At 40.7% G+C, this 114,508-nt stretch overlaps 3 protein-coding genes across 4 annotated transcripts; 1 reads left to right on the top strand and 2 right to left on the bottom strand.

Annotated features, from left to right (window-relative positions):
• Positions 1–1,574: 1,574 nt before the first annotated feature.
• On the top strand, positions 1,575–43,185 carry polrmt (polymerase (RNA) mitochondrial (DNA directed)). The gene is made up of 21 exons (XM_046857654.1): positions 1,575–1,818; positions 2,368–2,466; positions 3,167–3,918; positions 4,234–4,367; positions 9,987–10,173; positions 12,838–12,987; positions 14,235–14,402; positions 15,876–16,046; positions 16,207–16,446; positions 21,095–21,886; positions 23,196–23,318; positions 24,431–24,553; positions 25,261–25,440; positions 26,263–26,349; positions 28,799–28,912; positions 38,274–38,326; positions 40,637–40,735; positions 40,850–40,922; positions 41,986–42,077; positions 42,174–42,247; positions 42,605–43,185. Exons 1-21 carry the CDS (start codon positions 1,677–1,679, stop codon positions 42,652–42,654), a joined length of 3,903 nt encoding a protein of 1,300 aa, XP_046713610.1. The 5' UTR covers positions 1,575–1,676; the 3' UTR covers positions 42,655–43,185.
• A 230-nt stretch (positions 43,186–43,415) lies between these two features.
• Positions 43,416–91,537, bottom strand: hcn2b (hyperpolarization activated cyclic nucleotide-gated potassium channel 2b). Its single transcript, XM_046858275.1, has 8 exons — positions 90,558–91,537; positions 86,848–87,271; positions 80,779–80,940; positions 63,526–63,744; positions 55,679–55,825; positions 55,359–55,599; positions 50,583–50,747; positions 43,416–46,492 (listed from the first exon to the last, which is right to left on the bottom strand). The coding sequence occupies exons 1-8, from the start codon at positions 91,499–91,501 to the stop codon at positions 45,603–45,605; spliced, it is 3,192 nt and encodes a 1,063-aa protein (XP_046714231.1). The 5' UTR covers positions 91,502–91,537; the 3' UTR covers positions 43,416–45,602.
• A 3,357-nt stretch (positions 91,538–94,894) lies between these two features.
• Positions 94,895–105,067, bottom strand: bsg (basigin). Of its 2 annotated transcripts, none has more exons than XM_046857315.1 (9): positions 104,810–105,067; positions 100,249–100,599; positions 99,389–99,557; positions 98,521–98,606; positions 98,248–98,387; positions 97,614–97,884; positions 96,488–96,494; positions 96,320–96,399; positions 94,895–96,197 (listed from the first exon to the last, which is right to left on the bottom strand). In XM_046857315.1, exons 1-8 carry the CDS (start codon positions 104,871–104,873, stop codon positions 96,339–96,341), a joined length of 1,149 nt encoding a protein of 382 aa, XP_046713271.1. In that variant the 5' UTR covers positions 104,874–105,067; the 3' UTR covers positions 94,895–96,197; positions 96,320–96,338. The 2 variants fall into 2 exon arrangements, with proteins under 2 accessions (XP_046713271.1, XP_046713269.1); XM_046857313.1 differs by having other exon boundaries at positions 96,488–96,512; positions 104,810–105,063.
• Positions 105,068–114,508: the final 9,441 nt, after the last annotated feature.

Below are 114,508 nucleotides of genomic sequence, written 5' to 3'. Positions count from 1 at the left end.
TGATTTTAAACTGTTGTCCTACAGGCAGACACGCATTTGTTTATCAGAACCATCAGTGAAAATTAATTATGTTTGTAAAAACATGCCCACAATCCACCCAAATAAATAAATAAATAAATAAACGTGGCCTTTTCCACCCAGACATCATGACTGCAGTTTCTGCAGCACCGTGTGTAACATCTACAGAGTAAAGAATCACTGAGTCAGACTGGGAGATTCTCTGCTGTGAAGATTTCCCAGCATGCACAGCAGGTAGGCAGAGTACTTGTGATTTGTTTAACATGCAGGCTGATGTTCAGTTTCCTGTTTGGAGCTCCTGAGTGTTTGTGGTGGTGTTTTGTTGTAGTGATGGTTCTCACTGGTTCTGTGGAATACGTGTATACCGTTAGTGTGAGATCTTCATCACAGACTTATCCCAAGTGGTCAGTACACGATACATTTATATGTTTATACACACAATAACACATTTAGTCTCCATTTACTGTTATAATGAGCTCCACTCTTCTGGGAAGATGGTCCACTAGGTTCATTTAGCCACAAGGGTAAAATCAGTAAAGTCAGGTACTGATGTAGGTGAGGTGAGGAAGTCTGGGGTACAACCAACATTTACATTATATATATATATATATATATATATATATATATATATATATATATATATATATATGTATAGACAAATGCATAAAAAAGCAAACAAGAGACATTTGGGCCCCCTACAGGTGTAAATGTGAACTGCACGTTAAATTTCTAAATACAGTTTACAGATAAATATATAAATGCAAAAGCAAAAACAGATGTTATATAATGTATAGAACATTATAGGAGTTAATACTGCATTATAGGAGTTAATACTGCATTATAGGAGTTAATACTGCATTATAGGAGTTAATACTACATTATAGGAGTTAATACTGCATTATAGGAGTTCATACTACATTATAGGAGTTGATACTGCATTATAGGAGTTAATACTACATTATAGGAGGTAATACTGCATTATAGGAGTTCATACTGCATTATAGGAGGTTTTCTCAGTTGCTTTGGAGCGTTTCTCAGATCAGAAATAAAATTCTCAAAACTACTTGTTTAACCTCTCCGTCATGTAATCACTTGCGAACATCATAAAAGCATTTCGTTGTTGCTTTGATCAAATTGCGAATGTTTTTTACATTCATTTAATAGATTGTGTTCAAGTGTCTGCTGTTTCCAACATTATCAGTTGTTTATCTTCATGTTGATCAAAATATATTCTACTGGTTTCACAGTTTTAACCCCCAAAACATCTCAGCATCAGTTCATTATATAAATCATTGAATGCAAAATGATCAAATCAGTTGTCATCATCTGTCATCTAAACTTTTATTAAACTTTATTTTGTAAATGTGTTGAATTGATGTTTCATTCTGATGGGAATGAAATCTTATTTTTCAGAGATGATTTAAGTATTTTGAGAAAAGTTCAGGCTTTTGCAAGAAATCCAATGTTGATGTGCTGCTTGTACACATTGTTTTAAAAAATGCGCACTATATTATATGAACCGATAACTGGAACTCGATACGCCTGTGATCATCTAGTTTTCCTGACCGCGATCTATCGACACTCTGCTGGTCGAGTCTGAGTCAACATGGCGGCCTGCTGAGGCAGGAATGCGGGTTTAAACTCTTCCACGGGCCGAAATGTCACTGCTGAGACTGTGCGCTTTCCCGACATCCCTGAGCGCCAGGTTCGTGTCTGGACGAAGTTCTCGGGCTTCATTAAATGCCAGCCAGTGTCAGATGTGCCTCAGACTCCGGAGCAGCACCGGGAGAGGAACAGGAGGTAATGAACATGACTTCAGTGTTCACCTGCAGTCTGATTCCTCATAATGGCTAACGGTAGAAACATGACACGTGCTGCTTGCTGTTTATTGTTCATTCCAGGTAGGAGAAGTTCATTACCTTTATCCTGGATGGTCCTTTATCTCAAATGGCTTCATGGTCACCATATATGTATATGAAAGCACAATATTAATAACCAGAGTATGTAGAGTGGCTGTCACCTTCACAGCTCCATCTTAGGTTTGTGTAATGGAGCAGCCTGATCTTCTGCCATGGAGTTACATTCACTGTACAGTTACTGCCTTTATTCTGTCTTACTTTACACCATTCTACCTTCTTCATCATCCATCAATGAAGCAGGACCACCAATTTCCAGATAAAGGCATGTTCTCAGAAGAGGAACCGGTCAGCTGTAGAACTCGCATGAACCCTTTTCATTTGATTTGTAAAGACTTTTAGATTCCTCCAGAACATGTTATAGCTGAAGTCTGCTTCTTGATATGACTTTGTCCTTTCATTCAGTTTACCTCGATTGCTCTTGTTTTCTCAGATAACCCCTGGACATCACTACAGCAAAAGCACTACTCTGCTATTCCAAAGAAGGAAGATGGGAAAAGACGAGTGTGGGAACAGTCTCATTTGCTGGACGGTATTATTTATTATTTACTTTGATGGTATTTGTTGGAGTCTCTTATCCAAAGACACTTATAAACGTGTTTCACACAATAAATAACATCAGTCTGAACTTCTGTTGGACCACAATGTGGTTAGAAAAGTGTACTTCTTTATAGTAGATGGAGTGGGAGAGGATGGAGGAAGAGTGGGAGAGGGAGAGGATAGAGGGAGAGGGTGGAGGTAGAGGGAGGAGGGAGAGGAGGAAGGGGTACAATAGATGGAGGGAGAGGATTGAGAGAGAGGACGGAGAGAGAGGCTGTAGGGAGAGGATAGATAGAGGGAGAGGAGGAAGGGGTAGAATAGATAGAGGGAGAGGACGGAGGGAGAGGAGGACGGGGTACAATTGATGGAGGGAGAGGATGGAGGGAGAGGTGGAAGGGGTACAATAGATGGAGGAAGAGGATTAATAGAGAGGATGGAGAGAGGATGAAGGGAGAGGAGAGAGAGAGAGAGAGAGGATAGAGGGAGAGGAGGAAGGGGTAGAATAGATGGAGGAGAGGATGGAGGGATCAGTTGGAGAGGAGAGGTAGAGGATGGAGGGATGAGTGGGAGAGGATGGAGGGATGAGTGGGAGAGGATAGACAGAGTGGATGGAGGAAGAGGATGGAGGGAGAGGATGGAGAGGATCATTGTTTATGGTAAAATCATTGTATTGCTGATTGTTTTGACTGCAGTTCTTGAGGCTCGGATGCAGCAGTTACAGTCTGATGTTTTACACGTGAACCATCAGAAGGTTGAAATCGTCAAAACGCCACGTGGAGAAACGAGAGCCGGTGCAGTGAGGAGTAAAGCGACGCAGGCAGGATCTCCTAAAGCTGTTCAGTCTTCTAAGAAAACCACAGTTTCTGAGAACATCTCGGCTAAAACTCACGCCAGCCGCTGGATCGAGAAACTGAAACTCGAGAAATCGAACAAAACTAAGAAACAGTCGTCTCTGCAGCAAAAACTCTGCGAAAAAACAGCAGCAAAAGGCACTAAAGGGAACCTGAAGTCTCCTGGAACCTCCATGAAAACCATCTCCACTGCCAAAAGGAGCAAACAACCCAAAGTGGAGGCTTCGGCCGTCCCGGTGCCTCAGTCCAAACTCTTACAGCCCAAAGCGTCCAAACGTAGCGCGAGTGCCAACGTGATCAAGAAGGATCCTGAAGAACCTTCCAGAGCTGCAGAGCTGGCTGAAGTGGAAGAACTGGAAGAGGTGGTGGGTGAGTGGAGTCGGAGTAATGCAGAGAGACTTCTAGAAGATAAAGACGGGAACCGATACGGCGACGCGCAGCTAAACCTGCGCTGCTACCTGGAGGCGTGTGTCTTTACGGGGGATGCGGAGCGAGCGCAGCGCTGCCTCTTCTTTCACCACAGACACCTGAGCAAACGCAAAGTGCTCTCCATCAGCGCCTACAACATCATGATGAAGATGTGGGCCAAGAAGGTGAGAGATGCGTTTGCCGTGTTGAGGTTCTGGTAATGTAACCTGAGTAACCACCTGACTTTTCTAACCTCATGTTCTTCTGTTACACAAAGCTGGAGACACACAATTATATAGGATGTCAATGAATCTCCACAAAATCTAGAGGAACATCTCCCTGTAGAAGAGTGGAGCTTTTAATAACGGGGACTGAGGACGAAATGTGGACTAGAATGTTCCAAAAGCACCTACCAATCTGACGCTCTGGTGTCCACATACTTTTGTAGCATGTACTTTCTAAAAGGAGACGTTTTGAAATCACGTGTTGTACCGTTTTAGGGATCTGTGAATCACATCGGTCGCTTGTTTGCTCTGCTGGAGGAAGCAGGTCTGAAACCCACCATGGCGTCGTACGCTTCAGCTCTGGAGTGCATGGGACGCAATCCTGACACCTCCACACGCACTATCAACAGGTAAACATCTTCATCTTCCAGGTGTAGTGTTGCAAAGGGGTGGAAAATTGCTGGTAAATTTCCAGAAACTTTCCATGGGAACTTTGGGGAAACATTCTAGGAATGCTGGGAATTTATCAGAATTCATTAGAAATTTGTGGAAATGTATATAAACTGTATCATATACAAACAGAAATCTAAACGCTTTTGTTTATATAGTTTATATATTTTGGTATATAATGCCAGGTGGTGTTACCTGACCCTCCTGAGCTTTTCTGGAATCTTGCCTTTTATGAACCCTGATCAATTAGAACATCTGTGGAAAGAGCTGAAACATGGAGAAGGCACCTGCAAACCTGAGACAGCTGGAGCAGTGTGTTTATGAAGAGTAGGCCAGACTACCTGTAGACAGGTGAAGCATATGCACAGGGATCACCTTTTGACCTCCTGAACATCTAAAAATTATTAGTTTAGGGGTGCCAATATTTTTCCCCTTTTTGGTATTTATTTATGGAGGAAAGAGAATATAATGATCTTCACATATATTCATGAAGATGATGATGCTGCCCTCCAGGGGTCAGTGTTTCTCTGTGCAGGAAGTTTTTATTAAATCTTAGCCACAGTGTGAATAGTGGTTCGTGATTGGCTGGAAAGAGTTCAGGTGTGAATAGTGGATTGTGATTGGCTGGAAGGAGTTCAGGTGTGAAAAGTGGATTGTGATTGGCTGGAAGGAGTTCAGGTGTGAATAGAGGATTGTGATTGGCTGGAAGGAGTTCAGGTGTGAAAAGTGGATTGTGATTGGCTGGAAGTTCAGGTGTGAGTTTAGAGTGTTGGTAGTTTGCGTTTGTCAGTTGAATCTAAATGAATGTTCTGCTTATAAACACCTGTAACCATAGTAACATCCAGTTCCAGTTCCATCCACACGTTTCCTAATGGCCTCACTGAGCTTCATGCAGCAGTTTTGAGGAGAAGAAAACGTTGAAAAACAAATTAGAACCAGAACGAAAAACAGCACCAGGAGTTACACCAACATCTTCATTATTGATCTTCTGGCACTACTTTATCTGTGTGTGTGATTCGGAGCAGCAGAATTGTAGATGTAATGAGGAGAATATAAAATATTAAAAGTGTTATTTGGATCCATTCAGTCAGTTTTACTCTGCAAACATCAATAACAGCTTGAACTCCTCAATGTTGGGAAGTGACCATGGAATAAGGTGATGATCCACAGTGAGGTGTGAGACCTTACACCATTATAATGTTCTCCACTTCACCTCAGGACCTTCTTCATCTCCACTACATATTGTGTAATATAAACCCTTGTGTCCACATCACCTGGAGTCGGGTTTTGCTGAGAGAATCTCTGCTGCATGCGTGTGAGCGTGGTTTTCTAGCAGGCTGCAGCAGTGAGATGATCCAGGCGTGAAGGTGTTTGACACAGGATTTTGAGCAGACCATGACTATGCCCAAAAATAGAAATGGCGATTGGGGGGGTGGGGGTATGTCTTTCACTCTGGTGTGAGGTTTGTTTTATGCTCTGCTCTCTTCTCTAAGCAGAAGTGTGGGTGGTGGAATATCTGTGTGACAGAATGAGTTTGTCAAAGACTCCAGTTTAGTACACATCACACTGATACTCACTAAAAGTGAAACGGGCTGAGCATCCGCTCCACTCTTCTGCGAAGATCTTCTTCTTTTAGATATAAAGGTGTTAGTAAAGACGGGTACTGCTGTAGTTGAGTTGAGGAGGCCTGGGGTTTGGGTTTGGAGCTCTATAGCAGAACTTTCACTCCAACCGATGTAAAGCAGATCGTCATGGTGCATGGAATAGATTTGGGTCCAAAGTCATCGTATACATTTGTATGCCTTCAAACTTTTGGGAACATTTTTGTAGATAGTGATATTTTATAGTGATTCATGACTTTGAGTCTGGTGCTTCTAAAGCTTTCCTTCTTATGCCATCTCAGGGAGTTTTTCCCTCACCACCATCACCTTTTAATCACTTTTTGACACTAGATCGATTCACAAGTAATATTTGTGCAACAGAAAATCCACTTCACTGAAGGGGAAAAGATGTGGAACGTGTAACCTTCTGGTAGCTGTTTCCTCCCCATTCCACTTTATCTATAAGTATTTTGACTCAAGAATTCATGAGAATCGATTCTGTGGCTCAACAGACATCAAGTGAGAAGCATTCTGATGATCTGATTGGCCTGTTTAAAAGACGCAGACGCTTCTTCTTCTTCTTATACATGATGTATTATTGTGAGATGCATTTCCTCAGTTACTCATCCCATGCAATGTCTTTTACGAAGGTTAATTAGAGTTAATTAGAGTTTATTAATAGTCACCGATATTCGATCGCTACCGATAGTTTTTCCAGGTTGCGGTACGCTGTCATTACAAGAGCGGCCTCTAGGGGCAAATTGCTGTGCTGTTTGTTTTTACACGTGAAGCATGTTAATTTTTAGTTCATTTAGCACGTTTATTTTATTAAGGTTCAGTCCTATTTTACATGGAGGGTTATGTTTGTTTTTTTTTATCGGCCGATTAATCGCTTATCGGGAAGTACGATCCGACATCGCTATCGCTCCGCCTCTAGTTTTAATGGTGTGTGTGAGTGAAGTAGGACCATGTCAACTGTCCTCATTCAGTATCTGGATTCCCTGAGAGTAGAATCTCTTCCTGAGTGTTTCTCTGCTAGTCCTCGGGATCAGGTGGCTCTTTCCTGATGGAAGCCCTGAGAAGATCTCATATCCACCTTGTTGAGGGTTCTCCTGGCTTGTTGGTATTATGCTCCAAGGCAGGTTTTCCTAAATTATTTAAAACAGGAAATTTTCCTGTGGCATCATTTCTACAGTCTGTCTGGGGAAAGATCTGCTATTCTAATGCTGCTCACTTTAAAACGCTTCCTCCTGCTCAGGAGATCTGAAGGTGACTGTTAGTATTCAGTACAATGACAGGAGGGGTGTGTGGGGTGGGGTGTGATGGGGCAGGTGGTGGATGTGTGGCTGCTCGGCTGATGGATCTTTTGTAAGGCAATAGTAATGACATTGTGGTCCTCCGTCTCAGCTCCCTCTGCTTCTTTGGTATTCCTTTCAGCTCCTGGTTTCTATGTTCTTGTCAGCTCCTCCACTCATCCTCCATTCTTTCATTCAACATAAAAAAAAAAAAAAAGAACATTTGGTCATCTGACATTCCTGCGTCGTCGGCCTGCTATCTGCCTCGTGTCATTATAAATTCTCAATAAACAAAAGCAACACCTGCAACTGACGTGTGTGTGTGTGTGTGTGTGTGTGTGTGTGTGTGTGTGTGTGATACACAACAAGCTTTTGTGTAAAAGAGTATGGTATGTGTTTGCGTTTGTTTTTTGAGTCACGGACAGACAGGATGGTGGATCATCTTCTCTCCTGCTCAGCCCCTCCCTGTGTCTGCTCTCCAGCTCTTCTCTTGAAGCCCACAAGAGGGCGTGCAAGCTCTGTTCCTGTCTGAAACCCGACTCCTTAGACGTCTCGTAGCAGGATCGGGAAACGCTCCTCGTGCTCGTCTCGGCGTCTGTCCCTTTGTCTACATTAAGATGGAATCGTAAATAGATTCCAGGCTTCTCATGGCTTCTCCATGCGTCTTCTCTTCTTCTCCACCCTGTACATCACCTCTAAGACGTTCTGAAGGCTGAAGGTGTTCGCTGTTATGTTGCTTGAGGTTGTTCATGACATCACATCTGTGACTCATGAGTGACTAAAGGCCAGAGAACGTGCTGATGTGACTAGGGTTGCAAAATTTCAGGAATTTTTAAGACTGGAAACTTTCCATGGGAATAAACTGGGAAAAGTTGCAAATAACAGGGAACTTAAATAAAGTTGAAAAAAATGAATGCGATTTCAGTTACATTTCTGCTCTGCACATAGGAGTGTGTGATACTGACAAAACTTTATATCGCGATTTTTTTGCGTGGATTTTACCGATAGCGTTAATTGGACACATAATTCCCGCATGTCAAAATAACCCTTTATGATTCATTAATGATGATGAATTTCACATTCTTATTAGATTCGTGCAGTTTTTAATATCTACAGTTATTCTAATGATAAACATTTTCCCAAAGCAGCTTTACATAAATAAATATTCATTATACATTTTGAAGTTTAGCCGTAATGAGCGAGCCAGAGTGTTGAAAAAACTGATCTGAAGAAACCTCAAAAGGGAACCCATCCTCATCTGGGTATCTTGAATACTCCTAAAACACTGAGCAATTTCAGATGAGAAAAGTACTGAGAACAGCGAGACTGATTCGAGCCGACAGGAAAGCAATGCGAACTCTTTTCAACCGTGATGAGCAGAAAAGCATCTCAGGAGGCATGACATGCCAGGTCTTAAGGTGGATAGGCTACAACAGGAAAAGACCACATAAGATTTCAGTCTTGGTCATCAAGAACAGGAGATTGTGACTAGAGGTCAACTGATAGTGGATTATACTGATACGGAAATCTAGGTTGGATCTTTCTTGCCAATAACCAAATAATCAACCGATGTAATGATAATACAAATAAAGAAAAAAAAACAGTGCTGTATCAGAAAAAAATGCAAATAAATATGAATATATATTTAATAATAAATATAAGCTCTCAATGCAAACAGTATGCGGTGTCAGTGATTCACCTCTAGAGGCCACTCCTGTACTGTATAACGCAACCCGGAAAAACTATCGATATCGATTTTGGCCGAAGAGCTCATCGAAACTGAACGATTGAAAGCTGGGAAAAAATGACACTCTGTCAGTTAAATGCGTTCACCCTGAATCTACAAAAGCTCCATGCCCTCCGTCATCGTCCTGTAAAGATCTCTACACGTTATCCACGTGTGAATGAATTGCAAATGACCCTGGTCGAGATTCCTCCTGCTAATTCACATGGTTTAGGATTCCACCTCCAGCTCTCGGCTCCCGTCAGGTGTCGAGCCCTCGGCTCTTTCTCTGTTTGAATAATGACACCAGTGCTTTTTTCTTGGCCTTGCGGGAAGAGAACACGGTGATCCGTCCCAGGACTTTCAGGGTCTGGGCAAATATTTGATATTCTGATGCTGCTATTCACAGTCTCCATCCATCTCATAATGGCAAGATTAAGAATTCAAGGCCCAGAAGTTTCACCAGAGCATGTCTGTGAGACCGTCACAAGGAAAGAAGAAGAAGATTCCAGGTGGTTATCTGAAATACAATAAACATTTGCATAAACTTTGGAAACCCAAACTTGTTCTAGTGTAACAATGCTCCTGTGCACAAAAGCAAGCCCCATGAAGATCTGCTTTGCACGGGTGGGAGTGAAAGATCTCCTGCTTTAGAGCTTGTTTATCAATTAATTAATTCACACACGTGAGCCTCATTTCTTAGTCATATTGATCAGCTGATACTGTGGAGGATCAGGACAGGTTCCTAGCTCTGACTGTACTTACTATCTGATTCTACAGTACATCTAGAAGTTGCTAACGTGAGCAGTGTCGCTCTGCAACATTTAGCCAAACCGTTACAAAAACATAGCCTTCAGATTAGCTGAAATATCCAGGCTACAATGCAGTAATGCAGATGAAACGTCCACTCATCAGAGAGGTTTAAGGCTTCTTATCTTCTCATTGTGTGTGTGTGTGTAGGTGTCTCCAGCAGATGGCTGAAGCAGGCCTGTGTTTGGATGACCTGTTCAGGCAGTGTGTTTTCAGACAGGATGAGAGAGACATGGTGCTGAAGGCCGTCCGGAGCGTGCAGCCTGGCTACGGGCCACACACCCCTTCTGAACGGCCGCTCTGCTCTTTACCACTGGTGGAGAACTTCTATACAAAGGTACCACTGCTGTGTGCTTACACTAACACACACACACACACACACACACACACACACACACACACACACACACACTTGCACATAGTTGGATATGAAGAGGACATGCACACAAACATCACCATAATTACCATCACCCCATCATCACAGCCATTATTGTAATCATCACCAATCTTCACCACCATTACTGTCACCATCACCACCACTATCACCTCTTTCATCACTTTACTCATCACATGACCACAACCACTGTCATCATAATCACCACCATCACAATCATCACTATCATCCTCTTAATAACCACTATCATCATCATCTAACCATCATCTATCACCATCATCCCATCATGACCACCATCATGACCTTCATCACTATCATCCTTTAAATAACCATCATCATCATCATATATCACCCCATCATCACCATTACTGTCATCACCCCATCATCATCACAACCATTATCACCACCATCATTATCATCACCTTCACCTCTATTATTATCATCACAATAACATAAGCCCCTTCATCAGTGTCACCAACATCATCACCTTCACCTCCATCACTGTCATGACCATTACTATCATTATCACAATTACCATCACCATCATGACCACCATCACTTTCATCATCACCCCCATTTTCACCACTATTATTACAATCATCATTATTGCCACCTTCAGCACTATCACTCCTGTCAACACCATCATGACCACGTCACCTTCATCCTCATTCATCACCATCATCATTATTAACATCATAATCATCTCCATGCTCTCGGGCTCTGTGAAGGCAGACCCGCTTTAGAAAACAGGCCTCGGCTCTTCTGAATGAGAGCTCACAACATGGCCTATTTTTAACTCAGGGAGATGTTGCCATCAGGACTCGGTGCCCTGCTTTTCCTCCTCGATGATTCATTACCGTGGTCCACCTCAGCCCATTTATCGTCTGCCGCCGTGCCACACGCTGCATTTCGGGTCCTGTAGCAGACCACGGGAACAAATCTGTCACCCGTAACAAGCGTGTCTGAGAACATCGTCTGCACCACAACATGTTTTTCTCCCTGCTGAAAATCTCTGAAATTGGAGCACGAAGCACCTTCACCGGATTCTGCTGAATTTATCGCACTTTAGAAAACCAGCTATTTTTAGAAATCATGTTCGAGTGCATGTTTGTTTTTTGGTTCTTCTGGATAACTTTGAGTCTGGTGGTAGATGTTCAGGTTTCTCACTCGAGACTGTAACAGGGCTCAGATTAGGGTTGTGAAGGGGCGGAAAATTTCAGTAAATTTCCGGAAACTTTCTATGGGAACTTCATCTGCGGAAGTTGGAAACTTGCCAGGAGTTTATGTGAATTAATTAGAAATTTGGGGAAATTTATATAAACTGTATTAAATACAAACGAAAATATAACCGTTTTGTTTGGTCGTAAGCTGCATCCAAACAAATCCAGATTTTAAAAGACATTTTTGACTTTGATTTAATTGTTAGTATCATTTTGTTGCACATCAGCCGACACACAGCACAGGGAATGTTTTAAACGTTAAATGTATATAATGTTTCTGTAATTTACGCATATACTCCAGATGTTTATTGTTGACGTGCAGGACTGAAGAAATGATGTGTTCTGGATGAATGCACAGTGCACGTAGGGGGCGTGGCCTCAGTGATCCTGCGGTACGTGTGCTGTGTGCATGTGATTGATTAATGTGCAGGTAGAAATTCATCCAGTCTTAAAAAGTTCCAGTATTTTTTCAACTCTAGTTCAGGTCAGTATCAGAGAGCAGCAGTGAACCTGAATCCTTTTCTGAGTTGATTTGGAGCTCTTCAGAAATAGAGGCTTAGAGAATGTTTCAGGAAATGTGATGTTGATTGATGGAGGAGGTGGTGATGATCATGATGGTGGAGGTTATAATAATGATTGATTGGAGGAAGTGGTGGTGATCATGGTGATGGTGGTGGTGGTGGTTATCATGGTGGTGGTGATGGTGATGATGGAGGTGGTGGTGATAATGGTGGTTATCATGATGGTTGAGGTGGAGATGTTCATGGTGCCAGTGATGATGCAGGTGGTGAGAATTGTAATGACTGATGATGATGATGATGGAACTTTTACCCGAGTATTTTAAAACATGAGGCCTTGTGAGATTTAAAACAATCCACTGTACACGCCTGAACTTCCAGCCAATCACAATCCACTATTCACACCTGAACTCCTTCCAGCCAATCACAATCCACTATTCACACCTGAACTCCTTCCAGCCAATCACAATCCACTATTCACACCTGAACTCCTTCCAGCCAATCACAATCCACTATTCACACCTGAACTCCTTCCAGCCAATCACAATCCACTATTCACGCCTGAACTCCTTCCAGCCAATCACAATCCTCTATTTACACCTGAACTCCTTCCAGCCAATCACAATCCACTATTCACACCTGAACTCCTTCCAGCCAATCACAATCCACTATTCACACCTGAACTCCTTCCAGCCAATCACAATCCACTATTCACACTGACCCTGGTGTATTATAAAATAGAGTGGAGTGGACTCTCACCATCACCACTACAGAGTGCAGTTCTTTCTGACCTGCTTGAGATCCACTTCAGAGGTCAGTTTGATTCCAGGGTTCTTAAATAATCTTTTGTTTCTATTACTTTGTTTCAGAGAAGAGAAGCTAGTTATCCTAAGCTCGACTTCAGCGTTTCTGATCTGCAGGTGCGCTTCAGGCGTCAGCTGGCGATGGAGCAGGCCAACACCGTCACCATTGACTCAGTGGAGGCCATTAAACCTGTCAGCGAACACATGGCCAGGACGGTACGTGGCTCCCTCTCGCTCATCCACATGCTCACTTGCTAACAAGGCTCAGGGGAGTTCAACCCTGCTTCTGCATGTCAGCCTTCACTCCAGACACACTTCACCTGGTTACGCTTTTAATACCAGAGAACCACCAGACGTTCAGGAGCAGGTTTCACCGCCTTTAGATGATTTATTAATAATACTGGTCATTTTATTGCTGTATGAAATAAGGAATATTTTACACCACTACTGAAAAACAAGCAAAATAATTAGTCCAGAGATTGTAAAGAAGAAGCAGCATTTACATCTCATTCATACAAATGAGCAGTTATGGGGTTAAGGGCCTTGCTCAGGGGCTCAGGAGTGGCACGGTTTTAAAATCACGTCCTTCAGATCCAAAGTCAAATGCCTTTACCACCAACCTACAACCTCTCTGATTATTACGCATCCTGAGCCCCGAAAAATGGCTTTGATCTTCTATAAAGTCTGCAAATCAAATGATTTGACAGTGTTACACTCGATCCAGGCTTTCGATTCGCTCATTTATACTCTGAGCTGTTCAGAGCTTTGCTCAGGAACCCAGTAGTGACAGCCTGATGATCCGAAGCCCAACATGGTAACCCCTGAGCTACTACTTCTCCATTTGAATGCACTGTTTGTCATACACAATTCGACTGAAAGCTGAATCGGTGTCAGGAGAAATGTATTTTTACGTTTTCATTAGAAGGAAGGAGTCTCCAGTGTCGACACTTCGTTCCAGTCAGAAGAAACCCTCTCGACGAACCCCTTATTTATTTCCATTCATAAGACCCATCAGACCCTCTGTAACAGCACGTCCCCATTGTCTCGTTTTTTACCTATCGTATTTTTTTTTATAAAAGAAACAACCCTGAAAAATATCACGTCGATGATCTGAGATTCACTGCTGTTTTTCTAAAGTGGCATTTACTCGCTCAGCTTCTGCTGCTCATGGTCTCGGATTGGAGAGGTCACGGGCTCCCTGGTGGTCCAGCAGCATTTACGGCGCCGCTGAATAGAATGCTAATGCCGCGTTCGGCCAGGTTCAGCTCGGTGTCATCTGCTTTTTGTAATAATTGTAATAATAGTAACCGCACCGACAGGAGCAGCAATATAAATATTAACCGTAACCATAGTAACAGAGAGACGTGGATTTAATGACGCGTTTCAGCAGGCTCTGAGGTCTTCGTCATGCCACGTTTTTTTTTTCCTCTCACTCTGAACGTCTGCCCTCTGATGTGTTTTAGAGGAAGTTGTTATCCGAGCAGCGCTCCCACTGGCGCAAAGCTCTGCTGCAGGCCCTGAGAGAGAGCAGGATGGTGTTAGGAAGCAGCAACCAGAGGAACTGGAAGGTCAGCATCTACCCGTTCCTGCGCATCCTCTCCGACGAGGATTACGTCAACATCATGCTGCAGGTACACACTGCCGTCCCTGTGTTTTTATTCTTGTTCTGTTATTCTAGTCGTTTATACAGTCATTATCATAACAATAATGATCTTCTTTTTGTAATCAATGATAGTAATTGTCAATTAGTTGAAATTTTATGCCTGAGGTCTGTACGGTGATTTGAAGATGTTTACTAATAAATTCCCACCCACTGCTAAACCACCTTTTATTGGAGGACATTTTCTTATTAGAGATCCATGTGGCTGATAGAGTTTCAATATGACAAGATCCACTCCACTCTATATAGTGGATTGTGATTGGCTGGAAGGAGTTCAGGTGTGAGTAGTGGATTGTGATTGGCTGGAAGGAGTTCAGGTGTAAATAGTAGATTGTGATTGGCTGGAAGGAGTTCAGGTTTGAGTAGTGGATTGTGGTTGGCTGGAAGGAGTTCAGGTGTGAATAGTAGATTGTGATTGGCTGGAAGTTCAGGTGTGAATAGTGGATTGTGATTGGCTGGAAGGAAGTTCAGGTGTGAATAGTGGATTGTGATTGGCTGGAAGTTCAGGTGTGAATAGTGGATTGTGATTGGCTGGAAGTTCAGGTGTAAATAGTAGATTGTGATTGGCTGCAAGTTCAGGTGTGTGTAGTGGATTGTGGTTGGCTGGAAGTTCAGATGTAAATAGTGAATTGTGATTGGCTGGAAGTTCAGGTGTAAATAGTGGATTGTGATTGGCTGGAAGGAGTTCAGTTGTGAATAGTGGATTGTGATTGGCTGGAAGGAGTTAAGGTGTAAATAGTGGATTGTGATTGGCTGGAAGTTCAGGTATGAATTAAGAGTGTTGGTAGTTTTTGTTTCAGTTCAATCTAAATGAATTTTCAGCTTATAAACACCTGTAACCATAGTAACATCCAGTTCCAACCCGAGTGAGACAGCGATTGTACACGTTTTCTAATGACGTCACTAAGAAATACGACTTATTTCATAAACGGTTTGAGGCACAAGATGAATTTGAGGAACTGTAGAAGAAAATGTTGAAATGAGAACCAGCACCAGGAGTTACTCCAACAGCTTCATTAGTATTGTAGATGCAGCACAGATGCAGATCTCTCTCTAAAAGCTATATGTTAGTTCTCATGTAAATAAATGTGATCTTCTGGCACTACTTTATGTGTCTGTGGTTTGAAGCAGCTGAATTGTAGATGTAACCAGCAGTATTTTGATCCGTTTAGTCAGTTTTACTCTACAAACATCAATAATAAGAAGTAAGCATGGTATATGGTGATATTCAGCAGCCAGGTGTGAGACCTTAAACCATTATAATGCTCTTCACTTCACCTCTGGACCTTCTTTACCCCCACATCTACACTAACACCCTGGAACACCTCACATATATCATAGTGCGAGTTCCTGTGGGTTTCAACATGTTCAGACAGAAAAAAGCCTGTATCTTCTGCTTAAATTTATTCTTTTATATGCTGTATGTATTGTTCATGATGATCAGGGATTGGCCAACCTGCCACCCAGCGGAGACTCTGTGCTTTTCTTGGCGAAGGACCTGGGCAACAGAGTCCACAACGTGTACTGCATCCAACAGAAGAGCCACAGCCAGATCATGGAAAAACTGGGCAACATCTACAACTTGTATGTGAAGCTGCTTGGAAAAGATACCGAGGTACCAAATCTGCCTGTCGATACTAGAAAAGGTTCTACCACAGTTCAGTGTTTAAGTTCTGACCATATCAGTTTCATCCAGAGAAGAAACACATGAAGGTCAATATAATGTTGTATTATTAAATAAATGTGTGTAATTGTTGTGTTCTGTGCGATTCCAGCCGTGCAACCTGTTGCCACGGGAGCGATGGTGTGCTTTGGAGGAGGAGCACACCGCTGGCCCCTCCCTTCTGAGTGATGACACACCCTGGCCTCACATGCTGGTCATTCAGCTGGGCAGTTTCCTGGTGGATCTGCTGGTGCGGGAAGTCAAAATCCCAAACAACATCCTGAACCCCGCCCAGGAGAACAAGCTCATCCCCGTCCTCTATCACATGTACACATTCCGCAGCAACCGGCAGGTGAGACTCGTAACTGCATCTTACTACGGTTACAGGTGTTTATACGCAGAAAATTCATTTACAATGATAATTCTACTGACCAATCACAATCCACTATTCACACCTGAACCTCCAGCCAATCACAATCCACTATTCACACCTGAACTTCCAGCCAATCACAATCCACTATTCACACCTGAACTTCCAGCCAATCTCTATCCACTATTCACACCTGAACTTCCAGCCAATCACAATCCACTATTCACACATGAACTTCCAGCTAATCAGAATCCAGTATTTACACTGACCAGAGGATAAATACCAAAGTGTAGAAATTAGAGAAGGCATCAGGCAGGGTTGATGATGGAATTAGGTTTCTGTCTGTGTGGATTTTTGGTCTCCACTGCATCTGTATGAGCTTCCTTCAGGTTCTAAAGTTTTCTAGCACTTCTCAAAAACTCACTGGCTCCTTATGAATACCTGCTGCCATGGAATGGTATTAATAAATAATTAGGAACATAGATTCAGTCTAGAATGTTCTACAGAGACACCTTGGACCATCAGAACCAGAGAGAGATAGATCGATTTCTAAATATTATAAAGACTTCGCATCAACAGAACGAAACTTGGCAGCTCCATCCAAGTCCTTTCCAATCTCAGGAGGCCACGAGTAATTGAACAAATCAAATGCTTTAAAACAGTTGTTATATTTTGTGATTCATTCATTACTCACACTAATAAAGTGCTTAGAACTTTATTACTCAGAGAGGGAGAAGGAAAGTTGAAGTGATCTGAACTGCTCTCAAGAGATAAGAGTAGGAGATTCTCATCTTTATTCCAGTGTGGAGCATGAGGAGCCACCAGGACAATCTCGTGCATCAGTGAGTAAATCAGAGCAGCTTCCTGTGGGTTCTGTATTTCCATGTGTCTACTGTGCAGAGCACTGCGAGTAATCCCAAGCCCCTGGTACATGACCTAGTGTGTGTATGCGAGATGACGTTTGTGGAGCTGTTCACGTGTTAGTGTTTGATCACGTGTGCAGCTCTGTCTGGTGTTGATCCCTTTTTTGCTATGGTGTTTGATCTGTCTATTTTATTTATAAATTAATTAATTTTTACTCTAATCTGTGGGTCCACTGAGTGAAGTCCAGCTACAAGTTTCTTGTTTACACAAAGACCAGATCAGAGCTTCATCTTTAATGATTAGTTTGTCAGGTTTAGTGGCTACAGAGCAGAGTAAAGTCTTTCTAAGAGCTGTCTTTAGGCAAATAATTTACATAAATGAACAGGATTGACTTTAACAAAAAATCTGATTCTATACACTAGATTACTTTTCTGGCAAAACTTCAGCCACCAAACCAACCACCAGACTAACAAACAAACTGACCTAAAAGACCAACCACTGGAGTAACCGCCAGACCAACCACCAGACTAACCGACAAACTGATCTAAAAGACCAACCACTGGAGTAACCACCACACCAATCACTACACTAACTGACAAACTGATCTAAAAGACCAACCACTGGAGTAACCACCAGACTAACCAACAAACTGACCAACAAACTGATCTGAAAGACTAAACCACCAGACCAACCACCAGAGTGACCACCAGAACAACCATCAAACTGACCTAAAAAGCAACCACCAGTATAACCACCAGACCAACCACAAGACTAACCAACAAACTGATCTAAAAGACCAACCACTGGAGTAACTACCAGACTAACCAACAAACTGACCTGAAAGACTAACCACCAGACCAACCACCAGACAAACCATCAAACTGACCTAAAAAGCAACCACCAGAGTAAACACCAGACCAACCACAAGACTAACCACCAAACCGACTAAAAGAACCACCAGACCAACCACCAGAGTAAACACCAGACTAACCATCAAACTGGCCTAAAAGACCAACCACCCGAGTAACCACCAGCCTAGCCACCAGAACATCCACCAGAGTAAACACCAGACTAACCATCAAACTGACCTAAAAAAAGCAACCACCAGAGTGACCACCAGGCTAACAATCGAACCGACTGAAAGACCACCCAACAAACCAACCACAAGTTGATAAATCCTTGATTTCAGACATTTCTTATTGATTGAACACACACACGTCTCTAAAACAGTTGTGGATTACCTGCTAGAGTATTCTAGTCTTTCTACATCCTGTTTGGTCGCATTATATTTGCAGGTGTGATGACACCAGTTCTTAATGAAACATCCTTTACATTTCTTTATTTTTTGGACCAGACTTTAGTTTCTCCTCTTCCTTTATACTACCAGATAATTTCGCTTATTCTGCTCACAGCCGCATACATCAGTATGAATTATGGGACCATTTTTCTTGCTAGAATGGACACGGCAAACGAAGAAGACCGAATGCTCCTAAACTAATTCCTTTTTTACTGAGCTCTTAATTGGCCTGGTGATTTACGGGCCGGGGGGGGTACACCTGTGGATGAAGGTGGATGATGGATTGAGTGAGAGATTGGATTCCTCCCTGTGCTGCTGTGCTGGTTTGAGCAGCAGGAAGGAGATCTCGACTGGTGCTCGTAGTCGTGATGAGACACGATGTAGGTCACAGGTTCAGAAACATCCAGAAGAAGACTTTGCTACATTTGTATAAAGATTTAAAATTATTTTTAGTAAGGAGAAATGACTGGAGCTGTATGCTTTTAGTGCTATTTTTAGACAATACGCACAGCATGCTGCTCTGTCGAGTGTTTTCAGCTGATTTTTGACAGCCCTTGTAAAGGCTTGTAGAAGGTTTGTCTTCCTGTAGAAGAACCCAGATTTTTCTTGTTTTATGAACAAAGATTACAATCTTCCATCTCTAATGACAACTGGGGCTCCAGAAGAGCTTGTGTTGAGCAGTGCTGAAACCTGCAAAGCACGTTTCTCTTGGGTTACTTGAATAAAAGCAGCATCACAAACACCAGACACTGAATTTCTTTATTAAATGCAAGGAATTAATGATGATGATCCAAAGTGTACGACAGGGTGGAGAGAGGAATTGTGGTATTGTATGAGGAAGTCAGGTGTGTCAGAGAAGTATGTGAGGGTGGTGCAGGACATGTATGAGGACAGTGTGACAGCAGTAAAGTGTGCAGTAGCAACGACAGACTGGTTTAAGGTGGAGGTTGGACTGCATCAAGGATCGGCTCTGAGCCCTTTTTTGTTTGTAGTGGTGATGGACAGGTTGACGGACGAGGTCAGACAGGAATCTCCTTGAACTATAATGTTTGTGGATGATATTGTGATTTGTGGTGAGAGTAGTGAGCGGGTTACAGGGAGAAGAGGTGGAGAAGGTGGAGGAGTTCAGGTACCTGGGGTCAACAGTGCAAAGTAATGGAGAGTGTGTTAGAGAAGTGAAGAAAAGAGTGCAGGTAGGGTGGAGTGGGTGGAGAAGAGTGATAGCAGGAGTGATTTATGATAGAGTATCTGTGAGAGTAAAAGGGAAAGTTTATAGAACTGTGGTGAGACCTGAGATATGGTATGGTTTAGAGACAGTGGCTTTGAGTAAAAGACAGGAGGTGGAGCTGGAGGTAGATGTTCATTGGGAGTGATGAGGATGGACAGGATTAGAAATTAGTTTATTGAAGGGACAGTGCATGTAGGATGTTTTTGAGACAAGGTGATGGAGGCGAGATTGAGATGGTTTGGACATGTTCAGAGGAGGGACATGGGATATATCAGTAGAAGAATGCTGAGGATGAAGCCACCAGGAAGAAGGAAAAGGGAAGGCAAAGGAGGAGGTTTATGGATGTGGTGAGGGAAGACATGCAGGTGGTTGGGGTGAAAGAGGCAGATGTAATGGACAGGGGGGTATGGAGACCGATGATCCCCTAATGGAAGCACCCGAAAGTTGCTGTTGTTCCTCAGGTTCCATTCACACTACATTCTCTACTAACTCTGAACATCAACATATCCTCACATCATCAAATCCTGCTTTTCTGTTAGATGGAGTGAGTTCTTTGTCTTGGAGACACTGGATTATACAAATCCCCTACCTGCCACATCTCCATCTTTAACGATTAAGGTAGTGAGAACCTGGATGTGCCTCCACTTGTTTCTGAGGCACCCAAAATCCCACGCTTTAACCCTCACGACAGGCATATACAGTCGGCGAGAAAACGCACATAAAGCGCGAGAGCCAAGAAGAAGATGTCCGAGATGCACAGAGATACAAGCTGTCCATCACTATCCAAGTGAGGGAGGAGATATTTTGCTTCCCTCACAGAGAGTTTCAGCAAATCACAGACAATCCTCCATGGTGTTCACCATCAAAAGAGCATTTTCTTATTAATGGACTTTTTGGTACAATTAAAGTAAATTAGGACATTCATCTTTAGGTTTAATACCACACTCATTTCCTCGTACTCTGCTTCCAAGATTTAATGTCTAATGGCCACGTTTGCTGATGCTCAATAATGGATGCAAGTAAAATTAGTCGTTGTAGCAGGAAGGAGATTTGTATGGTCCAGTGTCTCCAAGATAAAGCAGGAGAAACCACAGCTGGTGTTACCTTGCTTTGCCTTCTGCAGCAGCATCCAATTTCCTTTTGGTACCAACTAACTGTGTGCCAAGTGTTTTCTTCTTGGCAAATCAGGATAATGATCTATGTCTGATCATCTGGTTTCTTCTCCTCAAATGATACTCTAGATTGGTTTCATCAAACCACACCCAATCCTCACCCAACTACAGTCAGAAGCCATGGAAACCAAGCTGACCTTTGACTCGTATGTGATACCCATGCTGTGCCCACCAGTGCCCTGGACATCAGCCAAGAGTGGGGCTTACCTCCTGACTCCCACCAAGCTCATGCGCTCAGTTGAAGGCGCCATCCAGCACCAGCTGCTGCTGGAGAAGCGCCCAGATGAGGAGCTTCATGCTGTGCTGGACTCCCTCACTCAGCTGGGCAACTGCGCCTGGAGGATCAACAAACCCCTCTTAGACATCATCATTTCCATCTTCAACGATAAAGGTAGTGAGAAGCTGGACGTTCCTCCACCTGTTTCCGAGGCACCGGAAATTCCACGATTCAACCCTCATGATCCGACGTACACCCCTGCCGAGAAAGCCCACATAAAGCGCGAGGCTACGAAAGCGAAGAAGAAGATGGCCGAGATGCACAGTCTGCGCATGGATGCGCTCTACAAGCTGTCCATCGCCAATCACGTAAGGGATGAGGTCTTTTGGTTCCCTCACAACATGGATTTCCGAGGGCGTACTTACCCGTGCCCGCCCTACTTCAACCACCTGGGAAGCGACGTAACCAGAGCCGTCTTGCTCTTTGCTGAGGGGAAGCCATTGGGTCCTAAAGGCTTGGATTGGTTGAAGATCCATCTGGTGAACCTTACAGGCTTGAAGAAACGGAGCTCACTTACTGGGAGACTGGAATACGCCAACACCATCATGGAAGACATCTTGGACTCAGCAGACAATCCTTTAACAGTAGGTGATGACTTTATACAAAATTAATATCATACCTGCCCTGAACTGGAAGGTTTCATGTAACTTAGGTTCGCTTTAGAAGATGACAGGATATCTGAACATGTCTGTTAGCTAGCTTATCTTCTGTTACTAATCAACCAAATCATGGTGTGTTTTCAAGAGGTTTTAAACATAGTCAAGTAAATACAGTGGGGGAAATACTGATGTGATCCCCTGCTGATCTTGAGTTTAACAAAGAAATGAACAGTCTAGAATTATTATGGTGGGTTTATTTTAACAGAGAGAAAGAATCTAAAAAAAAAATCAATAAAAAACATTAAAGAATAAATTTTTATTTGATCGAGTGAAGTAAGTGTTTGATCCTGAACCAAATTAGCAAGAATTCTGAATCCCACACACCCAAATGTGTCCCTTTAGGAAGGTTCTCCTAATATCAACTCATTATGTGTATAAAAGACACCAGTCACAGAATCAACCTCTTCTATTCAAACCTCTCCACCACCATAGAGGAGACCAAAGAGCTGTCAAAGGGACGAGATTGAAGACCTGCACAAGGCTGGAATGGGCTACAAAACCATCAACAAGAAGCTTGGTGAGAAAGAGACCACTGTTGGTGCCATAATTCGAGAGCTCTATAGCAGGAGATCTTCCACCAAATCCAACCCATAAAAGCATCTTTATAGAGCGGACTTTATGCACAGGGGCATTGCCATGCTGGAACTGGTTTGGGTCTCCTAAATCAAGTGAAGGGAAAATTTGAAACGGAGACTGATGATCCGCTGTGGCGAAGAAGTAGTAGTAGTAGTTACGGTTAATGTTCTGACGCATCCGAAGATTAAGTATCACTTTACAAGTGTTATTTTTACAATAGTAAGATCACATGGGTTTATAACAAAATTGAGTGGAGCACCTTCCCAGAAGAGTGGAGCACCTTCCCAGAAGAGTGGAGCACCTTCCCAGAAGAGTGAGCACCTTCCCAGAAGAGTGGAGCACCTTCCCAGAAGAGTGGAGCACCTTCCCAGAAGAGTGGAGCACCTTCCCAGAAGAGTGGAGCACCTTCCCAGAAGAGTGGAGCACCTTCCCAGAAGAGTGGAGCATGTTATAACATTGAATGGAGACTATATAATAAAAATGGCGTATCTTCGCAGTTACTATAAATATATTTAATGTATGTAAAAATGTGCTTTTTATCTCCTAACCACTGCCTTTGCTGTGCATTTTCTCCTCTTCGTGGTTGGCAGGTCTGATGTTTATGTGGATGTGTGTCATGTCCCCGGAGTGACAGAGCTGCCTTGCATTGTTTTTTTAGGGGAGGAAGTGGTGGATGAATGCTGATGAGCCTTGGCAGACTCTGGCATGCTGCATGGAAATAGCAAATGCCTCCAGGTCACATGACCCCACGCAGTTCATCTCGCATTTCCCTGTACATCAGGTATGTCTGTGTTTTCTATATTTTCTGTGTGGAAATAGAAGCGATGGAAACTGGGCATTTAAAGACCAACCCTGACCTCGTCTCGTCTCGTCTCGTCTCCACCAGCACTTTGTGTCGCTTTAATTTGGATTTGACACCCCATTAAAACTCGCTGTGGATTCTCTCCTGGCTTTCAGCACAGTGCTGTGACTGGAATGGGTCTCGTTCAATTCATCGTTTTTAGTCTGAATTTTAGACACAGTCTGGTTGCTTGTTTAAACAAAACATGATGAATTACAGAAATCATTACGTGCCTTATTTCCTTCCTTAACTATAGAACAACTAATCGTTTATTGCGATTTGATTTATTTATTCGTTCCTGTCGTTCAGTAAAAATGTTATACAGGACACTTTCTTAATTAGAAAACCACAACTGGTGCTTCAGAGCTGTCACCACACCCCAACGTTTGGTAGAAGAGAAGTCAGAAGCAATTTTGCAGACGCCCTTATCCAGAGCGACCACTGGGCAGTTAGGGGTTAAGGGCCTTGCTTAAGGGCTTGGATTTTACCTCACAACCTTTTGATCAGTAGGCAAACATCTTGACTACTGGGCTGCCACTACTAGGAAGGTGGCATTTTAGTGGTTGAGGCATTGGACTTTGGATCTGATGGTCATCAGTTCAAATCCCACACACACCAACCTGCTTCTACTAGGCCCGTGAGCAAGGCTCTTAACCCCATAGCTGCTCAGGTGTGTGAATGAGATCAATGTAAGTCACAAGAGCGTCTACCAAACACCTTAAATGCAAAAGCCGCATCTCAAGTTCTTAGATCGCATCCCAAACCAGTATTTGAATAATATTGGGGCAGCTAATTCAGTGTACATTGTGTAGTTTGGGATGAATTCTTACTGCATTTATATTCCTGTCATTTGTGCGAGAAGAGTTACAAGTAGACTCGAGTAGCCTGCAATACCCTTTTCTACCAGAGAGAGCGACATTTCACACATTTAAGTGTATCATTCTATCTGTGTGTTCATTTGCTTTATGATAAAATGATAGGAATCATTTGGATTGTTATTAATTATATACTAAAGGAGGGTCATATTGCTCACCATTTCCTGATTCATTCAGGACGGCTCCTGTAATGGCCTCCAGCATTACGCCGCTCTGGGTCGTGACGTGATCGGTGCAACGTCGGTGAACTTAATGCCATGTGATGAACCGCAGGATGTCTACAGTGGTGTGGCTCAACAGGTGAGTGAGCATTAACAGCCAGAAAGCTTCCTATGAAACCTCCAGAGCCGGAACCAGGCTCAGATCTTTCTTCCTTGTCTTTCTTTTTACCTCTTCAGTAAGTGTGTGTGTGTGGGTCTCGTTTTTAACAAGAGATGCCGACGTCTGAGGTTTAGAAAAGTGAGAGGTGACACGAAAGGCTTGTGTTCCAACAAGACTGCAAAGTTTTAATGGCCTGCCGTATTGATTTCGTCTGTGCAGGGAGTGTGAGTGTGAACCCTGAGTAAAACTCCGTCCACTTCTGGCCAGAAACATCAAACCTCCCTGCAGATTTAAACATGATGGCTGGGCGTCTTGGGGAAAGTCTTGAGTCTGGGTTTGGAACACAACCTCAGTGTCTTTGGACTCGTTTAAAGCAGCAGTATGTCATTTTATAGAACATGGCCCTGGATATGACCTCCATGTTCCTGAAGAAAAAGGAGCAGCTTTGAGCCTTTTGTTGGTCCCTTAGTCTCCACTATTGTTATCATTTTCTCCACAAGTCCATAAGAACTAATCATGTTGAGCTGTTTGATGTTCATGATCGATCCTAGCTCAGGGTGAAAGCACTAGCTGTGGAGCGTGAAGGTGGTAGGAGACGGTGTTCTCCGTCATCCGACTGATCGTCGATCAGGAGAATCGGATGAAGCAGGTACCCAAGACCTTTTCCTGCTGTGTGTGTGTTCCAGGTGGAGGAGTTTCGAGCCCGAGACGCCGCTAAAGGCATGAAGATCGCCCAGGTGCTGGAGGGCTTCATCAGCAGAAAGGTGGTGAAGCAAACGGTGATGACTGTGGTCTACGGGGTCACGCGCTTCGGTGGACGGCTGCAGATCGAAAAGCGCCTCAAGGAGATCGATGACTTCCCCAAGGTAGGAAAGGGGGAGTGGGAGAAGACGAGACGAGTAGCAGTGATTTCATCTGTTTATTTATGATTCAGAGCTGCATTACAGAGATGTACACTACACACAAAACTTAGTGGACACCTGAGCACTTTTTAAACATCCCATTCCACATATAACTCTGTTATAATGAGCTCCATTCTTCTGAGATGATGTTCCACCAGATTCTGTGGGGATTCATTCAGCAACAAGGGTGAAGGTAAGAAAGTGAAGAGACCTGGAGTGTGCAGTGTTCACTACGAGGTCGGGGGTTCAGTCCTACTAAAGCTCTGTAGCAGGAGATCTTCCACATATTCCAACCAATAGGGATTAATTCCATGCTCCTGCATCTGAAGTTTTGGGTTTTGCTGTTTAGATGAGGACCACTTATGTGTGCCGGGTGTCCCAATACATGTGGAAGTGCATGTGGAAGTCAAAACTCATCCATCGTTTGTCAGAAAGTTTGAGAAGAAAGTGGTGGTGTGTAACACAAAAGACCCAGAAATCATTTCATTCTTCTTTTCTTCGTCTCAGAGCTGTTTTTCAAGTTGTTTTCATCTGTGGACAAACAAGAGATTGACTCGAGATCTGCCGCAAAATAGCATGTAATTATCACCTTGAGGGAGTCAGCGAGAAACCAGTGTGTGTGTGTGTGATTAGAGTGTATGATTATGAATGCAGGTGTGTGTGTGTGTGTGTGTGTATAAAGGAATCAGGACTCAGCACCTTTTCGAGGTTGCCAGGACGTCCCGGGTAGCAGCGGGTAATGCGTCCTCTAGGGAAAAACCTCACTCTGAAACGTTTTGTCTGCAGGAGTATATCTGGGACGCCTCACACTACCTAGTGCATCAGGTCTTCAGCAGCTTGAAGGAAATGTTCACCGGGACGAGAGAGATCCAGGTACACTTCATCACACTCCACGCAATCCAACAGGACGTCCCATATTTTCACCTGAGGCACCAATAATCTCCTTCACACTGTAGATGTTTAACACACGAGAGCTTGAACCCTGGTTCCAACAGAAGAGAGACTGTAGATGTGTCACATGTACTTTTACAGCATTATGAAATTCTTTCTTCGCATTTCCCAGCGATGTTTGAGTCAAAGCGCAGGGTGGGCAATGATACAGCGCCCCCTAGAGCACAAAAGGTTAGGGGCCTTGCTTAAGGGCCCTAAGTGTGGCAGATTGGCGATGCCGGGTCTTAAACCCCCGACCTCGTAGAGGCAAACCTTTAAATTTACGGATCGGTACAAACCTCGGTTTTTAAATCCCACTTCGGTTCGGTTTCATTTCTATACAGTTGTTGGGAAAAATCTTTTTTTTTTTTTTTAATAACACCGTTTTTTTATTATTATCAGCATTTGCGAACATTGTAAACAGTTACAAAAAAATAATTACAATTTAAACAATTTTAAATAAAAGGTTTCCTTGGTTTAAATAAAAAAGAAATTATATAAAAATAAAATAGAATAAATCCAATTAATTCACTTTTTATTTTTTTTATTATTTTATTATTTATTTATTTTTTTTTTTTATTGAATAATCGAGTGTGTGTGTGTGTGTGTGTGTGTGTGTGTGTTTTTCTTTTTTTTACATTTAATATTTATTCGAGCGTACTTTAACAAATGTCTGCATTTAAGAAACACACGATTCTTTTTTTTTTTCAGTTTATTTATTCAGAAATAAATTCCTTCCTTCATTCACTCCCTCGATACGCGGAATTGTCAGAATTTTCTCCTTTTAGCTGTTAAATAATGCAAATAATGCACTTGTCAAATAATCACTGTTATTTTAATGAATTGTTCAGATTCCTTCATGCGTTTAGCTTCGTAATGCAGTAGTGCTGCTGAGCCCGTGCACCTGCCTGCTTCTTACGGTGCAGTGGAATGGATTCTTCTGAAAAAAACCCTGCTGGAGAAACCCAGACGGGGCCCAGACGCTCTGAAAAATACCCCTTAGCCCACATTCTCATTAAAATAGGTCAGAAAAAAAAACAACAAGGAGAAGGAGAAAAAGGAGAGGTGGTGATGAGGAAGGTGGTACATCTTGGCGCTGATCTTCCACACCTGGCTGCATGTGTTGGGGGAAAATAACTGGGGCATTAAATGAGGAGCGGGGGTGGGGGTGTCTGGATCGACTAGCATGGGGACTGAACTGCTTTTATACATGGAAAAAGGAGGAATTTATATCTTTGCAGTTCTCTGGAGGAAACCCTTTTGGGAACCTTCTCCGGCTTCTGCTCTGAATCAGCAGGTTTATTTAAATGGGGCTCAGCAACACCTGGTCACCTGTTTTATCTCCATTCCTCAGCCATACTTAGAAACACAGTTGCGTGAGAGAGAAGACCAGTAGTCTGGTGAGCTTCTGTTGTCTTGCTGAGGTCGCTAATCCCAGACAGTTGAACTCGGTTGTGTTATTACCTACGCTAGATAACCTCCAGGAAGCCAAGATCTCATTCTTATGGTATTAAACTCATTCCTGTTGGTGAAAATCTTTTTCATTTACTCTCAAATGTGGACGTTTACTGACACATTGCTCTATTTCCCCAAATTTGTACCATTAGGTTGGTATATCCTTTTTGAAAATCCCATTCCACATCTACTCCCCATTTTGCTCTTATAATGAGCTCCAATCTTCTGGAAAGATGTTCTTTTAGATTTGTGCTTGGAGTTCTAGGTCTTTAAATCATCAACAGATCTTTAGATCTCCATGTAACTTGGCCTCTAATGCTCATTGAAATTCTCTCGCAGAACTTTAATGTTTTTGTTTAGTTTTTTTGTTCGTCTCTTTCAATGGTCCGTATATGATTCGCTGTGTAACGACTACAAAAGAGACCAAAAACCAAAAGTCAAAGATCAAAAGTCTTAAAATTGACTTGGTGAAACCTGCAGAAACACTGAAATCCAGCCCATGGAAAGCAGATCTTCATGAAGCTGGCTTTGGAAAATGTAATGCTCATGCAGCCAAAAACATTTTATTCAATTGTGTACCTTCAAAAGTTTGTGTGAACAGTTTGTGAAAGAACCACATACGGTTGGAAAAGTCTGGTGTGCCAATACTTTTAGAGACGTAGCCTAACAGCAGTAAACATCCTCTTTTTTTTCCTAATGAGGCCAAAAGACTCCTGAAGTTCCAGCCTTACCTCTTACTATTACTAAGACCTGAGAATGGAGACTCCTTCCCAAAATATCCCGATATAAAACTACTGCATCCAGAGACTTCCTGGACATTTAAAAGAAGCAGGAGATCGTGAACATTTCTGTAGCACTAGTTTATATTTGGTTGCAGTTATTGTGACTGTGCTGGTTATTACGACTGTACCTGAGGTGACCTTGTGTTTATTTGCAGGACTGGCTAACGGAGAGTGCGCGGCTAATCGCTAAGTCAGGCAGCACGGTGGAGTGGGTGACCCCTCTGGGACTGCCCATCGTCCAGCCCTACCACCGCACCAGGAACCACGTGGTGAGTGTCGTCACACGTCCCTCACTACAGTCCTGTCCGTTATTGATTCTATCCCTTTTAGTCTAAATGTAACCTTCTGGACCTTTCAGAGTTAATGTTAAAAAAAAAAAAAAAAGAGTGAAAGATCTGACCTGGAGGTGACTTCCCCTCCCCAGACGCTAATAAATTCCCGAGTGGAGAAACTCTATCGCTCCCGGTTGTACGCTCTGTGCAGCTCCGAGTGAAAGATCTCAGATTTCTGGATCTGATGAAGGAAAAATGACGGCAGCAGCAGCTTAATCACAGCTTGTTTTTCTTCCTGCTTGAGGGTGTCTGATCTGACGTTATTTACTTCCTGTAATTAGCTGATTAATGCTAAACTTATTAATTAATCAGGCAGAAGACTCTCGGAGATCTCAGAACACAAACGCCTGAGGAAACAAAACCGGAAAAAATCTCATTAAAACGTTTTATTTTTTACAGAAGTACTTTGTGAAACTCGCCATAAATGTTCTTCACTAGTTGAAGATTTCTTTCTTTCTTGTGATCCAGTTCATCCCAGATCAGTTCAATAGGAGTTATGTGCGGTGATTGTGCAGGTCGTCCATGATAGATATCAGTCCAGATGGAACTGCATGGTGTTAAAGTATGGAATAGGAGCCATGTTGGTTCAGGATTCCTTTCTTTTCCAGAACCTTCCCTGCTCCAGAACAACCCCAAACCATTAAACTTCCACCTCCATGTGTGAGTGTGGGGTTGAGGGAGTCTGATCACATCTTCTCTCCTGTTCTCCTTCTTACACAAGTTCTTCTGATTAGTGTTCTAGAGCCTCTAGACTCCCATTAAAACATTTTTATAATAATGTAATTATTGATTTAATAAAGGTAATATTGATGTTCTTCAGGTCACAATGATGATCTTCATGGCTACTCAGGAGGACAAAAGACACACTGCTTTATAAAACCCTCCCAAGTCGGGCGTTTCTGCTGCCCCTCAAAGGCCTTTTCACAGCTGCGAGTCAAACTGAAAGCTATGAATTTGAGCAGTTTTGCACCCTGTGCTGCTGTCAAACCGTGTTAGCAACGTTAACAAGGCAGTAACGGCAGCACAGCGGTGGCCTGTAGTGCGTACGGGAGATCCAGAGCACTAACGTTCCTCTCCTGCAGAGAGCATCTGGCAACCCGTCTGTTTGATCCTCACTAGGAGGCCTGCTGCTTAAGTAGTGTGGATTAAAAGGAAAGGTTTGAGAATTAGTTACTCTGATGTGTCTGTATGGAGTCCACCATGGTGAACCATGGGCCCACCGTGCACCTCACTACGGATTCTACATTATCTCCATAAATCCAACATTCAATCAATATGAATGAATGATACGCCATATCTTGCACATGCATCCTTAAACGCTCACCCAGCCCTGGATTATTGCTTACGTATAAGCTGTGTTGCATAGAAGAAAACATATAAACCGTAGATGTGGTCAGCGTGGACGTTCGGACAATATAAAAGCAGCAAAGCGTGTACTGATCATCCTAGGGTATCTCGTCATATTGCACGAGCGATTCTTCCCGTCAGTCTCCCCCTCCTCCTTCCAAATTTCATTTCATCCTGTGCCACAATCACTTTCACAGCTTTCTGGCTTTCGGCTTTTCCCAAGCAGGCGGCGGATGTGATGTGGAACTGCTCCCTAACGGCTCGTGTTAAACTCATCGGCGGCGTGAAAGGAGGTGCGAGCTGCCTGTTCTGTAAAAGTGGGCAATATGTCTGGATGTCATTCTTGTCTAGCGACTTCCTGGATCCGAGTATATGAGAAGCAGAGGAGCACCTGTGCCATCTAGTCTGGATGTGATGATGAAGGCAGTCGCAGGCCGTCACTTTTTTTCTCGTATGTTATTCTGACCCTCTGAACAAACATCGTAACTCGGCTCTGATTTCAGGTTGTTACTTTTTATCGGACTTTTATGGAATTTCTGATGACGGCCGTCGTTAAGCGTGAGCAGTGCACCTTCACCAATTATTCACAGTTTAATTGGCCTTAATCGTGAAACCTGAACACACACACACACACACACACACACACCTCACCCCAGACAGTTTCTTTCTGATGTATGCTCTCCTTCTGGATTTTGTTACTACAAACAATAACCAAAAACACATCGTGTGTGTGTGTGTGTGTGTGTGTGTGTGTGTGCACACTTTATAAAAGTAAAATTAAATTCCCATAAAAACTTCTTGAAAAGATGCATCTGTGTCACTGCTGTGCAGAATATATAGGATATCAAACAGTTTTGGAGGCAGCTGTCCATGGTCCTTAAGACACAATAACAGCAAAATATTGTCTAATTATCGTTAGCGATAAAATCCCCCCAAAATATCGATATCACCCCTCACACCCTTCTAATCACAATTATGTGTCTTTATCTCAAAGCCCGACGGTGTAAGATGAAGAGGAAAATAGGCGTGTAGGATCTTGTGTAGCCTCGTATCTCTCCATCAATACGTGCCTCCTGTAACGGGTTGCCAAATACCTCGGAACGCAAGGCGTCCAGTTGTTAACCCTTCCATCATTCTTCCCCTTGTTTATTCTCAGTAAGTGGCCTCACACTGAGGTCAAAGGTGCAGGCTGGCATTATAAAACATCCCTCCTCATTTTCAGGTGTCAGCTCTTCTCCACCCGTCACCTTGTTTTTTTTTTTTTTTTTTTTTTTAATTCCCTGAATGGTTCAGAGAGCTTCCTTTCCTCGGCTCCTCGGGGTTCTGCTGAGTGAGTGTCACACTAACAGGATTAATGTAGCAACCCTGGAACTCTCATTAATCACAACCAGGGTCCCAATTCCACGTCTTCCTCCCTCTCTGTATTCATCTGAGTGCTTGTGAAGGTTGGACCTTCTCACGGTTTCAACCTGCTTCTTCTGTTGGCTGTTTAGTAAAAGACTAATATTTATATATTCATTTATAATGCTGGATTCTGATTGGTCTGCATTATGGAGTGTGTTATGTTTTTTTAGAGGACACTTTTGTCATTTGAATTTATATTTACAGCATTTACACTTTTATCCAAAACGACTTACGACTTGCTCAAGGGTCCAGCAGTGGCAGCGTTGTGGTGCTGGGATTTGAACTTGTGACCAGTTAATCACTAGGGACTTGTAAAAATGTGTGAAAGTGTTAATGGAAGGAATTTTTGGAAGGAGTCTCCAGTATCAGCTCTTTATAATAATCAGAAGTATAGCAGGAAGTTCAAGGTTTGTCAGTATCTTATTAGTGAAGGAAGAAAAGAGGATGTTTATTGCTCTTAAACTTTATCGCCAAAAGTATTGGGACACCTGATTATTTATTTATTTTTTCCCAACATCTGCTGAATACGTTTTTTGAACTTCAACACGTTCTCTCACGTTCCCTTTATGTGAGAAGACGCTTTATCCCGGCAGGGTTTGGGCTCGTGGCTTTGCTCATTGAAGAACAGTCATGAAGGAGACGGTTTTGTATGGCGAAGAGAAGATCTGCTGGAGGTAAAGTGGTGATTATCACAGCGATGTTCACTTTATGAACTAAAGTATCGGGACACCAGACGTTTCCATTTTTATGTGGTTCTTCTCAAAACTTTCACTTGAACTACAAGATCCGAAACTGTTCCAGCTTGAAGATGCTCCTGTGCATAAAGCCAGCTCCATGAAGATGTGGAAGATCTCCGGCTATAGAGCTCCAACCCTTTTAAACACCTTTGTGAACGCTGACTGCACCCCAGGTCTCCTCACTTTCTCACTTACATCACTGTCAACTTTATTAACACCCTTGCGGCTGAATGAATCTTCTTCCCAAATCTCCACAAAATCTAGTAGAACCTCTTCCCAGAAGAGTGGAGCTCATTATAAGAGCAAATGGAGACTCGAAGTGGACTTGGATGGTTGATGGTGTGTATAACGTTGGACATTCAGAAACATTAAATGTAATGTTTGAGTTGAAGCGCTTTAATGCAGTAGATGCACCACGGTGGCCTCCACACTTCCTGGAACACGGATGGATGTTGTGCTGCACACACTGCAGGATGCAGCTCTAATCTCTGAAAAATCACACGCGATATCGATGCGAACAGCAGCCCCCTGAACTAATAATCCACATATATAAACAACAGGACGTATTGAAACACCTCCGTTTCTTCTCCCATCCATTTTTGAGTGTAGCTTTCTAAGGAAACGCAGCATTAATGAGATGATCGGAGGACATAAATTCCGTGTCAATCACGTGCGTAAACAAATTAAGCGTGGGTGTAATCACATCATGCCCCTGCTGGTGACAAAGAGGTAATTACTCTGCGGAGGTTTCAGCCAAACAGCGATACATCAAACGGGTTGCAGGCGAAGTTCCAAGGGCACAAAAAATAAACCACACCAGGTCAGTAGACTCGAGTCTCCCTCAGGGGCACGTTGGATCTCATCTTCTGAGGATATGACACCAAGACCAACAGGTCTTTCTGTTGGTGAAGGAAAATCTCCATAAGACTTCATGAGAGAAACCTTATGAGGAACCAGACTCAAAAAAGGAAACTTCAACCTGGTCTGGATGATTTATTCATTATAGTTCCATCATTCTTGAGGATTCTTGAGTGTTCCTGGAAGTTTTTAATCTAAATCCATCTTTGAGTGTTCAAGTGTTTCCTTCTGAGCTCCACCAGGGCCTCAGAATGGATCATGGCAGGATAGGGGTTTAGGATTGCCCTCATGGTGCAGTAAAACATCAGCTGAAGGTCATAAGTTCAAGCCCGAGCACCATCAATCTGTCAATATCATGTGCTTGAGTAAAATCCTTAACCCACTGTGCTCCAGAGTCAGTGTATCATGGGTGATGTTCTAAACTAGAGGTTGACAGATGCGGGTGTTTTTCTGCTGATGTCAATGTTTAAAAATCAGGGCAGCAGATGTCTGATACATGTGATGGAGTTTTTTTCCCCTCCGTTAATTTCCCAATCTAACAGTTAAGCAATAAGACGTGATACAGAAACTTAAACATTTATTGAACATCACAAGACTCTGGAGTCGGTGAACTTGTTCGCAGCTTCTGGTTTCTACCTGCAACCTAAACCACAGCTGGTTAAACGATCGCTAACAACACAGTTCCAAAAAGTTCCTCGCTCTCTCTCTCTCCAAACGTTCTTCTCGTTTTCTTTCTCCAAACGTTCTTCTCTCTTTCTCCAAACGTTTTTCTCGTTCTCTCTCTCCAAACGTTCTTCTCGCTCTCTCTCTTGCTCCACAAACGTTCTTCTCATTCTCTCTCTCTCCAAAAGTTTTTCTTGTTCTCTCTCTCCAAACGTTCTTCTTGTTCTCTCTCTCCAAACGTTCTTCTTGTTCTCTCTCTCCAAACGTTCTTTTCGTTCTCTCTCTCTCTCCAAACGTTCTTCTCGTTTTCTCTCTCCAAACGTTCTTCTTGTTCGCTCTTTTGTTCCAAATGTTCTTCTCGTTCTCTCTCTCTCTCCAAACGTTCTTCTCGCTTTCTCTCTCTCCAAACGTTCTTCTCGTTTCTCTCTCTCAAACGTTCTTCTCATTCTCTCTCTCCAAACGTTCCTTTTGTTCGCTCTCTCTCTCTCCAAACGTTCTCTCTCTCTTCTCTCTCTCTCTCCAAACGTTCTTCTCGTCTCTCTCTCTCTCCAAACGTTCTTCTCGTTTCTCTCTCCAAAGCGTTCTTCTTGTTCGCTCTTTTGTTCCAAATGTTCTTCTCGCTCTCTCTCTCTCCAAACGTTCTTCTCGTTTTCTCTCTCTCCAAACGTTCTTCTCGTTTTCTCTCTTCAAACGTTCTTCTCATTCTCTCTCTCCCCAAACGTTCCTTTTGTTCGCTCTCTTTCGCCAAACGTTCTTCTCGTTCTCTCTCTCTCTCTCTCTCTCTCCATACTTTCTTCTCGTTCTCTCTCTCTCTCTCCAAACGTTCTTCTCGCTCTCTCTCTCTGCAACCGTTCCTCTCGTTCTCTCTCTCTCTCTCTCCAAACGTTCTTCTTGTTCTCTCTCTCCAAACGTTCTTCTCGTCTCTCTCTCTCTCCAAACGTTCTTCTCGCTCTCTCTCTCTCCAAACGTTCTTCTCGTTCTCTCTTCAAACGTTCTTCACATTCTCTCTTTCCAAACGTTCTTCTCATTCTCTCTCTCTCTCAAACTTTCTTCTCGTTCTCTCTCTCTCTCTTCTCTCTCTCTCTTCAAACGTTCTTCTCTCTCTCTCTCTCTCAAACGTTCTTCTTGTTCTCTCTCTCTCTCTCTCTCTCTCTCTCTCTCTCTCTCTCTCTCCAAACGTTCTCTCTCTCCTCTCTCTCTCTCCCTCCCCAAACGTTCTTCTGGCTCTGAAATGCGATGATCGAAAATCGCATACTTACGACCAGGTGTCCACAAACTTCAGTTCATATGATGTGATGTCAACAGAGACATGGATTTAGCAGTAGATGTTTGCTTTCATTTGTGTGTGTGTGTGTGTGTGTGTGTGTGTGGCAGCTGCTCACAATTTATAGCTTTTTGCTTCTATTTTGAGGCTCTTTTGTGATTTTCGGTAACAAATTATCGTGACCTTCAGCTTGACACGTTGACTGTAGAGAGCCTGCGATATGAACATCACCACGACACTAATTACAGCTTCTCTGGTTCCTGAGCCTGCACTTTAAATAAAACCCACAAAAAATACACAATGGTCCAATCACAGACATTTAGAGTGGAAGTATTAATTATATAAAACCCTGCAGTTGTGATTGTGAGAGAATGAAGCTGAGAGATGTGAGAGAGATGTGAGAGAGATGTGAGAGAGATGTGAGAGAGATGTGAGAGAGATGTGAGAGATGTGTGAGAGAGATGAGAGATGTGAGAGATGTGTGAGAGATGTGAGATGTGAGAGAGATGTGTGAGAGAGATGTGTGAGAGAGATGTGTGAGAGAGATGTGTGAGAGAGATGTGTGAGAGAGATGTGAGAGAGAGATGTGAGAGAGATGTGTGAGCGGGATGTGAGAGAGATATGAGAGAGATATGAGAGAGATATGAGAGAGAGATATGAGAGAGATATGAAGATGTATTACTGCAACAGACCTACAAAATGTTGGACAAATTTCTCTCCGATGTTCCTGGACTGATCAGGGTTCCCCCGCTTCCTGAAAGTCCTCGAATTTCAGCCTGGAAAGGCTTCAAAATAAATGTAGGTCCTTGAAAGTGTAAAAATAAATGTAAAATAATGAGGATTAAAATGTAGGAGGAAAATAAAACGTGTTGTCATATATATTTATTATTTTTAGGATCTCAAACTTTCCTAAGCAGCGTTTTTACTCGTTATTAGAATATTATCAGAATGAACTCCATATACGTCTAAATGTATAAAACCTACACATTAAAAACATCATTATTACGCTGCTATGGTTCATGTAAATGTTGTGTGAGTGAGATGTTCAGTGCTGTATGGATTTTATAGGCGTTTGATATTAAATAAATGGTGCTTTACACTACATGGACATGTTTTTGCACACCTGAGCATAAGATGTGCTTTTTGAAGGCACCATTCCATATTAAGTCTCCATTTGTTGGTATAATGAGCTCCACTCTTCTGAGATGATGTTCCACTAGATTTTGTGGAGATACATTCAGCTGTAAGTGTGTTAGTAAAGGGATGATGTAGGTTGGAGGGTGAGAAGGTGAGGAGGCCTGGGGTGCAGTCAGTGTTCACATTCATTCATGTTCTATCAGAGCTGTATAGCTGGAGATCTCCACATCTTCCAAACCCATAGATAACAGATATTAATGCAGCTGGCTTTGTGCACAGGGGCATCATCTTGCTGCAGCAGGTTTGGGTCTCCTACACAACTGTGCGCCTCCTAATTTGTAGAAGCAGTTTGGAGAAGATGCACATAATATACTTTTCTCCATATAAAGGTTAGTGTGATCCACACGTAGATACCCACGTCTCTGTTCTCTGCTTAGAGAAATTCTTCTCCTTCACACCCGGGATAAAGTGTTTTCACGTAAAGGAATGTGAGAACATGTTGACGTTCAAAAAACTTATTCAGCGGACTCCATGAAGGTCGTCGAGGTCATTTGAAGTTGTAGCCATGGTAACCAGACCTGTGGTATTTGATCTGATGTGCTGTAGAACATGTGGAGCGAAAAATAGAGAGTTAAAACTGGGCTTTGACACGCCAAAAACAATACGAACTAAAACACTGAGAACCTGAACTCTAATGAGCGCTGGTGCAAGTAAGACATCCGACCAGGCGGGGCAGCATCCAAACGTATCGTACCGCATATACAGTACGCCGCTACAGCCGCTCTAAATATTTTCACTTTTGTTGTCTTTGTCGTCATCGTAACATTGAAAAATCGCAAGTCGAACCGTCGCGACTACACAGTATTTATTATTAGAAGTTCAAAGCTCCTGCACTTTATTCCACATCAGCTCTCGGTGTTGCTCCGTACCATCATTCAGTGTGTGATTGGTTCTTATTGTACTATGTTGTGGTGGTAGTTGCACATGTACTCCTTCTGTAGTCCTGTGCATCGTCTTCTGAAGCTCCTCGGTCCTGGAGTGACGTCACGTTGTGTCCCTTCGACAATAAAAACCACTGGAGTTGATTTGTGTAATAAACAAACCCCTCGCGTGGTGTACCAGGATAATGCTCAGGGTTCACTGTTCCTCACTTCTCAACAAACCCAGAGTGTGCAGATGAGAAGACGAGTGAGCTGAATGGAGAACGTCTGCTTATGTTTTACACACGAATACGATCGTGACGTATCTCATGACGCAGGATGAATTTCTGCGCTCCTGCAGTCTGGTTCTGTGTCTGAAGTGTTCTGAGATCGATCCCGGAGCTCTTCAAGCGCAGCCTGGACCATTAAGTCTAAGTGTGAGATTGACTTTCTGTGTAATCAGTTTTGGGCAGGAGCTTTGACAGAGACATGTAGGTGAATAGAACTTGGGGAACCTGGTCACCTGGAAGAGAGTGAGATGCTATAACAAACTTCTCTAAATGTAGTAAATGTAGAATAGGATCTTTTCTGAGATGATCTGTTCTGAGATGGTGAGTCTCTGAGGAGACACGAGCCCAAATCAAACCTTCAAGCCAGATTTCTGGATTCTGCATTTTGGATTTTGTGTCAGATTTCATGCGTCTTCCATTATTTTCTGTCTGATATTTATTATAGGAGTTGGAGGCTTTAATATAAAAGAAGGGGGCAAAAACTTTAAATCTCACCAGGTTAAAGCTGTTACTGAGGACCAATAAAGAAATGGTTTTGGAATCATGATTAGAAGCTGGTTTTCTAGATATCTAACCAGCTCCTTTTCTCCTGCATTTGGTCACTTGCCATTGTGACTTTTTTCTTTGATTTTCTTTGACTCTATTTTTCTCTTTTTTTTGTTGTTGTTTTTTTTACAGCTCAAGGGCAACATTCAGTTCCTGAGTCTCCAGATAAGCCATGATGTCTATGAGTAAGTTCCTCAGCTCCGACCTGCAGCTTTTCCACATTAGCTGTGTGCTACACTGCATGCTAAAAGTATTGGGACACCTGACTTTTCCTGACATATGTGACCGTTTTTGCCAAACCGATTATTGAAAAATATTAGTGTTTCCGTACTATTGCCCTCTTCGTTTTTTTCTAAGAATGTTTACGTCACGTGTTTTCGTTGACTGAAAGTGCGTCTCAGTGTGGAGAGACGGCTAAAACGGAAACGTCTGCGTATTAGTATGAACATGGACAAAAGGAGTTTTTCTCGTGGAGTTAAAAACAGACTCACAGTGCTACCAAAAGGGCGGCGCTAGACCAGCTAGCTGTTAGTTGTTACGTTGTGAGGCAGCAGTTGCCTTGGCAGTACAGCGCCCCCTTTGGGTAAACACATCGAAAAGCATCAGAGATTGTAGTGTAACGCATGATATTTCTTTAATAATAATCATTATTTCAGATGTTAAATATGATCCTAAAAATCTTTAGGGAAGTCTGTGTATTTGAGTCTGGAAAAGTCTGGAAATTTGAAATTGCTAAATGTTTAGGAACCCTGTCAAAGTGACCAAGCTGATGGCTCAGTACTCCCTGATATCCATCTCCTGCTGCCTCTGATAGACAGCTGCCTTTGCTGAGACACATGATCAGGGGCTGCACTAGAGACCGAGAGGGACGTCTCTCAGAAATATCCTCATCCTCAGCCGCTCCCGATCTCAGTGAAGGTCCTCTCTGAGTCGTCATGACAGGACATGTAAAGAGAAATCTCAAAACAACGTCAAAATGGCTTCTCTGTGTGGGAACTCAAGTTCAACCCAGATGGAAAAATACATTATAATATTATATATTCTAATAGATTTAATATATTCACCTATTTGCATCAGAGATTCTGAAAGATGAGATTCAAAGAGAAAGGGATCTTCACCAAACCTGTCTGCCAAAAGTATTGGGACACCTGTTTTGTCACCGATATGTGGTTCCTCCGCAAAGTGTTACCATGGGATTGGTAGCAATGGCCTGTAACAATGACATTTTCCCTTTTACATGAACTTGGAGACCCAAACCTGTTCCAGCATAATGATGCCCCTGTGCACAAATCCAGCTCCATAAAGATCTGCTTCACATGGGTTGAAAGATGTGGAAGATCTCTGCTATAGAGCTCCAACACTACTGAACACCTTTGGGCTTCCTTACTTCAAATACATCAGTACCTGACTTTACTAACACCCTTGTAGCTAAATAAATATCTATAAATCTCCACAAAATGTAATAGAACATCTTCCCAGAAGAATGGAGCTTCTTATAACAGTAAATGGAGACTAAATGTGGAATGGGATGATCAAAAAGCACATCTTTTTTTGTCCATTTTGTGGATATGGTTATTATACAGTAGTTGTATTTTTTCCATCATGGTTTATGTATTTGTCAGTCTCCTGCTTTTGGTTGAAACAACTTCATCAGTGTATACAGAAGCTACTATAAAGAGTCACGTCATGGATGGAGCTTCACTCTTTCATGCCACTGTTGAGGAGGAAGATGAAGGAGAAACGAATAGCAGATTCAAAGGGCAGTTCAGCGTCCATTTCACCCTTGACGTTATCCACGTGTGCGCTAAATGCACTCAGCTCCAAAACAGAAACGCTTTTCAGAGCGTCCTCATAAATAATCAGACCTTGAAATAATCATACGCGGTCATTCAAAACCCCAAATGTATAAACAGTCCTAGGAGAAGGAAACCGATCCAGTAAAACATTCTACTGTATTAAAACAGATACATGTGAGCGTGTTGTGTAACAGTTACGTTTATGGAATCTGTAAACAATATCGTATCTGCATAGAGAATAATTGTTCCTGTAGATCTCTTGGAGCATAAAGCACCGGTGATCAGTGCTCCTGCCCTTTTCTTCTCTTCACATCTGCTCGATAGATCTCAACACCCCACCTCAGGAAGGAGTTCTCTTTAATTGGAGGATGGTTCCACATCAACAAATTACTGAGCAACTCAAAAACTTTGAGGATGGATTTGGAGTATTTAATATCAACACTCTGCTACAATGGTTCAGGACCATGAACAGCTCCATATTAAGCGTCCAACACCTCAACAATGACATTTGGTGATGAGAATAAGGTTCCATTTTGAGTCTGTATTCTCAAGGTTTCATCCTCATGAAGTTTCAGGGAGTTTTTTTCTTCACCACAGTCGCCACTGGCCCACACATTAGGTATCGACTTGTACATTCTTGAGACAAAGTCTAATTAATTTTACTCTCTAAATGATGTTGTTATTATATATGTTTTGTAGGAGGCCGGACACGGTGAAGCAAAAGAATGCATTTCCTCCAAACTTCATCCACTCTCTGGACTCCACACACATGATGCTGACTGCACTTAACTGCTACAGGTGACATAGCGGCTTCATAACGCTTGTTAACGTTCTTAAAATGTTTGTCTGGTAAATGTGCATGTACAAGTCTATAAATAAGCCTCTGGTTATAAAGCTGATGTGTATTTTCAGTGCTGGTTTGACCTTCGTCTCGGTGCACGACTGCTACTGGACCCATGCGCTGACAGTCGACATAATGAACAAGGTACGTCTAAATTAAGGTTCCTTCACGTTCGTGTGCAGTGCCGTGTGGAATCCTGTTTCCTGTCCTGAGCTTTTCCTGAACTTCTCGTGAACCCTGCATCTGTTAACCCATCTGCTGTAAGAAAGCTCGGCCTTCAGAAGGTGTAGTAGAGACTTCACACCAGGGGTCCACAAACTATGCCCCGCCCCCACATTTGGAACGGCCCACTAAAAATCTTTTTTTTTTTTTTATTGTTACTCATATCTGTATTTGATAATAAAGGTTGGATTTCAAACAAAAATGTCCCTTAGTTATTATTAGAGGTCGAGTCAGAAATCGGCAAAAATCCATACCGATAGTTTTTCCGGCTTTCAGTTGGCTGTCATTACAAGAGCGGCCTCTAGAGGTGAATCGCTGGTGCCACGTGCTGTTTGTTTTTACACTGCACGCTGCACGGAAATGATATTCATTATTTAGCATTTATTCATTAGATAATTATATTTATTAATGTATACATTGATTTCCTCTAAACAATTTTCATGATTCAGTAAGTTTTTTATTGGTTTGTTATAGTTTAGTTTATAAAGTTTTTTTTTATTCAGTATTCATTTAAAATCAATCGATAAATCGAATTAATTTCAATAGCAATGGACATGAAAAAAACAGTAATAATGCTTTTTTTTATAAGTGAAATATCTCTTAAAAACTGTCTGTACGGTGCAGAACAAAATAATAAACTAATCCAGAATTAGGAGGCGAAATAAAAACATTTAAGATTATAATAAAATCTACACAATAATACTGACGATGTCGCCGTCGATTTTTTTTTCTCTCTTTTAAATCCAGTTTTCAGCTGACTGAACAACGGAAATGTGTGTGTGTGTGTGTGTGTGTGTGTGTGTGTGTGTGTGTGTGTGTGTGTGTGAGTGTGTGAGTGTGTGAGTGTGTGAGTGTGAGTGAGTGTGAGTGTGAGTGTGAGTGTGTGAGTGTGAGTGTGAGTGTGAGTGTGAGTGTGAGTGTGAGTGTGTGTGTGTGTGTGTGTGTGTGTGTAGCCTCTAAATCGATGTTTCCTGTTTCTCCACAGGTGTGTCGTGAGCAGTTCGTGGCTCTGCACAATCAGCCCATTCTTCAGGACCTCTCCAAGTTCCTGCTGCAAAAATACTGCTCAGGACCACCGTACGTTTCAACACACGCACACGTGCGCGTCTCTGTTACACGTTTCTCAAGTAGTGTCCGGTTGATATTAATATTTCGATTGGGTTTTTCTTCCAGGGGTAACACAAAGAGCAAGAAGTTCCTGGAGTACTGGAAGATGTCACAGCTGCTGGGGAAGGTTCCTGAGACAGGTGAGTGTCGCGCGATGACGAGAGGTCACGTTATGACGTGAATGTAGATATCAGACTTTACTGAGCTCCATGGAGGAGTTTCGCGTGTGGTGGAACTTCTACGGAGAATACAGGGATTTTCATAAACCACTCGAGATGAACTGGAGAAGAAAACATTCAAATGATAAACAGCACCAGGAGTTCAACTCCAACAGCTTCATTATTAGTAGCTCAGACTCACGGCCTTCACACATTCACTAGATTTCTGTGTGTGTGTGTGTGTGTGTGTGTGTGTGTGTGTGTGTGTGTGTGTGTGTGTTTATATAAATGAAGCATGTACGGTGTATGGAGTATAAATATTTGCGTTCTTTCCATCAGGTGATTTTGATCTGCAGAGGGTGAAGGAATCTACGTATTTCTTCAGTTGAAAGATGTTCAGATGTTCCCAGATGGTTCAAAAGAGGAAATGCTGCTTCTCCCCTTTCCCTCACCCTCACTTCCACCCCTGGGGAATCTCCATGCTGAGACTGACAGTCTGAATCATCCGCTTCGATGGATGCAGCATCTACACACTCAGTGAAGCTCTCACGAATCAGGACTGATGGAGTAGAAGTGTTTGCACAATGGCGGGGGATCGATGACGAGTGTGTGTCGTGAAAACAACACAGTCGTTCAAAGGCCTGCTCAAGAGTTCAGATGTTTCTCTGGTCTCAGTCAAGCTGGTCGTTTACTCCACACCTCTAGGCTGATTTAATCCACAGCTCAGGCTCCACACGTGACCAGGCCACACTGTCAGGAGGAGCAGGAACGAGCGGATCAATGAGAATCTTCTGTAAAATGTGGTGAACAGCTCAGGACGTTATTTTGTAATTTTCATTTAGGAATGTAAAATATTTTGTGCAGAAGCTGTAATGTATAAATACTGAACCATGTCTAATAAAAATAACATATTTTTATAATGTTGAGATTTTAATATTTTCAGTATCTCACTTTAGTAATATCTTCTCTTCTGTCTTCCTGAAAGCCCCGCCCCCTTTTCCTATCTTACATTAATCTCCCATCTCATTTTCTTGAAAGCTCCTCCCCTTTTCCTGTCTCGCATTAGTGATATTTGTTTTCTGTTTTCCTAAAAGCCTTTTCCTTTCCTCATTTTAGTAATCTCTCATCTTGTCTCCCAACATCCTGGAAACTCCGCCCCTCTTTCTATGTCATGTTAGTGATCTCATCGTGTCTTCTGAAAGCTCCGCCCCCTTTTTGTAACAGAGCTCTCATTTCTTTTCTTGCAAGCTCCACCCCTTTCCCTTTCTAACATTAATCTCTCGCCTACTGACATCCTATAAGCTCCGCCCCTTTCCCTTTTTAACATTAATCTCTCGCCTACTGACATCCTATAAGCTCCGCCCCTTTCCCTTTTTAACATTAATCTCTCACCTACTGACATCCTATAAACTTTGCTTTTCTAACATTAGTAATCTCTCATTTTGTCATATGAAAGCTCCGCCCCTTTTCCCTTTCTAACATCAGTAATCTCTTGTTTTCTGTCTTCCTGAAAGCCACGCCCCCTTTTCCTTAAATGGCACTCTTACTGAGTCGAGACTAAACAAAAAAAGCTTCATTTGCTTTTCTGTACGACTAAAATGATTTATTTGCTGTTGCAGAGCGAAACCAATAACCAAAAAAAGAGAAGGACACATGAAGGTCAAACCAAAACTCTTCCGCTCTTTATTGAAAGATGAAAATGAACCACAGAACGAACGTCACCATTCCCAGCCTGAATGCATAGCAAAACCTGTGGCATGTTTGTTTTTTTCTTTATGACGGTGATTACACAGCGAATCAGTCGCTTCTCTCGGTCAAAATGTGGAAATAAATGTTTTCTTTTTATTGCTTTTAAGATTTGTTTAAATTTGGCAAACAGTGTACAAGAAGAGGGAGATTGTCGAATACCTGTAGAAGGAAGAAACCTTCTCTTGTGGGGGTTTTGGGCTGGTTTGGGGTTCCATCTTTATCAGGCTGCAGGTTCGTTTTACACTTTCATACACACGGGGCAAAAAGGGGAGGTGTTTAAAACAGATTTGTCTTACAGGAGCAGAATATTACAATCGAGATAAAAAAAAAAAACTTTGAAACGACTTTTAGCCATTTGCTGCTTTCAAAAGTCATGAACAAGACGACGCTGCAAACAGCAAGCCGGCACACGACAGCATTACTAAAGCGTGAGAACAGAGGAGATCACAGCCAGACAGAGGAATATTTCAAATCGATCAATTACAGGGACGGAGAGAAACTCTGGGTCACACGTGAGCTCAGAAACACTCATTGCATAATGCATGCTAAATAGCAGCCTATTCGAGAGAGACTCTGTGCACAATGTATGCTGCTACATCCTTTTTGCGCTGGTATGGGAAATATCGAAGCTTTCCCGAGTAGATGAATAATTCCCCTTTGACATCCACGTGAGGTTACATTTGGAAACTGGTTTAGATGCGGCACTGCGGAAGCAATCGATATTGGGGAAAGATTGTATACGGTATTATTGGATATCCATTTGCAGGGTTTCTCTCCACCTGCTTTTTCTGTTTCCACTGTAAATCCATCCATGATTTTTTTTTTCTTTGCAGTTGATCAGAAATTAATGTGGAAATTTGCTATGGGCTGCAATTATGAATAAATAACTGAATATTTGAGACGCACACAAACACACAGGCCTGGACAAAATATGGTTTTGCAGTGAAAATCAAGGCAGTGGATTTGTTTCATTTGCATTTTAAACACATTTTTTCTGCCGAATCTTTGGTCCAGAGTTCTTCAAATCCATTTCTGTACCAAATCCTTCCAGTGTGATCATCTGTCACCCCTTTAGCCACTTCTGGTGTAATAAACCATTGCATTTTCTATCACAGGTTTAATATTGCTCGGTCATAGGTATAAACACTACTGACTAACCACGTGGAGTAGGGTGGAGGAAACTTGCAAAAAAAGAACCACTTGTAAAGAGTTACATAGTCATCAGAGACGTGTCGCTTTGCCCCAATGTTGCATTCCAGTCTACACTGTGTTACTGAACTAACATGTACAGTAGGGAACTGATTTTTGCGATGTTCCAATAAAACCACAATAAAAATAAGCAATTCTGAAGAGGCAAACTGTGTAGGTAGGAGCTACATTGATATTTATGTTGGTGGATACAACAGAAACATCTTTGTGATCGTTAAATCTTTAGTTTTACAGACTTTGTATGGTTAATAATATGCTGTCAAGTCTGGCAGTTCTGTTCACCCTCTGCCCTTGTCACAGTTTTGAACCAGGTACATTCTAAAAGTAAGATCCATGGCATGACAAGCAAGAGGCACCTACACACCCAGATCCATCAAGGTCACAAATTGGAAGATAATCTGGACCTAACAGGATGGTCCGTGTCTGGAAGGCTGACTACTGAATCTTTCTTGGGAAGCCCCGAGTCCTGGCTTGGCCTCATCTGTGGCAGAGAGGCAGGTGAAAATGCTCCTACAGACATCTGGTGCTGAAGCGTCATCCTGGGGGAAATGGCAGCTCTAAAGCCCATGGGCCCGGGGAGGTTGTGAGGTGGTCCAATAGACGTGGAGGAAACTCTTGTGGACTGAGGTGGGCTTGGGGCAGCTTGTTGTACGGCATCATGGGGCAAAGACGGTTGGGAGGCTGAGAGAGCTCTGGCATCCTGGGTCATTGCATTCCTTGAAACCGTTGCTCTGTGTGTAGGGCTGGAAATGTGCTGCTGCACCAGGGAGAGCTGAGATCCTGAAGGAGCCCCCATGGGACTAGAGCTGTGCTGGAATGTTCGAGCGCTGGTAACCAACGGGCTCTGGACAGGCGTGCTAATGAGGGCAGAGGGCAAAGCAGTGCTGGAGAATTGTGAGCCTGTGGGGGTCTGCTGGACCCCGGGGCTGGCGATGTTTTGGACCACTTGGAAACGGCGTACCATGCGGGGGGACTGAAGAGCGCCGTGTGCTGCCAGAGGGTTGACCATCTGCGGACAGAAACTCATAGCTACAGCTTGCTGCAGGGTGGCAATGGCAGAGCCTGTTGGAGGCTGACTGGAGGAAGGAAACATGGTCCCGTAGGTGGACTGAGTGGCTGACATGGCCCTGGGTCTTTGCAGGTCCACAAGTTTCACCATCTCCCGGTCGTACTTCACAATCTCCTGAATTAGCTCATTCTCACGGTTGTTAAACACTCCAGAATTTAGGTCATGTTGCACTTTATGCATCAGAATGGAGTTCTTTTTGCCTGGAAACAAAAACAGAAGCATTGAGTTAACCAGCAAAAACTCCTAATCTAGTCGTCTTTTTTTTAAGAATTGAAAGAATAAAATAGGATGCAAGAACAGATTGTGTGAGATTAGGTTTGTTTTAAGATTATTTATCTTTTTTTTCTTATTAGTAAAGTTTCAAGTTAGTTATTTTACCTGTAAATTGATCTTAATTCCCATCAGAGACGTGATTTGAGGCCTTGTATATTATAAGACTTTATTGTAGCTGTAATAACTGGTTGTAAATTTGCCCAGTAAAAAATGCTCAATAATCAAATTTAATATTATTTATTCCAAATGCTTGTTTTATGTGACGACACACTTTCCAAACATTATCCAGTCTGGTTATTATTTTTTGGAACTTTGTTCTTTATATGAAGTATTTATGGGTTTTTCTTTTATTGAGAAACAGAATTGGGATCAGCAGAGTGATGAGAAAAGTAGGCAGGAGTACAAGGAGATGCAGCAGCAGGTGAAGAGGGATGTGGTGGAAGCCAAGGAAAAGGCATATGAGGAGCTGTAGGAGAAGACGGAGGGAATATTTTGAGCAGCTGATGAACGAGGAAAATGAGAGAGCGAGAGAGAGAGAAGATTGGATGATGTGGAGATGTGAAGCAGGAAGTGGATAGGATTAGTAAGGAGGAAGTGAGATGCCGAGGAAGAGCACCACAGACGCATTATTTGCTTTGAGAATGTTGATGGAGAAGTATAGAGAAGGTCAGAAGGAGCTGCATTGTGTGTTTGTGGATTTAGAGAAAGCGTACGACAGGGTGGAGAGAGGAGTTGTGGTATTGTATGAGGAAGTCTGGTGTGTCTGAGAAAGACGCAGATGTAGAGGACAGTGGGGTATGAAGACAGATAATCCGTTATGGGGGCCCCTAATGGTAGAAGCCAAAAGAAGAAGAAGAAACTTATGGCTTTTTATTACACTATTGTTCTGTAGTTTGATTTCATTTTCTCATCTTAGAGATTCAATATGTTTTATGTTGCAAAATTTGAAAATATTTTGAGAAGGTAATGATTTTGCGTTGTTTTTTTCATTGTAACTACAGTTTAAATCACATTTGTGTGTGATCCTGATTTTAATAGTGTCTAAATGCTTTGTCTCATTTTAAGACATATAAGATGATTCTTAAATTAAGAGAAATTCTCTTGTTCTCTGGTTTTTAGATCTTTTTTACACATTAAGAGAAACAAACGGTTTAAAGTTAATTAGCAGGTTAGTTTTAATTAAACTAGTCTATGATTGGAATGAATTTTGTTCTTTTCTAAAACTTGGATGTTTTCTTATTTTCAGAAATCTTACCATGTGTAATGATCTCTCTGCACTGACAGATCATTTGACTTGTTTTAATTCTGTATCTTCTTAAATCAAGCATTTATTTCTTATACTTAGACACTATTTATCAGCCCCCCTCAAGCAGAAGGGGGTCACCATACAGTACAACCAGCACTGATCCAATATTATTCTATGACACTAAGATGGTAAAGGATACTTGTGCTGGTATCTTTATCTTGATCCATCCCCATTCTTCCTTTCAGAATGGTTTGTCTGCAGTGTGATTAGATTCCAAGCAAACCGTGATACAGTGTCACCTGATCACGGTAGGGGTCTAATAACCTGTAAACGTATCGTCTCGATGGTAACAGTACATGTTTACACACAACACAGCATCATTTATTATCACACTACCAGGTTATTCTTCATTATCAAAGTTTTTTACAAGTGACATCTTTACACCACCATAAATATGGTGTTGAGGACAGAAGGTCTGCTGTAACACAAATTCCCAAATTTTCAAGGTTCATATATCAAGTATTGGAGCATCTGATTTTTACTGATGCAGATAACAAAGCTTTGATCTGATCGCCAAAATGTACATAGGAAGCTTCAGAGATATGGTGTCCCCACCCAGTGCAGCAGGAACATTCAGGACATTTCTTTCTTTTATTTGCTGAGTCACTGTGCCGCTTTCGCTAACATGAGATGAAGCATGTGGCCGTAGCCCGATCTCATCACCGCTACTGCTGAGAGCAATTCTCCAGGTGAAATGACCTACCTCCTACAGACAAGAGCCTGACCATCTCTCTCCATTACACTCATCAACTCCCCACATCCCTCTTCCATCTCACTGTGACCTGAACTGCTGACTCGCATGTTCTTAAAGATGTGAGCAGATGCATTCGTAAAAATAAGAACGTTTATATTGGCTACATCTTATTATATACATCTTACATCTTATTATATTGGGTACATTTTTTTTTTTTTGCTCCAAAGATTCTTCAGTGAAACACACACAGCGAAAAAAATTAGACTAATTTTATCCCAGTCTATTGCTAATGTCTAAATTGTGTCAACACGGGTCTGGCATGAGAGGACAGGACGAGCCGTGATTGTGTCTAGAATCCAAACTCATCTGCCAGCAGAACCGATCTCAGATGGAATGTGGATGCCATGGCAACCGCCGGGCGAGAAGCAGCCATGTAGGCGCTTTGTAAACATCTGAGATGGTCATGTGACAATCTGACATCAGCAGCAGACCGACCTTGGAAGAGGAGCATGGGCAGTAGGGAGGAGGAGGAGGAGGAGGAAGAGGATGGGTGTGGATTAGCAGATTGCATGTTTACATAGTGTTGGTTGATTTCCATTGTTAAGAAAAAGAAATGAAAGACAAAACTGGGATAATGATGAACTCATCTGACCTTTCAGTGTGCAGTAGCTAAAAGGCTTACACAAACAAATATAAAGTGCCCCAGCATACAGATATACAGTAGATATAGACGCTAGATTGTTATATCTATTCAAACATTGGATTGGATTTTTTCCAACACAACCAGGTTTATCTCCTGAACTGCAGGAAATATCAGAAAGCTGCAGACTCAAATCACTGTGGATCTGAGCGCTATAGAGCCCCGAACACCAGGACAGACAGGAGTTTCTTCTCCCAGGCAATCATGAGCACGCAAGTGCTTTCCACATTGTGCAATATAATAAAAATATATGCAATACCACTTTTTACTAATTTAATTCTCTCTTTTTTTCTGTGAAATATTACTTTTTTTTTTCTGTATAAAAATGTGCAATGACACTTTTATTTATTCTTTTTCATTATTTTAATATTATTTATATTTTATTTATCATTTATAAAAAATAAAAAAAAAGACCAACTGGAAGCTTCTGTCAACGAAACCAAATTGTTGTATTGTGAACATACTTGGCAACAGAGCTCTTTCTGATTCTGATTCTAAATTCTACGATACATCAATTTTGATACAACATTCAAATACCATCTGATTATCTAACGAGATACTGAAAAAGCGCTCATTCATTCATTAAGAACTCAATAGCAGTGTACTGAAGTTGATTAACCAGCAGGAAATTTGGATTTTTTTGTGTTGCTTTGTTGCGTTTTCTGCATTTAAATGTCCTTATAACCAGTTTTGATGATTTAGGTGCGTGAGGGTTGGAGGGTGGAGGAAAAGAGGATGGTTTATGGATGTGGTGAAGGAACACATGCTGGTGGTTGGATTTAAAAGATGCAGATGTAGAGCACAAGGTGATATGAAGACGATCCGATGAGGAAACGTGCTGGAGACGTGCAAATTCGTTCAAAGCAAAGAGGGACAAAATCTGTAACTGGATGCTGAAACCTGCTCAAACTTTTAACCATATTGAACTCTATAGAAAGGTATTTTATACACCAGACTGCTCTCTGTTTATTTCAATGTTTCTATATTTAAATGGTGCACTAGAGCTTCTTTTTCAGGTGAACATGTGTATATTATGGGTGTAACTGTTGAAGGTACAACACCACAAAACAACGAAAGGTAAGGTAAAGAACGCTCTTTCCGAGTTTGTATCCGTCTGCAGCTTAATACTGAATCAGACACAAAAAGATATCAATCATATCAACACAACTAACCTTCTTTATTTCTGAATAATGCAAATGAGCATCTTGTGTAATCAGACTGACCATGTGGCAGCCTTTCAGTCGCACAAATTACTGAGTTAAATAAACGACCTGTGTGTTGATAAAATGATGATACGATCAACAGATAAACACTTACCGATCCGATCCAGTCTGTCAATGGCTACGGTCTCGAAGGCTCTCCTCATCATTGGATATTCCTCCAGAACTTCATTAAAGTTGTCCACAGACAGTGAGTACAGGCGGCAGTAGGTGTCGGCTCGAACGCTGGCCGTACGTCTCCCCCGAGTCAGCAGGCAAATCTCTGAGAGTTATAGACATCACATTATCACAATTGGCCATATAACAACCACCAGGAGAGTTGATATCGATATGAACCCTGTCATGAGCCTTACATCTCCTTCACTCCTTTTGTCCATCTGTTTCTCCATCATATTTCCTGTAGGTTGTAAAAGTCTCTGGTAATTAAGATGATCATAACACTGTGCTTTTGTTCAGAAAAAGGCTCCAGAGAATTCTCGAAATGCCCTCTGATTGGCATTTAACAGCCTGCACTTTATTTATTAGATTTAATTTATTTAGCACCACATTAGCTGGTCTCTGAATGGGGTCAAGATTCAGATCCCTCGTGTTTCTGGACATGTTGTTCATCCTCAAGGTCAGAGAGGCAACACCACAGGACTGGGAAGCACCAGCCTAATTATCACTCAGTCAAGAAGACACTTTACAGGTGGGACTCGTGCAGCTGGAGACATGGCCATGATTCAAAGAGAGAGAGAGAGAGAGAGAGAGAGAGAGAGAGAGAGAGAGAGAGAGAGAGAGAGAGAGAGACAGGGGAAGAGAGAGACAGAGAGAAAGAGAGAGACAGGGAGACAGGAGAGACAGACACAGGGAGAGAGAGAGAGAGACAGGAGAGAGAGAGAGACAGGGAGAGAGAGAGAGAGAGAGAGAGAGAGAGAGAGAGAGAGAGAGAGAGAGAGAGAGAGACAGACACAGGAGAGAGAGAGAGAGAGAGAGAGAGAGAGAGAGAGAGACAGGGAGGGAGAGAGAGAGAGAGAGAGAGAGAGAGAGAGACAGGGAGGGAGAGAGAGAGAGAGAGAGAGAGAGAGAGAGAGACAGACACAGGAGAGAGAGAGAGAGAGAGAGAGAGAGACAGGGAGAGTGAGAGAGAGAGAGAGAGAGAGAGAGGGAGAGAGAGAGAGAGAGAGAGAGAGAGAGAGAGAGAGAGAGAGAGAGAGAGAGAGTAACAGAAGAGCTCACTTTTAATATGGCTGATTCTATAACAGTGGTTAGAGTGTTTTGGTGAACTGGGATATTTGGATGCTAGTGATCAGAAGATCTGATCATTTTAGAGACTCGGTTCTTTGAATCTCATTCATTAAACAAAACGTATCTTTTTTTCGAGTCATTTAGTTCATTTCGTTCCTTTAATCCTTTAATCGCCTTTATAGTGTCTATGGAAGTCACGTGATAAAAGGACGAACGACTCGGACTAAAGGAGTTAAGAGGTAAACGACTCGGTTCTGTTTCCTCTACATAACCTGAGGCAGATTTTGCGATCTTCAGCTCATTACAAAATAAGATTGATGGTTTCAATAATTGTGATGTGATGGTGGTATTAAGAGGTGGATTAAGTCCTGAAAGTCCTCACTGAAGGCCCAGGAACCAAATGCACGGCCCGCCAACATCACCTCTGGTTTACTTATTAGGGATAAACTTATAGAGATGAATTAAATGAAAGATTTATATACAATTTATATTCTCTATTTCTTTGTAAAGACAAATATGTTATATGCTGGCAAACTGCTAACACTGTTAGATGTAGTGTTGAAAATATCCCAGTTCACATCAGAGGGATCAGTTCTCCATCAGGGAATATTTGCTCATCACATTTTATCTTTTTAAATGAACCACACTTATGTTTTTGAGAACATAAGCTGAAAACTAAACTAAATAAAACTGTAATGAAACTGATATCATCTATAGGGTTATGACATTCTCATGTTAAACATCATGCTGCATTACAATATTCCCATGAAGATTCCCAGATACACCAAATTGGCAAAAGTTTGCAGACACCTGGTCATAAGTATGGTATGTGGTTTAGTCCTAATTTGCTCTTATAACTCTCTCCACTCTTCTGGGAAGATGAATTCATTCAGCTACAAGGCTGTTAGTGAAGTCAGGTAGTGAGAAGGTGAGAAGGTGAGAAGGTGAGAAGGTTCTGGGGTGCAGTCAAAGTTAACATTCATCATATTCAATAGGGCTGGAGCTCCATAGCAGGAGATCTTCCATTCCAACCAATGCAAAGCAGATCTTCATGGAGCTGGATTTTGTCATGTTGGAACAGGTTGGGGTCTCCTAGTTTAACTGTGGGGAACAAATCAGATTTGAAAACCTCTTTATCTCTGTAAAGCCGCTTTGGGACAATGTTTATTGTTAAAATTGCTCTGATTTAAATGAATACAGTTTGGAGAAGAAACACATACAGTCGGAAGAGTCAGATGTCCCAATACTTTTGAGAGTGTATATGCGTTATGTTTTTTTTTTTCCAAACTTTAGAAAGAATGAAGAAAAGGAGAACGTCAGCGTATGACCTTGAACATCTGCATGAGTCATGCAAAAGTGAGTGTGTGTGTGTGTGTGTGTGTGTGTGTGTGTGTGTGTGTGTGTGTGTGATCGACTGAAGCTCAGGCTTGCATCACTTCTCTTCATTAGTGCACAAGTCGCGTTCCTGAGTAATAATGGTGCATTTTAAACATTTTGCGTACTCAGCAGTATATTTAAAGACAAACTCCAGTAAAGAATCCGTAAATGTCTCGCTAAAGTCAAACTCGCGTCCTCGCACTTGGAAGGTTGACATTACAAATGACTCTGTCGTTAACGTCTGATAATTAGGTGTAATTAATTAGCCTTGTGTTTTGGATCTTTCGGCCTTCCTTTGGAACTCGTAGACTCCTGGCACATTCCCAGGTGAGTGAACTTCAGGGCCGATGGGCCGAAGATGTGGGGAAGAGACTCTGCTCTGTATAACGGATCAGAAAATCACTGGAATGGGACGTAGTAATGAAACTTCAGCATCGATCTTCTCGTCTTTCCACTCATATGATGATATTGATGTGCTTGAGAGTTTCTCAGGAAATGGAGACACCTTGGACACCAAGAAATTAAATAAATGTTGAAATATCCTACACTGAATTGACAAAATTATTGGGACACCTGAATTTTCCAGCTGTGTATGTGGTCCTTCTCCAAACAGTTTTAATTCAATTCAGTTTTATTTGTAGAGCATTTTTAACAGCAGCTTTATGGAGATAAAGAGGTTATAAATGTTGAATTTATATGTTATAAATTTACATAAGTTTGTTCCTTGGATGTCTTTTAAAGCTGAGAATGAAACCCAGCTTCACTTAAACCTGGAGACCCAACAAAGGGACTAAACTGATACCCTTGTGACTGAGTGAATCTCCACAAAATCTAAGAGAACATCTTCCCAGAAGAGTGGACGTTATCATAACAGCAAATGGGAATTTAATGCAGTGTAGGATGTTCTAAAAGAAGCACGTAAACATCTCATGCTCAGGTGTCCACATATTTTATATTCTATATAGTGTTGAATTATATTATTATATTGTTATGAAGTATTTTGTGTTCATGAGGTTTCGGTGGAATATGAGCTCTGAGGCTCCTTGGCATAGATTCTATACATCTCAAGACTTGAACTGGAGAAACACACACTGTTCTGTGTTCTCTCAGAGGTGGTGTTTAGATCGTGGTGGTGGAGATCATGGTTTAGATCCCTTAAGATCTTCACACTTGATTCGCCGGGGTTAAGATATCCCCGAGGTCATTTATAAAATTTTATATTCATCAAACAATTCATTAATGTTTTCTCATATTTTTCCTCTTAATTTCCCTCATTCATTCCTTCCTCCTTCTGCTCTTCCTCCTTCTTTTCTTCCCCATGTTCCTTATGTCTATTTTATGAATTTCTTTATTCATTCCTTTATTGTTTCCTTTACTCAAATGTTTAGCTCTTCTTCCCTCCCTCCCTCACACCTCTCTCTCTCTCACTCCTTCACATGCTCTTTCTTCTTTCTTTCTTTCTTTCTTTCTTTCTTTCTTTCTTTCTTTCTTTCTTTCTTTCTTTCTTCTTTCTTTCTTTCTTTCTTTCTTTCTTTCTTTCTTCTTTCTTTCTTCCTTCCTTCTTTCTTCCTTCTCTGTATTATCTTCTTAGTTTAGTCTTTTCCTTTCTTCCATCTTTCTTCTTTTTTCCTTTTGCCTCATTTCTTCTCCCTTTCTGGCTTTCCATTCTCTTTCATCCTTCCTTCCTCTCTCTCTCACTCCTTCACATGTTCTTTCTTTCTTTCTTTCTTTCTTCTTTCTTTCTTTCTTTCTTTCTTTCTTTCTTTCTTTCTTTCTTTCTTTCTTTCTTCCTTCCTTCTCTGTATTCTCTTCTTAGTTTAGTCTTTTCCTTTCTTCCATCTTTTTCTTTCTTTCCTTTTGCCTCATTTCTTCTCCCTTTCTGGCTTTCCATTCTCTTTCATCCTTCCTTCCTCTCTCTCTCACTCCTTCACATGTTCTTTCTTTCTTTCTTTCTTTCTTCTTTCTTTCTTTCTTTCTTTCTTTCTTTCTTTCTTTCTTTCTTTCTTTCTTTCTTCCTTCCTTCTCTGTATTCTCTTCTTAGTTTAGTCTTTTCCTTTCTTCCATCTTTTTCTTTCTTTCCTTTTGCCTCATTTCTTCTCCCTTTCTGGCTTTCCATTCTCTTTCTTCCTTCCTTCCTTCCTTCCTTCCTCTCTGTCTCACTCCTTCACATGCTCTTTCTTTCTTTCTTTCTTTCTTTCTTTCTTTCTTTCTTTCTTTCTTTCTTTCTTTCTTTCTTTCTTTCTTTCTTCATTCCATGTTTGGTTTTTACCTCCAAAGTAAGATCCATCAGAAAGCTTCATGCCGATGTTGCCTTTGGTGAGGATGCTCACAACCCCATGCTGGATGAAGTACATCTTCTTGCCGATAGTCCCTTCACGTATGATGTAATCCCCTGGCTGGAAGACCTCAAATCTGAGTTTGGTCAGCATAGCGGTCACAAAGTTGGGATCTGCGTTTGCGAACAGCGGCATGGAGGCCACCAGCTTGCGGCAGTTAAAGTTGACGATTTCCTGGAGATGAACATCATCACTGAGTGAAAACGTTTACATTTCATTCATAATTATTCTACAACGTGTGTGTGGGACTCACCTCCCTCAGTGGCTCATTTAACTCCTCTAAAATACTCTCCTCATCAAACATCTTGCCTTGGTACCTGTGCTCGTAGTAATCGTGGATCTTCTGTCGGAAATCAGCTGGAAGTTTGTGGAAGGACATGTACTGCTCCACTTGTTTGTACTGAAAAGAGCAAAAGAATACAGACAGATGGGTTTGGTTCTGTGTGTCAGAGCAACAGCATGTTCTTTCCATCTCCTGATTTCCATCCATCTTGTTTATTTACTTGAGCGAGAAGCATGCTGGTGAAGATCCTTCACACAGATAAGGCTGCAGAATTAGAAAGGCAGAATGGATTTCCTGTTTGGGCTTCTGTTACTATTCTAGGAGACATCAACCAGGGTTAGACTCAGGATGAGACTCAGGAGCAGGTGAGATTTCCATCCTGATGAACTGCTGCTCTATTTAAAAATATTTATAATAAATAAAACAAAATGTTTTATTACAGCATTTATTCCTGAATCCAGAGTGACTTAGATTTAAGGGCCTCGCTCAAGGGCCCAACAGAGGCAACTGGGTGGTGCTGTGATATGAACTCATGACCTTTTAATTAGAAGACATTCTGTGCTGTAGAACCATCTATATAAAAAAATGACCATGAATCAGCTTTGATCTGCCACATGTAACTGCAGATGTTCCACCAACGTCTCTGTAACTGACAGAACTTCTCCTGTCACAAACCTTCACTTCTCATCTCCTCATTTTATTTCTCTTCAATCAGTTACTGAAACATACTACTGATGAGGTGATTAAAGAAAGAAAGAAAGAAAGAAAGAAAGAAAGAAAGAAAGAAAGAAAGAAAGAAAGAAAGAAAGAAAGAAAGAAAGAAAGAAAGAAGGAAGGAAGGAAGGAAGGAAGGATGAACGGAAAGAAGGAATTATGTAAGGTCGGAAGACAAAGGAAGGATTAAAAAGAGATAAAGGAAACAATGAAAGAAAGAAAGAAAGAAAGAAGGAAGGAAGGAAGGAAGGAAGGAAGGAAGGAAGGAAGAAAGAAAGAAAGAAAGAAAGAAAGAAAGAAAGAAAGAAAGAAAGAAAGAAAGAAAGAAAGAAAGAAGGAAGGAAGGAAGGAAGGAAGGAAGGAAGGACTAAAAAGGGGAATAAAGGAGACAATAAAGAGTAAAGAAGGGCAGAAAGAAGAGAAGAGGAACAGAGAAATGAAGAAGGATAGATGATTTGAAAGACAAAAGAAGGAACTACGGAAGGAAGAAACACACACAAACACACACACACACACACACACACTCGTTCCCCTGAGCTGATGTCGGAGGTGAAATGATGAAAATCCCCAATTACAAAACAATTTCTCAAAACCTTTTGTTTCTGTAATCCGCATCTAATCCTGATCTAATTATATCTCAATTCATTACAGAGGAATAAGAGGCTTCCAACATGCCCTTCATCTCTTCATCCACTCGTCCTTCAGCTCCGCATGCCTGATAATCCCTCAGCTGAGATCATAAAACATGGAAAGTGTTAGATGTTTTATAAAACAGAGCCGTGTGTCTTTAACGAGCTCCGGCTGAAGACTGCAGGACCAACCAGAGCTTCTTCACACAGTCAGACTTTTCATCAGACTCGAGCACAGTCTCAAAATTTACTGTTTTTCGTTCAGAACGTGTGATTCATTCAGCCAGACCTTAATGCAGTGACATCTCTTCCAACCTTCTCCAGCCTTCTCCTCTCCTCTTCTCTGGTATGGACATTTCCACACTTTTTATACTGCTGGTGTAATGGAGAGAATCGAGACGGTTCTTACATTAAAATATGGATCCTGTGTAGTTTTTTCCTTAAAAACATAATTAACACTTATTTAACCTGAACATAAACTATTTCTTCTCCACCCATCCTACAGAAAAGTCAGGGTTCAGTTGGATCTTTCTGGATTTCTGCATCATCTGGACCTTCTGAGAGAACTTTTTAAAAGCAGGAGGAATCAAAGCAGATACAGAAACAGGCTCAAGGGGAAAAACATCAACCTTCAACCCGTTCCTTCACAGAATCCTGTAAAGCAAAAGGAACGTAGAAACATGAGTCTGAATTTGGTTTGTGGAATTTTATATTTATAGTTTGTTTAAACAGTTTTTAATAAATGAATTGAAGAAACGTCACTTTATTGGTGATTTAATAATGAAAGCTTTCAAAATTATTTTTAACTATAAAATTATACCAAAAATCTTTTCCTATTAATAACAGCATCGATATCAAAAATACGTCTCTTATAAATACTTGGTATCAAATCAAAAAGAAGTTAAGGACAGAGTGAAGAATGGACAGAGAAGGAAGGAAGGAAGGTGGAAATGAAAAAGAGGAAGAAAATACCAAATAATGCAATGAAGGAAAGAGCAGAAAGTTGAAAAGGAAGGAAGGAAGGAAGGAAGGAAGGAAGGAAGGAAGGAATATACAGGGAGAGAGGCATCAAGGGAACAAGAAAGGAAAAAGGAAGGAAGGCTTATAGGAAATAAGGAAGAAAGGAACATAGTAAGGACAAAAGGATGGAGGGAAGGAGGCAGACATGAAGGAGGGAAGGAAAGATAGAGGAAAGATAGAGGAAAGGTAGCAATGTAGGAAAGGAATATAGAAAATAGGAAAATAGAAGAACCAAAGGCTGTAATACGGGAAAGGGAGAGAAGGAGAGGGTGGCAGGAGTAAAAAGGAAGGAAGGAAGGAAGGAAGGAAGGAAGGAGGGAGGAAGGAAGGAAGGAAGGAAGGAAGGAAGGAAGGAAGGAAGGAAGGAAGGAAGGAAGGAAGGAAAAGAGGAAGAAAATACCAAATGATGCAATGAAGGAAAGAGCAGAAAGTTGAAAAGAAGGAAAATAACAGCTAGGGAAGCAGAGAGGAAGGAAGGAAAGTAATAAGGACAGAATGATGAAGGGAAAGAGGCAGACATGAAGAAAGAAAGAAAGAAAGAAAGAAAGAAAGAAAGAAAGAAAGAAAGAAAGAAAGAAAGAAAGAAAGAAAGAAAGAAAGAAAGAAAGAAAGAAAGAAAGAAAGGAAGGAAGGAAGGAAGGAAAAAGAAGGGATAAAAAGAATGGTATCTGTGCTGCTAAATATATTTATATTTGCGTTACTGTAAAAGACAAAATAAACGAATGAAGATTTTTCTCCAAACAAACCACTGAATTCCAGTCTGCTCTGAGTTACAGAATCACCGCAGCCGATTCTCCTGAAGTCCAACACACCTTTAACTTCCTGTTTAATGGAACACACACTTCACTCTGAACTCGTGTTAGTCCAGGTGATATTTGCGTTTTCATGGTTTTCTTCTCTGATTTGTTTAATAAAAGTCACCTGACTTTCCGTCCTGTTCAACTACGACGACTGACTTTCAGTTCAGATTCTTTGTATTATTTTTTATTCATTCATTTAAACGTCAGTTACATGAGAGTGAAACCAGTAGTATAGTGTGATATGGGTCCAGTAACACCACTAGTAATGCTTGTTGTCATGGTTACAATCCAGTATCCTTTTTTAGAAATAGAAGGAATGAATACACACCTGTCAGCAAGTCAGGAAGGAGTGTTTTTCTGTCTGTGGTAAATACAAGCGTAGGTTCCGCACTGTGTAATTTGCCTTTTAGCCTTGAACCAGCTTTCGAGCTCACGAGATGAGTGTTCACACAACAGCATTGTTTCCACAACGCGCCAAATCCAACTCTTATTATGCAATAGGCTAAAAGCTTACACACTGCAATAATTACAGAGATCTTACAGATGAACCGCTTTATCCTTCCAGCAAAACATCTTCACAATAAATCCATCTGGCTGTAACCTTCAGCTGAATCAGAGCAGTGTATCTGCCTGTCAGTGGATGGATGGATGGATGGATGGATGATGTATGGATGAAGGATGGATAAATACAGGAAATGTTCTGCAGCTCTTCATTTAATGACAATCACATATACATTATATGGACTAAAGTATTGGGACACCTGACTTTTCCAACTGTATGTGGTTCTTCTCCAAAACAAAGAAGGAGGCTCACGATTGTATTGAACATCTCTGGATGCATTATTCCCCATTTGCATGTTTCAATAACCTCTATTGGTACCTCCACCTCCATCTGGGAAGATGTCCCCTAGATTTTGTGGAGATTCTTTTAGCTACAAGGGTGTTAGTAAAGTCAGGTACTGCTGTAGGTAAGATGAGGAGACCTGGGGTGCAGTCAGCATTCACATTCTTCTAAACCTCACTTATATACATTTCTAAAATTTTCCAGACTGTAAAAATCAGGGGTCCCCAAACTATGGAACGTCCTTCTGAACAATGCCAGAGACATATTTTTAAATCTTTGTTTAATTAATATTATATCTGCGTTTGATAGTAAAGTTTGGATTTCAAACTAAAATATTCCCTGGTTTTTATTAGAGTTTGAGGTACAGATAGTTGATCTCTGGAACTATCAGCAAAAATCCATACCGATAGTTTTTCCGGCTTCCAGTCTGCTGTGGTTGCAAGAGCGGCCTCTAGAGGCGAATCACTGAAGCAACATGCTGTTTGTTTTTACACACAAGACTTTAAATACTTTATTATATTTATTAATGAATATATTCATATTCATATTTGTTTGTAATAAAGTTCAGTATTGATGGATATGTAATTAATCAGTTATCAGTTATACTACTGGTAGTCACTCTGGCTCATGTGCTTTTCTGTTACAGACCAAACCCCTCGCAGGAAAACGTTTGGGGACACCTAGTAGGAAGAGTCTTTAAGTGGGTAAACTTTTAAGGAATTAACCCTGAATGCTTTACCTTTCAGACCAGTCGCTAAAATGAGTGCACTGCTGTTACATAACATTTAGTGCTTTACTGCTGTACTGCGAATCAGGAAAACACTGTGTACAAAACAGTGTAGGACTTAATTGGGCAACAAGGGACGGTCTAATCACAAGTGTGAAAAACAGGGAGCTCATAATCACACACACACACACACACACACACATACATACGCATTGTGGTGAAGTGGAAACTAGCACCTTCAGGCCACTCCAGGTTATAGATAGGCCATAGCTATTTATATCTGTTTGTATGTGTGAGTGTATATAAAGACACGTACACATGTATGAAAGTGTGTAGAACATACTGTACTGATGTTTACACACAGGCCATGACCTGGAGGGCACAGGGGTACACATCAACTTGTTAAAGGTAAAATGATGATCACTACACTTCGTCCAACCAGCAACAAGCACTTGATGTGATGCTTAAAGACCTCGTCTTATGTCTTAAGTTGAAATTGATGTCTTTATAAATGTGTGATCTTGTTTATGTCTTGCATTACAGGCTGGATTCATTTATCATTTTGGTTCATATCTATAAAAACCTTTTCCTATCGACACCCAAATGCATGCTTACTGCAGCTCCTAGTCCATACCAGAGCTTTTCCAAACTAATTCCAGCAGCACCAACGTCTCTATCAGTGCCATTCAATCCCAGCGCAGGAATTGTAGACGTCTGTTTGCTCCGTATCGTGGAAACCAAGCTGCTAGCTTTTCTCCCATTATACAGTACACGTTATCTTGTTCAAAGAATGGCTTTTGTCAGGCTCTTAAGAGTGTTCCATGGCTCTGTTGCCAGAAGCGTCCACACGTTGGACAGCTCTCTTTCAGCGCTCGGCTCAGCCCAGACGCACTGTAATGATTAATAAAAAGGAATGTCTGCCGCCTGTGACGAGATCTTCTGAGCACTCGTGATGGTCTCGTCGTTTTGCTAGGTCACATTGTTATTAAAAAATAATAATACAGTAGAGGTGGATTTTCAGGGAAAATATACTTTTGTAATATTCTGGTTATTAAAGATTGCATGAAAGTCCAACAATAGAAATAACTGTAACCGAGAGGGCGGCATTGTAGCATTACTGCCTCATCAATATACATTTTTATATCCCACATTCTCTACACTATTGTGCCTTACACACATCCTGCACTAATACAACCTCTCAACATTTATTCATGTATATATACAGTATATAGTGTACTTTATCACCTGCTTCCACACATTTCTACACTGCCCATAGCCTTAACACGAGCTGGTATCAAAAGGTTTCAACACTAGTTTTGTAACATGACAACAGAGGGCAGTACAAGGCTGCATACACAGTCACAGGAGCACCGAACTTCATAAGTCAGAGTGCCAAAAGACATGGTCCTGTGTACATCAGGGGCTGTGGAACTGGTGCTTATCTGAAGACGTGTGTTATTCTGACCATGTGCGCCCTTGTGACCAAGCTCTTCTCATACGTGAGTTTCTCGCAAGAAAAACAACATAAACTCACATCCGCATTCACCCTACATTCCAGATTCGGCTCCTGCAAACTACACCCTCTTCATGAAGATGAAGATGCAGCGCAAAACTCGCCGTTCTGACACCGTTGCTGAAATCCAGCGTGAACCTCAGAAGATGCTCGACACACTTCGGAAAGAAGACTTCCAGGACGTTCCAGAAGAACACTGGGAGCTGTATTGCTGTGTAAGAGGACTATTTTGAAGGCGACAGTGTGAAACGTAAATAAATAAATAAATACTTTCTTGTAAACAGTCTCGAAACTTTTTGATACCAACTCATATTTGTTTGCTGTACATATATTTATCTGCACGTCAATTTGCATAATTGCTACTAACTAACTAACAAAACAACTCATAACTAACTATCATGAATCCCTGATTTGATTCTCAGGTTCCTGTCTGTGTAAAGGTTTCTAGCCCAGGCCTTACTTCTACTCATGTTCTTCCACAGATACAAGAGATTATGGAAATATTTGGTGTCATGACCAATAAAGTCAAATCCATCTCAAAGATCTGATGTGAATATTACAATACAGAGTTCTTTCAGTAATATCATGTAACAGATATAAATCCAGAAATCGTATGCGATCCGAAGAGTTAATTTCATATCATACTTTATCCTACACCGTCAGCCTCTGGTCTTTCTCCATAAACAACACTATACTAACATTTCCACCTCATAGGGTTTGTATTTATCCCTTTCCATTCAAACAAAGACTTTACTACTTAATCAGTATGATCTGTGTAAACAGCACAGCCAGATTAATCCCTCAAACAGCTGCACACACTGGAAGGTCGGCCCTAACCACAGTGCTAATCTTCAGCAGTTTCTGGGTTAAATCACTGCTCAAATGAATTATAGAGGCTACTTGGAATACCTCAGTGTTCTCTGAATGTGCTTTGAACTTGCATGCCCTATTTCCATAGGTAGTAATGCGACAGAGGAACCTACTGCTGCCCGTGTTTTCTTTATATACAGTACATCTTTGCTGTTCTCATCAATGTCCCCTTCCGTGATATGAATTGATTGATGGCCTGAAGAACTTTCCATTAATATCACAACACTCCTTTACTATTCATGACGTTCCATTGACTCGCTGAGAATACTTGTTTCTCTTTTAGGTCTCACCGCGGTCTAGAAAAAATCTCTTTTAAGAAACAAGAAAAGATTTTAAAAAAGGCCAGGTCTGGAAAAGAGCAGGATCAAAACAAACTACACAACACAAAGATCTAATAGGGTGCCAAATGGTTGGAGACATGAGGAGATGAGCTGCAACGCAGGGACACTGCAGTAAACAAACCACCAGATGCCACTGTGAGAATCAAAGCACTAGCCATTACTGCGCCCGGTGGATCAGACGGGAGAGACGCCAGATCTAGACTACCCAGAGATCTGTGTAGCATCAGTGGTCAGCGGAGCAGACCTGTTCGTGCTAAACAGGAGATATCTGCTGACTTTGATCTGCTGAGATCAAACATTAGATGGCACATGTAACAAGCGCGTGCAGGTGTGTGTTTCTCAAGGAGAACCTTTCCCACCTTTTCTTGGTATTGGCGGCGTGACGAGTCCAGCGACTGGATGAGTGCGGTGGCGTGGCCGATGAACATGGCGTAACAGGTGGCTCCCACGATCATGCTCAACATGGTGAGCCAGATATCAGACATGCTCTCCGGGGCCTGGCGTCCATACCCGATACACAGCATATGGCTCATGGCCTTGAACAGGGCGAAGGAGTACAGCTCGCTCCAGGAGTCGTTCTGCACAGAAATTAATAAGTGGTTATTAGTTCTCATTAAGACAATTATCACTAAACATGTATCTCTAAGAAGCTTGTTTGCTATAAAACCAAAAGTTTCTTATCTGTTTGCAGTTTCATTGTGATAGATTCAGTACCCATGCTTTCTGTTTCAGCCTTTAAAAAGCACAAAGAAGTGTTTTTCTTTGCACCCAAACTTCTGTCTTGGCCTGCACCTCTCACACTCTCTTTCTGGTTGATGCGTTTACATATGCAGCGTTCTTTGAGATTAAATCCTAATGTATTTCTTACTTGTTGTGGTTCCTTAAGCAGGGGGGAACTCAGCAATGCAGCTAAACCAAACTACAACTCAAATTCCAAAAAAGTTGGTACAAACAAACAACAAAAAAAACAGAATGCCATGATTTGCAAATTTCATACATTTATATTATACAGTTGTGTTCAAAATTATTCAACCCCCAATGCTGTAAATGGTTTTAGGGAATTTAGTGTACATTTGTAATTGTATTCAGAATGAAATCCTACAAGGACTTCTTAAAGAACCATATGCAACTAAAATGACATCAATTAGTTTTGTAATACAGTAGTAAATGTTTCTTTTGTGAATTCTTCATTGACATAATTATTCAACCCCTTAAAGACTACCACTCTGAAGAACAGAGGTTCAATGAAGTGTTTTCAATCAGGTATTGAAAACACCTGTGGATATCAGGGAGCAGCAATAAAGCCTAATAAGCACCAATTAGGCAGCTTTAAAATGACTGTGATACTCAGCTCCTTCTAGACATTTACTGGTGTGGTTACAAACATGGTGAGGTCAAGAGAATGGTCCAGGAAGACAAGAGAACAGGTGATTACTCTTCACAGGAAGGGCAATGGCTATAAGAAGATTGCAAAGATGTTAAACATACCAAGAGACACCATAGGAAGCTTTATTCGCAAATTCAAGGCAAAGGGCACTGTTGAAACGCTACCTGGTCGTGGCAGAAAGAAGATGCTGTCTTCGACTGCTGTGTGATACCTGAAGCGTAGAGTGGAGAAAAGTCCCCGTGTGACTGCTGAGGAACTGAGAAAAGATTTGTCAGATGTGGGTACTGAAGTTTCTGCTCAGACAATACGGCGCACCCTGCGTAATGAAGGCCTCCATGCCAGAACTCCCAGGCGCACCCCCTTGCTGTCCCCAAAGAATAAGAAGAGTCGACTGCAGTATGCCAAAAGTCATGTGGACAAACCACAGAAGTTTTGGGATAGTGTTCTGTGGACTGATGAAACAAAATTAGAACTGTTTGGGCCCATGGATCAACGCTATGTTTGGAGGAGGAAGAACAAGGCCTATGAAGAAAAGAACACCTTGCCTACTGTGAAGCATGGCGGGGGGTCAATCATGCTTTGGGGCTGTTTTGCTTCTGCAGGTACTGGGAAGCTTCAGCGTGTGCAAGGTACCATGAATTCTCTTCAGTACCAGGAGATATTGGATGACAATGTGATGCAGTCCGTCACAAACCTGAGGCTTGGAAGACGTTGGACCTTTCAACAGGACAATGATCCCAAGCATACCTCCAAGTCCACTAGAGCATGGTTGCAGATTAAAGGCTGGAACATTTTGAAGTGGCCATCGCAGTCACCAGACTTAAATCCGATTGAGAACCTCTGGTGGGACTTAAAGAAAGCAGTTGCAGTGCGCAAGCCTAAGAATGTGACTGAACTGGAGGCTTTTGCCCATGATGAATGGGCGAAGATACCCGTAGATCGCTGCAAGACACTTGTGTCAAGCTATGCTTCACGTTTAAAAGCTGTTATAACTGTAAAAGGATGTTGTACTAAGTACTAAGATTGAATGTCACTTGGGGGTTGAATAAAACTGATAATGATGTGAGCTCAGAAAAGACATTTGTGGTTATTTCATTATAAATGTTATGTTATATTTGTCTGACCTACACTTGCCTCTTTGATTTAATTGTAAGCAGGATGACTGAATGATCATAATCAATGTCAAACCGACCAAAACAATCAATTTCAGTGGGGGTTGAATAATTTTGAACACAACTGTATTTACAATAACACACACACACACACAAATCAAATGTTTAAACTGAGAATTTATACCATTTTAAGGTCATTTAGAATTTGATGGCTGCAACACGTTTTAAGAAAGTATGGACAGGACCATGTTTCCCACTGTGTAGCATTGCGTCTTCTGTCCATATACATCTGGGAACCGAGGAGACCAGTTGCTGAAGTTTTGGGAGAGGAATGTTGTCCCATATGTGTCTGATATAGGATTCTAGCTGATCAACAGTTCTGGGTTTCCTTTATTGTGCTTTTGCTTGATGATGTTGACATGGTGAAAGGTCTGGACTGCAGCAGGTCAGTTCAGCACCTGGACTCTTCTACTATAAAGTCATGCTATTGTAAAAGATGCAGTATGCAGTTACTGTAGCAGTGTCTTGTTTAAATATGTAAAAGACGTTTTCTGGATGGAAGCATTTGTTGCACTAAAAACTGTATATAGCATATACAGTGCCCTCCACAATTATTGGCACCCCTGTTTAAGATGTGGTCGTGGACTTCTAAAAATTCTCCTTTTTTTTAAAACAACATAGAACCCAAATGCAAAAAAAGAGAAAAATCCAACCTTTCATTTAAGTACATAACTTTGGTGGTAAAAAAAATCATACATTTAGAAAAAAAAAAACTTGAAATCATGTGTCCCACAATTATTGGCACCCCTAACAATTCCTCTGAAAAATGTAATTGTTTTTTTTTTTTTATATATTTTTCTGTAGTTGCTAAGGTTGGTCAGGGTATCTAGGGACTTTTAATTAGTAATTCATGATTTCCTGTTTCCTGGGGTATAAATATGACGTGACACAGAGGCCTAATTCTCTTACCCATTTGTCAACATGGCAAAGACAAGAGAACACACCATTCAAGTAAGGCAGATGTGTGTCGACCTTCATAAGTCAGGCAATGGCTACAAGAAAATAGCCACCGCCTTAACTTGCCGGTATCTACAGTCAGAGGAATCATTAAGAAGTTTAAAACAACTGGAACAGTGACAAACAAGGCTGGAAGAGGTCCCAAGTTTATCTTGCCACAACGCACAGTGAGGAGGATGGTAAGAGAAGTAAAAATTTCCCAAGCTCACCGTCACAGAATTGCATCAAAGAGTGGCATCTTGGGGTCACAGAGTCTCCAAAACAACCATCAGACGCTCTCTACATGCCAACAAGCTGTTTGGGAGGCATGCAAGGAAAAAGCCTTTTCTCACTAACACTCACAAACGTAAATGTCTGGAGTTTGCTAAGCGGTACTGGGACTTCAACTGGGATCGTGTGCTTTGGTCAGATGAGACTAAGATTGAGCTTTTTGGCAACAAACACTCTAAGTGGGTCTGGCGTAAAACAAAAGATGAGTATGCCGAAAAGCACCTCATGCCCACCGTGAAGTATGGTGGAGGATCTGTGATGCTGTGGGCCTGTTTCTCTTCCAAAGGCCCTGGGAACCTTGTTAGGGTGCATGGCATTATGAACGCTTTGAAGTACCAGGATATTTTAAATAAAACCTGATGGCCTCTGCCAGAAAGCTGAAGATGGGTCGTCATTGGGTCTTTCAGCAGGATAATGATCCAAAACATGTGGCAAAATCTACACAAAAGTGGTTCAGCAGTCACAAACTCAAGGTCCTCCCATGGCCATCTCAGTCCCCAGACCTCAACCCAATCGAAAACCTGTGGGGCGAGCTAAAGAGAAGAGTGCATAAGAGAGGACCCAGGACACTGGATGATCTAGAAAGATTGTGCAAAGAAGAATGGTCAAAATCCCTCTCTGTGTTCTCCAATCTTGTGAAATGTTATAGGAGGAGATTAAGTGCTGTCTTGTTGGCAAAAGGAGGTTGTACAAAGTATTAACATCAGGGTGCCAATAATTGTGGCACACATGATTTCAAGTTTTTTTTTTTCTAAATGTGTGATTTTTTTTACCACCAAAGTAATGTACTTAAATAAAAGGTTGGATTTTTCTCTTTTTTTGCATTTGGGTTCTATGTTGTTTAAAAAAAAAAAGGAGAATTTTTTGAAGTCCACGACCACATCTTAAACAGGGTGCCAATAATTGTGGAGGGCACTGTATCAGCACTGATGGAGTTTGTTTGAACTGCCCAATGATAACAAGCCAGATGGTCCCTCTCCTCTTTAGTCCGGAGTTTCTGGATCATGTTCACACATGCCTTCTTCTTTTCATGGTAGAGATTTAACCAGCATTTGTGGATGACATGCAAACTGTGTTCACAGACTATGGTTACTGGAGGTGTTAATGAGCCCATGCAGTGATTTCCATTATAGAATCATGCTATTGTAAAAGATGCAGTATGCAGTTACTGTAGCAGTGTCTTGTTTAAATATGTAAAAGACGTTTTCTGGATGGAAGCATTTGTTGCACTAAAAACTGTATATAGCATATACAGTGCCCTCCACAATTATTGGCACCCCTGTTTAAGATGTGGTCGTGGACTTCTAAAAATTCTCCTTTTTTTTAAAACAACATAGAACCCAAATGCAAAAAAGAGAAAATCCAACCTTTCATTTAAGTACATAACTTTGGTGGTAAAAAATCATACATTTAGAAAAAAAAACTTGAAATCATGTGTCCCACAATTATTGGCACCCCTAACAATTCCTCTGAAAAATGTAATTGTTTTTTTTTTTATATATTTTTCTGTAGTTGCTAAGGTTGGTCAGGGTATCTAGGGACTTTTAATTAGTAATTCATGATTTCCTGTTTCCTGGGGTATAAATATGACGTGACACAGAGGCCTAATTCTCTTACCCATTTGTCAACATGGCAAAGACAAGAGAACACACCATTCAAGTAAGGCAGATGTGTGTCGACCTTCATAAGTCAGGCAATGGCTACAAGAAAATAGCCACCGCCTTAACTTGCCGGTATCTACAGTCAGAGGAATCATTAAGAAGTTTAAAACAACTGGAACAGTGACAAACAAGGCTGGAAGAGGTCCCAAGTTTATCTTGCCACAACGCACAGTGAGGAGGATGGTAAGAGAAGTAAAAAAATTTCCCAAGCTCACCGTCACAGAATTGCATCAAAGAGTGGCATCTTGGGGTCACAGAGTCTCCAAAACAACCATCAGACGCTCTCTACATGCCAACAAGCTGTTTGGGAGGCATGCAAGGAAAAAGCCTTTTCTCACTAACACTCACAAACGTAAATGTCTGGAGTTTGCTAAGCGGTACTGGGACTTCAACTGGGATCGTGTGCTTTGGTCAGATGAGACTAAGATTGAGCTTTTTGGCAACAAACACTCTAAGTGGGTCTGGCGTAAAACAAAAGATGAGTATGCCGAAAAGCACCTCATGCCCACCGTGAAGTATGGTGGAGGATCTGTGATGCTGTGGGCCTGTTTCTCTTCCAAAGGCCCTGGGAACCTTGTTAGGGTGCATGGCATTATGAACGCTTTGAAGTACCAGGATATTTTAAATAAAACCTGATGGCCTCTGCCAGAAAGCTGAAGATGGGTCGTCATTGGGTCTTTCAGCAGGATAATGATCCAAAACATGTGGCAAAATCTACACAAAAGTGGTTCAGCAGTCACAAACTCAAGGTCCTCCCATGGCCATCTCAGTCCCCAGACCTCAACCCAATCGAAAACCTGTGGGGCGAGCTAAAGAGAAGAGTGCATAAGAGAGGACCCAGGACACTGGATGATCTAGAAAGATTGTGCAAAGAAGAATGGTCAAAATCCTCTCTCTGTGTTCTCCAATCTTGTGAAATGTTATAGGAGGAGATTAAGTGCTGTCTTGTTGGCAAAAGGAGGTTGTACAAAGTATTAACATCAGGGGTGCCAATAATTGTGGCACACATGATTTCAAGTTTTTTTTTTTTTCTAAATGTGTGATTTTTTTTACCACCAAAGTAATGTACTTAAATAAAAGGTTGGATTTTTCTCTTTTTTTGCATTTGGGTTCTATGTTGTTTAAAAAAAAAGGAGAATTTTTTGAAGTCCACGACCACATCTTAAACAGGGTGCCAATAATTGTGGAGGGCACTGTATCAGCACTGATGGAGTTTGTTTGAACTGCCCAATGATAACAAGCCAGATGGTCCCTCTCCTCTTTAGTCCGGAGTTTCTGGATCATGTTCACACATGCCTTCTTCTTTTCATGGTAGAGATTTAACCAGCATTTGTGGATGACATGCAAACTGTGTTCACAGACTATGGTTACTGGAGGTGTTAATGAGCCCATGCAGTGATTTCCATTATAGAATCATGATATTGTAAATGCAGTGCTGCCTGAGGACCTGAAGATCATCCGATATTGATTTTCACCCTTGTCCCTTGAGATTTCTCCACATTCTTTGATGATATTGTGTTCTGTAAATGATGAGCTATTCAACTGTTTTGCAATTTGATGTTGAGGAAAATTATTCTGAAGTTCTGAAGTTTGTAGACACAGTTTTTTAAAGATTGGTGAAGAGACTCTGCCTCTCTAATATATAATATTTTTACCCAATCATGTTTTAGTTGTAAATTAACCTCATTAGTTGCAAAAAAATTATTTCAAAATCAAATTCATAATGACCTTATTCTTTCCTTAAAATGGTTCATTTCCACAATTTAAACATTTGATATGTTTTCTATGGTCCACTGGGAATAAAATCTGGGTTTATGAGATTTGCAAATCATTGCATTATGTTTTTAGTTACATTTTACTCAGTGTCCCAAATTCCCATCTGAGCCTGTCTAGATCTTCTGCGCATAAACAGTGAGTCAAGAAAGCAGCAGCAAGGGTCCTTACCAAAACCAGAAGATATGAACACAACATCTCTATCTTATCCACTCTACGTTGTCTCTCATGCCACAGTTCCTGAACAGACTTTTGGTATCTTTTGATCCACCACAACTACTTCAATCTAAAGGTGCAGGCTATTTGTTGGTACCTTTACTTTGATTATTTCTGCAGGGGCAGATCTTTTTCTTTAAAAGCCCTGTAGTTATGGAAACCCTTCCAATTAGTATTCTGGATGCAGACTCTTAGAGTCAGTGTTCAAGTCTCGGTTAAAAACATTTGTTTATTCAAGCCCCCTGTGAATACGTTTTTCTTAGGTAGCAGAGTGTTTTGGTAAACCAAGATGTTTGGATGCTGATGTTCCCCCACACACTTACAGAAGGTTTTATCTTGCTTTCAGTTATAATGTCATAGCTATGATGTCTTGCGTGAGTCTCTGCTTGCACTCTGATCACACTGTACAGTGGTTTTAATTATATAATATTGTATTATGTAACAACAAGGACCCTCTCGGTCAAACGAAACATGCTCCTGAGATATCAGTGATCATGTGTCCTTCTGTTCTCAAGACCTGCCTGATCCAGCATGATGCACTGATGGAAACTACTCAGTGCTGCTGAGAAAGGTTACAGTGTGAAACCAATCCAAATCAAATTTCACTCTAATTGAGACTCTGCACATAAATCGATACGATCGAAAGTTTGTGTGGAGCTTGATATCCTCCCTTTAACTTCCTTTTGCAAGGATGTAGAGAACTTTACTGCTGTCTTTTCAGTTGCCTTTGAGGGTGTGTGTGAGGGGTTTTCTTTTCTAGGGATGGTAAAATAAACACTACGTTCAAAGCTAAATGCTGTGTAATGCTATGTACAAACAGTGCTAAGGTTCATTTGTTTGTTCACATTCTGTAACTGATCCCACACAACCGGTTGAGACACATTCACTTCATCTTCAGACCGGATCAATTCGATTGATAGAGTTTCATGGAGCCATGCAGGAGACATTGATCAGTTTGCCACCAGGCCACAGCCTGCAATGTGGTGCTTCAGTAAACAGCTAAAAAAAGCCTCAGGGAGGCACAAGGACAATGACATGCTAATGCCTGCATTTAGTCAACTCACGCGTTTCTTTCCCCCTGAAGATATTCGATTCCTGTGCCATTTGTGTACCATATTTTGTCTCCTTTTCAAAGAAGTAAATAAGCATTTAAATTCATTTCCGTTGAGGAAATTAGGACAATAATAACAACATATTTGGATAAAACAGGATTTTTACATTTACTTTTGGTGCACACCAGAGTAACATTAAAAAAAGGTGGCGCAGGGAAACGGGAATCTTTGGAACTAGGAGTTGGCAAACCCTGGGACATCTGTAATAGTTTGGAAACAGTGCGAGCTCGTTTCAAATCCCTTGCTGTTGGATATAACGATGCAGCAGAGTGGAGCACAATGAGCGTTTACTGTTTATAATAATGGTGATAGTGTGAAAGCTGCACAAAGGGATCTTCTGCAGTTATGACATCATGGTCGTGCCCTACTTGCTTGTTTTGAAGAAACGGGTCCAACCTTAAAAAGCAAGTCCCCAGGTGGTGTTGAACAGCCTGGGCACCAGAGAATATCAAGGCTTTTTGAGCTGCCTTTGTGAGGAGCCATAGTGAGCTCGCACTGGTTCCAAACGATCGCCAACACCCAGGGGTCGCCTGCTCCGAGTTTTTTGTGCATCTATTTCCCGTTTTCCTGCACCACCCTGTACAACCGAGCAGTTAAAGGTTAAAGGCCTCTCTCACAGTCCCAACACTGGTACCTTGGCAGTGCTGGAATTTCAACTCACAACTTTCCAAGCTCATAACCACTGAGCTACTATTTGCTGAATGATTACTAGAAAACACCTAACAGGACGTATAAATGTAGCTAAATAAAGCATTAGCACTGGTGCATTAAGATCCATGAAGATCTGCTTTACATAGACATACATACATCTGCTTTTACAACCCTATTGGGATGAATGTGAACTCTGACTGCACCCTAGGCCTCCTCACTTTCTCACCTACATCAGTATATGACTTTACTAACACCCATATATCTGATAAAATCTCCACAAAATCTCCACAGAATGTAGTGGAACATCTCAGAAAAGTGGAAATTATTTTAACACCAAATAAGAACTAAATGTGGTGTTCAAAAAGAAGCACATACTAGTCTTATGCTCAGGTGTCCACAGAAGCTCTTCTCCATATAGTATTTCAAATCCTTAAAGGTCTAGCAAAAAAGTCCTGGTCAGAAGCTTCTGGATTGGACTGAATGACAGAAAGGAAACATGCTCTGTCTACGTGTCTCATGTTGTGGAGACACAGCGAGGCACTGCAGTGGTAATTGAATAAATAAAGGGTCTTAATTAGCTGTAATGCATGAGGTCTCTGCTGTGGAGTTTTCTGTTGCTTACTGGACTATGAGAGGAAACAGCTGTATCTCAGATCTATGTGTGTAAGGAAGAGAAAGATGAACTGATACACTGTTTGTAAAAGATACAGTACATTAGGCATGGGTGGAAAGAGCAATATTTAAGTAAAAGTATTGTTACATCAATAAAATTTTATTGAAGTTACAGGATTAAAAATCTACTTTCATTAAAAATGAAATGTCGTTCACTCATTTACTCAGAGTAGAATTTACAGAGTTTCCGTGACTAAAACAGGTAGTAATAATGGTTCATTTTTACTGAACTTTTTACTGAACTTCAACTTTTACCCGAGTCTTTTAAATCATGGGTATCTGCACTGTACTTTTGCCACCTCTGGTCTTGTCCATCTCCATCTTTCTTGCTTGTGAGTTTAGAGCATTTGGTCTCCGCCAATTATTTAATCACAACAGTTGTTTGTGGGCAACAAATTTTCCCTTGGATCATTTGTATTTAGTTATTTATTTATTTTACTCATTAACAGATATGATTTAAGAAAACCCAGCCATCAGTGTTACACAAGTCAGGTGACTCTCAGGCCCGGAATAATGTGGAGGGTTTTGTTAGGAAGTGCATCCAATGTAAAACATGTCAAATCAAACATGCAGATCACGAATCAGAGTTTCATAGCGGATCGGTCGAGGCCTGGGTTACAAACGACCACCACAGGTATCATTAACAACAGAGTAAATTGTGCTGCAGTTGTCTGAAGGAGGAGAAGAAGAGGAGGAAGACTCTACAGAGACAGCAGGGAAAGGAGAAGTGGAGGAGAGTGGAGGTTCAGGTTGGTACTTTAAATGTTGGTACTATGACTGGTAAAGGGAGAGAGGGAGCTGATATGATGGAGAGGAGAAAGGTAGAGATGTTGTGTGTTTAGGAGACCAAGTGGAAAGAGAGTAAGGCCAGGAACATTGGAGGTGGATTTAAACTGTTTTATCATGGTGTGGATGGAAAGAGAAATGGTGTAGGGGGGATTCTGAAGGAAGAGTACAGTAAGACTGTAGTGGAGGTGAAGAGAGTTTCTGATAGGGTGATGATCGTGAAGCTGAAAGTTGAAGGGATGATGATAAATGTCATCAGTGCCTATGCTCCACAAGTGGGTTGTGAGATGGAGGAGAAGGAAAGATTCTGGAGTGAATTAGATGAAGTGGTAGATGGTGAACTTAGGAATGAAAGATTGGTGATTGGGGCAGACTTTAATGGGCATGTAGGTGAAGAGAACAGAGGTGATGAGGAGGTGATGGGTAGGTATGGTTTTAAGGAGAGGAATGTGGAAGGGCAGATGGTGGTAGATTTTGCTAAAAGGATGGAAATGGCAGTGGTGAACACTTATTTTAAGAAGAAGGAGGAGCACACGGTGACGTATAAGTCTTTTATCGAGCTTGAGACGACACTAAGAGTGAGCTGACTTGTGCAACACTAATGTCTGGGTTTATACAATAACATTTATAATTATATATAATAACAATTGTCAGAATAAAAATGGCAGATTAAAAAAAAAAAATACACATGATTGCAAATGTGATTTGCATTTAACCATTTATTTTCATGTTAAAAAATGTAAAAAAAAAACTTGTACTACTCCTAAATTAAATTATTCCAATAGTTATTGGCTCTAACAGAAAAGACCATCCAAACGTTGTACACCTGATCTGTACAGCAGACTCCTGTAGTAATTTCTCTTGTTACTCTGCCATTATTATCCTTCTGCATTAGAAATGGCACAATTTGGGGAAGTGCATAACCTTATAAAATCTTAAAAATCAAGCAAGTATCAACCAAATGTTTAATATTATCAAAACTCAATAAATGATGTTTTTGAACTATGTTACAATAATAATTATTAGACCTCTGAACAAATATTTTAAGAATCTGTTTGTAAAGAGATTCAATTGATTTTAAAACTTAAAAAAACTGCTCTTTAATAGAGTTCATGAAATGTTTTGCTGTTTCTATTGTTAAACATGGTCTTAAATGCCAAATCAAATATTATTATATTATTGTTAAACCCTGAATAACCCTGTATTCAGGGTTTAATCCTGTGTATGAAGTAGGTGTGGCCTCAGCTGTAAGAAGCCTAATTGAAGCCACTGGCAGTCACTACGGATGAACAGGCTTCATACCTGACTGCTTACTCGTATCCACATCAAAAGAATCACCTCTTATTTTGTTTGGTGTCTCTGTGAACCTAACTGGATGTATCTGTTTAGAGCATTTGTTTAGCCTGAATAATTTTCCTACAATACAACCTTCTGCTGACTCATCACCTTTATCCTACGACGAAACACTTTTCATCATGACATCCTGAGTGATCTCTATTCCAGGATCTCTTTCCCCCAAAAGTCATGATGGGATGAAAATGTTAGAAATGGCACATGATCTCAACCTAGTAGATATTAGTACCTAGTAGACACTAATACCTTCATTACCAAACCAAAACAGCAAACAGCAATAGGAATATATTTTCTGAAGCATGATGTACATTGTTCTCGTACAGTCCAAATCATTTGTTTGTCCTTCTCCAATGTAAATCGAAGCAGTATAGATTTCTTCATGTGTGTTGAGCATTTATTCTACATGATATGCAAGTGACAATGCAGGGATTAGAGGAAGCTGGGTCACAGATCACACAGTACAGATGGATCAAAAAGGATGAAATGACCTACCAGGCTGGAAATAAGGTCCTGCAGGAATTATATCCAAACCATCTGGATATTATTTATGTCAGACAAAATGAAATTCTAATATGATTAGCTTTCTACTACAGACAGATACGACCTCTGTCATTCGCCTAATGACAAACTTTTCCCCTGATTTATTTTCCTGGTCACTCTATTAGATGGTGAAAAACCATTACTGTTCAACAATTAAATAAATGTTTTCATCTTTCATCGTTCCAACGTTGGATATCTGTTTAAATCTCCAAACATGTATTTATAGCAGCTGTTCTAAGCAGTAGTTTCGCTTATGAAGGCTTCGAACCAGATTTGATGAAGTAATTTCTCATGTTTACACTAATTTAATGAGAAAACCACATGTATTTAATCTTTATGCCTATCTTCAGGACGTATTGTAGATGTGAATTATTGTGTGTGTGTGTGTGTGTGTGTGTGTGTGTGTGTGTGTGTGTGTGTGTGTGTGTGAGTGTGTGGGCAAGTGGAGAGACCTTCTGTCAAGCTATGTATCCTGAAATACCAATGATCCTGTAACCTTCTGCTCTCTGGACCTGACTGATCCTGCCATCCTGATGCTCTGATGAAGTTCTCATCAATGGAAAACCACTCGCTACCATTCAAGTCAGTTTTATTTGTAGAGCTCTTCTAACAATGGACATTGCCTCAACACAGCTTTACACAAATAAAGCAGTTATAATGTTGTAGAAAAGAATGTTGATGTTTAGTGCCTATACGTTTGTTCTTTATGATTGTAAGTTTATCCCTAATGAGTGCTCCAGTGGTGACTCTGTTGAAGGAAAAACTCCCTGAGATTTCATGGGGAAGAAACCTTGAGATTTAAAAGGGAACCATATCCTCAACACCAAATGTCCATTCATTACAGTTCCATCATTTTTAAGGTGATTACAGTTCAGTGATGGGCGTGTTAATGAGGAACTGTCCATGGTCCTGAACCATTGTAGTAGACTATTGACATTAATTACAGTCCAAATCCATCCTCAAAGTTCTTGAGCTGCTTGGTAACTTTATGGATCTTTAGGCTGTTGAGATGGAACCATCCCCACACAGAGTGGCCTCCAAGTGAAGAGAACTCCATCATGAGGTTGAGCGTCAGGACAATTTGGGCAGATCGAAAGAGAAGAAATGGATAGGAACACTGGCTACTGGTACCTCGGGACTGTTCTGTTCGCCACTGGTACCTCAGGACTGTTCTTCATTACAGTTCTGCTACACTGACTTGGAACTGCAATCTCCATGAACAGTTTTGTACGTGATTCTCCATCAGGAAACAGCTGGTAACCTCAACAATGATGGAACTCTAATGAATGAATTTCCAAAGTCACTGGTTTTCAAGCTCTTGCTACAAAAGACATTAAATTAAAGTTTTTGTTTCCCTTTGAACAGCTGGAACTAATTAGAATATTTCTTATTTTATTCTTATTCTGAATCTTAATAATTATTATTAAAATGATTGAGATTAATCAGAATTCAAGATTTTGAAGCACAGGTCATATCCTGAACCAAAATGTAAAAAAAATTTGTCAGCATTTGGAAGACACCCCTATCCAGAGCACTTAAGAGTTAAGAGCTTTGCTCTAGGAACCAGCAGGAGTGAATCAGTGATGCTGGAATTTGAACTCATGACCTTCCAAACTAAAGGCCAATGCCTAAACCACTGAGCTACCACCTCCCTAATGCTATAGCAGGTCATGGATAAATACTGTACATCTGCACTCTAGTCAGCTTTTAACATCTTAACAACACTTGTCAGTTTTTTAATAAAATCTTTATACATTACTGTGAATGAACATTCACAATCCTGTAGATTAAAGACCCCCAGAGCAGCCAGCCACTTGAAATGAAGCAGGATGGAGAAGCCCTGGTTCATTAGACAGATCATTTACCTCATTCAGCTGTGTCAGTTGTTTAAAGCAATTCTCTACCATGGAGCTGCTAAAGCTGATTGTTACCTGATTGCTAAGTGATGCCCAAAACCAACATGGCTGCATTTGGGAAGAAAGTGAAAGAGCTCATTTTAAATACATTTTGTTACAGTGCTTGAAAATCTGAGCTGGAAATCCAGTCGTATGGTAGATATCCATGTTCAAGTCACACTGTAAAAATTTATTAAAAAAAGTATAATAAATGAGTTTAATGTTTTACAGTTGAATAAAGAAACCCACATGGCATTAAGGGAAACCTTTTAGGTCGGTCCTAAAGACTTTTTAAGGATGTGAACTACAGCTACACTCTATGAATAAAAATTTGTGGACACCTAAAAATATGATTGCCATGTGCCTTTTGAATATCCCAGTCCACATTTATTTCTCATTTACTGCTAGAATAACCTCCACTCTTCTGGGAAGATGTTCCGCTTAAAATTAATGAAGATTCATTCGCCCACAAGGGTGTTAATAAAGTCAGGTACTGATGTAGGTGATGAAAGTGAGGAGGCCTGGGGTTCAGTCAGTATTCACATTCATCATGTTCAATCAGAGTTCTTTAGCAGGAGATCCTCCAATCCAAATCTTGTAAAGTAGATCTTCATGGAGCTGGCTTTGTGCACAGGCTCATTGTCATGCTGGAACAGGTTTGGGTCTCCTAATTCACACGAAGGGAAAATTATATTCTACAGCATCCAAAGACGTCTTATACAACTGTGTGTCCAAGTTTGTGGCAACAGTTTAAGGAAGAACAGCATATGGCTGGAAAGGTCAGGTGCAGCAATCACACACACACACACACACACACACACACACACACACACACACAGACACAGATCAGTTCTGCTACAGTATTTTTTAAATACTTGGTTCAGTCTGCTGAAATGCATCATGATTTATTGCCTGCTGGTCAACAAGTGCTGCTACAGCTGCTATCACAATCCTATTATAGACTTTATACATATCCTGAGCTCCTCTAAAAACTGAGCGACAGATAGACAGATTTTTTATTGTTATGGAAAAATTTTAGATGCCACTGTCGATAAAAAAAAATGCATCCTCCAGCATCCTCACATCAGCAGGTGGGCATCAGCAGCTGTTCCCGTAAATTCAGTGCAAAAGCAAAAACAGACACAATTCACAGGGGAAAGACTGAAACACCCCCTACACACACACACACACACACACATACACACACACACACACACACACACGCCTCGGCTTGTCAGGGTCTCTCAGCGGAGTGACAGCGGCTTTGAGGTAAAATTCTACTCCTACTGAGTCTCGACGTATTTTCATCTATCAGAAGATAGCGACTAATCTAAGTGTAGGTGTGGAGAGAAATCGTAAACCATCCTCGAGTCGACGTGACGCTGCTCAAACACTCAAGTGTGTGTGTTTCCTGTCAACAATAACTCGAGGAAAGGTGAAAAAATCCGAACCACTACTGTATAATCACATAACTGCTTTGCTTTGCTTATTCGGACTGATCACTGTCCAGGTTGGTGTGAGAAAGTATTGAGATTCGTAATTTTCTTTATCTGTTGCTAATGGATAATAAAAAACACGTATTATTGCAATACATCCTAATATTGTGTAGAGATATTTTCAGGACTCCAGGTGAGGAGCTCCAGGTGAGGAGCTTCAGGTGAGGAGCTCCAGGTGAGGAGCTCCAGGTGAGGAGCTTCAGGTGAGGAGCTGCAGGTGAGGAGCTCCAGGTGAGGAGCTTCAGGTGAGGAGCTCCAGGTGAGGAGCTTCAGGTGAGGAGCTCCAGGTGAGGAGCTTCAGGTGAGGAGCATGCATGGCAAAGCCTCGCTGTCACTATCACTATACCCTGTGTTGTCTTCTTATTTGGTAATAACTGGAGGTCGACCACTAGTGGATTTTACCGATGCGATAGCTAGTTTGGATCACCAGTAAACGATTAAAGAATGGATACTGGATTAAAAAAAAAAAAAACATAACACTCCAGTAAAACAGTACTAAACTTTATTACAAACATAAAAAAAACAACACAAAATCATGAAAATGTGCTAAATGAAAAATATGTGGATATGTGAATTATATTAATAAATATAAATAAATTATAAATTATAAATGATAAATAGAAAATAGCGCTCTCTGTGCAGCGCGCAGTCTCACGTGTAAAAACAAACAGCACATGGTGTCAGTGATTTGCCTCTAGAGGCCGCTCTCGAAAAATATCGAAAATATCAATTTAATCTGCAAAACTGATAAATCGGTCGACCTTTAAGAAAAACATGAGATTTTTTGCTATTAAAGTGCATTCATTTGATTTTTTTGCCTAATCTGCAACAGAACCACCAAAGCTCATTTAATAAATACAGGTAATTCCAGATTTACGATGCGGTAATATGGAAAGTGGAGAGATGTCCTAGTGTACCCAGGAGTCTTACAGAATGGTGATCAGTATGGGGTAGTGTCGTTTAGCAAAACAGAGCAATTTACAGTACAGTAATGTAGAAACTATATTCAGAGCCGACATGCTCTGTTCAAGTGTCCGGTGATGCAAATTAAAAACAGAGAGACAAGAGTTCAAACTGAGCTTTAAAACTTCAAAAACACAGAAAATATATGCACTCTAAATCCTAGCAACATCCAGATGTTTCATACCACATACACGCTGCTACGTTTCCCTGCTATGAGCAATTTTATTTTGTCGTATTGTCATTGTAAGATCGAGAAAACATCAGACGACCCATCGTAACTCATCACCTGTACATTGAATGGTGATAAAGAAGTGAAGCTGAGGCTGATTTCTTTAAAGCCCAGACTATAGATTTGTGCAGCCTGTCAACCAGTTTGTACAAATAGATCTTCCAGTAGCGGAGCCGAGATTGTGCAGTGTAGAATAAGGAACTTTACTGAATAGATTTGGATGTTATTACATAATACAGCCAATAGATTGCGGACACCTGAGCATAAAATTTGTGTGTGCTTTTCAGATATCGCATTCCACATTCAGTCCCCATTTGCTGTTATAATGAGCTCCACTCTTCTGGGAAGATGTTGCACTAGATTCTGTGGATAAATAAATAAATTCTGCTTCTCGTTTTCCACTCCAACAAAAAAAATGACCTAATAATCTTTGTAAAAATGATTCACACCCGACGATCAATTTTATAAACCACACTTACCACCATCTTGTTGAGGGAAACCCAGCAGTCAGAGGGAAAGTCTTGCAGCATGGGCACCAGGAACTGAAGGCAGCCGTCCCAGTGACACAGCAGCAGCATCATCCCGATCAGGTTAATGATTCTCATGACAGCGCTCGCAAGGTCATAGGTCATGTGAAAGATCTGACAGGGAACCGAGAGTGAGAAACGTCAGTGTCAGAGCTCAGGGAGGAATCAATTATTATATGGTTCGATAAATCATGAGTTATTAATTCTGATGAACGACATGAGCCTTCTTGAAGCTGAAAGAGCCTGAAGAAGGCGTGTCCTGCCCAGGAGACAGTGTGATACAAAGTGAAGAAGGCAGAATCTTGTCACTTAAGTTTGAGATTCATACAAACCAGGGAGTCAAACAATACATTTACATTTACAGCATTTGACAGAAGCAATTATGCAGAGTGACTTAAATTTTTTATCTCATTCATACAACTGAGCACCTACTGGGTTAAGGGCCTTGCTCAGGGGCCCAGGAGGGGCAACTTGGTGTGGCTGGGATTTCAACTCGCATCTTTTGGAGATGGTGACACAACTGAGTAATTACAGGTTAAGAGCCTCGCTCAGAAGGGACTTGAACTCATATCCTTCTTTATCCAAATCCTAACACTTTAACCACTGAGCAACCACTGAGCAACCACCACCTACGATAGGAACATGACACCTTATGCCCTTGTGCAATTTCCCCTACAGCACATTTACAGCACATCATTAATGAAATATGTGTATTGCACTCATTTCTGCAGAGCTTTTCGTCAGTCTGGCAACTCATTGGAAACCCTTCAGCCTTCTGAACAACTTCCCAAACCATTCTCAGGACTAACAAGCTGTAAAAACGCTAACCAAGATTACCTGCTCAAGGTATTGAGATTTCTGACAGCCTGACATCATGCTAACATTCTTTAGAGTGACGAATGATATACAAAAGAATGTCTCTTAAAATGAGCAGGGTGAAGAGAAGCCATGGTAGCAGGTGCAGGAGATATAATTAGGTTAGTAATTAAAGCTCATGCACAGTGATAAGACGAGCACTCAAAGCCGAGTCAGCACAATCAGATAGTCTTCATAACCGTATTATTGTCTAACAAAAGATATATACTTGTGATCAAGAGTCCAATGGCTTAACCCATGAGCTTCCACCTCCCTACTGACAATAACCCAAATATAGAGGCTGCCTTTACTGATCAAATATCCTCCCGGAGACAATATGAGGAGGAAACGTTAAGAGGAACCAGACTCAACCTGGAACCCTTTTTCTCATCTGGGTGACACCGGAAGAAAATTCATTATAGTTCCATCATTGTTGGAGACTTGAGTTTAAACCCTGCCTGTACTTAACCATTATAGCAGAAATATTCATATTAATTCCAGTCCAAATCCATCTTTATAACTGGTCATGTGGAGCCATCCTCCAGTGAGTGGATTCCCTTTGAGGAGAACTTCATCAGCCACTCAGAGCACCAAATCATCATTAACTACATCACATTTATATAACTGAGCACCTATGGGGTTAAGGGCCTTGCTCAGGGGCCCAGGAGTGGCAGCTTGGTGTGGATCCAAAGTCCAATGCCCCACTCTCTTGAATCCAAAGAAACAGTTTGGTTTGATGATCTTAGAAGAATTGTAACAAGTCTACAGATTGTTGACCGACCGTATGGTCTGTAATTAGGTTCCTAAACGAATCGAGAATATCCCACACAGCACTGTGATTTATTCCACTACACGTCTGTGTTTATAAAAATATACATTACTGGTTAGGGGGTTTCCTGTGCACATTTCATATGCATTTTATTCCTGAAGCTTCTCCTTTTGTCACCACTGGAGCACTGGAGCTTATTATACATTACAGTTATAACCCCCAGGCTTCTAAAGCCGACATGCCTGAACAATCTTTAACAAAAGCCCCCGGGGGTATTAACAGACCACCTCTCCTGCTCGTTTGAGACCAGCATTGTGGTTTCTTTTCATATGTAAAGTAAAAGCTGAATACAATAGGCAGGATGTTCCATTACAGCAGCTCTGAAGAGCGTTCTGCAGTGACGAGAGGTGAAGGCTCATGAATGAGATAAATGCCTTTCTTTCCTCTGATGCTGTTGGCACTCGGATGAATGACAAATTTGGATTTATTTTATAGATAAAGGAAAGGCAAAGAAGTTCAGACGCTTTGTACGCTGGAGTCACTTTAGATGGATGTTTCTGTGAACTAAAGTGGAATAGCTTAAAAACAGCAGCTCAAGGACAGGAACATCAGGACGTTCTCTGTCCCTGAGAGAATGATATAGAAGTGAACTTATTTTGTCCTAAGTATGAAAACTAACGATAGATCGAGACTATGCCTAAGAAGTTTGCTAAAAAAATTAATTAATTAATAAATAACATGCAAACAGATACAATAATAATAATAATAATAATAATAATAATAATAATAATAATAATAATAATAATACTAATAATATTCAAATGATTATTATGGCATTATTATTAATCCTATAGAACACATTCCAGAAGAGACAGGAGGGACAGGAGCAATGCATTACTGTGCATGGAGACTATTGTGAAGGTGATAATGTGGGAATGTAGATAAATAAAGTAATACAGTATTTGGTGTAATTAATAGAATATATATATATATATATATAGTGGAGTATTATTGAGGGACGTAGTGGTACAGTGATAAGATCATTGGACTTACAAGTAAAAAAGGTTGTGAGTTTAAAGCCCTTTAGCACCACACTGTCACTTCTAAACCCCTGAGCAAACCCCTGAACCCTCAGCTCTCAGGTGTTTACCTCAAGCTTCATCTGCAGGACTTTGCACATATCTATGACGTTATACACACACTTCTGTTTCTTGCATTTGCACTATTTATGCATTTGCATTATACATATGTACATTTGCAATTTGGGTTTTGTGTCTTTTTAACTAATTTATATTTTTATAATTGATGTTAAAGGCTGCTCACAGAGTAAGAATTTTATTGTATGGTATAAACAACGCATAATACCACTGTACATATGACAATAAACTCAATTAAATTGCAGTGTATTGAATCGAATTGAATTGTATTGAATTAAACAGTGTTGAGTGTTTAGTGACTTTCTTTTAATTGATTAATTAATAAATCAACATTAAACAGACCCTCATTTAATTGATGTCATCTAACCTACGATTGAAATCTGTATGAGACACCAGTTTACATTTACATCAGCTCCTTTTTTCAACCCAAACACTGAAACTGAAGGCGTTTCTTTTCCCCTTTTCCCATCACACCCCCTGATGTGCTCGAAACGCCATACATGACACAAGGCTGTCTTTAACCAATTGCATTTGTTTAGTCTCACAGAGTGTAGGACAGATGGCATAAAGGTGACGTTGAAACCAGTGCGTTTGTAGTTTATATACCTGAAGCAGTAGTATAAATAGGTCGCTGTCGAAGAGGTAGATAGTGTGCGATAAACATTTATATACAGTATATATGAATGAGAATATTCAGCTGGGCGTAAACGAGGGACATGGAGGTAATAAACAGACCTGCTGCTCACCACCACTTCACACTAGCAGGGTTTTGTGGATAATACATGAGAATCTCAATAAATTAGAATATCATTAAAAAGTTGATTTATTTTAGTAATTCAATACAAAAAAATGTACTGGTATATTCTATAGATTCATCACACACACACTGATATAATTCAAGTGTTTCTTTTCATTTTGATGATTTTGGCTTACATTTAAAAAACCCACTAATTTACCATCTCAAAAAATAATAAAAAAAAAAAATAATAAAAAAAATTGAGTTAATTGTTGGCCTTCTGGAAAGTCTGTTCATTTACTGTATCTGTACTCAATACTTGGTCGTGGCTTCTTTTGCTTTAATTACTGCCTCAATTGTACATGGTATGGAGGAGATCAGACTGTGGCATGGAGGAGATCAGACTGTGGCATGGAGGAGATCAGACTGTGGCATGGAGGAGATCAGACTGTGGCATGGAGGAGATCAGTCTGTGGCACCGCTGAGGTGGTCAGTCTGTGGCATGGAGGTGATTAGGTGATTCTCATGTTCCTCTTGACAATATGCCAGAGATTCTCTATTCAGATAGAGAATAGAGTTTGCTGCAGTCAATCACACCAACACTGGTAACCAACTTCTGGTGCTTTTGGCAGTGTGGGCAGGTGCCAGATCCTGCTGGAAAAATGAAATCACCATCTCCATGAAGATGGTCAGCAGAGGGAAGCATGAAGTGCTCTAAAACCTGCTAGATGGCTGTGCTGACCTTGGACCTGATAAAAATCGGTGGACCAACACCAGCAGAAGACACGACTCCACAAACCACCACTGACTGTGCAAACTTTACACTGGACCTTAAGAAGCTTGAATTCTGTGTTTCTCCTCTCTTCTTCTTCTTCTTCTTCTTCCAGACTCTGAGACCTTAATTTCTAAATTAAATGCTAAATTTTCTTTCCTTTCATCTGAAAAGACGACTTTGTCCCACTGAGCAACAGTCCAGTCCTTTTTGTCCTTTTCCCAAGTAAGACACCTCTGACGTTGTCTCTGGTTTAGCAGAGGCTCGACATGAGGAATGAGTCAGTTGTAGTTCATGGAGACGTCTGTGTGTGGAGGCTCCTGAATCTCCACAAACTCTTGAATGAGCTTCGTTTCTCCTTTTTCTACCACATTTTTTCCTTCCATTCAACTTTCCATCAATGTGCTTGGATCCAGCAGTCTGTGAACATCAGCTTCTATAGTGATGATCTTTTGTGTCTCACCCTCCATGTGCAGGGGGTCAATAATCGTCTTCTGGATAACTGTTGAGTCAGCAATTTTTCCCCATGATTGTGGAGCCTGAACCAGATTGAGACACCATTTAAAGACTCAAGAAACTTTTACAGGTGTTTGGATTTAATGAGCTGATTACAGTGTGACATCACGAGTCTCCAATATTCAACTTTTTCACAATATTCTCATTTTCTCATACTGAATTTTGGTTTTTCATCAACTGTAAGTCCTAATTATCAAAATAAAAAGAAATAAACACTTGAATTAAATCAGTGTGTGTGTGATGAATCTATATAATATACCAGTTAAAAATGTTTGTATTGAATTACTAAAATAAATCAACTTTTTTAATGATATTCTAATTTATTGAGATGCACCAGTACACACGGAATTTACCTCTTATACCATTTTTATTGTAAATTTTAGCAATTAGAGATTTTACCTGGGCAAAAAATTACCCAAATAAAGAAAAAATAATTTAAAACATCTCAGGCAATACGCTGACCGTGTGTGTGTTTGCCTGATTTCTTTGTACTTTAATTAATTTACTAAAAAATCTATAAGATTTGTAGTTTTTGAACTTGTTATTATAAGTAAAGTTTTTCAGAAACAAAAAGAATTTATCCTTGCAATTATTTAATAATTATGCAAAATGCTAATTACCACTACTACCAAAAATAAAATATATTAAAATTATATATATATATATATATATTGTTATTATTATTATTAATATTATTATTATTATTATTATTATTATTATTATTATTATTATTATTATTATTATTTAGACAAGAATTGTAAATTTTGTCTACCCATGTGAAGAACACGCAAAATTCCAGACAGACTGTGAGCCAGGGATCGAGTCTCATTCAGGAGAATTCAGGACAGACCCAGAGCAACGTCTATGACAAACAAAATCTAATTTTTTATCGTATCACAGCAGGAACATGAACAGTTTCTTTCCCCAGGCAATGTTCCTAATGAACACTTAAACACTCTCCCCATTGTGCAATAAAATAAAACATATGTGCAATACCAATTTTACTAAATCTGTACTTTTTTGTGCAATAATATTCTATTTATTTTCGTTATAAAAATTTACAATAACTTTTATTCTTTTTTAATTATTTAGTTTTTTTATTTCCTTTTACTTGTGCAACTGGAAGCTTCTGTCACCAAAACAAATGACTTGTAAGTGGAAACAAACTTGGCAGTAAATACTGTGAAACTGATTCTGATCTCCTCACTGCTCTTACCTCCTCCCACTGGTGGATGTAACGGATAAGTCTGGAAAGTCTCAGAAGCCGCAACAGACTAAGGATTTTAGTGAAGCGCACGATCCTCAGCGCCCTCGCCGTCTTGTAAACCTCCGAGTCGATGCCTTTCTCCACAATAAGAAAAATATAATCCACAGGGATGGATGAGATGAAGTCTACTACAAACCAAGTCCGCAAATACTTTTGCTTGATCTTTTTGGGGTCCAAAATGATCTCCGTGTTGTCCTCGAAGACGATGCCCGTGCGGAAGTTGAGCACCAGGTCCATGAGGAAGAAAGTGTCCGAGACTACATTGAAGATAATCCAGGGGGTGGTGGTCTCCTCCTTGAAGAAGGTGATACCGACCGGAATGATGATCAGGTTGCCCACCATAAACATCAGCATCGTGAAGTCCCAGTAGAACCTACAGGGAGGAGAGACAGAAACACAGGCCTATGAGGAACTGTTTTGAATAGAATCACATTTGAAAGGAGGTTGTGAGATTTTTGAACTCGAAAAGATGACACGAAGGCCAAAAGTTGAAGATCACTGAACAGACTCACTGAAACGATGATTCAATGAGCAGCTCAAATTACAGATTTATTTATAACAGCATTCCAGGAAGGAGCAGAATAACTGTCTTCTGACACAGACTTTATCACTTACTAAACACATGTACAGTGCATCCATATATATATATATATAAAACACACTGTGGCAATTATTTTGCTGAAACTCTGTGTACATGACGTCATAAAAAGAGCACATGCAACCAAAACATCTCAATCAAACGGATATACAGAGATTCTGCTTCTACTAATAGAACTGCAGCCCTAATGATTGCGTACTTTGCATTTATGAGAATTTGCAATCAAATATTATTAATACCTTTTTCTTTAAAATTTCTGGTGCTTTCTAGATTCAGGTCTACTGTGATTTACACACTCTAAATAGCTCATAAAACTGGGACAAGCTGCTAAAAGCTATAAAGTGTTGAATTGTTTTTTATGTTATCAGAGCGCCGGCTCAGAGCCGCACGTCACATTCAGTGTTACTGATTATTTCAATATTTACCTTTGCAATACTGATACACTTTATGGCCAACGATTTGTGGCCACCTGACCATAAGATTGCTGCGTGCATTCGGAAAAGATATTCCAGTCTCCATTTACTGTTATAATGAGCTCCACTCTTCTGGGAAGATGTTCCACTAGAATTTGTGGAAAGTTGTGCTCCTTCGAACCACAAGTGTGTTAGTAAAGTCAGGTACTGATGTAGGTGAGAAGGTGAGGAGGCCTGGGGTGCAGTCAGTGTTCACCAAAGGGTTGAAGCTCTATAGCAGGAGATTTTCACTTCAACTCATGTAAAGCAGATCTTTGTGCACAGGAGCATTGTCATGCTGGAACAGGTTTAGGTCTGCTAGTTTCTTCTTCTTTTTCTTTCTGCTTCTCACATTAGTGGTCACCACAGTAGATTATCCATCTCCATACCCCCCTGTCCTCTACATCTGCCTCTGTCACACCAACTACCTGCATGTCTTCCCTCACCACATCCGTAAACCTCCTCCTTGTTCTTCATCTTTTCCTCCTATCTGGTGGCTCCATCCTCAGCATTCTCCTACTGATATACCCCATGTCCCTCCTCTGCACATGTCCAAACCATCTCAATCTCACCTCCATCACCTTGTCTCCAAATCGTCCTACACACGCTGTCCCTCTAATAAACTCATTTCTTCTAATCCTGTCCATCATCTTTACTCCCAACGAACATCTCAACATCTTCAGCTCTGCTATCTCCAGCTCTGCCTCCTGACTTTTACTCAATGCCACTGTCTCTAATCCATACAACATCTCAGGTCTCACCACAGTCCTATAAACTTTCCCTTTCACTCTCACAGATACTCTTCTATCACAAATCACTCCTGCTATCACTCTTCTCCACCCACTCCACCCTGCCTGCACTCTTTTCTTCACTTCTCTAACACACTCTCCATTACTTTACACTGTTGACCCCAGGTACCTGAACTCCTCCACCTTCTCCACCTCTTCTCCCTGCAACCGCACCCCTCCACTGCACTCCCTCTCATTCACACACATTCTTACTCCTACTGACTTTCATTCCTCTTTAGGTCTCCTAGTTTAAGTGAAGGAAAAAATGCCATTCCACCAAATGCACTCAAACTCGTCTTATTCAATTGTGTGACTCCAACTTTGTGCTAACAGTCTGCAGAAGAACCGCATAGGGCTGGAAATGTGTCCAAATACTTTCATCCATTAGTGTGTGTCAGGAGGCTAAAGCTTTCATAGAACAATCATAGCTTTTGAACAATTCCTAATTGCTTTTTTTTTTTTGCTGTGTATCTTCCTGACTAGTATTAAGGAGCGCAAATGATTTTTTAAGAATCACAGCTTTTAAATGATCCAAGAAGTGGGAATTATTTGGATATAATAAAAAAGCTCAGTACCTCTCAGCGGCTTCAGACTTCTACACCTCAGCGTGTTACCTTTCTGTTCATTATGACTGGAATTTTATTTGCTTGAATGTGTTTGGAAGAGTGTAGGTGGTTAATGAAAGGGGACAGAGATAATTCCAGGGCTCATAAATGTAAATAAACTCATGAAGAATGCATGGTGAATAATCAGTTTGTCTGCGGAAACACGGACACAAAACAGCAAACAGAATAGCTTCACTTTCAGGATTGTAGATTCTGCAATATTCTACGGGTGTATATTATAATAAATAGAAATTAGTACAAAAATAATTACCAAATAGTACAAAAAAGCTGTCATACACACCGACATCATATGCGTGACATCATACAATTTTATTGTTTTTAAGCCTTGTATATATCTTGCCTGTAGTCCCTATACATCTTCTCCCTGACCAAGGTCGGCACAAGGAAATACACAGCCAAGGTGTGGCAATGGAGACTCCAACAGGAACGTCCTCTTTTAATTGTTTATATTTATATATGACTTTATTGATGAGCGATGACGACATGGTGCTGTCCCTGGTGCTGAAATCGTGTCCATCCCTACACCGTGATCGCGCTTTAATTAACGCCATGGGCTGCGTCCCAAACCGCATACTAAATACTATCTCAAAATACACCACCACCACCACAGGTTTCCATAGTTACTGTAGGTGGCGTACTATTTTTGTGAGACTATTTAGCACTTGACTGAATACCAGCAGCCCGTCGGAATTTACTATTATTATTATTATTATTATTATTATTATTATTATTATTATTATTATTATTATTATTATTATTCGTCATGCAGATATGGAGAATAGTGAGGCATTTGAAGTTCAGACAAGTGCTAATAATGAAGCACGAACGCGTCTAATGTCTGACTTTACTGTCTCCTTCCTCCAAAGCTAAGCCCTCATGGACCCATATCTAGAAGAGAAATTACTACACGCACCTTCTACTGATTACAGTCATGCCTGGTTTCTTCTCACCTCATCATTTCCTTACATGCGTTCAGTGCAAACATATAGACATATATCCCTGAAAATAAAAAGTTCAGCTAACAGCCCGTAGTTTCCTCCTGTATGTGAAGGATTTGAGTTGGATATTCGAATAGTTGTTTTTTGAAGTTCTGTTCACATTAAACGGACGCACATAACCAGGGACATGAGATTTTTATTTGTTTGTATGTTTGCAGGTATGATTTTATATGACTTATAAACCCTACAGAAAATACCTGAAGTCACTGTACGGATGGATGATCCAGTTCCCGGCAGATTTGACCCTCTCCTGCTCTTTCTCCACCGCTTTCTGGCTGCCGAACATGCGCAGGGAGAATTTGTTGACCCCGGGCTGGAGCATGGAGCTGAACTGCCGTTGCATGTAGGTCTGACTGTCCCTGGCCTCTCCGTCCTCCGCGCTCATCTGTCCATCCTCGGCCTTGGAGAGCTGCGCGGTGCTCGAGCTCGAAAACGCCACTCGAGGGTCCTTCTTGTCCGGTTCGGCGGCCCCGGTGCCGGTGGGCGTAATAGAACCGTCCATGGTGGCGAAAGGGAACGCGCTGGGAGCTCTTCTCTCGTCAGGTGTGATCGAGCCACCTGTCTGCTTCTCCTGCTTGGAGATGAGTGAAGGCGAGCTCGTGTCTCTCCTGCAGTCTCCGTTCGCGGCGCGTCTCATGCCGACGTCGTCCTCCTCCTCCTCCACCACCACCTCCTCCTCTTCCTCCACTTCCTCCTCGACTCCGTCTTCTTGCTCCGCATCAGCACTGGTGGCTGAGGTTCTCGTGTCATCGTCGTTGCTCGCGAAGCTGAAGCCGAAGCCGAACCCGCACGCGTCGCCCTGGCACAGAGAGACGGGCACGCGGTCCGAGTCGCGCGGCGCACGAAGCTCGTTTGAACCGCCGGCGCTGCTGGTGGAGGTCTGGGTCTGCGCTACTCCACCTCCTGTCGTCGAGCTCCTGGTCGTGGAATGGTCGGTCAAGCCTGCGCTCTCGGCCCTCGAACGTCGCTCGCGTCCGCGGTCTTCGTCGCCGTCCTCCGCTTCGTCCATTGCGCCGAAACGGCTCAGTGCACCGGGTGGAGACTGAGGGTCTAAAGGCGGAGACGCGACAACGCGGACTGACGACTTCTCCCCGACGACACCGACTGTGGAGGAGAGCCCGCGCGCACGGCGCGTTGCCATGGCTACAGCGGCATCCGTGAACTGCGTGCGCAGCCACGAGCGCCTTCAGCCCAGAAAACAAAAAAAACTGAGCTGTTCATCAGAATATATTTACTATAGAATAAATTAAGAGAGAGAGAGAGAGAGAGAGAGAGAGAGAGCAACTGGTGCTAAAAATGTAGAACATCATCATCATCAACATCATTATCTTTATTTTTAGTAGTATTTTGATTTACAGAACACGAATCGAGTTACATTTTTAAGAAGAGAGCAATAAAAGCGCATCTGCTGTCACCAGGATACACAATAGAAATAAATTATAATAAAATATTTTTTATTATTAAAAACACTGTATACAAGTAAAGTCAGTTGTATATTAATAATTAATGTGTGGCTGCTGAATTTTCTAATTTAATGTAGAAAATAAAGACCCTCTGATCAGAGCCATGCTCAAACAATTATCCACACGATTCTTGAACCAAATGCGCCACCTGGCGGGAAGCAGGAAAACTGCATGTTTGATCTGGCTTGGGGTTTGTGGCCTGAATATTGCTGCTGCTGCTGCTGTGGGTTCACTGAACACGCCTTCATACAGTGCAATAAGAAACGTGTTTCGTGGAAACGTGCATCATATTCTTTTAACCAGAATCATTTATTTGATTGGATCAATCCATATTATAAAACCAAAAGTACTAAAACACCTGAATTACACTTATAATGTACATTTTCCCTTCACTTGAACTAGAAGACCAAAACACGTTCCAGCACGGCAACGCCTCTATGCACCATGCGGATCTTCTTTACATGACCTGGAGTGGATAATCTTCTGCTATAGAGCTCTGACTGCACCCCAGGCCTCCTCACTTTCTCACCTACATCACTACCTGACTTTACCAACACCCCTGTGGCTGAATGAATCTCCACAGCATCGAGTGGTGGTTATTATGAGTAAATGGGAACTAAATGTGGAATGATTAGTTCAGAAAGAAGCACAAGATTTTGGATAAAGACCTGTAGTCACTGTAGAAGCATATTCCTGCTCGTGGCTGATTGGAGCAGATCTCAGTCTGGCCCATCTCCTCTGAACATTCTCATCAACAAGGAGTTCACGACATTGCTGAACCTTGACCTGACCAACTGAAGCAACCCCAGATCAAAACAATACCCCCACAGGCTTGTAGGATATGTAGTAGTTATGATGACTGCATCAATTCATCCACCTCTTTTCCTACCCTGAGGCAGCCATCACTTTGGAATAAGTTCAACACTCTGGATCTGTCTTAGGCCCGATGTTTTTATATTCTGTATGCTGTCTCTGGATGCTACACAGGTGAGACGAGAGAGATCAGCTTAACAATGTTGAGGAACGTGTAAAGGACATTAGACAGTGGATTCCTGAAAACTTCTGCTTAACTCGGACAAGACAGAAGTTCTTTTACTCAGGTGAGGATCTCTGGATGGTGTTTTTATATTCTGTATGCTGTCTCTTGGTGTGATTATTGACCCTGGTGTTTCCTCTGAGTCTCACGTGAATAATATCATCAGGATCTCCTTCTTTCACCTTAAAAATTTTGCTAAAATTTAGAAATATGATGTTGTTACAGGATGCAGAAAAACTAGTTGATGTTTTTGTAACATCTAGATTAGACTACTGTAACGCTTTACTGTCTGGGTGTTGGAGTAAGTGCAGAAATAAGCTTCAGTTAGTTCAGAATGCAGCAGCAAGAGTATAAAACTACTACTGACGTATAAAGCACTTAACGCTCTCACGCCGCAGTATCTGAGTGAACTTCTGTACCAATATTTCTCTCCACTGCTTTTTTTTCTCTCCCTATCCTGAGGTTGCTCCAGCCCCAGTCACGTCTCACCTCATGAAGATTGTGGAACTTTAAAGAAGTAGATGCCTACAAACATCCTGAACCATCTAGAGACGTACCAGTGCCATTTGGATTCCACTTCATGTGTGGAGTTTGGACACTGGACCTCTTTGAATGTTTAAAGGCTCTGGCATGGAGAAGCTGGTGTTGGATTTGTGATGATCTCAGATGTTGAGCTATTTTATGAGTTGCTCAGTAGCTCCTGGTTTTATAACCACAAATGACTGTAGAAAGATCATCACTCATAATCACACACTCCAGTGCTCATGTTAGTTCTCACTCTCCAGTGTTCTGTAGAGTTTAAAGACTATAGGTTTCTTCCTCATAACATCTAAGGGAGTTTTTCCTTCACCACAGTCTCCATGGTGATCATCAGGGATAAATAAACATCATTCACTTTAACTGTTAAATTCTGTAAAGCTGTTTTGAGACAATGTCTGTTGTGAAAAGCGCAATAGAAATACACATGACAATATGGTGCTCCTACTTAGTTCAAAAAGTGCAGGCTATTTGTTGGTACCTCGAATAATGAAGACTCCAGCAGGGGGCAGATGTTTCTCTTAGAAACCTGTTATGGAACAACCTTTTAATCAGTGTTTGGGATTCACTGTTGGGAACACAGTCTCGGTGTTCGAGGCTGAAAACATATTTAGTCGAGTCTTTAGTCAGCAGGTGTTTGTGAGGTAAAGAATCAGATCTGGAGGGATCATGGACAGTGTTTTAAAACTGGAATTTTTGGATGCATTGTCTCCTCCATCACACCTTCACTCAGGTTTGTTGACTGTGGTGTCTCTTATCCCATGTGTCCCTCATGTCTGTGTTACCTTCTGGCTCTTGCTCAAGAACTTTGACGTTGGATTTGGGCTGTAATATCAACAGTCTGCTAAAATAGTTCAGGATCATAAACAGTTCCGCATTTAAGCGTCCATCACTAAAGAGTACACCTCATTAATGATGGAACTGTAATGAACAGACAGGATGATGGGTTTCCTTTTGGAGTTCTCTTAAGTCTGAGGGAGTTTTTCCCTCACCACTGGTTAAGTGATTAGCTGTTTTGAGACAATGTTTATTGTTAAAAAGCACTACAATAACACAAATGAATTGAATTCAGACTCCACAGACCACATGACCTTCTCTTACTGATCCAAAGTTCTGCTCCCTATAAAGTAGAGAGCCTCCCTGCCCTCCATAAACCACTTGTTGGGTAGATCTCTATTTAACATGTAAATGGGACTGAAATAAAACAATATTTTGAATTCATTTCAAAGTGATTTTTTTTTTTTAATATTTGGAGCAATTCCTTTCCAGACAGCAAGTCAGTAAATCCAAAGCCAATTTGAGTGCATGTTAAAGTGAGCAGGATCGACAAACTTGTTCGAGGATCTATGAAACATAAAAAGTGCATACACAGGGATTCCTCGTGCACAAAGTCACTAAGGAATAACGGTGACATGCAATCAAAGTTTTTAACCACAGAAAATATCACGTAACAGCACACACTGGAACGTGTGACGCGATCGACCAGGCCAGACTGACGTTAAAATCAAACCAAATAACTTTATTAAGAGTGTGCAGGTCAGTAAAGCTGACTGTAAAGATTTTCTATGTTTCTAAGGCAAAATAATTTACACCAACTCAATACGTTCTTAATATTCAACATGCCTTTGAAACAAAATGGCACAAGTTCAGTCATAATTTTAGGGACAGAACAACTTCTGGATTTTCTTACAGGGAGGATGAATACTCTCAGTGGGGGGGGAAAAAAAAATACTTCAGCTAAATGGCACATGTACGTATTCAATAATTATGGTACTAAATATTCTGCTTTATTCTGGATTAGTACTGGATAATCATTTGAATTATAAAATGGCAAAGTATGCACGCTTGGTCCTCATCGATGCAGGTTTACTGCTGCCATCAAACTCCAACATTAGCATTAGGACAGGACAGTGGCATTCTGTAGTGAACTAGAACAGTGCAAGTCAATATACTGCAACAGCATGTAGTTGGATGTGTGCTGCAATGTGTTAATATATCTAGAGCTAAAAAATTAAGCATGTATGAAAAAAAAAGAAAAGAATGTTAAGGCTTACAGGAAAAAAAATGAAAAAGAACTACACAGAAGAACGTTTCAAACCATTGCTTTGGACATCAAGAATAGCGGAACACACCGAACCTCTGCACATCCCATGCTGCCAAACGGAGATTTTATATAGATAGAGATTTTATATATATAGGCTTTTAGAATATATAAAAGGTACTACAATAGCCTGGTTATCAAATTGTTCTCAAACACAAACTGGCTGTATTTAATTCAGAGCTGATTTCTGAGGCAGGATGGAGCTGATCACACTTAACAGTTTTTATCCAAGCTAAAGTTGTGTGGCACAGTAGAAGAAGCCAATAAAAAAAATCATCAATTAATCATTCCCACACGAAGAGTTTCACTATAACACACTTCTACAGCAAGATTACAATCATGCATTTAAACCAGGCCCTCCCACAACTGCCCCTCCCTGCCACACCCCCAAATCCTAGATTAGTTTTTTCCCCCCCCAAAAGAACACGTTCGCTGGCAGCACAATACAGAGAGCAGGAATACTTAAGAAAAGTACGGAGAAAAAATGAGAGAGAGAGAGAGAGAGAGAGAGAGAGAGAGAGAGAGAGAGAGAGAGAGAGAGAGAGAGAGAGAGAGCGATCAATATCTCAGGACTTTTGCACTCGAGCAGAAAAAAGGTTATTGAAAAGAACAAAAAATATTCTCAGAGCACGATCTTGAGGAGCCACACGACAACTTCATGCTTTTCTTGAATCTTGGTTAGTAGTCATCATCAGGATACCTGGGTGTGGAAAGAAAAACACAAAGGGCGATGTTTTGTACGTGATGTGCTTTGAAAACGTTTGATCTCTGGAAGATGTTTTGGAGAACAGCGTGTGGTGTTTTTGCTTCGGGACGACTTACCTCTTCATCTCGTCTCCTCTTAGTTGGAGTTCCTTTGTCTGACGTTCTTTTCTTTGTGGTTTGTTGCAGAGTTGCTCTTCCTGAAACACAATGGGTTTCCTCTTTAATTTGCTGGGGGTGGGGTTTCAATAAACATTTGAAGTGGAAAAAAAAAAAATTGAGACTTACAGTGGAGCTGCTCCAGAGTCATCATCTACAGTCAGCAGGAAGAGCACATGAGAAAGTGGGGGAAAAAAATTTAATTCTTGTATGAGACTTAAAAAAAAATAAAATCAAATCTGATTTTATAACTAGAAAATGTAACTATCGGATGACTGGCTTTTCTATATTATATGAAAGCAAAATGAAAACACGCAGCTTAATGCTTATCTACTATTATAAATTGAGAATATCTAATCAATTATTAACCTGTATCAATAACTCAGATAATTATACAGGTTAAGTGTGGAATAACACACTTATTATCCCATGCACAATGCAGTTACACATGCATCATAAAAAACTGAACAAATATGAAACCCATAAAGTTTTTTTTTCCCATGCAACCTCAAAACGCTCCATATGACAGACAACCTCAGTCAATCCCTTTTAAACTCCCACACTCCTCATACACACTGTCCCTGAGCAGTTAAAACCGCAGTACACCAGCGTAACCCATGCAATGAGAGTTTGATGCAGAAAGCATGCACAGCGATATCGCTAAACGTCTCCTGAGCCCTAAAAATGGGACGTGTTATTTAACCTACACACACGAGGATGAAACCAAATCCAGCCTGAGTGAGTTCGGCCTTTTTCCAGCCCTTTCATTGTATGTACTTGGAATCAAAACAAATTAGAGAAGTTTTTACAAAGTTTTTTTTTTAACCCGCACCCATACACATTTCCCAGAAACCAATGAAAGAGCTGGGAGCTTGTCAACGGTTCTATCAGCAGCTACTCTAAGCCAGGAAAAAAAAGCACTGTACAGGGAGAGAAAAAAATAACTGCTCCATGATCCTAGTCTGGCGAAAACCACTTCAGCCTGACATGCAGTTTTGAACACTTACCACAACGTAAAAGCAGCAGCGAACAGAGAAATAAACAACGTAAATAATAATACACATACCCAAATAAATCACTGCAAAACAAATACTTTTCCCAAAACAAAAAACGCCAACAAATGAAAAAGTTGGGCATTTAAATACATTTAACAAAGAAAATAAATAAATAATCTGATCACTGAAAACACATACATTCATTGTACATTCAGTGGGCTGCAAGCAAAGTCGCTTAAATAAAAGGGACTGGGACGTACCGTCGGTAATCTCGTCAGGCTTTCTCCGTTTCTCGTAGATGAAGATGATTGTGACGAGGATGATGACCTCAGCCACAATGCCTAGGAAGGGCCAGAGAGCAGCCAAGCGGCTACGTACACGTAGGTTGATCTTGGCGGTAGCTGGTCCCAAGTCGTTCACCCCGGTGCAGTTGTATTCGCCAGCATCCTCGTTATTCAGGTCGCTGATGATCAGAGAGGAATTGTAGGGGGTGCTTTTGATGGAATACTTTTTGGTGCCATTGCTGATGCTCTGAGTGATGTAAAAGAATAAAAATGTGTTTGTATAGGAATTCACAAAGGTAACATGAGCAACCTAAACACTCAAAACCCTGTATAAAAAAAAATTAACTGTACAGCTGAAGTAAAAAATAAATAAATAAAAAATTAAAAGCTAATGACGTTTTTTTATTCCATTTAAAAGGGAGCTTTAACGCTTGTAAAGCGTAATCGAGAAAGCTAGTCATAAATGCTTTTGAAAAAGGCGCATGCAGGCTTTGAGTAGACTGAAACCCCTGCAGCACTATCAAAAGTTCCAGACCGTGTAAGAACTTAATTTTTCAGACTGGACAGAAATCTAAATATGTAGTGTATATGCTGAACATTAGAGCTGTACCATTTTGACATCTCCCTCAGAGATCTTAAACCAGGTCCAGTCAGTGGCAAAGGGGTAGCTGTGGAAGTCGCATGTCAGCACCGCCTTGTCGTTCTCGTTAGCGTTCTCAGAGTGCTTGTGGGCTGTGATATGAGGGGGACCTGCGGCAACAAAACAGCATTTCATTGATTCAGACAATTGTTAAAATCTCCAAATCTGGCTGCAGAAAATAAGAGTTTCATAAACGTTTAAATGTCAATGTTACAATACAAATGTTCCAAAAGAAATTCATACTTTTCACTTCGATGAATTCTTCAGCTGGTGAAGTGGACAAGAACACGCAAGAATACCTTCCAGAGTTGGCCTCGATCTTTGGAATACTGCAGAGAAAAAAAAAAAAAAGAAAAAAAAATACACAATTGACAGGGTTTCTAGAGGTTTCACCAAGCCAATTTTAAGGCTAGAGACCTTTTTAAGATGTTAAGAATGAAATTTAAAACCCATATCATGACATCAAAAACACACAAATACTTTATTAGCAACTGGCCTTAACCCCCAGGGCAGGTATCGCTAAACTTGCACTTACCCATAGCTGAAAAATACAATTCTTTTTTTGTTTTTTGTTTGTGGTACAACCCAAAAGAAATTTGTGCAAATAACAGAAAGCTGAATATTTACCATGTATGTGAAGTACCCCAAAGTTTAACATTTTCCCAGTTCAAATTGTCTCAAATTGCAATAGTCAGATTTGTCCTAAACAAAAAACTGAATGAGATTAAGCCTCGGCAGACTAAAGCAATGGTAAAATCTCTCTGGACTTTTGTAACAGGGCACAGCACAAGATTCCCAATTGTTGAGGTGAAATCAGATAGAGGGAGGTAAAATAAAAACAAACTGCTTCCACTTGGCACATTGCAATCGCATCACCACAGTTACAACATTCATGTCTATTGTAATCCAATAAAGGAATTACAGTCAGTGTTGAGGCGATTGAAACCCTGCCAGCTCTGGTCTACATGCAGAGCTGCACACCAGTACAATCCCTACATAATTGAGGTAAGTGCTTACACAACTTACTGCATAGAACTGCACTTGGTTTAGGATCTTTTATATAAAGCATGTGAGTAAAGCAGTGTGGGTTGTATGTGTAATGAGAACATACATGTGAACTGTGTAGAGCTCTCCGCTCTGCTTCTTGGTGCTCTCGATGATCTTGCCATTTTTTTTCCAGTGGGTGCCTGTGACTGGAGATGTCGGGTTGGTAAAATTACAGCTTAGCGTAGCAGATGTCTGGTTGAACACCTCTTTCGGATCAATCACAATCACAGGCTCTGAAAAGTCGCAATAAATGCTGTTAACAGTTTTAAATGAAAACCCTGATTAAAATCACCAATCGATTCAAAAGCTTAAAATTATATCAAATAAAATGAAACATGATCTAAACTGTAAAAGACGCCTCCTGACAAACCTTACTGTAACTTAGCCCAAATTATTTAGTTCCATAAATGTTTACTACACAGTAATAAAACAGCAAATACAAAAATATTTATTAAAGAAGAAAATGGGTTAAAAAGGAAAGATAAATACTAGGACTATAAGTTGCAGGGAAAGAAAATGCAGTGAACAAATACAACAAAGATGGGAGTGAGGGAATTCAACTAGGAAGTGGACTGGAATTCAGGAAATACTCAAATGATAAACATGTAATTTTAGAGAATTACAAAAATGAAAAATTACTTTACACCATTATATTCCAATGCCTCGATTTGAGCTTATAAGAAATAAAAGTTGGTTAATAAAAATAATAACGATAAAATACTGGAGAGACCTGAAAACCATTCACATAATCAGAGATAGCAGCACATTGGGTTTGCTAACTGGGGTAACGGTAAAGACTGTGGGCTGGTCTGTGGTGGAAGGGAAGACACGGGAAGAGCAGTAAAAAGGGTAAAAAGACTGGAATCTAAAGGGCTTCACATCCTCTATCTGTGGGCTGCTGCTCCTCTGTACCTCACCACTCACTTTCAAGCACAATAAGATTGGCCTGTGAGCGGATCCACTTGACTTTGGGCAGTGTCACCAGGGCATTGCGGTCGGGGTCGTTGGAAGCACGGCACTCGTACACGCCGGTGTCGTTGAACGTCAGATTGTAGAGAAGCAGGGTGCTGGCGCCATGCTGGATGTAGGTGGTGTTGATGCTTAAGCGCTCGTGGTGAGCTCCTTCAAAGAGCTGAGAAGTCGTCTCATTGGGCTCATTGCCCTCTATAAACCACCACTGCACCTCTGGGATTGGGTTCCCTATGACCTCGCAGTGCATTAGCACACTGTCACCTATCACTTTGGTCTGAGACATGGGCGACTTTATGAAGCCCGCTGTCCGCAAGATGGATTTTTTTGGATTCAGGGCAAGCAGTTCATCAGAAGTGATTAATAAGTGATGGAAATTATGGATTAAAAAAAGGCAACAAAGAACAAAAAAAAGAAGATAGTTAGAACAAATAAGGTAATTCAAAGAATAACAAAGCTAGTTAGGTTCCTGGCATTAATGAATAGATACTGCAAGATACCCAAATCAATAACAACTAGAACATAAAATGATAAACATTTTACTGTGGAAACACTGACAAGTAAAACAGGAAACCTAGAAGGATCTCAACTGATGTAACACGACATACTTAAACGTCTAATGAATAAAAAGTCACATTCTTCCAACGATTCTTTTGAGGGTGTTTTTTTGGGGGGGGGTAAACAAAGCCTGTGCGCAAAGGCGGTTCCATGTGAACCCCTGTGGAGAAGTTTCAATGGAACTCCTCAAAAGAATATACAGAGTAGTCCAACCTGGTAGCATGTGCGTGTGTGATTTGTAAACAAACTAACATCAATGATGAGAAGGCCATAATCATGAACACGAAAACGGTACCTGACTTAACTAACGCCCATGAGAATGAATCTCCACATGCACACTCAAAAATCTAGTGGAACATATTCTCAGAAGAGTGGAGGTTATCAAAAGTGCAAATGGGGACTAAATGTGGAACAGAATATAAAAAAAAGGATATCAAGTATATGTTCAGGTGTTTACAAACTTTAGTCCATAAAGTGCATCTTTTCAATACTAGAGCACCGAGTCCACAAATGTTTGGTAGAATGTCACTATTTTAATCAACCCAACGCAACTGGTGAACCCAAAAGCAGCTGATGTATGCGATTGAATATCGTGTGGCCTTTAGACTGGAATGAGCTGCATTTGTTTGGCCTTTAAAAAGGTTATCTTTACATCACTAACAGTGTAGTCAGCCAAGCCTAAAGCCTCATTAAATATAATTTCAGCAAGTATCTGCTCATGTTCAGATTTTTTTTTTTTTGTGAAGGAATTTACTTAAAGAGTACCAGTCAAAAAATAACAACTATACTCCTCATACACTACAGGCAACAAGATTACCAGGATACCTGAGTCTTAGCAATATGTGGTACTTGTTTAGAAAATCTTTGTATTCGGCTATTAACTTGAGTAATTAAAATTTATATATAAAAAGGCATTGATGCAAATCATTTATTTTAATTCGTTATCATTTAGTCCATTTAACTACACATGGAGCACTGTTTCCCCACGGACCATTATTACTGACGCACTGGCCGCTGAGTTCTCGGCCGCTCTGGGGTCTCGTTTATAAACTGGCACAAAATGAGGTTAGAAACATGTGTACACCACTTTCTACGCACTGGTTGTGCGCCCTGTCCCCTTATCACCTTCTGTGATTAGTAAAATAAATCGATAGCTGCAGTCCTTTTTTGTATATTGATGCATTCCAGTTTTCCTTCACTTAAAATACAAGACCCAAACCTGTTCTAGCATGAAATTGCCTCTGTGCACAAAGACAGCGCAATGAAGATCTGCTTCACATTGGTTAGATTTGGTGGAAGATACATAAGAACATAATTGAATGCTTTACATGGGCATGAGTGGAAGATCTACTGCTAAAGAGCTCCAACCTCAACCCTAATGAAGATTAATTTGAATGCTCGCTGCACCCCAGGCCTCCTCACCTCACCTACATCAGTACCTGGAGACAAATCTCTAAAGAGTCTAGTGGAACTTCCCAGAAGAGTGGAGGGTACCATAAGAGCAAATGGGATGTTAAACTATACCAATGTTATGTTCAGGTGTTCACAAACTTTCAGCAATATAGTGCGTTTGTGTGATTATAATAAAAAAAAATAAATAAACGCTAACAGACTCGCCCTAAATAGAGGCCAGAGAAAACAACATTATTCTGTAATGTCTAAAACTGCATATCTAACTGATCTCACCAACATTTATGGGAACACTTCGAGCTCAAAGTCTGTGGTGCACCAGTGAACTTTGCAGTAAAAAAATGTATAGGATTCCAGGAATTTTAAATGAGCATCATCATGGAAAATATTAAAGGGATGGGGACAATGGTTGTGTTCTTACGATAGGTGTGGAATGATGGAGGGGAAAAACCTGTTTTAAATGAGAAGCTTGTTTGACTTCTTGGGATCAAAGTTCAACAAAAACCTTGCACACTGGGAAAAAACCTGATTGATTTTGGGTTGCTTGGTAAAAATCAATCTTAACACTTAATAATAATGATGATGTTTCTTGGCAGCTGAGCGTGACCCCGGGAGACCTATTAAAGTACTTAGAATAATAAACATTCAGGTTTTTGGCTCCCTGGTTGATCTTCCTTGGTGTTTGTAATCATTGTTATGATCTTGTATGAACTTGCGATTCCATGCGAGTAACTACCTGCAGGCTTGTTTGTTTCTCTGTAATTTGCATGGCAAAACTGAGTGACAAATACAGAGATCTGACAGCATAAAACGCACAATACAAACCGGATTTCGAATATACACTAATTATTTTTCATAACTAACATTTATCCCTACAGAGAAAAAAATATTTAATGAAACCGTAGGAATAATATTTGAATAAGGTCATGTGCAATAGTCCTCTCCTGCAACATTACCTTTTCCCACAATCCAAAACAGAAGCTTTATTTTGGAGACATATGCCAAATAAAAGCATCTAAATTTGTCATGATTACAGATTTTTTTTATTTTAAACTAAAACCATGGAATTTATTGCTTTACAGCTCGGTTGAAAAGTACAGGATGTTCCTCGACTGCTTTGTGTAAATCTCTGCTCCTGTGAACAAAATGGCAGTCGCTATGGCAGCCATGATGCCTCGATCACACTGGATCCATTCAGCTCCAGATAAATACCTGCGTGATCTCGTTAACGTTGTTTCCCAGCCTGTGCTGAGCCGAGCACAAGAAGTCCCGTGGGGGGTCTAAATTTTAATTCTGATTTAGAGCCTCTACAGCATGAGCGCTCGTGTGTGTGTGTTGGTGCAGTCCACTCAACCTTTACCTGTTAGTCTAAAGCCCACACAGTTCCTGAAGTGACAGATGGGGAAAAAACAACTGATGCCAAAAACAAACCCATCATGATGTCATCTAACAGCAGTGTCTGGATTTGAGTGTAGATTTACCTCAGTGGCAAAACTCTCACGCACACACCCACCCCCACATTCACCCTGCCGTGAACAGGTTCTATTTCTAACCGTGAACCCGAGGCTAATTAGGGGAGGATTAACAGGTGCTGATGACTTTCATTTGTGATTCAACTCTCACAATATGGAGTATATTTCATGGTGTGGATTTCTGCACCATGTCCATCCACAGGGTTGGAAAGTTATAATGAGCTTATGTTAAATCCTTTCCAGACCAAAACCTGCCTGAAAAAAACATCGTCCATCTGATTGGTCTGATCACAGCGCTGTCGGTTTATTCTGGTTAACCCCTGTTTACACCAGGTTATTGTTTTTTTGGAAATATTTAGCTAATAAAAACTTGGTTCGAAAGAATAATGTCATAGATTAAAACATTTCTAAATGTCTAGAACATGAAAAAAGATTAGACCTTCATCACATGACCCTCTACATGAATCATTCATTTGGTAAACCCTAGTTTACACCACTGTTAAACCAAGATCATGTGTTTTTTTTTTTATGTTTATCTTACAGATCTTTTACACAAAACAATATGATGATATTTAATCAGATATAAGTAAAATATTTCCAGAAATCCGTGTGTTGGTTAAAGGCTGGTTTAATCCGGTCTAACAAATTATATAAATATTAAATCAGAAATGTATAATACACAAGGGGTGTTACCAAAACACTCATAAAAAGGGGGATTTACACATAAAAACCTGTTCAGTTAAAAAAATCGTTTTGTAAACTGTAAACTATTACTAGCGCCCTAACTTACCAACGATAAATATTCACGATATGACGTCACAGCGATGTTATAATGTCGCGAATTAAACCGACTAGCAAGCTAACAGGCTAACTGTTCACGCCAACCAAATGAGGTGATTTAATTAACGCGAGAAAAGCCTCTAAAACGAAAAAAAATATGTCAGGTTTGGTGTTAAATATTACATTTTGCACATCTAGAATAAATTCGTTCGATGTCAGAACAAATTTCCTCACAGAACAAAACCGAATCGTCGAAACAAAACATGCTAATGTGTGAGTGTGGGCACCAGGCTTACCTGTCTCCGCAGAGGCCTGCTGAAGACTGAATAAAAGAGCACTGAAAGCCCACAGCAGACGCATGCTGGCTCCTCTGCGATTCTCGGGCGTTTAACGGGAATAAAACCTAATGTGTGAGTGTAAATAAAATAAAGCGCCCGAGCCGGGAGATTGAACGCGCGGTAGCAGTGTGTTCTGTCTTCTGACCGCTTCGGCCGCTCGTCGTCCTCTATTTGATCCTGAGGCGGACGAGAACGCGCGCACGAGAACGCGCACGTACGCACCCCAGCGAGCGTCTTTGCGTCACCGGCGCCCGGAAGCTGGAGGGAACGCGGAAATACGGAAATAAATACACGTGTAAAACAAAATAATAAACAAATAATAATAATAATAATAATAATAATAAAAAAAACAATAAACATATGTAAAGAAAAAAAGAAATTGCCCCAAAAAAGTGAATGTTGAATGAATTTCAAGGCCTAAATTTGATTTGTGATCGTTTGTATAGACCAAATGATAGATAGATAGATAGATAGATAGATAGATAGATAGATAGATAGATAGATAGATAGATATTTATTGCACAGTATTGCATAATCATTGCATAGTGCAGGTGCTACCAGAAATGCAAAATTGTAGTAATTGTGTAAATTGATAAGACCAGATAAATACGCAAATATATGTACAGTATGTAAAATATATAAGTCGATAAATGGACAGCAACAAATATTAAGGCTATGACAGTGGAAATTGTGTAGAAGCTGGTAAGCAAGTACACTAGGAATAAATATAAACATATATACACTGATATGGGGTAACATTGACATTTTAACTTTATGAGCAGTGACGTGAAGAACACTGATTATCTCTTCAATATGGCACTTGTTAGTTAGTGGGATATATTAGGCAGCAAGTGGACATTTTGGCAAAACCACAGATCTTGTGGGCTGTTCCTGGGTTTGCAGTGGTCAGTGTCATGGGTTCAGAATCAGAAAAAACTTTGACAAGTAACATGGGTTGCATGAACAAGGAATTTGTCATGGTGTGCTGGTGCTATACAAATATAAAAAAAAACAAAAAAGACAACAATAATAATAATAATAATAATAATATGATGATGATGATGATGATGATGATGATGATGATGATGGTGTAATAAACAAGGATAAACACTGACTGTACATTTTTTTGCAGGAAATGTAAACGTGAGGCAGTGCAAATGATATTTCCCAAATAAATCCAAAGGTGCAGGGATGCAATATAGTTTGCTTTGCTGATTGTGGTAATGTAACACGTGAAATGCCAGTGTGCGGTTTAGATGAATGTAATGGTAGTGTTTATGGAGGCTGATAGATGATGATGGTGGGTCTCTGGTATTGTTTATGAGGTTGGGTCATGCCGATTTAAATAAATTATTTGTGTGGAAATTGTTTGTTTGTCTGAGTAATTATTAATCGTCTACATTACTGTAAATGTTTAAGCTAAACAGAAGGGACTTTGGAGACAGAAAACAGATTTTGTGCAACATTCCAGTTTATAATCAATACTCTCTCATGAATGATATTTAGTCCTGCGTATAATAAACACGTGTGAATCATAAATCTGATTAAAACGTTCTTTACAGCTTTATATCCCAGTCTTTATTAATAGCATTACTATAATATTAATTTCTAATCCACAGACACAAACAAGACTGGACTTTTGTACTTCTGACTGTTGCACAACCTGGTACAGGACATTTGGGTGGTGGTGTGGTGTGTTTGGCTGCTGTTGAAGTGGAACCTGTTTCCTTTTCATCTATTGTTTAGCAGGGTTCAAAACCCCATCAAGTCCTTAATAAAGCAGCCACGAGTCAAGTCAAGTTTATTTCTATAGAGCTTTTTTTTCACAACAGACATTGTCTCAAAGCAGCTTTACAGAAATCAACAGTTAATTAACTGTGCCAAATGATATGTATGAGCCTGAGACTTTTTTCCAGCCCAGCTTTGTTAGAGAGAGAGAGAGAGAGAGAGAGAGAGAGAGAGAGAGAGAGACCAAAGAGGAGATAAAGACTGAAGGATATTAGCAGCACAATTTATCCCAAGAGTGAGAGAGTTTGTGTGTGTGTGTGTGTGTGTGTGTATGTGTGTGTGTGTGTGAGAGAGAGAGAGAGAGAGAGAGAGAGAGAGAGAGAGAGAGAGAAAATACTGCCATCTAGTGTTAATATTAAGCAGAAAATAATATTATAATAAATTGGATTAACATGTTTTGGGAAATTATTACTTATTTTATTATTATAGTACATCGACTTGAGTCAGATGTTTGGGGGTTTTCAAGATTTGCATCAAACTCTGATTTATGCAAAACTTCCTCCATTCATTTGATAACAAAAGAACACAAAACGCCCCAGTAATTACATGTATATCAATGTGTGTGTGTGTTTGTGTGTGTGTGTGTCTGTGTGTGTGTGTGTGGGGGGCATGCCTGTTTTAGGCTGCATCACTTCTAACAGGTTCGTGCATGCAACACACACACACACACACACACACACACACATTCACACTTACTCACATTCACACCTACACACATACATACATATTCACACACACACGCTACAGCACACACACACTTTCTCTTTGTTTCCTTCATCCCACCCCTCTTTCAATCCTTTCCATTTTCAAGAGCTTCATTGGTATGAAGAACAAAGTGTAATAAAATGCAGTAAAATGCAGTAAAAGGAAGAAAAAAAAATCATGCAAATAAAATGTCAATGCAAATAAAACACACACATAATATACATATATACAAATACTACTAATAATAATAATACTACAATACCAACAATAAAGGTCAATTCTAACAATGACAAGAAAAACAGGGATGTTGCAGATCACTGTTCCTAATATTGTGGCATATAGTGCTGCTAATATACAGCAGTCTTTATCTTCTCCTAATAGTAGATTATTATTGTTAGATGGGTTGATTAAAGAGTGGATTCTCTCTCTGTGTCTCTCATGTTTCTATTGTATGACAGTGTATGTGTGCTTTTATGGCATGGCAGAAACCGTGCACGTGTGCTGCCAACGCACGTGCGACAGGGCTGCATACAAATATTACAAAATGTGTACAAAGAAAAGACAGGTGCATTTAAAATTAAATGAAGTCAAAAACTAAAATATGATTTATAACAGAAATAAAATGGAATGTAATCGAATATTTACAAAAAAAGGAACATTGGGTCGTCAACCGGGAGTCCGCGACCCCTATTGGTCCCCGGTGGTACCGCAGGGGGTCAGCTAATAAAATAAAATAAAATAATGTTAATCTACATGTGTTGGAAACATCAGATCAGGTCAGATTGAGTGTTTTCTCTACGGCAGATTTATATTGTGCTGCTAACATACAGAGTCCACGTGTATTCCTAACAGATACATCAGTTTCTCATCGTTTGTTAGAACTTGAAACGTGGACTTTATTTTTCTATAAAACACTCTCTGTATATCCGTGTGTATTTGTGCATTCTGATAGGAAGTGCAGTTTCTCTCACAATCTGGTTCAGATCACAGTGCATACATGATCTCTTTCCTGTAGCAGCCATGTTTTTCTGTGTCTGTCCGTCTCTATTCAGCTGAGCTGAGCTGAGTCTGTATCTGCTCAGTGTGGCTTTCTCTCTTTCTTTCTCTTCCTTCTTTCTCTTCCTTCTTTCTCTTCTCTTCTTTCTCTTCCCTACAACCTTTCAGACCCGTATGACTCCAGGAGATGGAAGGTCACATGTTAGAGCTTTTCTTTATTCATCTTCAGAGGTGTCGATTCTACTAAAAAAGGAATTGAATTAAAGATGTATTGAATAATGATCAACTATTGTATCTAACCGTCTGAGATAAATGATACAGAAGTGACTGTGGATGAGTGAAAGGATTACTGATTGTTGGTCTCATCAGTCCTGATGAGCTTCTGTAAAAGCTCCTGTCGTACTTCAGAGGATTTGAGAAGAGGACTGATTAGTCTGACTCAATTATAAAAACAAAGCCCGTTACCCTACAACCCCACAACCCCTTTCAACTCCTACAACCCCAGCTAAATAAAAAAAAGATGAAGAATGAGACTTGTGAGATTTATTTTTATTTCTGTTTTTTATTTTTTTGTATATTCTTCTTTTTTATATATATTTGCATCTATTTTTATTTCTTTGTCTTGCTGCTGTAACATAGAAATTTCCCCACTGTGGGACGAATAAAGGTTTATCTTATCTTATCTTATCTTATCTTGTGATCTTCACAGGCTTATGATGAACCCTGGGCTGAAATAAACATCTCCCATGTGTGTGTGATCAATGAGCTTCACACCCTGAGCTTAATGTAATCAGGAAACAGGAAACAAAATAATCAGGCATTTAAATCAAAATTAAAATAATGGAATAAGTAACACATTATATCTGGGCATAAGGGTTTGTGTGTGCTTTTTTTAGATGTTCCACTAAATTTTGGAGATTTGTGGAGATTTATTCAGCCAAACGTGTGTAAGTAAGTCAGGTACTGATGTAAGTGAGAACGTGAGGAGGCCTGGGGTTCAATCAGAGTTCACATTCATCATGAGCTCTAGAGCTGGAGATCTTCCACTCTAACTCATTGAAGGTATATCTTCATGGAGCTGGCTTTGTGCACAGAGGAACCGGTTTGGATCTTCAAGTTAAAGTGAATCCAAAAACTTCATACTCCTGCATCCAAAGACGTGCTTCACAATTTGTGAAAAGAAAAAAAGCGGATGTCCCAATACTTTTGGCTTCGCATCGTATGTGAACGTCAGAATAAAACCCATCATTTATTCGCCTTCTGATCGAACACATGACCACAAGGTGGCGCTTTTGCTCACAGCTTTGAGAGCACTTTGTTTTGGACCTCAGTCTCACATCTTGCCTGCTCTGTTACCTGATTCCTTCTCACCTGTTTATCTCACACTGTATTTACTCTTGTGCAGATGTGGACATATGTTCAGGCACGTGAGCGGCGTTTCATCATTCTGAAAGTTATTCTGATGCTCTGTAATGAGAGATTTCCCATATGTCCTGGAAGGTATGACTACTGGAATAGAACCAGGTTTTGCTGATGGATCATGATCTGTTTATTAGGTTTAATAAGTATATTTCTTTCATTTCTGTTTTGAAACCTTATTTACTGTTAAATTTGGAAGCCCAAGGACACAGGTAATAAACCATGTCCTAGTAGACTTGTTGATTTAAGACTTCAGAGACATATTCCTAAGATTTTCATCCAGACTCAAAGTACACCGTGTTTCTGCTTCCTCCTGAAACGCTCACTACGGCAAGTAGGAGGTTCTGCATGACTTTCCGTTAGCCAATCACGTCCTTCCTGACAGCTCACCCGAGCCTAGTTTCACATATCTAAAAAAAAATAGAAACGTTTTTGACCTAGAAAATCCCTGGCAGAGGTAAAACTCTGTAAAACGTTACAATATCGTCAGGAACTTCAGACCAGACGTGCACTGAGAAATAGCTCTATAAACACGCTTCTTCAGAATATGGCGTTAATTGGCCGGAACGGCGTGTTAAATTCAACAACAACAAAAAAAATGTACCAGGTTCCAATTAGTTAGATATACAGAACAATGGACAATAGCCTGCAGAAGCAGTAATGTAAAACAGACCCACGATGTTTACGGCGTAGGACCAGATTAAAAAAAAATAAATAATAAAAAATAGTGCAAGCTCTGTATTTGTACACACCGAGGGGACAACACACAACACATACCCAAGCTCCAGTGTGGGATTTATTCATTTACTGCTTACAAGGCAATGTGGCAAACACTCCAGCACTAAAAGATGTAAAAAAAAAAACCATTGCATTGTTAATAGGAAGCAGTTCCAGACCCGGTTCAGGCCTCATGTGGGAGCAACGCTGCTCTCCTGTACTCTGATTAGGAGGCTTTGATAGCAGAGGATTGCTGTGTCTGCGAGTATGAAGAAAGTTATTGTGTCCTCGGTTCTAAATGCGTCAGCACATGAGCCGCTTCACTGTTCTCTGTTGTGTCTGGAGAGAGACTCAGACCCGTGGGTTAGAACCTGGTCATGTGGCTGCAGCAGATATGCAAGCTTTAGACATTCTCTTTATGCCTTCAGGAGCCCTTTCTTTTTCTTTCTTTCTCTCCTGAAACATCAGGGTTCTTGCATCATTCTAATTCCGTATTTTGAATAATACTACTAATAAAAAAAAGCATTACAGTGAAAACATTACTCAGCAGGAATAAATAACGAGGAGATGATGACAGTGCAGCCGAAGCGAGAGGTGAAATGTGTAAACTGTGAGGAGAACACATCATGTTTCAGTGATGATTCACAATCAGGAGGCCAAAAAAACCACACAGACGCATTACACGTACATGATGTGTAGAATAACGTCACAGGCCAGTCCTGGAGAACCTCCACCCTCCATCATGCTGGTGTCTTCCATACATGCATTGATCTTTTTTTGTAAAATGCATATGTGCAGATACTCAGCATTGCATTTCGAGTTTTTATTATAAATCCCACTGAAATTTCATTGCAATTTTATAATATTGTCAATTCTGCTTCTTCTTTTTCATTTTACTGCAATTAATCTAATTAATCCCAGGCCTCATCACCTCACCTACATCAGCACCTGACTTTACTAACACCCTTGTGGTCGAACGAGTCTCCATAAAATCTAGTAGAACATCTTCTCAGAAGAGTGGAGCTCATTATAACAGTAAATTGAGACTAAATGTGGAATGAAACGTTCAAAAAGCACCAATCTTGTAGTCAGATAGTGTATAGTGTCGCATTAGCAGGCACAGTGTACAGCATGTATATCAGCAGACGTGTTACTGGAAATGATCCACATTTTATGCCTAGAATTTGATCCTTAATGAGCGAGTCAGAGGCAAGAGTGGCATCAGAAAAACTCCCCGAGAGCGAGAAACTGTGAGAAATCAAGAACTCAAGATTAAATTTTACATTTATGGCATTTGGTAAGTCTTCCTTATTCACAGCAACTACACAGCTAAGCATTTAAAGCTTAAGAGCCTCGCTCAAGGGCCCAACAGTGGCACGTTTATTATTATATTTAGAAAATATCAGTTTTTATAGTCGTATCATTTTATTTTGTTGTATTTATTCACCACACCTTAAAGGCTGGTCCGTGAAAATATTGTCTGACATTAAACTGGTCCGTGGCGCAAAAAAGGTTGGGGATCACTGATCTAAACCACTGATCTACCACGTCACTTCCCCCATATGGATTTGAGGCTACAGGCACCCACTGTTTTCATTGTGAAGGCCTATCTGCAGAAAGTTTCAACGCCTGGAACAGGTGATGTCATGGCTAAAATCTGATTGGATAGAAAGTCCAACGTACACTCTACATACATTTACATTTACATTTATGACATCTGGAATCCGTCCTTAACCAGAGCGACTTACATTTATCTCATTCATACAACTTAGCAGCAATGGAAGAAAGGGCCTTACTCAGGGGCCCAGGAGTGTCTGTGATTTGAACTCACAACCTTCAAATCCAATGTCCATATGTGCAAAGGTGGCAGTGAAAACTGTCCTTATTGTTAACATTTTTCTCAGAAGAATTGTGTAGAAAATATGGTGCAGTATTTTCTTTTTACATGTGGGGTACAATTATTGGCACCCCTCTAAATTTAAATGAGCAAAATATTTCTAATGTATTTTCCCAATGATATTTTGGATGGAACAGGAAACTGTTTCCTAAATTCTCAGCACAGCACAGTGGGTCAGACTGAGAAATGTATTTTAGTTGTATTTTTGTTATACAACTAAAATATATTTTATATATAAGTGTTTAAAAAAAAAAAAAAAACTGCTTCTGCCAGTAAGTTTAAAATGAACTGTGGTTTGGACAATGATCCCAAAACATACATCAAAATCAACACCAAAATGATTCACTATCCATAAAATCACAGACCTGCCATGACCACCCCAATCGCTGACCTGGACCCAGCAGAAAACCTGTGAGATGGACTGAAAAAAAGAGAGTGCACAGGCATGGACCTCGGTATCTGATGGATCTGGAGGATGGAATGGACACAGATCTTTTGCCATGTGTTCTCCAACCTCACCAGGAATTACAGGAGACTCAGAGCTGCGATTCTGGCAAAGTCAAGTCAAGTTTATTTCTATAGCGCTTTTCACAACACACATCATCTCAAAGCAGCTTTACAGAATTTAACAGTGAAGGTGAATGGTGTGTGTTTATCCCTGATGATCACCATGGAGACGGTGGTGAAGGAAAAACTCCCTTTAGATGTTATGAGGAAGAAACCTTGAGAGGAACCAGACTCAAAAGCAGAACCTCATCCTCATTTGGGTGACGTCAAGAGTGTGATTATAGTCTTTAAACACTACAGAACACTGGAGAGTGAGAAACTAACATGAGCACTGGAGTGTGTGATTATGAGTGATGTTATTACTACAGTCTTTTACAGTCATTGTGGTTTTAAAACTAGGAGCTACTGAGCAACTCATAAAATATTATTAGTCCTTGGCCCTGTGTTTTCTGTTTCTGTGATTGTTGTTGTATGTAGCATCAGGGTTCTGGAGGAACGTTGTTTCATTTCACGGTGTACTGCGTCAGCTGTATATGGTTGGAATGACAATAGAAGCTTCTAGACTTGACGTGAAATAGCTGAACATTTGCGATCATCACAGATCCAACAGCAGCTTCTCCATGCCAGAGCCTTTAAACAAAGATATTGAATAAAAGTGTGTCAATAATTGTGGCACATATATTTAACAAAGATATAAACCTAAAACTGTGTTGTATTGCCAATTGTTTGATTTTAATAATGAAAAAGAAATAAAACAATAAAAAGGTTAAACAGTAAAGAGAATTTTTCACAGACGTCTTTGCTTATATTTAGAAAACGATGCCAGTAATAATGGAGGACATTGTAAATCTCTGGTGTTTCTCTTCCCCTAACTAATTATCTGTTGAAATGGGAGCAAGGAAACATGCAGACTGATGTTTTTTTACGAGCAGGATTGAGAAATACTGTACTGGTGCAGACCAGCTTGTGTGATTCAGCAAATGGTTTCCATCATTAACGCTCACTCTGACTACAGTCATGCGTCAGGCCAAACTGCGAAACTTCCTGGGTTTGAGCCAGAAACAGTTTTAACACCAGCTGAGAGCGTTGTTTAACACATGTGAGGAAATATGACGTGTTCATTAACACCGTGTGCGAATACAAGCAGTTATTTATCTCACCGGTCTGCCTGTTTGGCGGGAAGTCTTTTACAGACGTCACATGATCTCGTCGTTATGGATTCTCGATCGAGTCTAATGAGTGCATTCCATTAAACCATCTGTACAGAATTCGTCAGAGGTACTAAAAGTACCAGAACTGTTTACTCAAGTAAAAGTGTAACTAATTCCACATAAGAGATTTTAGTTTTTATTCCCTGTCAAAAAGGGACCAAGAAATGTCAGGTAATTATCTAATACTATCAACACGGATTCAAGGAACTTCTCTCATAAATGTTCTGTTGAAAGATTAAGGGGAAAATCCAGTCTTTTATTATTTGTATTCAACAATATGAAGATTTTTATTTGCTTTACACTCTCTCTGCATCAGGACAGTTCGTTTCTCCAAACATTCACCTGAAATATTTTGTAAAACTCGCCAGAGATGTTCTTCACGAGTTGGAGATTTCTTTCTTTCTTTTTTTCTTTTTT

Source organism: Silurus meridionalis, chromosome 9 (assembly GCF_014805685.1).
Source record: "Silurus meridionalis isolate SWU-2019-XX chromosome 9, ASM1480568v1, whole genome shotgun sequence".
Taxonomy (NCBI): domain Eukaryota; kingdom Metazoa; phylum Chordata; class Actinopteri; order Siluriformes; family Siluridae; genus Silurus; species Silurus meridionalis.
Note: the sequence above shows the minus strand (reverse complement) of the source record. Positions and strands in the feature narration are given on the sequence as shown.

Coding starts and splice junctions, on each gene's coding strand:
- polrmt (XM_046857654.1), top strand. CDS start 1,677: ATGTCACTGCTGAGACTGTGCGCTTTCCCGACATCCCTGAGCGCCAGG. Junction 10,174..12,837: donor TGGAGAACTTCTATACAAAG/GTACCACTGCTG, acceptor ACTTTGTTTCAG/AGAAGAGAAGCTAGTTATCC. Junction 26,350..28,798: donor CCGGGACGAGAGAGATCCAG/GTACACTTCATC, acceptor GTTTATTTGCAG/GACTGGCTAACGGAGAGTGC.
- hcn2b (XM_046858275.1), bottom strand. CDS start 91,501: ATGGCAACGCGCCGTGCGCGCGGGCTCTCCTCCACAGTCGGTGTCGTC. Junction 50,748..55,358: donor TGATGGATCTTACTTTGGAG/GTAAAAACCAAA, acceptor TATAACTCTCAG/AGATTTGCCTGCTGACTCGG. Junction 46,493..50,582: donor TGACAGACTGGATCGGATCG/GTAAGTGTTTAT, acceptor TTTTGTTTCCAG/GCAAAAAGAACTCCATTCTG.
- bsg (XM_046857313.1), bottom strand. CDS start 104,873: ATGCGTCTGCTGTGGGCTTTCAGTGCTCTTTTATTCAGTCTTCAGCAG. Junction 100,600..104,809: donor GCAGGCCTCTGCGGAGACAG/GTAAGCCTGGTG, acceptor TCTTGCGGACAG/CGGGCTTCATAAAGTCGCCC. Junction 96,513..97,613: donor GCCTGACGAGATTACCGACG/GTACGTCCCAGT, acceptor TGCTGACTGTAG/ATGATGACTCTGGAGCAGCT.